This window comes from Caloenas nicobarica, chromosome 12 (genome assembly GCF_036013445.1).
Source record: "Caloenas nicobarica isolate bCalNic1 chromosome 12, bCalNic1.hap1, whole genome shotgun sequence".
In the NCBI taxonomy this organism is placed as follows: domain Eukaryota; kingdom Metazoa; phylum Chordata; class Aves; order Columbiformes; family Columbidae; genus Caloenas; species Caloenas nicobarica.
This window is the reverse complement of record NC_088256.1, coordinates 22615517-22729121: the sequence shown is the minus strand read 5'-3', so window position 1 is coordinate 22729121 and position 113605 is coordinate 22615517. Positions and strand designations below refer to the sequence as shown.

Sequence of the window (113605 nt, the reverse complement as noted above, 5' to 3'; positions counted from 1 at the left end):
ACTCCCACCCAGACCCAGAGGTACAGATGCACCCCTCCAGGCAGAACCGACCTACAGGGGTTGATTAAGAATTCATGTCCCAAGGCTCTTAAAATATTTTTATTTTTTGTAGGTCTCCCGCTTCTATTCTTTGCACTAGTGCCACGCACTTCCTAGGATAGAAATTAATAGGAGAAAAAAAAATGATGGAGACAGACGAGAAGAAACATCTGTCGGCCAAATGGTCTCTCAAGACCGAAGCTCCAGTTTTCAGTCTATGAACGGCACTTTTTGTGTCCTGCCAGAGGGTGAACCTGGATGGGTGCCCAGGAGTCAAACAAGAGCTGAGCAGAGAAAGCATCAGCACAGCCAGTAATACAGGAAAAGGCGGAATTTTTGTGGAATCTTCACTCTTTCCTGCTGGTTTCCTGCTTACTACATGTGAGCAACAGAGACAGCTTTTGTATTGGCAACTGCAGCACAGCAGCTATTCTGGGATGGCCAGGCTGGGAAAAAGAGCCCATGGATAACTCAGTGCAACAAACCTACTTCAGCCGTCGCTGTGATGGACGATTCAGCTAAGAACTGCGCTGATTTCCAGGAGTTTGGTCAAAGTTCTCAGTCTCTTTTTATTTCTCTCCTTCCTTTGGCAAAAGCCCATTGGCCATCAGGGGACGGGCGCATGGGGAGTCAGCGGTTACCAGCACATAAGCTGCTCCGCTGCGTTGGTTTTCCCTCTCATGGTCATGAGAGTTTCTGTTTATTGATATATGTTGTTCTATGTGGTCTATTAATTCAGGAAAACCTTCACCTGGAGATCTCACAAACGTGGGTTTTTTTGGTGCAAGGACTAATAAAAACCTTTTGCTTAAGTTTCCTGATATTGAAGAGCAAAACTTAAGGTAGACATTCACCAAGATGTTTCTTTCATTGTGTTTTGGACTTGGTATGGCAGTGAAGTAGTGTGATTTATGGTGAACACTACATCCAGCACCAGGCTGATGTAAGCTATGTAAGCGTGTGTTTTTATAGAGAGATTACATTTATCTGAAAGCCAGAAGGCTGGTGGGGGAACTTTCCCAGGGTCCTGACAGTATTTTGCATAGAAAGGAAGAAAAAACCCAACACAAAACCTTATAAAAATATATATCATACTGCAGTTTTGGAATGGCTTACGCTACAAAAACCTGACCTACCTGTGAATAAACTGCAGTCAGACTAAATGCATCTGCTTCTTATGAAAGAAAAGCTTGCTTTCTTTTAAAAGAAAACAGTCCGTGCCCCATCCCAAGAAACTGGCCTACGAGCGAGTGCCAGAGGGATGGGAGGCTTGAGAGATAATTCGCTAACCAACACTTTGTTATCGTTATGGCTCAAACATGATTAATTCCTGTGGAATTTGTTGTAATAATATTAGTTTTGGTGATCTCATTTGTTATACATGTTGCTGCCATTAGGACTCTAGTGTGTTACCTAGAAGATACTGAGCTCGGTCTGTGCCGTACCTGCTGTGGGGTCTGGATCTCCTCGCCTGCCTCTGCTGCCCAGTTCTTCCCCCTGGGCAGCTCAAGCCGTCAAGAGAAAACCACTGGCAGCGATTCAGATGGTCTGGGGTTCAGGACTGATCCAACATCCCAGCTGCCACTCCACTCGCTGAGAAATGTCCACTTTGTTTAATTTGTCTTTGTTGAGTTTTGGCATTCGCTTTTTTGTCATCTTCCATCCCCCTGGTCAAATCTCTCCTCTTTATCCACCTTCTTACTTCTCTCTCCTGGTGGGTACTGGGGTCTGCTGACCTGGACTGTTCCTTCCATCTGCAGCACAACTCCCAGCTGAACTTTATTACAAAAGGAAGGAGAGATTAAATCAGTTTATAACTCTTTTTTGTTTGCCAGATGTATGTGGGACAATCACAGCTGCTGTCAGAGGTTACTGGAGTCAGATCTTCTACCCAGGGTTTAGAAGAGTGATCCACTTTCAATGAAGTGACCACTGCAGTTCCCTCTATACTGTTTAACTCTCATGCAACTAAACAAGGTTTGCCAGATACTTAGAGTCAGATTAATGCACTTTTCTTGAGTTTGAGCTCTGCTCCCCAAAGTTACCTACATGCTGTGTGCATCCAGCAAGCCAGCAGCTCCAGGAGATGCCTGTGTGGGTGCCCAGCGCTGGAGAAGAGCTTCTGAGTGGCCATGGCAGGACCCAGGGCTGCTCAGAGCTTCACAGATCCAGACAGACACCCTGGCATCCTGGACCTTGAGCTGCCTCGGTCCCGTGCTCTCTTTGCAGGTCTGCACTATAAGGTTATTACACTCTGACTTCACAGCGGTTGTAAAAGTTCTTTGGTGTCTGCACCACGAGATATACAACTAATGATCAATTTCTTTGTCCTCCTAAGGACATTTTGTCCTGTTCTCTCAATGTGCTCTGCAAACATGACTTAATGCATTTCCTTTGGCTTCATTTCATGTCGTTCTTTTTAATTTTAGCCTGTATCTGAAACCAATGGGATGAAACTGTGCGAAAGGACATTTAAGATTGAAAGCTGGTTAGAAAAATGTCCTAGCAGCAAGATCTGTAAAACCTTGGCAGCATTTCCAAAGGTGAGGGGATGGAAGCCCTTAAATCATGTTAATCTGGGCCTGGTAAGCCGTTCGGGAATGTGCTGCAGGGACCTGCACATGAGGATGCACTCACAGACTGGCACAAGCAGAGTTTTAAATAGTGAGTCAAATAGAGAAAATAAAGGGGAGTGTTGGAACAGAAAACTTGCAGAGGGTAAACTGTATTGAATGCATTACTATGAGTAATTCCTGCTGCTCTCAAAGAGGAGAAAATGAGCTGTTTAAAACATTCTAATGTCCTTCAAAACACATTAAAAGTCTTTGTTCTGAAATGTTTTTTCTTTTAGCTGAATGACCCTGATGTGTTTTTAACTACTCTTCCACCATGTGTGGACCACCCTGGACTTCAGGAATACTCAGCAATGATTCCTCCCCAATTCCAATGCTGCTCCCATGGTATTTCTGTTCCCTGCTACGAGTAGGAGCAAAGTAGCTTACTGGGCAATTGAAGAACAACCAGGGCAGCCCTTCAAAACCATTTCATCATTTCATCAAGCCCTGATCCCAGTTGCCTGAGTACGCAGAATACCTGAGCATGGCACCACCGGTGCTGCCTGTGACGCTCGAATGCCGTCCCTGTCCTTGGAGAAGAGCCTCCTCCTGCTCTCTGGGTGACAATGATCTGCTCGTGGCACAGATCTGGCATGTCCACTACATCCCGTTCCTGCCCGAACCCCTCACACAGCGAACGATCCTTCATCGCTCACGTTCTTGCTCTTTTATATCAAATCTACCTTCATAACAGAACTGATTTTTTATGATTTAGACAAGTATATAAATACTACAATGCTTGAGTCATGATATAGCAGCTGATGGTCACTGAAAAAGAAGAAACAAAGAGCAGTGCAGGAAGGGCCAAGGTTTCCTGATGCGCTGGGCTGTCCCGGTTGGCAGAGCAGTGTATAAACTGCGTATTTCCCTGGTCACGTCCCTCCAGCTCCAGCTGCCTCCCAGGCTCTGTCTGCGCTGCTGAGCAAAACTTTGCTTGCTTGAGAGCTTAAGCACTGGGCCAGTGGTTGTCCGTCCTACTTAATTACTAGCCTTTGCTAATAGTACTCTCCAAAATGATGCCTGAACATTGTTTGGACAATATCATAAATCAGGAACCATTGCCAGTAGGCAGCATGGGCAAGCATACACTTTCATGCTCTGATGGATCGCAGCACAGGATGTGTGCTCTTTCATCTGCTTTGAACTGAAAAAAATGAAAAAGGCATGAAAAATCAAGGCTTATGCTTTAGGACCACAAGGCCTCCACGTGCTAGAGACCAAGGACTAAGAGCTTTGTGATGTGGACACAACCAAATGCAGGCTGTCTGAGCCCAGGGCGCAGAGCCGTTGTGTCTGGTGTTGCTGGGAGAGCCGGGTGCTCCGCGCAGATCCCGGGCTTGGTCCAGGGAGGTGGTGGGACGGGAAGGGCCATGTCCCGCCTGGAGCCCCGTGCGGTTCCTTCCAACCCCTCAGAGGTTTTCAGTATGTGGCAAGCTCAAGGGAGATGCTGAAGCCAGGATTTTGTCACAAGTGGAACGTTTCCGATCTTTTCTATGTGAACTAAAAAAATGGGAAGATAAACTTGCTTTCAAGCTGCGGTCACATTGTGTGTGTGTGTCAGTGTGTGTCTGTATAAAGTGGAAAAAGGTTTGAAAGACAAACAACCCCAAACTTTCAGGTCACGTGAAGTAAGAAATGTTTTTTATTTTTCTCATGGGAGCATGATGCAAAAAGCTAAGAATCAATAGCTGAAAAAAAAAAGTATCTGAAATATGCATTTATTTTATTCTTCTCATGTTTTTGCAAGTGAAAAATGTTGGATATGGAAAGAAACTGGAGAAGCCTTTCACTTTATCAAATGAATGAAAAGAAATTTGGGAGGACCGTGCCCCACTCAGTATGCATGTATTTTTACCGATTTCCAAAAGATTGATTGAAGTGAAAAAATGTGGCCTTGAATAGAGAAATAAAATGTTTCAGTCCCTGGGAAAATAATACTGCAAACCACATTTTCACTGACAAATTGCACTAGTGACAGTGCAATTTGGAAGCTGCTCAAAGGGGATGGGTGAGCTCTGGGGAGCTGTGAGCAGGAAGGTTTGTGGGACCCCAGGCACAGACCTGGGGAGCTCGGAGCTGCTGCAGCGCGAGGCGTGTTGGGCTGGCCATGCAGCTCACAGAACGGGCGATGCTGTTTGTCTGCCTTGCCCTTTGCTCTCCCTCCCCACCCGTGGGAACTCTGGTCCCATGTGAAGTGCAGATACTCTTGATCATTCAGCTCAGGTATCCTTGCACAGTATCATCAGCTCTTTTCTTTCCCCCGCTGCACTGTGATTTGCAGCTACTCTCACTCTCACAGCCCAGCCAACCTCACCTGTTTGCACTTATTTATAGAGCCAAGCACTGGCCATGCTCTCTCAGGATCCAGCAGCATGTGCTGCTGTTCCCTTACATGGGTCAGCTTGGTTCCTCACCTCATTTCACACCTGCTCAGCACTGGCCCCTTTCCCGTGGGACATTCCAGTGGTGAGTACTCACTGTCACTGTGCTGACACTATGGCCACACACCCAGGGCTTGGTCTTTTGCTCACCTGTCCCTTTTGTGCCTCAAGTTTGCCCTGTCTCAAGGCATTAGTAGCATAAAACTTGTTACAGTGCTTGTCCCAACTGGAAACACCTGCAAAACCTGTGGGACTGTGGCTGCCAGATAGTGAGAAGGACTTTTGTGAGGCTCAGGCTGAAGGATGTGAAGCTGTGGCAGGGGGGAAAGAGGGCAAAGCTGATCTCTGTGCCTTGACATCAGAGCTGCCCTGCCTCTGTGTGCTGGAAGCGCTTTGCTGCTGCAGAGTGGATCCCGGGCCGTCCTTGTGAAGGCTTTTATTTGCTGTCGCCTGCTTCTGAGCTGTGATGTGAGCTGGGAAAGCGGAGTGTGCATCTCCCAGGTTTGGGGTGTAAAAATCATATGGGGATTCCTGCACATGATGGGGAGCACAGACCACCTTGGGATGTTACACAAAGTGTAATTCTAGAGATGTTTTGCATGTGTTCCCAAAGGGGGGCAATAAGGAGCCACCCAAGTATGATACATGCAATTTGAAATATTTTAAAGAGGAATCAGCAGGAGAACAGTTATACCACGTAATGCAGACATCTCCGGTGGAGCCAAGGTTGGAAGCTTTGATTCTCTCTGCAGCCCATGATGGAGGGAAGGTCTTTCCAGAGGCCAGCTCAGGATGGGTAGTAGCTATGGTGCATCTTATGGAGACACCTCTAGGTAAAATGGGATCTGCATTTCTGCATCAATGATGTGCCTAGTGAGGGAGCCAGGCTCTTAGCTTGGCAAGCTAAATTAGGTGCCTGGCATCAGACTGTGGCAATAGCAGGGGTAATAAGTTTTAGGTGTGTTAATTAGGAGCCAAGCAATTTAAAATCATGACTATATTTAAGATGCACTTAAATGATGCCCCAGGCCTGGGGCTGTCATCAGCAGTTTAGGGTTGAACTCAGGGATCACTCGTGTGATCCTGCACCCAGTACTTGAGTCACGTTAACCCTCCCTTCTCAGCTTTGTGCTGCAGGAGCTGCAGGTCCTCTGGGGCAGAGATTCCTCCCCTGTCTGTTTATGAGCCCTGATAGGGTCAGGGCCTGACCTCTCATACAAATATATATAAAAATGTGATTGTATTGCATTACAGTTCAGCAGAATGATTGTGATAAATACTACCCCTGCCTTGAAGAGTTTGAAACACAAGATGAATTAATTGCTACAACCAAGAGGAAGGCATTGCTTTCAAGGTATAAAGTCTAATTAGATAACAAATCCAGAATGTGTGCCTGTCCGGTGATAGTATTAAAGTCAATTAAAACTGCCTGACTCCAATTGGGTATCATAGCAGACGGAGTTTTGGAGGAGGGATGTGCAGGAGGGGGTGCTATGGTTCTGTTCAGGGTCTCCCACTGGCTTCACGCTGTGATGGACAGGGAAGGACATGGGGCTTCGGGGAGCAGCGCTGGGGTGAGGAGGGGGGGCCAATGCTTTGGGGAGCAGCACTGGGGCGAGGGGGCGTCGGCAGCGGCTGCGCTGGGTCTGACCACTGCTTGGTTCGGGGGTTGACAAGAGCCAGGTTCCTTGAGATTATTGTAATTAGCAAACACTTATTTGTTTAATTTTCTTAATCGGGTCCTAGCAGAATCTGTAGCTGACATAATGGTACTGAAGGTCGCATTTTAGCTGGTAGGAAGGCAATTCCCAGGGTAAAGAATTAAGTACTGCTGCTCTTTAGTTGTTATTTGGCAGGACTGCTCAAAGCTGCCTGGGAAAATGTCTCTGCTACTGCTCTAGCACTCCGTCTTCTGGGCCCGCAAGCAGGCACAACTCTTTATGTGCATTATTTTTACATGGACTTTAAAAATAAAATCCAGCCCTGAGAGTGAAAAGTCTTCCTCGTATTTTTGTAACCAGCAGCTCTTTCCCTGGAGAGATCGTAAGCCCAGGATTGTGAAGAATGTTCCCATGCAACTTCCACAGCACCACCCGTCATGGAACCCGGGACTCTGCCAGCGGCGGGGCCACCGGGGAGCGGCGAGCGGAGCGGCGAGCGGACACGGGCTGCGCCCCGGCTGCGCCGCCCCGCGGGAGCGCCCCCTGCTGGCGGTGGGGGGCAGGGCGGAGCGGGGCCGGGCCCCGTTCGCCGGGCGGGCAGCGAGCGCCGCTCCGCGGGGCCGGGCCCCGTTCGCCGGGCGGGCAGCGAGCGCCGCTCCGCGGGGTCAGCTCGCCCGCTCCAGGCTGGCGGTGCCAAGAGCCGCATTATGTGGCTGTGCAGTGAGCAGGTGGTTTGGGTGTGCAGAGGAAGGAGAACACTGCAAACACAATCGTAGAGGCGGCCAGGCTGGAGCAACGAGAAACGCGAGCACTGAGCAGCGACTTCGGGTGCAAAGCATGTTCCCTGCCACATTTCTCTCCCCTTTCTTGCATCCATCACCCTAAATTTGGCCTTGTGTCTACTAAGAAGTTGCAAATCCTTAAGTAAAATCTTAAAGTAACATAGAAAAGTGAGACACAGCAGAACAGTTTAAAAAATATTCATGCCCATCTCTGGGCCCTGCTGAATTCTACACTGAGGTTTCTCCTCTAAAACAGAGCTAGAGCAGCCTCGTCCTGGCTTGGGAACACCACGTGTGCAAAGCTTACCCATCAGGTTAGAAACTTACCTGCTTGAAAAAATGACTCTGCCTCACGAAGAAGTTACCCTGGCTGCTCCAGTTTTACAATTCAGCATTGGTATTTACTCAGCCTTTGACAGGAAGCTGTGAGAGCAGCCCTGACCCTATCGAGCCCTTCGATCTGCCCTGTGTGCAGCCTACAGAGCCCTGTGTGGTCCCTGCCAGTGTTTTAACCTGCTCAGCAGGGCAATCCGTGCTCTGACACTGAGCCTTCCTCGGGCAGTGTGCTCTGACGGGCACTGTCTTGTCTCTCTGGGTGCCATTTATAAGTTTACTGTCTGGATAAGGCCGTGGTGCTGATTAAAATACACTTTTAACTGTGCTCTGTTGGATTTGTGCAATGTTCCGTAAGCTGCTTTGAAAGTAGACATTGGTTTATATATTTGAACTCCTGAGACTGAGGGCTTTCAAAGCTCATTGATGTTCACGTTTTGGGATAAGATTGAGCCATCAGGTTCAACTGAACCTCTTCTCTTTCTTATTTTTCCATGCTCTTGCCTGGAAGAGTCTCTGATTCACACCTGACTGAGTAAAGAATGTCAAACAGCTCAGCTGCTCTGGGGAAGGGTGAGAAATCCCCAATTACTACATGCTGGCATTTCAGCCTGCATCACTGCTCTGGGCAGTGTCACATGAAGCCTTGCAGTGGGAAGATGTGTGCTCGTGGAATTGCGCTGAAGTGGAAAATGCTCTGGAATGTCTCAAAAGCTCCATCACAAGAGGAAAGATGTGACTGGAAACAGATACAGTGTGTTAGAGATATCACGGTCTGTTTGGTGGGTCTGTCCCAGCTCAGCTCTAGCGTGGAGGTATATGGTTTAGTGAATATTCTTTGAAGAGTCTCAGAAGAAGAGAATGGGCTGCCCAGGTTATGAGGACTATGATCTCCTTTCAAAGTTGAGTTTTTCTTTTGGGAAGGGTAAGGATCATTGCAGGCAGTCAAGGCAATGCTTATGAAACACAGGGCTCCTGCTTTTACAAAACTTGTTGGCAACTGTACCAACCCACACAATTTCGAGCTGTTCTTGTCTCACTGTGAAGGGGTCTGATGAAGCAGGTGATCCTGCTGTAAGAGGTGTTTTTTTGGGGACAAGAGCTACAAAGAACTTCTGTGTCCAAACAGGAGAGATTTGATGCGATGGTTACAGGGAGCCCCAGCAGCGTGGTACCTCCTGGACTGAGACAGATGTATGTCACACAGCAAAACCCCCTTTTGTTCTGTTACAAGGGTTTCTGCAGCTGAAGAGCAGCTCTGGTCTTGGGGAAACACTTCATTGCCACAGAGGCTGGTGGCTGATGTAAACCCAACTGTCACTGTTGAGCAACACAGCACGCGAGCTGGAGCCTGGTGGTCACAGACTTCCCTACGACAGTGACTCTGCAAGCAAAGGCAGCAGTGTTGAAATGCCCTCTGTGTGTGAAAGGGGGGGTGATAAGCTGCACATCTGCCTCCTCCCGGAAGCCCAAAGCCGAGGGTCCGAGAATGGCAAATGCGAATGTCTTGGCGATGCTGTGGTGGCTGCCTGCAGGAGTGCACGGCTGATAACCACACCATTTTGGTATCGTAGGTATTCCTGGTACTGTTGGTCCCAAGTTGTTTCTGCAGTTGTTTCTGAGGCTTAACCGAAGAGCAGAACATCTGCCCAGGGTCAGACAAGGGCCTGGCCAACCCGCATCCTATCGCTGGGGTGCGCAGCAGCAGATGCCAAGGGAAGAATGGAAGGACGGGACAGCTGGTATCTCTGTGGCGCAGTCCTGCTTCCAGTTATCTGTGACTCGGGAGCATTTCAGAAGCAGTATCTCTGAACTTTTGGGCCGGTATGTTTTCCTTCCCTGGCTTTGCCAGTTGCTTTTTCCAGCAATGGCCCCTTCAGCAAGGGAGCGGGATGAGACCCTCCACCTCCGACCGCTGCCGAGCGGCCTGTCCTGAGCGTTCCCGTGCCCCAGAGCCTGGCGCAGCTCTGAGACTGCAGAGTTCAGCACAGGCCTTTGCTGGCTCTGCCCTGGCATGATCAGCAGTGCTTTGTACCCAGGATGTTCATTTGATAAGATCTTCAGAAACTGGCAGCAGAGAAACTTACCTAATACCGGGTTTCTGAATGTAATATGCAGAGAAAAGTAATTTAGCATGGTCAGTAAAAGACAATGATTAGCACCAGCAGCAGAGTCGCTTTCTGCTTTCATTATCCGTGAAAAAGAATCAGCACAATCCTATATTTGACAACTTAAATTCTGGTTAAAAAAATATTGATGTTAAAAACAAAAACCAAAGCAAACACAAAACCAACAAAAACAACCCCCACCCCAAAACCCAAACTAACCCACCAGATGTGAGTTCATGGCTCTTTCCAGTATTCCAGGGCTGGATTCTGTTCCTCAGGGATAATGTCTTTGGAATAACTGTATTAACATCTGCAGTGAATAAAGTGCAGATCCATAGCTCCTAATTTCTTTAAGAGATAAAGCCCATCAATCTTTCACACCCAGAGCAGGACTTTACTCTTTGCCTGGACACATAACAAGATTATTGCAAGATAAAAGTCCTTTGAGGGAGTAAATATGGGAAAATATGGCTTTGTTTTTCAGTGATGTGCTGGGATTAAGGAGATAGATGGCTGCAATATGGGCTTATTTTGAGACAAAACCTCTGGGTAAAGGTGTGATTGTTACTCAGCAGCTGTGAACAGACAACTCAGCTGAACGGGGGTGGCAGACCTGGGGAAAGCAAAAGGAAGTTTGGATTTCCTCTACTCATGTACAAATCTAGATGTGCTAATTAAGATGGAATATGGATGAAGCCAAGCTACCCTCTGGCTGGTGCTATTTTTCTGCTTCTTTAGAATTACAGTGTTAACACTACTATTATTCATAGTATACTGGTATTGCTAATGGTGTGTGCTGTACAGGATGTCTTTTGGGTCATTCAATGGCTGTGACAGTTAGTGAGGTTTTCTTATCTGTCACCGTCCATCTGAAAACCAGCTTTGAGCCTCCTGGTTTGCGTCTGTCTTTTTCTCTCACTCTCTTTTTTTCTTAACCAGAGGTCTAAAATAAAAGAGACAAATGCATAATCAACCACCAACAGAAACATCCTCCGTTTGCTGTAGTCCAGCCCCCCTCACCCCTGGGGGACAGGAGGAGGGGAGATGTCACTTGCAGCAGAACTGGAGGCTCCTCGTGGTGTGTTGATTTGGTTTGTCTCTTCTGAATGAGGTGAAGAGCGGAAATGGACACAAGGTGTTCAGGCGGCTCGGAGCCCAGGCCAGCCAGCGTGGCAGGGTTCAGCCCAGGTGTGTTTTGCTGAAGGAACCAGCGATCAGCGGGCTGGCAGCGCAGCCCCGTGCCTGCAGCAGACGGGTGCCGGGGATGCTGTGTCTCTGCCCTGGCTGTGGCTGCAGAGGTTCCTCCCGTGCCCAGCTGTGGGGCTGGGGCTGTGGGAGCATCTCCCCAGTGCCTCCCTCCATCACGCACAGCTCAGCCTACAGGCCGTTCTCCAATACAGTGTTGCGGTTTGGGGAACAGTATGCAGAAAGCTCTGTTGGCAGTCTGTAATCCCCCCAGCTTCTCTACCTCCCTTCCTCCTCTTCCCAGAGCAAGACACAGAGCTGTGTGCTGCAAACATACTGAAAAACTGGCTCAATTGGGAAAGGTTGAGTGCAATTTTGAGGCTATTGCACAGAATGGGGTAGTGTGGTAATGTTTGGAAACCATAGAGGAAATCAGCTTGCTGTGAAACATCCATCTCCGACACCTACATTGGCCCATAGGGCTGTGCAGAGCAAGGCGGGTGTCCCGGCAGGAGGAGACACTTGATCTCCCGCTGTCCCGGTCAGTGAGGCTCAGGTCTGTGCTGGTGCGTTGGCCAGAAATTCCTTGTTGGCTGCAGCTCCTGCTGGCATACAGAATCCAGCTTTAAGCTGGCTGGTTTGGATGGTGCCATGGGATGCAGGCGAGGGATTCAGTGCGGGGTGACAGGGAAGAACCTCAGCTTCTAACGAGAGGTTTGCAGACATGCCCTGGGCCTTTTTGTTGGGTGTGCAAGGCTCTCGCTGCTTTTCATGCTGATTCAGTTTCATTACTCTTTTGCTTTTGTTTTTTATTAGTCTCTTTCTTGCCCTGGACATGTAAGGTCAATAATAATTTGTGCAACCACCTGAGGGGAGTGTTTTTCTACATGACTCAGATCCCACACTTGCAAGGCTTGCTACCAACTGTGGCCAGAAGCCACAAAAATAAGCAAGACAAAATCACCAAACTTGTAAAGAGACCCCTAAGCTCCTGAGCCCCAGAGGACCTGATCTGCAGTCTGGAGGCCAGGGATCCACAGCCTTTGCCAGAGGCTGTTCTTACCCACCAGCCTGTCTGCAGATTTAGTACCCTGTGTTTGGGCATCCAAGTCTGATGCTTTTCACAATTCATTTTTGAGATGCAGTGACCAAAAAAGATAATTTTGATTGACTGCTGTGACTTCCTGAGTAACAAATGCAGTGCATTTTGACAGTTAACTTCAGAGCAGGATGGGGATGTGTGCCATGAAGATGAAGACAATCTTGCTCTGAGCATTGCAGTTCCTTCAGATCAGTTTAATTTGTGGAGGAATATGTCAACATGTTCTTGTTCTCCTAATGAAAGAATTTTAATAGCCTATACATTTTCCATAGATAAACATAGTCTTGAGTTTGTTTATTTGCCTAGGGGCCTGAATCAATTCTGATCTGCACTGTCGTACATCAGCACTGGTTCCAGTAAAGTGCAGGCAGTCCCATAGATGTAATGATGTGTGAGCAAGATCAGAAATAAACTGTGGTATTTTATCAATGATACTGCAAATTTAGTGTAGAAACTAGCAAAAAGGAGTAATTAGTTCACATCTTCTGTTCAGGTAGCAGAAAATGAAGGGAGCTGCATAGTTAACTGCTGCTGTTTGAGAAGATAATTGAGAAGATCTCTGCTCGACGTGGATGTGGACTGAAGATTTTGGATCCAAATTAAATCTGGGCTTTTAGATTTACAAAATGTAGTGGTATTTGCTTTGGGTTGTTTGTTTGTTCGTTTGGGGTTTTTTGGGGTTGTTTTGTTTTGTTTTGTTTTTTGTTAATTCAGCACCAACTTATGTTCCAATGAGAGTGACCAAACGTTTTTTCAGCACTTCGCACTGCATCCCCACCAAGAATGGACGTAAAGCATCTGCCCTTTTTTCTTTCCATAGACCTTGATCTGGAAGTTCACCCATTTCAAAGGCTTTTAGGTACAAGTAGGAGAGAGTGAAAAAGAAGATCTCGAAAAAATCCACTACAAACTACATGAACAAACCTACTTCTTTGCCCCAATTAAAACCAAAGTAAAAATGAAACCAAACCACCTAGACCTTTCCATTCCTCTTTTATTGTATATTTTAAAACGCAGGCAGATGAAAGAGGAACTGGACAGTAACTGTATCCCTCAGTGTCTATCCCTGGGGCACAAGGGCCAGGTTTTCTTTTCGCGGGGAGGTTGGCCCCACTCGTGTCCGTGTGTGGGAGCAGCTTGCGAGCGCTCCCGGGGAGTCGGTGTGCAGTTACCTGGAGGCAGAAGTGAGTGTTTTCCATGTCAGGGGTTTGGACAGAGCTGCAGGAACATAATAAAACATGTGGCTGCAGCCCAAGCATGCTGATAGGTACCAGAAAGCTGCTGGGTTAACGCAGGGCCCAGCAGCGAGCGCCAGAGGATCTCTGTGGGGCTGGGCCGCAGAGCCGGGCAGCAGCAGGGAGCCTGCGGAGGGAAAACCCGAGAGGCAAAAGCTGGAAAGGAAGGACAGAACCGAGTGCTGCGAACGAGAAAATGGTCCTACAGGGAGGACCCCAAGGTCTCTGTGAGGTGGCTGGAGCTGGTGCAGCCGGAGCGGCGGGTGAGGCGCTGCCCTCCCCCAGCGGCCTCCTGCCCGCTCGCGAGCTCTGCGCCGCTCGCAGGATGGGGAGAGCCGCTTTCACAACCTGGATGTGTTGTCACTCGCATCCAGACATTTCCTGTTATCTAACCTCAGCCTTATCTTCCCCATTCGCAGCTTCCTCTCGAAGGAGGAGCAGCCCCTTCAAAAACGAGCTGTGTGCCCGGGCCTTGCCCCCACCGCGCTGCCCCGGCGCGGCGCCTGCCCGCTGGCCCCGCACCGCCAGCCCTGCCCGCCTGGGACCAGGCCGGCTCCGCACGGTAGGTGCCAGGTTCCCCTCCTGCCCGCTGGAAGGGGTGGCCGGGGACAGGGGAGGATCAGTCCCGCGGGGTGACCTCCTGTTTCTCCTCTGGGAGGTCTCACAAGACCACATGGGGTGTCCGCGTTCCTGGCAAGGCAGAAAGCTGTCCTCTCAGCCCAGGTTACACCCCCAGCTCCGAGGGACTGAAGCCAGCTGGGGTTGGGACTACATCCTCTCAGCACTGAGCCCATGTCTGCCTGAGCCAGAAGAGCTTTTTGGTGTCTCTCTTCGGGGGAAAAGCGGTGGCGTTGGGACGGGGATGCTTTGGTGAGGGCAGGTCTGGGGATGCAAACGCTGCTGGTCCGAGCCGGGGACCATGATTCATTGATGAGGATGAATTACACTTAACAACTACAGCAATGTGTTCGTAGCCCTGCTTGGTACCGGGGTGCACACGAGCGTGCTCCCCCCGGCTCGCACGCACACGCTGCACTTGAGTTGCTGGCAGTAGGGTGATCTTGATCTAAATTAGTCATAGATGAGACAGCACACAGAGAGCAGGGGAAGCTGCGGGGTGGAGGAGGGTTTTACCAGGGAGAGCCGGTGTCCCAGCTGGGTGCAAGGGTGCTCTTCAGCTCCTTTCTCACTGTCCTGATGGCTTCAGAATGGTGGACAAAGGTTTTCCCGCAGCCCTCTTCCCTCTGCTGGGCGCTGGGGATGCGAACAGGAGCAGGGACAGAGTCCGCACGGGGGGCGGGGGGCTCGGGTGAGTGAGGGGCTGCGGGGCTGTGCGGCTGGTGGCCTCCAGAGAACTTGTCGTTGGTGACCTCCAGCAGGGCTAGGCAGAGGGGACATCCAGCTTGGGCTGACAAAGGAGACGTCGCTTTTAGTCTTGTGACAAAAGCAAAGAACAACCCCCAGTGTATGCAGGGCTGTTGGGGTGACAGGGTCGCACAGATGGCGGCAGTGGGAACGCGTGGCTGGTTTTATGCTTCATGCAGTTGCTTGGAGACAGTCGTCACCAGAGCACTTTGGGCTCTGGGTCCTCTCCAAAGCTGGGACAACTGCTGTACTTGCTGGATCACAGTTTTCAGGAGCTTTCCTTAGGACAGGGCAGCCGCCCACCGCACCGTCCTGTACACTGCAGCCCAAAGGCAGCTGGAAGCCTGGGCTGAGGTGACAAGCGTCCTCCCAGCTGCTTTAGAGCTGGAGGCTCCTGCTTGCAATGAGGGCAGGGACAAAGGTGTCACAAAAACTAGTTCCCTGCGCTACTGCTGCCCTGCTGGTGCTGGGGAACAAGAGATTCTCGTGCTGCTGAGGAGGGTCCCTCTGCCCACACGAGCCCTCCTGGAAAGCGTTAAGGAGCAGGAGTCATTAATTAACTGGCTGCACCATTTGGCCTCTGGCTCTGGTTTTGTATTGTTAACTGTCTCACCCAAGTCAGCAGATGTGCTACAGAGAACTATGTTTGGTTATACAAGCCCAGCTTGCTTGTGACGAAGCAAAAGCCTTGGGCTGCAGCTGCAGGCTTTGCTGGAGCCTGCCTCATAGATGGGATGGACCTTACGGAGCCAAATATTCCAACATTTGTCAGGCCAAGGTCCCAGTAGCATCAGCTGCAGGGCTGGGAGCACAGGAGGATGGTCTGTGGAGCAGGACGGCACCCCGTGGCAATCTGCCATGGGCAGAGCCGCAGCTCAGTTTGGTTTTTCATCAGGAAGGTTCCAGCTCTGGGGAAAAGCACACCCGAGGCATCTGACGGGCAGGGATCCAGCAGACCCTGTTGCCCACAGATCTGTGAGGATTCTTGCTTTCCATCCAGGCTGTGATTTGGGTTTCACCAAGTGGAAAACAGAGATGGCCTTGATTCCAGTTCAAACCCTGCATAATAAGTGCATGTCTTGAAATGGCTGCAGCCTGCATCTCAGCATGTGAAAACCACGCAGCCACACTTTTATTTGTGCTGTTATTATATTAAAGTCTACCCAATAATTTTACTTTTATTTTCATCACAAGTTGCAGAGCAATCTGACTGCCCTGTAAAAATACCTGAGAGATGTTGTGCAGCTTGGAGGGGCAAAGCCAAAGTGTTTCGTGCCTTCGATAAGGGACTGACTGAGTAACACAGGAAGAAAACCTCTTTCTGTTTTCCATGCAGAGTACACAGCTGATTGCTCAGTCTGCTTTATAACCCTGAGCTTTTACTTGGAAATACCCCCTTCAGCCTGAAAGCAGAAGCTCTGACAAAGACAAATCCATTCAGATCAGGTACTATCATTATGGGGTGGAGTAGCAAGCTCCATTCCCATCTGCTGATAGAATTATCTCCACTGTGTACCCTCCTCTTATCTGTCGCTGACAACATTTCAAGTGACTGTTTTTCCACTCAGAAAGCCACAGCGGGAGATTATTTTAAGCTGCAATTGCAGAAGCAGTGCTGTCTTAGTTTTTGTCTTTTTTTTTTTTTTTTTCTCTTTTTTCTCTCTCAGGGACAGATGTTCCACGGTTAGAGATCAGCACTGAAGTTGAGGGAAGTCTGGTCACTAGTACCTGCTGAAGACCCTGCTCCATCTTTCTTCATGCAGCTCCCCCATCACACTTGGATGCAGCTGAGACACCTTTTGTGGATGACAGGTTCATTCTTCTCCCGCCCTGTGCTTTCATTAGCGTGTGGTGTCTAATTCACTGAAAATTATTTTCAGGCAGAGAGTGCCCATCCCTGTTTTAATAACATCAACAAAAACTATGCAGATCATTCAGAGCTTGTTAAAAATCTTTCACTTTTCATGGTACAGCAGAGTTCGATGAGGAAGATGAGTGATTTGACCAACCACAGTGACAGACAGACTTGAGACAAGGACCCAGGTGTCTTTGTGACCGGTCTGCTGCTAAACCCCGCAGATCAGAGTGTTTTGGATTAAGAAATGTTAACGTAGAGCCTTAGAACAGAAGAGACAGAGAACAGAAATCAGTTTATTTGTGCTTAAACCGGTAGGTCTTTGCTAGGCTGATCTTTAATCAGCTTATTAACACTGATTTCTAATGCCCATGAAATACATGTGCTTCTCTTATCCATTGCAATGTGCTTTTATCTACCATGGTTGAAAATCTTTCTGAATGAGGAGCCAGGACAAAGAACTGTTCACTAGCTACATCTCACCAAAGGCCTAATGTGGAGGGCAAGGGGGATGTAAGAATTGCAAAGCCTTTGTAGTAACCCAGGCTAGAATGTGATTTTATCTTTAAAGCTGTAGCATTCCCTAGCTGTTAAACCTTATTTCACTCTCTGCTGGTTTCGGAGCACATAAGAAGAATATATATTTAACATTATCATTTTTTATTTTGTGCTTTCACATAAAAAAACCTTTGCCCTTTACAGGTATATTTCTGTATGTGTAATATCAGATGGAATCCTATGACCACCTGTATAAAATAGAGTCCCAGAAGTTAGAGATAGAAAAGGCTTAATACATTGCTCACTGGAGGGTGCTGTTAATATACCTCAGCTGAATTCTACTTTTGTGTCTTTAATGATCTAACTTCCAAAATATAATTAACCTATCCAGTTTAGTTTTTCATTTTGATACTAAAAATAGTGCAGCTGCTTTCTCAGAAACCGGTGCTGCTGGTCATGTGAAATTGAAATCAGGGGACTGGGGAGAAAGCTAAAAGCACCATACTTAAATCCCAGCTGTGTCTGGGCTGCAGAGCACACGAACCATGTCAAATAGTGCTGTGCAGAATGGGAGTGGTTCAGGAGCCAGGAGGAATTTTTCCAGGAGAATTGCACAGTATCGGAATTTCGAATCTGGTTTTAGACTCAGATTCTGAAGGGCCAACATCCGAGAAGGACACAGACCACAGTAATACTTAGCAGTATCTTCTCTTGTGTATGTTTTGTTATTTAATTTTCTTTTAAGTGCATTTAATGCAAACTCTTGTTAAAAGAATATGAGAACCAATGGCTTTTCTTGGTCTTTGTGCAAGGGAATAGTGTGTGTGGATATGTTCACCCTTAAAAGCTGGATTATTCCAGTGTATGGGGGCAGAAATCTCCATTTATTGCTGGCGAGGCTGCTTCTGCATGCTGGAAATGAAGCAGAAGGGGGTTAGTTTGACAATGGAAGAGAAAGTTTCACTTAATTGCTGAATAAGTTAATTGTTTCCCTAGGTGGCAGTTTGGTTTTCATTTAGCATTGCGATCCTGGCAGTGCCTGCCTGGCAGTGCAGGTTCCTGCTGGCAGGGATGGGACAAGAGGCACGCACGGAGCCACCAGCCTGTGTTAAACACAGAGGCCCCATCCCGTGTTCTCTGGGCTCTGTCTGACTGGCTCCAACTGAAATATTAACATATTTCAAATGAGGCACTCAGCTGAAGTACCTGACAATACCAGGACACTGGGGTGTGCACGGCTGCTTGAATGCAAAATTACCACAGGGACACTAATAGAAGGAATTAAATGTGAGAAGCCTGAACAACTTGTTTAAATTTAGGAGGTTAAAAATGAAAGCTGTGAAAAGTCTGTTAGATTATCATGCCCTTATCTCTGTTCAATGCAAAACTGCTGCCCCACAATATGTTTTTCTGGTTGCTTGTCCAGACTTTGTGTGTCAAGAGAGACATTGCTCTTCATGATATTGTGCGAGTGTTTGCATGGACGTCTTGTCAATATTTCAAGCTACCAATGCAGCTGTATAGCTAAGGCAGAAGGTTGGTCTGGAGCTCTCAGCATCACTTTTAGCTCCACAGAACTTCAGCCTTTGGATTAAAGTAGTGGATGTTTTCCTCAGCAGCAGGCAGTGTCTACTTGTGTGTTTCTCACCCAAACAAAAGTGTTGGAGGGGGGATTACAGGAGGGATCATGATGTTTTTTGCTAACTGGAAAAAGCCTCTGATGTTGACAGCAGCCTCAGCCCTTGTTCTCCCTGTCCCCCTGCCCAGGACGGCGCTCGGTGAGGACGCGGGGACGGCAGCGAGCGCAGTGCCGCGCTGCGTGTATTTGACAAGCTGAGTCCGACACTCAGTGCGAGAGTGTCAGTTTGTCAAATACCCCAAGTGAGGCACCTGCTGAGCAGCGCGGCAGCTCCGGCTCCTTCCCCACTTGGCAGCGAATTCTGCTCCTCTCCAGATCCCAGCGAGACCCTGGACAGCCCGTCCCATCGGTACCCAGCACCACTCGGATCCATGCTGCAGGTTTCCCTCCCGCCCCGTTCAGGTTCTCCTGACGTTGAAGCTGCACAGAAGCAGTGCTGGGGCAGAGACCCGAGCCCTGACTCCTTCTTTGCAGCCAGAGACAATGCTCTTCTCTTCCACAGCATTAACTAGCCTGCTGTTAATTAGTAATCCTGCTCTGTTAACAAGGATTCTGGCAGCTCTAATCACAACATCATGGGTAAGGGCAGCGTTATCCATAATACAGAATCTTTTCTTCAGACACTTTAAATTGGAGTACAAACTAATGAGGCTGCTGATTAACTTCCCTCTATCCCATTAGCCCATGAAAAATGCATGTTTGCTCAATCTGTTTTTAAATTAGGCCATGGAGTCTGTTGCTTCTCCTTGAAAACTTGTTGTTTGGAGAAGACTCCTTGGTTTTGGATGGTTGTTTCCAGTCAGCACTCGCAGCAAGGTTGCCTATTGCTTTTCTTGCATCTCTGCTATTTAGCTAAAGTAATTCCCTTCAAATTATCCCACCTGAAGATCTAATGGTTGGTAAGTATTTTAAATTACTGACTTGTAGCATATCAGCTCTGCAGCTTGAGATATCTCAGGGGGAGGGAATGACAGGGGGGAGTGCCCAGCTCTGTTTGACAAGAAATCACCAAACACTGAAAACTCAGAAATTAAAAAAAAACCCCAAGACCCTGCCAACTTGTTTTAGGACCGTACCATGAGCAAATTTTGCAATATTTTAGTATTAAAGTTTATCAATATTCTAAGTTGGGGGGGGGTGTTGCAACGATTTCTTGCTAAATATTTTGAAGAAGTTGGAGTTTGTACAAAGCTGGGACCAATGAATGTATCTCATTGCCTAAGCAGATTGTGTTCTGCTTTTTGAGTAGGTCCTATCAGAAGGGTTTATTGTGCACTTGAGGACAAACAGGGTCCTTATGACTCACGCTCCCGTGGTCTCTCTCAAGCACCTACTCATGACTCACAGACATCACCCGATCTTTATCAGCGAGGTCAGTTTCCAAAGAGAACAAGTCTGTTATTTCAGGGTTTGTTTTCTGCCCAGTGGATCCTTAAGGTAGCAGGTCAGCCCCAACCCCTTCTGCCCTCACACACCTCAAGGTTTCAGCACACCTGAACTCTTCTGCACCACAGCTGCCAAGTGTTCATTTATGTTCTTCATCATGGTTTCCTCATGCATTTCCAGTTCGTACTTTCAGTGCAGTTTGCCTCTCTGCCTTTTAAATAACACCCACCCCCCCGCTTCCAACCCAGTTCCTTCTAGGTGGGGAAGAAAGTTAACCCCTTCCTCTCTTACTAAATACTAAATTTTGGTGGGACAAGTTTCTCTGAGACTTGCTCTCTGTTCTCCTGCTTGGAATGGCCGGTTCAGAGGGCTCTGGAGACCAGGGCAAGCCTGGAAAGTGTTAAAGCCACCAGATCCCCTCTGTTGTACGGGAACTCCAGCTGCTCTGAAGCCAGAGGAGCTGCAAGTCTCCTGACGTTGTGCTAGCCACCAGAAATAGTGCGTTTTGTGGAGAGCAGTTTCGGAGCAGAAGCTGAGGTTTCTCCGCTGCGCTGGAGCAGAGCTGGTGCTCAGCAGATGAGTCACGTCCCTGGGTGAGTGACCAGCACAAGCAAAGGAGAAGTTCTTGTCTGATGGTGGTACAGCACAGCAAAGCTCTCTGTGACTTTCAAAAGAAAAATGTTCTCTTTCCAGCAGGTTTTACTACCAAACATGCCAAAAATATAAATTAAAAAAATCATCACACATTTGCTGCATAGAGAGAAACAACAACCTCGGCACTGGAGAGCGGCTTTTTGTGTTCACACTGTTCTCTGCTTATGCCCGAAGCTGTCTTGCTGCCCAGCCTGGAGGCAGTGACACCGTGAGGTCCGGAGCGTCTGCTCTGGCTGGGGCACCTGCTGCCCCGTCTCACCTCCCGTCACCTCCTTCCTCTGCAGCTTCACCCCATTTCAGGGCTTCTGAGGCAGCTGCCAGAGCTCCTCAGAGCAGATCAGTGCTGGGAGGAATCAAGAGCTGGAAAAATCAGGGTGTTACATAGTCAGTGAGGGAACGGGAAGCTTATAATGGCAGCAAGTCTTGCATAAAACACTAGGCTAATTGAGAATTAATAAAGATGGCAGCTGGGGGGTTAAAGAGAGCACTATGTCCTGTGGTTTAGGCCTGGATCTACTGAGGTGAGGATGGGGAAGCTGAGGAGTTTTCAGTTCTCTTCCCATGCAGCATTGACCTTGCCCCACGGCCGCAGGTCCCTGTTCCCCCATCGCGTTTGTTCCGCACCGCCCCAGCAGCGCCGACCCTGCGGCTGCTCCCGCTGCGTGTCCCCCAGCCAGCCCGGCTGTGCGGGGACGTACCCGACCCGGGCAAAGCACCAGAGACCTGCATGTGGGTCCAGCTGTCCCCGTGGCTCTCGCCCCTGCTCAGGGCACAGCTCCTCTCCAGCGGGAACGGGGACACTGCCCAGGGCTGAGAGCGCAGCACCAGTGCCTGAGCTGAGACCGGCGCTGGGAGCAGGACCTGGTGCTGCTGCAGCCCTGTGAGGGCAGGCAGGTCCTGCCTGCTGCTGTGCACTGCTGCCTGTCACTGCCTGCCACCGCCTGTCACCGCACATGCCCCGGGAGTGCAGCAGCCGGGCACTGCAGCACAACATCCCCATGTGCCCACTGCTCTCCTTATGAAACCTTTGTAATACAGGCAGGAGCCTTTTCTGTCTGATCTTGCCTGACAACCACCTCCTGTCCTGAAGAATTCTGTAATTCAGAGCACTAAGGTAAAAGTGAGTTTCTTCTTCCCAGTGCTCAGTGAACATACTGACCCAGGAAAGGAAGATCCACGGCAGCAGACACAAAAGCCCTGTAGGTCCTGGTCAGTGCCAAGGAGAGTGTGTGTGATGCAGAGCTCACCTGCTTCTCCATGCTCCCCCAGCTGCACTGACTGATTTAATAATTTGCTTTGCTAAAGGCAGGCAGCACCGGCTCCCTGCCCTGTCTGCCTGCCGAATCGAGGGATGCTGCCTGGGGGTGTCCGCCAGCCGGGGGGGGGGCAGAGCACCCCAGCAGCACCCCCCCCACCACCACCACCAGTACCTGTAAGATGCAAGTGATTAACAACGAGGAACCAGACTGTTGAGTAACTGAGCCTATTGCAGGAAACGCACTTCAGCTGAGGGCAAGTGCTTCAGCAGCTGCTTTTGCAAAAAGGAACTTCTGGTTTATTTTTGCCAGAGACCCAGGAATGCCCTGGGGTGGGTTTAAGCAGCGGTGACAGAGTACGCACCCCCCAGCAAAGCCTGCACCCCATTAGGGTGCTCACAGTCTGGGGGATCCTCATCAGAACTGCACGAAGCCCAGGGTTAATGAAGATGATGGGTTGGCTATAACGGACAGTACAGTTCAGCCCTCCTGCTTGAGATAACGACTTTGGGAATTGCCTGCCTGTTTCACAGAATTAAATCAGGAGACTGTGAAAAAGCATAAATTTGCAAGCAACAGAAAAATTATCGTGCTGGATAATGAAATACCAAGGAAATCAGAATTCATATGCAGCAAAGTCCTCTGAAAGCTTTTGTATTTGCCCTGAGAAAGAAAATAAACTGTGCTAATCAAGCACTTTTCAAGGCATTTTACAAACATGAGCCCTCACAGCATCCCCGTAACGTAGGTCAGCATTCATATCTCTGCTGCAATACAACAGATTGATTCGTGTCCCACAGAGTGAATCAGTGTCAGTCTGTTGCATCCAGGGAGATCCCTTGCTCAATCATTATTCCAAATATTTCAAATTTATCTCTATTTTATTATGCCTCTGCCCCCCACACTGTAACAATAAAATGCTAGCGTTTCCTTCAACACCGATTCTGCTTTTGCTGGAGGAAACCAGCGGGTGGCAGTTCAGAGGCTCATCACCTACAGGCCCATTCCCTCTTCCCCTAAGGAGCTCGTCTGGTAGCAAAAATGACATTCCCAGGACATCAACTCCCGCCCCGCCCCCCCCCCCCCACCGCCCCGTTAACCTTTACCATGCTCTAACAAAAAAGGACAAGCAGGAGGTAAAACCAGTATTTGCTGAGCTGTAAAAGCCAGAGCACAATTCCTGGCTCCTCTACCTGGCAGGTCCCAGCAGGGGAATGCGCACTTGAGAGTTTCCCTTGCTGGTGTTAGGGCCAGCAGTATCGCACCCAGCTACACTGTGATCTGCAGGGTAAAGATACTTGTGTTTCCACCCCTTCAGATCCTCTGTTCCTCACCTTGGTTCTTCAGGCTGCTCAGCAACCATTCCCTCTGTACAGCTGGTACATAACCGCCTGGCTGAGGCTGCTGCACCACTGGGCACGGCCTCTTTTGACAAGGGCCAAGAAGGTTACGCTGTTCCCCGGGTTAAAAGCAGTGAGACCAGTATATTTATCAGAGCAGAAGACAGACGGGAAGAAGAGTTTCCTTTGGTAACATTTACCATTCAATATCTGCAGCCCTGCACGGCTGCTCATGTGGAAAAGCTGGTACTCTACTAAATTCTTTCTATTTCATATTCTGATTCCATTGCACTCACAAGGTTCTCACACTCAGGATCCTTCCTGGTGCATATGCTGCCATGGATGCTGTCTTTCATGTTGAAAGTGTCATTGGATGTTTCAGTGTTAGAATTTGTCTCCTTGTGTAGGCACTTAACAGGGGCTTCCACATCAGCCTCCAGTCTTGTGACATCTGTAGTGCTATGGCTGAAGCAAGAGAGACATTATTGAGGACGATTAAATCAGAAGTAATTTGATTTACATCTTAATCAAAAACAAGATCTACCATGTAGTCTGTAGAACAGCAAAATGTGTATTAATCTAGTGAGAGCCTATGAGGCTCTGAAAGACACATTAGAGGAAATACACAAAAAGAAGCAATAAACAGTTAACATTGGTACCATAAACTCTCATGACGTTTTCATATTATACTCAAAAGAGTTACCAGTAGATAGTCTAACCTTTACAAAGGTAATAATTGGGGAAAATGGCAATGTGTGAGGCTACAGATGGCTAAGGTATGTCTCTGAATAGGAAAGTAGCATGAAGCAATTAAAGGTTGAGATTAGGGCAGGGCAGAAAAATTGTACTCACAAAGCAACTTCATAGTTCCGTTCTGGAGAAAAAAAAAAAAAAAAGAAAAAAAAAGAAGAAGAATCAAAGGTGTGCATCGACATATTTTATGATTAATGTGTCACAGAAAAAAACCCACCTGCACGCAGGTACTCCCACCTTCGGGAATAACCCTCCCACCCTGCCTCTCTCTACAAGGGACTGGCCGGGGCTGGGCCGGGAGCAGGGGCCAGGAATGGGGATGGTGGGGCGGATAATGGGGGTGATGGGGGCGATGAGGTGACGGAGATGGGAGTGAGAGGGATGGGAGTGAGGGGGACGGGGATGAAGCCATGGCGAGTGCCGTCCCGCCCTCCCCGTCCCGTTCCCTCGGACCAGGGCTGCCATCTACCGCCCGTCCCGCCGCTCCCCCGTCCCACCGCCTCCCGCCCCGTCCCGCCGCTCCCCCGCCTTGTCCCGCCGCCTCCCGCCCCGTCCCGCCGCTCCCCCGCCCCGTCCCGCCGCTCCCCCGCCCCGCCGCCTCCCGCCCCGTCCCGCTCACCCGCCTTGTCCCGCCGCTCCCCCGCCCCGTCCCGCCGCTCCCCCGCCCCGCCGCCTCCCGCCCCGTCCCGCCGCTCCCCCGCCCCGCCGCCTCCCGCCCCGTCCCGCCGCTCCCCCGCCCCGCCCCGCCGCTCCCCCGCCCCGCCCCGCCGCCTCCCGCCCCGCCCCGCCGCTCCCCCGCCCCGTCCCGCCGCTCCCCCGCCCCGCCGCCTCCCGCCCCGTCCCGCCGCTCCCCCGCCCCGCCGCTCCCCCGCCCCGCCCCGCCGCTCCCCCGCCCCGTCCCGCCCCGTCCCGCCGCTCCCCCGCCCCGCCGCCTCCCGCCCCGTCCCGCCGCTCCCCCGCCCCGCCCCGCCGCTCCCCCGCCCCGCCCCGCCGCCTCCCGCCCCGCCCCGCCGCTCCCCCGCCCCGTCCCGCCGCTCCCCCGCCCCGCCGCCTCCCGCCCCGTCCCGCCGCTCCCCCGCCCCGCCGCTCCCCCGCCCCGCCCCGCCGCTCCCCCGCCCCGTCCCGCCCCGTCCCGCCGCTCCCCCGCCCCGCCGCCTCCCGCCCCGTCCCGCCGCTCCCCCGCCCCGTCCCGCTCACCCGCCTTGTCCCGCCGCCGGCGCCGCAGCGCGGCCACCAGCGCCCCGATCGCGGCTCCACCCAGCGCGGCCGCCAGCGCGGCCACGGGCAGCGCGGCCCGGGGGGCACCTGCGGGCGGAGGGGACAGCGCTGGGAGAGCGGCGGGGGCACCCCCCGCCCCCGGGAGCGCCTGGAGACACTTTTACCGCTGAGAAGCGGGAGAAGCCGCGGCTGCAGCCGAACCGCGCGGGCGGGGCTGCGGCGGCGCTGCGTCTTCAGCCCCTTTCAGGCAGAAACACGCAGTAAGCAGCAGGCAATGAATGCACTGCGGCAGGCTCTGCTTGGAGAAAAGCCCGTGTTGAACAGGCCAGGGATTTGTTTGGTTTTGGGTCTAAAGCCAGCGCTGGCCAACCTGTCCTTGCCGGGCTCTGGGAAACCTGATTGCTGCCTTTCCATACTTAAAAGTGGCCCATAAGAAAGATGGGGACAGATGTTTTCGGAGGGCCTGTTGTGACAGGACAAGGGCTGATGGTTTTAAACTAAAGGAGGGAGATTCAGGCCCCACATGAGGAAGAAATTGCTGCCCCTGAGGGTGGTGAGAGCCTGGCCCAGGTTGCTCAGAGAGGTGGTGGATGAACCATCCCTGGAGACATCCCAGGCCAGGCTGGACGGGGCTCTGAGCAACCTGATGTAGTTGAGGATGTCCCTTGCTCACTGCAGTGAGGTTGGACTAAATGACTGTTAAAGGTCTCTTCCAACCTGAACCATTCTATTATTCTATGAAATCCTGTGTTTTCCAGCCCCAAACTCCACTCACCTGTGGCAATGGGAGGCCCCTTGGAAATGGCATCTCTCCCGGAGACCAGCGTTGTTGCTGGCAGATCTGCCAAAGCGTGAGGGTGAATGTTCTGTCATGTACCATAACCCTGTACCCACAGCCCCCCTGCGCTCGGGGGACAGGGCAAACCCTTTCTGTCTGCAAAGAGGATCTGCAGCCCAGGAGGAATGTCAGGTGGATTTGCCTCATTCACCTTTTCTGTCACTCACAGAGCACCAGGGTTTTGCAGCCCAGGTCACTTACCTGTGGGGACTGGCTGGGGCACATCACCCTGGGGGGTGAGCAGGGCTCTGCTGTGCCCACCAGGCCCAGGGCTGGGCTGCTGTGGGACTGGGGACCCTGCGGGAGAAACCGGGGACAGACTGGTTGTCGGGCCGTTTCCTCCTCTCTCTGTCTGCAGTACCAGCCAAATAATAGCAAGATGTGCTGGGGCAGGAGCCAGGCCCCCATCCTGCACAGTCCCGGTCCCGGAGGGACACAGGGGACGTTTTCCTGCCCCTCTGCTGTGATCAAGCACACTGCGAAGAAGGGAGGATGCCACCCCCAGTGCCAGGACTCACCTGTGACCGTCAGCTGGACGGCGTCGCTCTGCTGCGCGGCCCCAGCCCTGTTCTCTGCCTCGCAGTAGTACGTGCCGCTGTCGGAGGGCTGCGGGCTGTCCCACGCCAGCTCGGCCTGGTGGCCCAGCAGCCGGGCTTTGCCCCCCGGGCTGCTCCTGAACCAGCGGTAGCCGATGGGGGGGGACCCGCTGGCCACGCAGCTCAGGCTGGTCCTGGCTCCCGCCGGCACCGTCAGCCCCCGCTCGCCGGCCACGATGACGGGCTTGGTCACCGCAACTGGAACGCAAAGCAGATGGGTGACGGTGCCGCTGGGCCTGGCTGGGGCGGGGAAGGGCCCCCTCCATGGCAGCTCACGCTCACACGTTAAGCTCAGTTCACCTGTGCCTAAAGCCAAGTTTACACCAGCTATGCCACCATTGCTCCCACAATATCACACAAGTCCTGCTCTGCTGAGGGTCCCCCTTGCAGAAAGACGGTTCTTCCTATCAAATGCTGAGGATGCTTGGGAAGGGGACACAGTAGATGTGGCCAGTACAACACCCACTTGCTACAGAAGCCAGAGATGCACAAAACCAACCCCAGATCTGGATGTTATCTCAAGCACCATGGGTCCAAGCGGCCCATTAGCAGATCCAGACTGGGGTGTCTACTACTACCCCTCCCAGTCCATCCTACCCCCCCATGAGTGGAGAAGGGCTGACACAGCACGGGAGGAGATGCCTCAGCACCCAGCACGGTGTGAAGGGCTGTTCCCAGCTGCTGCTGCTTCTCCTCCACGCTCTGTGGGTTTGACTGGCTGTACAAGAGCAGTGCTTTACTGCTGGAGTTACCTTTGACAACTTTAACTGTAGTGGTCACCTCCTTTGTTATCAAGCTGTTACTTTTAGACCTCCAGATGACTTGGCAGGTGTAGTGTCCACTGTCAGGGATTTCAAGGTTCTCAATTAGGAGTGAGACGTTTCCTGGGCTGTGCTTTGGGACACTGACCCGGCCTCGGAACCGGGACAACAAGATGTGGTCACCAGAATCGTCCCTCCGAAGGACGGTGGAGGTGCTGTAGTCTCGCTCCACACTCCAGCTCAGCGTTTGCTGTGTGAAACCTTCCGCGGGCATGTAAGTACATGGTATAGCGGTAGATCCCATCCATGTGCCGTTGATCTGGTGGACACCAGACAGATCCAGGAGGGCTGCAGGGAATGGCAGTTAAAGGGAAGAAATAAGAACCAGGCTGTCCTTAGGGTAGGTGGGATCGCCAGGCGGTGGGAGCCAGTGCATCTCAGATGTGCTCTATGCCGCAGCCAGCCAAACCGGAGCCTGTCCCGACCTTGCCGAACAGAGGGAAGTGGTTGCTTTGACCTCATGGCTATTGTAATTGTTTGTCTCTGGACACTTGCCAGTTCTCAATTCCTTCTTGGTACAGAGAGGCACAAACCCTGCTCCTGGTGACAGACTGGTCACAGCTACAGTCTGCACAAGACCTTCAGGAGCATCTCCTATTCCTGCCTCTAACGCAGCCTTTGCACCCTGCTGCTTGGCTGCTGCTCACACTGGGACATGACGGGTCAAACAGCAACTGCTCTCCCCACTGACACGGGATGCCCCAGCAACACCACTTGCAATGTTGACTTCTACCTTCTGCATGGGAGGAATGATGAACAAAGCAAGCTTACTGCTTCACTGCAATTAAACATGCTTGTTAGGCCGCACATTTACATTCATTACCATCACTATTTTTTATGCAACCTCCCTGGTGCTCCCTGGATGCAGCAGTGCTGTGCGGGCAGAGCTGTCTCTGTGCAAGAGATGGCCCAGAGCTGACGGAGGTGCTGGTCGGGGTCGGCGGAGCTGTGTCCGTGGGGACAGCACAGGGACCGCGGGACTGAGCAAAGTGGACACTTCTTTCTGACAGGGAGCTTTGTTTTTGCTTTACCCAGTGACTTTGAGAGGGCAGGCACAGCTTCTTCAAATCTCACATCCCAGTCAAATGCAACTCCTTGGTCTATCTGTTTTAAAAGGTTTTCCATTTATCTTCTTCCTGTTTTCACAGACTCCCACCAAGAAAAACTAAGAAGGGTGGAAGCTATTTAGAAAACTGCTCAGAAATACTTTCAAGGCATTTGGTGCACTCAAGTTCAAGTATGTTTGCTATCCAGTGTATTCATCTGGACACGATTTTGTTTAAACGTCTCTCCCACATTGTTTTGCATTGCTGTGTGCCATGAAACAGCTGCCAGCATTCGCTGATTCCCTGCGGAGCAGCTGCGCTCTCTATATGACTGATTTCAACATTAGCAGGGATGTCTCCAAAGGAGAGCTGATTAGAAGGAATGGGAGAAACTCAGCAAAATAAAAATCCCTGAGACAGCATTTATTAAGAAGTATTTCCTTCCAGGGACACTTCTTAAACTGGGATGTAGCCTTCCAGACAAACACAGTGAATTCTCCCACCGGAGGGAAATATGAGCTGGACCAGGCAAAAGCCCGAAGGGTTATATTAGAGATTAGAAGACTGATCAGAGAGATTTGTATTATGTAAAATGCATGATAATGGGAAAAAAAAAAAAGAATCCTCATATTCTGGCCCATTTTGAAAAATGGTTGAGCATCTTCCTTCCCAACTGTCCTTGTGGTATGGAAGCACCATGCAGGCAGGAGCCTTTAGGGATCTGCTCTGAAGTACTGGACCTGGAACCAAACCCAGTCTTTTTACTTTGGCCTTAGAGAACTTCAGATCTGACCTAGATATTTTGGGTCATACCTGCTTCAACCAGACAAGCACCCGCCAAGCACTCAGGTGGGCACAGGAGAAGAGGAGCTGGGATTTGTCGTACCCAGCTCATTCTCCCAGTCTCTCCAGTTCTCTGCCCACTGAGACCACAGCTCCTCTGGGGAGTGCCTCTTCTAAGTACAGGATTACTTGAATTTTGCTGGACTTGGCTCATCCTGCTCCCCTGTTCCCCTGCTCCCCAGAAGGGCACTGGGTACATGCAGCTGCATCAACTCACAGGAAGTCGCTTGAGAGGCAGACCCCAGAAATCTGCCAAGCTGGTTTTTTAGTGGTGAAATGGGGAGCATACTTCAACCTGTTTTTCTAAATGCCAGGAGCATTCCGTGTACAACGTGTTAAAGCGACTTCCTCCTGCTTCCCAAAACCTTCCTGCCAGTGTCAGCGTCGTGTGTGCCCTGGGAGTGGCACATTTGCCTCGTGGCCATATGGATCGAAGCAAAGATTCTGTATCACCTCTCCTAATGTTCTTGGGGGTCAGCAGATCAGCGGAGACCAGGGAAATTGTGTGTGCCCATGCCTCGTCCCACAGTTACAGCTCTGCCCAGGACTGTGCTAGCAGAACAACAGTGATGCGTTACTAAATTCTACAATAATGCTTATTCCAGCTTTACGAAGACTGCTTTGGAAGCTAACACACCAGAGCAGGGCCTCTCCAAGGGTCCTAAACAATCCTGTTTTGTTCTTGCTTTGGGGCCATAGAGCTGCCCTTTTGCCCAATTCTGCCCCGTTTGCTCGACTCTTTAAAGCACCTTGTTCTATCTGATACCAAAGGAGACTCCTGTGAATTCTCAGGCTCTATTATTTGTGCAAGAAACTAAAGACTTTCTACATTTGATAATTTTTTAAAATTAAGACACTAATTTAAAAGGTTTTCTCTACTCTTAGTACTCTGATTTTTGTTCTTGTACATGGAAGCATTTACTCACCGTGGCAGCTGATGAAAGCCGTCACAAACACCACTGTCCACACAACTTCTCCCATTCTCCCAGAACTGCAGGTCTGTCCTTTCATTGCACTTTGTGAGAGACCACACACTCCTGGGACCAGAAGGCAAGTGAAGAACACTTCCCTTTATTTTGTCCTTTGCCATCTAGGATCCTCTTTCTGAAACATCACGAGTCCATTTCGCTGCTGACTTAGGTGAAGGGTAAAGGATGGACAGACTAGAAGAAGGATCTCTCCAGTTCCATTCACATCTCTCCAGTTCCATCTCCCCGTTCCCATCTTACCATTCTCTTGACTTTTCTGAATAGTGCTCTTTTTTAATTCTTCATAATTGTGGGGGGTTTTTCCTCCTTTTTTTTTTTTTTTTTAGATTTTCTTTCTTTCCTTCTATATTTGCATTTATTTCTCAGTGGAAGAGCTTTATGATGACTACACAGTCAAGCATTTGGTAGCAAGGGAAAGCAAACTTGAAGATGCTTGTGAAACATGAATTCAGTTCCCTCTGACATGTGTGATGATATTGGCTCAGTGCTCAGCATCGCTCTGTGTTGTACCATGAGGGTTCAAAACCTGGGCATCTAGAGGTGGAGAAGCTCAGGTCTGAGCGTGCTGGCTCACCTTACACCATGCAGGAGCATGAGGCAGAGACCAGCCTGCTGATGCTCCGTTCCATTTCCTCAGCGTCTTCTCCTGCTGACGGTACCCAGCTCTTCCACCAAGCGCACGTACCGACTTCGGCTGCTCGGGGTGCCCACGGGGAACCCTGTCACCTCTGAGCAGCTCGGGCTGTGACCTGAGCCGGGATGACAACCGGCCCAACTTGCTTTGCCAATGTCCCAGCCTTTTAGACCAGAAACCTTAGGCTGTCACTTTGACGACTTTTTTATGTTTTAACGGAAAATGTACAGAGAAGAGGTATTTAAAAAAACCCAGTATCCTGCTCTTTACTATGATAGGAATTTCCCTGCAAAAGCTCCGTTGTCTACCACCTGCCCCAAAGCTGTCCCTGTTGCACTGCAGCTACATGTCCACACGTGGCTGGATTGCTGAACGTGGTCTCAGCTGAGCTCTGCTTATTGCTGCAGTAGAACCTGCCTGTGGGGAGCACGGAGCAAAAAGCTTGAGTGTGGTGTGGCAGGACCTGGTGCTACAAATTCGCAGGAGGTTTCAGGCCAGGAGCCACCTCCCGGTGTCACCCTGCCGAGGAGGACGACGAAGCAGCAGCACCACTCGTTCTTGCAGAGCACATCCTTGCTGATTTTTGCTGCCTTTTCTTCTTGACTTCTTTGCAGAAGCTACCAGCATGGACCAGTTCACACCGCCTGTACCCCATCTGCCCACTGCCACCAAGAAGCCAGTAGCTGTGTTTGAGTCCTGCCTAAAACAAGCAAACAAACAAAAAAGCACTTGTTAAAATCCAGTCAGTGTCATTGAAAGAGTGAATACAAGTCCATTTCCAGAGAGATTATTTAAACCCAACCTATTGCCCACCCTGGCCCATGACTGGCAATAGAACCTTGTTCCAATAAACTACCTCCTATGCAAAAGGTTTTAAAAGAAGCTGGATTTTGGGGAACATGCCCTGGAACAAGCTGAAAACCCAAGCTAAAACTGCTGATGTGACTATTTTCTGAACCGGACATGCAAGACTTCCTGAAGCTGTAATTATACAGGATAAAAGTTGACTATTTAGCTAAAACAAGAACAAATAACTGTAGTTCCTCAAACGTGATGTACACGACATCTTTCTCTCCCTGGCACAGAGAGGCAGCTGTCGATTTTCTCATCCCTCAGTCACAGTCAGACCATTTCTTTCTTACCAGAGGGACCCCTCATGGTTTTGCATCTGAACACACGAAGAAAAAGCCTTTAATGTCTCAGACATTACAGGTACTTACCTGGTTTATTATAGCGAAGCGTGTGTATTTCCACGTCCCTGCTCCAGACTAACTGTGTCGCTCTCCCCGCGGCAGGCAGGGGGGTCAGGCCGCGCTCCTGCCGCAGCCTGCGCGCCACACGCTGTCAGGCGTCATCTCAGTGTCGCAGCTCGAGCAAAGTCACCAGGACATATCTTTGTTCTGCAGTTTCTGCTACTACATCTCAGCCTAATTAGAGGGGGCACAGTAAAGGCAACTGAAGAAGAAAGTTCTCAAAGTGTTATTTTTGAACCACCTGCACTCAGGAAAAAAAAAAGGCTTTTTTTACTGCAAGACTTGAGGCATTCTTGTTTGGTCCATCCATAGCCGACTTACAGATCTTAGTATTTTTTGGATGTCCCACAGAAGGTAATTGTATGAGCCACTACAGTCATGTACACCACAATTCTCTCATATATGCCAGACAATTGTACAGACAGTCATGAAAACATGACCTTTGTTCCACCTAAAGAAACAGAGACTTCGTGCGAATGAGCATGTCTGTCAAGGCCCATGTGACAGAAAAGCGATATACAAGTGATCTTTCTGAAAGTTAATTTCCCTTCCCAGGAATTCCCAGGTGAACAACATCAGCTCTGGGTTACCCATTTGGCCAAACCCTTGTAAATCCTTCCCAGCACTGAGAAAGGGACTCGCACATACGATGCTGTCTGAGTATTCACTTCCTCCTTGGTGCCCCAGGTGGGTTCACAGCCTCAGCTGTTAGAGCAGTGCAGATTCCCATTTACCTGCAGTTGTCCCGCTCACCCCGTGCTGATGCCTTTGGCAGCCTCGCTGCCGTTGCAACTCTCGCTGTTTGTGAGCTTCCCAGCTCCTCCCGCAGCGGCTCCATGGCGGCTGGTTGAGCTCTGGTTTTGGTAAACACGAGTGCTGGTCTAGGAAGATCTGCCTCAACGTCAGCTTGTCTTCCAGGCACAGCACTGCTGCTGCCTGCCACCATGTGCTGCACAAGATGCGATGCTTTTTTCCCAGGCACACCCAGACTGAATCAGGATCCAACCCTTCTTGCATTTTCCAGCTGTCTGACAGCACAAACAGACACGGAACATGCAGAGAATCTAGTTTATGGATTTCTTTCCTATGTCACAAGCCTTCCTTCTACTGCTTGCCTTAAAATGGTTTTATTTGTCATCACCAGCTCCTGGTCATGGCTGTCCAGCGGGTACAAAACTGCCCCATATTCCCATGGCAATGAGTTTGTTTCTGGGATGGAGCTCAGACCGGTGGGCTGCTTTCCAGCAACAACAACATTCCCTTCCCACCCCTTCCCTGCCAAACACACACTTTTAAAAAGCTCATTTTAAAGAATGAGGATGTTACTGCAGGGACCCAAAACCTGCAACATCATCTAGAATTGGAAGATTAAGAAAACATGAGAGTTTCACAGAAAATGTCAACACTGTCAATCTGTCATCACATTAACACAGTCTCCAGTCATGACTTTTCTGCTGTTATCTAGAAAACCCTTTCAGTAATAATCGTGTGCTTTGTAATACTAGTGCAACACTTTTCCTCTGCTGCTCACCTTCCTGCTCAGGAAGCAAGGCTGCCAGACTTCGCTGGCTTTTCACACTCCTCCCAGTACAACTCTTCTTTTTTTTTTTTTTTTTCCCCACATCCTGAACATTTTGTTTCATGAGCTCTGAACTTCAAACTGGACCAGCAGCAACTCCTCACCTTCTGGTCCCTGAGCTGTGGCTGCAGCCTGCAAACATGAGCAGGCAGCACAGCCAGAGCATCCCACACTCCAGCAGATCTACAGGGATTCCTCAGCTTGGACCCAATACACTCCAAGGATCGCAGCCCCTGGGCACACACAGACATTCACACGCACCCACCTTTGCAGACAAAAAGAAGTACAACAAAATCTACTAACTTTGCAGTCCTAAGTTTAATGGTTTTCTCAAGTGCGAACAGCAAATCCGGGGTCCACCAATCCTGTGTCACCAATATCCCCTCACCGCACATCGCTCGTTCGTTTTACATCTGTCCACATGGCTTTAATGGGACATAGTATTCCCCCGCCCTTCATTATAAAAAGATTCTGCAGTGTCCGTGTTACAGATTTACTCAGGGTAGTAGAAACTATGAATAACTAAGCTCTTCAGCTCACTACTTACCCTTTGGGCCCTCTAAGCTGGGAGGAAAGTACTCCCTGAGTATCTAGTGAGGAGCTGTAATTGTGAGTGCTTGCTGGCGTTTTAAAGATGAGCTGGTCATGCAAAAATATTCATATCAAAATAATTTAGGTATGTGTAAACAATCCTATCCACAAACATGGAAAAGGATCTAATTTCTGTCAAATATTAAACATGCGTTAAAAGAGACAACAGAGAAGGTGAACTCAAAGACTGTGCCTTGCTGCAGTGTCAGAATTGCCCAGCTGTCCAGCTCTGGAGCTATAGAAGCTGTGTCTGTGTTTCCCTGGGGGTGCTGGCAGAAGGTGTGTCGAGTCCAGCGCGATGGGCACACGGACGTCGCTTCTCTTCCTGCTGCTCCTGGTGGGTAAGGTCCTTGGATTTATCCTGGCATTAGTCTGTCTCTTGGTGTTTCTTTAAGGCTTTGGGAGGACATTTCTACCACCTCTGCAGCCCGTGAGGCGGTCGGGAGGAGAAACGCCGGTTCCTGGGCCAGGCTCTGCGTGTCCCACCCCAGGGTGCTGGGCTGTTGGGCACCCCGGGTGCTGGTTCTGCTCCCCACAGCACGGCCGGGAGCACAGATCCCTCTGGGCCTGTGCAGCAGCAGGTTCAGTACAGGCCTCTTGGTCCAGGATCCTCACGCCTGAGACTTCCAAGGGCTTTCTGCCATGGGGTGGTGAAAGAAAACCAAGAAAAGCAAAATCGGATCATCTACACAGCGGGCTGTAGCTGAAGTCCCTGCAGAGGTTTGCATTGTCACTGCAGAGATTGTTCAGGCTCCACAAACCGCGCAGGAGCAAAAACTGCTTGTCCAGCCAGCAAAGGTGAGTAGCAGGAGAGTTGTTGCCTGGATGTGCCCGTCAGGGCTGCTACCTGCACAGCACTGCTGGTTCTCAAACATTGTCCCCTACTTCATATTCAGATTCCTGGGTCTTTCCAACACAGTCATCTTCATTCTTTTTTGCATTTATTTCTTCAGATCTTTTGTTTTCTACAGGTTCCATCACGTAGTTGTTTTCAGTAAAGCAGATGGGTTCCTCATAGTGACCTGTACATTCCTGCGCTGAAGAAGCTGCTGCTCTCGAGTTATGGCTGAAATCAAAATACAATATGAAAGAAAAGTTGCAACTAGAGTAGACGAAGCATCTCCCAACCATCAAGAATTCGAGCAAGATTGTGATTTGATTTAAACCCAGGTAAACCCGGGCCACTGGACTGTGACAGTATTCTGAAGGAGAGAACCTTGTGCTTTGCTTCCAGGTGGCAGGAGAACCTTGGACACTACAGCAGCTCTGCCTCCAGTCCAGGGGGAGTTCCAGAGGCAGCAAAAGGTTCATAAGCAACACAAGGATTAGCGCAGCCCCACAACTGCTCTTTGCAAGATAAATAAATACGTATATACATGCAGGTACGTATGCAAGTGGTGGAGGAATGGCAAATGCTGAACAGAGTGCAGCCCACACAGTATCTTTAAAAAGAAGGTAGATCTCCCGAGGAGAAACGCCGTCGCACTGTTTGCTCGGGGCTCAGCTGGTACCTGAGCTGCTTTACGAACCGTGTGGGACGCAGAGCACCCGGGCAAGCGCCGCTGGCGCGTCCAGCTCGTGCCCACGCTCACGTCGGCAGTGCTTTGATTTACAGAGGTCATTCTCCTCGTGTGCTCTGACTAGACCATTAGGCTTTTCAGTATGGCTGGCACGGGTTACACGGAGATCAGGGTGCTGAAACTCGAGTTTAGAAATAGCAGTAACTTCCTGCCACAGCCAGGATTAGAAGAGGCAAGTTCAGCCAGGGATAATTCAGGGATAAATCAGGGTATAATCTGTGCATCAGGAGCTTTCTCTCTCTAGGAGGGGAATTCCTGTTCTTTGCATTTGAATAAATACTGGGAATTTATCCTTGGCAATGATCTTCAATAGGTCTCATTGGGCTGAGGAGCTAATAAACAGCTCTTTCTCATTTTTGTGATTCTCATATTGCAAAGGGAAAGATCTTCCTTTCTACATGATGTGTTGATGTGGAAAGCCCACAGATCATCAGTACAACGTGCTACTGAGCTAATTCCGAACCACTTCATCCGTACTGCTTCAGAGGCTTTTCATCTTCACTGCTAAGTAGCTGCCTTTTTTTTTCCCCTGCTCTGATACAGTCCCAAAGACTCAGCACTATGTGAGACAAAGGATTATACTCACAATTTTACTTCGTAGACTTGAGCTGGAAAAGAATAATTGTGTGTCAATAACTTGCATTAAAATTAAAAAAATAATTTCTACTATGTCTCCTTGATATTAGAAAGTGACCACTGAAGACAGAATAAAACTGGGAACGTTGGAGATCATGTTAGTTGGGTGATGGCTCTTGTTTCCAGGATTCAGTCCCAGAAAATGAAAACAATCCATATCCCAGCTGTAGCACAACTGGGTCAAGATAACTGGCCCAAGGTCGAAGGTAAAGTTAAGTTTAGAAACTAGAAATTTCCAGTTCCCACAATTTTCCTATTCATTAGAAATTCAGTAATGGACAATTTAGAAAGAGGTTATGCTGATTTTCTTTATAAAAATAAGATAAAGAGGCAAAAGGAGTATTTGATAGTAATTATTATAAAAGGAAAAACCAAGCTGGGCATGCACAACACATTCCATTTTTCCAGAACATTCTACTCACCATCTTTGGGCTTCCTAATGCAGATGATAAGGAAGATGAGGAGGAAAATCACAGCACCGCAAGCCAGAGCGATCAGGATGACCAGGTACAGGGACAGGTGTGTGCTCGGGACACCTGGAGCGACACGGCAGCGACGCTCAGATGAGCGGCCCCGGGCACAGCGGCAGGTACACGATGCTGACTGTGTCCCCAGGGCCACGGCAGCCAGCCTGGCCATGGGTTGTGCTGCTTGCTTTCTTTCCCCATAAAAACACCCCGAGTCTTTCAAAGAGTCACCGTGAATCACTGAGGACCCTTGGGAACAGCCATTGACACAATCTGCAGCCAGAGGCTGAACACCGATTTTGAGGCTGGAGGTACCGACTACTGAGCAGCCAGGGTTGGGTCCCCGGTCTTATTCTTAGCTTTGTTTTGCTCTCCACTTACTCTGAGTTGTGTAATTCTTTTCTGGATATCCCACACCACTGTCAGGAGTCACTACTGCTGCAGGCAGATCTGCAAACCAAACAGGAGTGAAAGGTTCACTGTGTATCTCCAATGCTCATTTTAGCACCAGGATATCTGGGATTACAGCTGTAGGATCGAAAGGGAATGTCTCCATCACCTTTACAAGGCAGCGAAAATAGGAAAACTCTAGAAATAAGTATTATAGTTACAGCATAATATAGGGAGAGTATATGTAGTGCTATATGTGCATACTAGATAGATATTATATATAGTATAGATACACGTGGGGGTATATATATACACACATGTATGCCTATACACACACCTGTAATATTGGTGGAGACCCGTGGAGTCCAAGAGATCACTGAGGAGGTACCTGTGAACACCAGCTCCGTTTTGTTTTCTTCTGTAAGAATAACCAACAATTGTCAACACCTTCCTGCACCATCTGGTCACCGACACCAGTTCCCACAACCTGCTGTGCGGCACTAGGAACCCAAACGAAACAGAACCTTGCAGAGCCCAGGTACATCAGAACGGAGTCTGTATAAAGTGCCGTGTGTTTTCCAGGCACGTGCAGCCGATCAGAAGGAACAAAAGCCAGTTTGATTTTTTCAGCTACCGAATCAACACTCGTGTGTTCCTCATACTCAAAATTAAGTCCTGATTCCTCATACAGACTTGCTAAAATGCAACAGGCAGCATTACACAGCCAACAAGAACTTAAAAGCTGAAGAGGAATAAAAGTGTGTTTTAAATACAAAGCCTCTTTTGCATCAGAAAAGAGCAGTTCTTCTGAAGAGCAGGAGGGAAATGAACGCAGGAAATAAAAAGGACAGAAAGGCAGAGCAGGTGGTGAGAGTGCTGCAGAGTGCAGAAGCCCAAGGCTTCTTGTGCTTTCTTCTTTCAGGGAAGGGAGGCAGGAGCATCGTTCTGTTCCAGCAGGGAAGGACTCCAGATGTTTTGTCCCCAGCTGCTCCCCCGGGACTCACCTGTGACCGTCAGCTGGACGGCGTCGCTCTGCTGCGCGGCCCCAGCCCTGTTCTCTGCCTCGCAGTAGTACGTCCCGCTGTCGGAGGGCTGCGGGCTGTCCCACGCCAGCTCGGCCTGGTGGCCCAGCAGCCGGGCTTTGCCCCCCGGGCTGCTCCTGAACCAGCGGTAGCCGATGGGGGGGGACCCGCTGGCCACGCAGCTCAGGCTGGTCCTGGCTCCCGCCGGCACCGTCAGCCCCCGCTCGCCGGCCACGATGACGGGCTTGGTCACCGCAACTGGAACGCAAAGCAGATGGGTGACGGTGCCGCTGGGCCTGGCTGGGGCGGGGAAGCCCCCCCCGCGGCAGCTCGCGCTCCGGCGCTGCTTCCCCAGGACGGAGGGGCACCGCTCCCGCGGCACCTCTGCGCGCGTTCGGCCCGGTTCACCCGCGCCTGTTCCAGCTGCGCCACCGCTGCACCCCCCGCACAGAGGCAGGGTTGATGCCACCGCTGTTGCTCTGTAAATCGCCACTGCCCAGGCAAAGGGAGGTTGGACACGTGCTCATGAAATTCGGTCAAAGCAATGCAGCACCCCAGGGGCTTCCCTCTGGTGCACGGCCCGGGTGAACGCTGAGCTGTCGGACACAGGTGGAACGGGACAAATTCGAAAGCGAGAGGCCGCTAGTCCTCCCCCAGCCCCCAGGCCGCAGCATCGGGCAGAATTCCCCTCCCTGACCCGTTCGCTGCTTCTCGCCAGAGCCTGACGCCGCCCAGCAAAGCGCTCCTGCAGCGTGGCCGCTGGTCCCTGCCTGCTCTGTTCCCTGCCCGCATCCCTCCTGAGCCAACCATCCACTCCTGCACAGCTTGCTTTCGCGCTCACCTTTAACAACCTCCACTTTTGTGGCGATCTCTTTCACTGTCTGGCTGTTGTTGCTGGCTGTCCAGGTGACCTGGCAAGTGTAGGTTCCCCTGTCAGCCATCTCCAGGTTCAGAATGTGGAGGGACACGTTCCCTGGGGTGTCCTTCGGGACACTGACCCTGTCCCTGTACTTGGACAGGAGAACGTGGTCACCAGAGCCATCCCTCCGAAAGACGGTGCCCGAGCTCTGGTCATGCACCACGGTCCACGTGAGTGTTTGCTGCACAAAGTCCTGCACAGGCACATAGACACATGGCAAGGTGACAGATCCCTTCCAAACACCTTTGATCTCATTGGGGCCACTCAGGTCCAGAAAAGCTGCAGGAAGAATGGAGAAAGAAAGTTTTTTAAAAAGCAGTCGCAGAGAAGGCAGCTCCTGGGTGCTGAAGCGGTGGGGAGAGCATCAGCAAGAGAAATCCCCGAATTGCAGCACAAGCAGCCGGTGCGGACGGTGAGGGACGGGCTGTCCAGGGACGGGCTGGGAAAGAGGCGGCGCAGCCTGGGGAGCAGAGGCGCGGGCAGCTGCTGCCGGCACGGACACGGGACGGTTTGGCTTCCAGCTCTGCCTCGTGCTCGCCTGCAAGCACGTGAACACCCGGCAGAGCCCGGGATCAGAATTAGCTATGGCCTAGACCCGAGAGAAGGAGTTTGTCTGCAGCCCGAGCTGCACAGCTCCCCGCTGGCATCTGTCTCTGCCGCCCCACCTCGCTCATGAGCTTTCCTGGAAAGTGCCGCGTGTTACCAGCAAACCACAGTTTTCATGGATTTCTCTCCTCTGCTGCCCACTTGTTCTTCTGAAACACAGTGCTTTGTCAGCCTAAGTTTAAGCAACTTAAGCAATGGATCAAGGAAGTGTAAAACTCGTTAAATTTTCCTATAAAAATTAGGTCTGTTGACTTTGTCCCAGTACATTTTGTCACGCCTAAGGCTGAACCTGTGCATAGACACTACTTTGCCCTTTTCTCCTGGTTTCCAAATTTCCCCTTTCCTGGAAACTCAGAACCAACCAGACCCATTGCTGCGGCTGCTCACTGCGCTCTGTGAAATAACCATCACAAGCGCGGAGTCTGTGAAATAACCATCGCAATAAGTGCGGGAACTGTGAAATAAGCACAGAAACTACGAAATAACCATTGCGACAAGTGCGGGATCTGCGAAACAACCATCAAAACAGATACAGAATCTGTGAAATAACCATCGCAACAAGTGTAGGATCTGTGAAATAACCATCACAGCAAGCGTGGGAACTGTGAAATAAGTGCGGGAACTGTGAAATAACCATTGCAACAAGCGCGGGAACTGTGAAATAAGCATCACAACAAGTGTGGGAACTGTGAAATAACCACCCCAACAAATGCAGGATCTGTGCACTCAAAGCCCGCGGGCAGCGTTCCCATCGCCTCCACGTGCCGCTGCATTTGAAACACCTGAACACCAACCAGCAGCACACAAAGACACTGGCCCTTTTGCTGTGTTTCTATTCCCAGCCCAGCCCCAGCCCATGCAGAGCCACAGACAAGGCAGAGCCCAGCAGAGCCGTCCCTGCACTCACCGCTGCACAGGAGCAGAGGGCTCAGCAGCACGGCCGCTCTCACCAGCGTCCCCGTCCCCATCCTTCCCGGGTGCCGCTGCTCCATCCCGAGCACAGACCTGCTCTCCCCAGGCCGGAGGTTAATCGGGAACACTTCCCTTTATTCGCTCACTTTGTTGTCAGGAACCCACAGCAGCTGCTGGTGGTTTTTCCTTCCTCTTTTTTCAGAAAAAAAACAATTGTCCCAGTGATGACTATCAGAGGTGTGGGCAGAACAGCAGCCCTAAGAGAGGGTGAAAAGAGGAAAGTTTAAGAATAAGCACTACTCCATTTCATGTTGCCTGCTGAGTATGTCTTTTTCCTCTTCTGTTTTTTAATTCAACTTAAAAAGCCCAGGAAACATTTTTTAAATTCCCAAGCACCTATTTCTCCTGCTTTTGCTCCTTGCATTGCTTTCTGAATGGCTTAACACGCATATTACGTACAAGCAGGCCTGAGTACTCTCTAGGAGCTAAACAACCAAGGTCCTTACTAGCCATTTTCCTACCAGCCTTTCTATGGACTTCACCACTATATTTTACAAAACATCCTAAACCTTTATGTTACCAGCATGAGACAGATTATTATTGTAGGTCCCTTCCAACTGAGGTATTCTGTTTGATATCATTATATCCCATTTAAGAAACAGAGAATTTAGGTGTACAAATCTGAAAGCAAATAATTTCTAAGAGCAGCAGGCACCTGGCTTGACCATCCCACTCTATACCAGGTTGACCCTTCTTTCTCATCTAGCAATTTAGCTGCTTGGTTTAATTGATTAATTGCATTCAATTAAAACTCATGGATGAGGGCTATGTGCACCTGCATCTCCTTGTAGACTACTTTGGAAACAGGTAAATGATTATATGCCTAGAGAGAAAAAAAAACCAAACAACTTACCAAAGTAGAAAATCTTTGAGACTACAAAATAATGACTTCTTAACTGTGAGACATGTTATTATTAATTACAGGTAATATTTGTTATGGTTAATCTGTGTTATTAAGTAATTGAGCACTAGACCCATCCAGGAGAAGTATCTGTTACCTACTGAAGCATCTTCAAGAGATTTTACATCTTTTTCTGTCTTCTGCAGCTCTTCATTTTTCTTACATCCTAATGACAAATCTCTGTCATCGTATTCAGCTAAATCAATATGAGCCCTTTGCTGCTGTTACATCCAAATTCGACATCCAATCCTCAAATGCAAGTAACCAGAATAATTAAATGCAGCCAACAACATCCCAGACCACGTTCTAAAGCAAACCCTCCATTAACGAGAGCGAGATGGTGCAGGAGACCAGAGCAATCCGTGTACCTGAGGCTGAAGTGGTGGCAATGTGGGGAAAAAATATTTCTTACATTCCTGTATATGGCTTAAAGACGGCTTCACCTACATCATCATTAGTAGGCAGCGTCATTGGGTTGTTGTGTAATTTAACATTGAAAACAGGAGATTTGTGTATATAGCCCTGGGAGCTCTGATATGATCTCGTTCCTTTTAGGTTGAGGTCTTTGCTTGCATTGTATTGTTTGCTTTTACATATGTTGTTGTTTTAGAGTCATTGATAGCTCATTCTGCAAAACAATGGTGCTTAAAAGCATATATGCATAGAGAAGTGTGATTTTTTTATTTACTACCTGTTATTAACATTGATCTAATTATGACAATGTTATTGGTACGAGTTTGAATTTAGTCATTTTCAAGTTACAATACTCTGATGTGTTTCCCTGAGGCTGGTGATTTTACTACACACAATTTTCATGACTTTATTTGCTTAGAAAATATCTATATCCTCATGGTTGTTTATCAGTCTCAGACTAGAGAATCATCTATTCAACTAATTTCTTACCATCTACTATATTTGCAGTTATACCTGTAATTAAAGAGGACACCTAAGCATCTTCAGGTCTAAATGCTTCTGAAAATATCCTACTTGAGAAAGCTGATTAAAAAAAGGTTCAGCAAAGACCCAGGAGATTTTGGGACCTGGTTCCATGTGTTCCTCCCTCAGAAATTGTCTGGGAGCTGCAGCTCCAACCTGCAGTCCCCAGATGGGGAGCAGCAGGACCAGCTGGGGCGGGCTGCAGCATTCCCGAGCTTCTCGGCTCAGAAAAGGGAGAGAAAAGAACGTTTTCAGTTCAAAGCAGTGAAACTCCTTTCCAGGGACATGCCGGCTGCACAGGAGGGCAGGAGCCTAAACTGAGTAGGACTAAATCATAAGGGAACCTGCCACTAGCAGGGTACGTACCAACCAGGAAGCTAAAATTCAAGCTGCCTGAAAAAATAGGTGTGTACGTGTCTATATATTTGTGTATATATTTATATTGACATTTACCTTTTCGGCTGGGGCGGCAGCGGCGGGAGAAATCTCTTGCCTGTTATTTGATGCAGGTACAGACACCTGGATGCTACGACGACCCTGTGCAGCAATCTCCTGCTTCTGCTTTGGGGAGCTGTGATAACACAGGCACTGCTTTTCAACATGGAATCTTGTTTTAGGAGCCAGTAACGCACTGAGCAAGGACGGGATGAGGAAGCACCGTGCAGTCCAGGAGAGACAGCTCAAAATAAGCTTTTCTTGTATTCTGGAAAGCTCTGAGCTGGCAAGCGCAAAGCAATATGAGATAAAAGGTGGATGGCCAGGCTGCCATGGTCTGCGGGGGGGCTTGTCTGAAACAGCATGAAAAATAACTGCAAAAGCAGCACGTGAGGGGCAGTTTGCACCTTCTTGCATGGTGCTTACTGTGCCTGGGCGTGTTCTGTAAATTCTCAGCACAGGAAAGTCAAGCAGGAGAACCTTTCCTTCCCCAGACACAGGACACTAAATCTGAGAAGCAAAAGCAGCTGCCATGCACGTTGGTGCTGGAGGAGGAAGGAAACTTGCATGGTGGTGAAGCAACTGTGCTCCTGGTGACACAAACCGGTTGTGCACTGGGGTGCAGTGGTGTCATGGTCCCAACCAGTGGGATGTCGTAGCCCAGGGGTCAGCGGTCGCGGCCACCTGCCCCCTATGCTGCTCGGGCCGTGCTGGGCCACAGGGCTCCCTTGGCCGCAGACAGACGTACCCAGCTGATGCCAACGGGGTCTGTCTGTGGCTCCCAGCAACGGCACCGCTGCTGTGTCCTCGTCCTGACCTTGGAGTGGAACAGCACGTTTTCCCATAAACGATCTTGACTTCTAGGAAAACCGTACACAACCGGCACCTCGGCACAGCTCTGCAGTGTGCCAGCCCGGCTCAGAGCTCTGCTTGGAGGTTGTCTGTGCTCTTCCCTCATTCCTTCTCCTGTTATCTCCTGTAAACAGTGCTTTAAGCAATACCTTGCAGAGCTGAAGGCCTCTCTTAGTGAGTCCATAAAGAACACAACTCTGGTGCACTTCATCTGGCAGAGCCCCGCTGAGAAATGGCTGTTTGGGAAAGGACAGTGGGACAATGCCCAGCTGGCCCCGCAGGCAGGCACAGGGCCACTGGCACAGGGCTTGGGCTGAGTGACGGGGAAAGAATTACCTGGCTGTCCCATCCCAGCTGAAATATTGTCTCCAAAAGGAAAGGAGAAGCACTTGTTTGTACAGCAGGTTCCTGAAGTTGCTGTTTCACAGCACACAAACCATCATGACTTGTAGCTGTCAACCGGGGAGCTTTTCACTGCAAGCCCGTCTCCCACCAGCACCCAACAGGAGCCCCCAGCCCGGCCCTCGCTGCCACTGCTGGTCACCCCCTTCCCACCCGCCAGTCCCAGGGGACGCGGAATACGGGTTCATGTGATAATAAACCCAAACTCCCTTGTTTCTCAGGCTGACAGCTCTGAGAACAGGCGCCAGGCAAACCTTAGCGTTTCGGGTATTTCTGAACCAGCAGCAGCTGCATAATGAGATCCCCGGAGAGCATCAAAGCTCCCCCTCCGACAAACGTGGTAAACAGCTCTGGGAAATATTGGCACACACAGGAACACACACAAAAAGAATGTACAGAAAACACAGTAATGGTTTTGCAATTCTTGAGTTTAATTACTTCAGCATGTGGGTTTTTCTTGCTGTTCAGCCTTGCCCTTTCCATTGCAGTCCTTCTCAGGAAACTTGCACAAATAAATTCTTTTCCTAGACCAGTACATAAATCAGACACGGATGCACAAGTTTTTATTTGCAGTTTTCTTGAGCCTTGGTTTCTTAAGAGATAAAGTGTATTAAAAACCTATTACACGATCAGATCGAGTATCTGACGGGGAGATGCACTGAGACCAGAGGACTCCATGACGGAAGAACATGACAGTGACCCACAGCAGAACCACAGCCTGACCTGCTCCAGCCTCCAGCGCTAGAGATCAGCCTCCCGGAGAACACTGCTGTCTGCGCTGGGCTGTCACAACAGCACAGAAAACACTCTGGTTTTTACTGTTTCGCTCTTGGCAAAATCGAGGCCTTTGGGACAAAATGAAAAATCAGCAGACCCCAGACATATGCAGTTCACTCATTGCTCCTCTCCCTTTAGCTCACGAAAACTTGAGACTATTCAGCCCTTTGTCTCAAGAAGTAAGCAAAAGAAAGCCTGGAAAAGGCTGGAATAAGACATACATGGCAAAAGGCAATTCAAAAGATACAAACGTGAAGGGTCACGAGGTAAAGAACAGTCAGAAGCACAGGAATAAAATGACACTGTGAGGGCACTGCACACGTACACACAGCAGGAAGATCCTCTGCAACTCAAAGGCTTGGACAACAAAGCACAAATCCAATTAAGCACAAATCCAATTAAACAAGGCCAGCATAGATAACGTGCATTATCTAGCAGGCTTTAGAACATCAGATTAACTTGGATTCTTGAATATAAAAGATCTCAAAACATACTAGTTCAGAAACTTCGGAGAGAACAAAGCCCACAGGTAGCTTGAATTCCTAAAACTGAAAAAAATTTCAAGTAATTGTGCTGGTAGGAAATATCCTGTGACGTTACCCAGGGGCTGTCTCCCTGCCTCCAGGCCTCTCCGAGCCCCAACAGTCTCGTGTCACCACAGCGAGTTCCACGTTTGTGGGCAGACGGCTCCAAACCTGGGTCAGCCAAGGAGAAGGTGCCAATCCAGCCACACTAGGGACTGACGTCTGCGTTACAGCTGCTCAAAGAATTGAGGAAAACAGTGTGGAGAAGAGTTTTGGGGAAAGATTTTTTGATTAAGCAGACACTAGTTTTTGTAATTCGCTGTCAAAGGACTCAAATGCATCTAGTTAATTTAGCTGTGAGATGCCACAAGCAGAAAACGCAGGAAGAAGCCCAGTGTTCACAGAGGGTCAGGTGAACAAGGAGCTGCCGCAAACAGAAGAGAAATCTGAAGGTACGTCCTTGTCCTGTGTCAATGCACATTACCCCACGACTCCTTCCCCCCACGTTGTAAGGGCAGCTGCTGGACTTTGCCGGACATGAATCGGTTCTACTCACAATTTCTGAGGACACATGACGTGCGAGCGAGGTGCAAGTTACCCTAGAACCGCCATGCAATGTGCATGAGAAATCAGCGTATGCAGGGTGGCAAGCACTTCCTACCACAACACCTACGATCCGTGGCAATGGATGCGTGTCAGCATGTTAAAAAGTAATATTCTGCAGTTAAATGTAATTTTCCATAGGAAAAACGTTCCCTGTACCTAGGAGCAAATCTAGGAGTAAGAAAGTGATCTAAGCAGATGCAAACAATTGTAGCCACAAACTATCAAAAAACCAAATCTCAAACTAAAAACAAAATTAAAAAAAAAAAAAAAAATCTTAATTCCAAACAGTAGACAAGCCACTATTGAAACAGGCTCTCAGAAGGGTAAAACACACGTTTAAAATATTAAACATCACATTACTATTCAGCTAATAAAAATGAAAAAAAACCAAAACAACAAACAATACAAAAAACCCCAACCAAAGTTTACAAACAGGATACAAACAGATTTCCTTGTGCAATAAGGATATTGGATAAAAAGTTCAGGAATACGTTGTGGTACGTTTACAGGGAGGTTGTTCTCACTCCCTACCTGGTGCCTTCACTCCCACCAGCTCGTTCTGAGCTTGTTTTCAGTTTTTCCAGGTGTGCTCTTTGCTTGCAGAAAGAACCTTCCTGTGCCGGTGCAGAACGTGGCACCCAGGAGGCAGGCGAGGGAGGTCAGGGTCTTGCTGATCCATGCCTTTGTAGCCTGTTCCACAGCACCAAGGCAGCTGCAGATGTTAAGAGAGTTCAAGAAGTTTCTATCTCGGAGGCCTCTTCTATGAAGTTGGCGACAGGACTGAGGAGCAGGAGCGGGAACAGTTTGTACTCCCCGTTCCCATCTTCGGCGAGGAGCGGTGCGTCCCCCACTCCCAGCGCATCCAGGGGCTCAGCCGGGCCGGCCGGAGCTGCTGGCAGGGCCGTTCCGCTGCCCGACGGAGGATGAAGAGCAGGTTTCTCCTCCAGGGGTGGCAGCAGAAGGTCTTTCGGATCCTCCAGCTTCCCTGCGGCTTCACTGGAAGGTAGTTCTTCAAATAACGAAAGCAGAGGGTTGGCCCTGTACTGGATCAGCTGCATATCTGAGGGGAAACAAGCAGGTTAGACTCCAGGCTCCTGTGTCACCTCAGGGAAGGCTCTTACTCAAGACAAGGAAAACGGGAGAGGCTGATTCAAAACTCGGTTCCCTGAAGCTGAGCTCCGAGCTGCGGGGACGCCGGCTCCGGTGCCCCCAGCACGGCCGCAGCCCTCGCAGCGCGGCGGCACCGAGCACACCAGCAGCTCTGAGCTGCCGGGGCTGCAGCCCCCACGGCGGAACGTGCACAGGAACGCTGGCCGCTCTGCTCCCTGCCGCGGCACTTGCTCACGTGCAGGAAAAGGAGACGGTCAACGCCAACATGGGCCACAGCATGGCGCCTCTTAGGACTGAGGCACATCAAGGTCAGTCAAACTCCCAGTCTTCACAAAAATTTTAAGCCCAGACCAAAGGAAGACATAAACTGTATTACAGGCTACAAAAATCCCATGTCAATGTGCAGTTTTGGAAGAGTTTGGAGCTGTCCCAGCTCCTGGCGCTCCCTCCTGCTCACCTTTGCTCCCTGCTGTTGCTCTCTCACTCGCTCCCAGATCTTCGGTGCCCTCTGCCAGGTCTGCAATCTGAATCTGCAAAATGGACAGAGAATAAGACAGAATGCTCAACAACAACAAAATCCAAGTCTTCACTGAGAGGTTCACAAAATAAAAGGTGAAAGGAGGGAAGAGCAATGCACCAGTTGACCAACAAGCCCATCTTTGCACACATGGGCCAGCAAACAATACTGGCAAACTTCACTTACTAAAGCCAAACAGCTTCTGACTAGTAAACATTTATTTTACCTTCCAAACCAGAACCTTTATTATAGTCTGCCTTGTTGGAGTAACACTGTTAAACAAGATTTCATCAATGTAATTAAATTTTGCAAGCACTGCTTGAACAGAGCTGCATTTTACTTCAGTTGTGGTCTAAGCTCTTATGACTGGGAAGTTCTAATTTAAGTATTATTTCAGAACTACAAAATAAGTGACACTTGCAAGGTTGGTGGGTTTTGGTTTTTTAAACACCAGTCAGTTCTAGGAACTGGACCAAGAGAAGTAAACTTGCACTGAACTTTTGTACGTCCTCTGAGGAAATTCCATACAGCCATATTCAGAATAAATACAGTATATTGCATTATATTTTTTATTTAGTACTTTTCCTTCCGTCTTCAGATGGACTGAAGATGCAATCTAACCTGAACTATAACCCCAGACCTAGTTATTACTTGGCTAAACAACATCATGGGAATCTCTGAGGCCAGGAGAAACAAACCAAGAAACTCTTCTCACACACTTAGGCAAAGATGAGACTAGATATTGTAGCTGCTTCATTCTAAACAGAAGGTACAGAAGGAATAAAAAGGAAGAAAAAAGTTCCTCAATACACAGGGCTGATTGAACAGACACCAGTTTGTTTCCCTCTTCCTGATGTTCTCAGGCATATTCAGGAACACGTTATTGAAAGCAAAGTGGCAGTTTAAAGCACTCCACTGAAGGCATCACTGAAGCCTGGAACGCAAGACTTGAAATTATCTTGAGAACCCCCTTAAATTCATATGTGCCAAGGGGGATGACTGAAAACATCAAGTCAGCAGGACTAGATAGAAGGGCAGTTTCCTCCTGTGCTATCAGTCCAGTCCTGACCCTCAAATTGCATCAGGCAAAATTCAGGTCTCAACATTGTATTAACCCTCCCTGTCAGAGAAGCAAATCTTACTCTTACATTTTCCATACCAGGGGAAGCTTCCACCAAGGTCATATCCAGGGCTGGCAGCTCAGGATTAAGTGTCTGAAAAGAAAACCAGACCATACGTCACATAATGTTCCTAAAGCAAGCCTGAGGGTGCTCCTGGCAGAGCAGCAGGACCCGGCTCAGCCCTGCGGCTGCAGCGCCGGGCGGGGGCGGCTCCGGGGCCCGAGCAGCACAACTGTGTCACGGGGCAGAAAGGACATTGCCCAGTGATTCCAGGTGTACGGCAGAGCTTCATCCCATATCAGAAAGCAGAATCAAACATGTAATCAGGATGTGGTCATACATCACAAAAGCTTGAGAAGAAGTGAGTCCAATTTTTTTCTTTTTTTCCCCTTGAATTATGTATAACAAATACCATATGAACTGAACAGGCTCTCAGTGTTACCTTGTACATTGTTAGACTCCTAGACTGACTATGTATCATCCTATCCGTAACTATTAGCTTTTCAGGATTTTACCCCCTCTTGCCCATTACAACATGGAATGAACCAGTAAATTTCATAAGACATTCCGATCAGTATTTTTCAGAAATCAGAAAAAATGAAAAGACACTCACATCGCTGAAACCTTCAGAACCAAAGTTATACTGCTTCCCAGATAACATTGCTTGAAGTTCTTCAAGGCTGGCATCAATGCAATTAAGAAAATCCTGAATTTCTTCTCTAGAAAGACAAAATTATATAGTACTGTAAGGAACAGTGGGCAGTTATGGCCTTCTTCTGCAGCACAAGGCAGTCTGCTCACAAACACAACAGCTGACTGGCAAATGAATGAAACTGCGCTCCTGCATCACTTGTCACGGTCCAGCTCTCTGGAGGACAGGCAGGAGAAGGCTGTTTGAACACAAGGGTACCAACAGCAGCATACCAAAATGCAGCTCCCCTTCCACACCTGCTTCCTCCTTCATTTTAATATCTTTTGAATGTTCTCAGATCCCAGCCTATGTACCAACATCGGCCTATGCTGAGGTCTGCCGAGTGTGGAAGCACAGCCTGCAGAGTCTGATCCAACACCGCACAGGGGCACGAACCTCTGCAAAAACGAGGGGCACAGAAAGGACACGACAGCGACACATCAGACCAGCACCCACACAAATCCGTACCCTGTTATCGGGAACAACGGGGGGCACGGTGCCCTCCTGAAACCACCACCCTGGCAGTGTCAGCAGCTGGGGACACGGGCTGATGTGACGCCAACCTCACCAAGCTCAGACTGACACATCAGAAGCCAGGCACACTGTCAGACACATGACTTGTCCTGCTTTTCGTCTATGACACTAACACTTACCTTTTCCAAGACCTACTAACAAAGAGGCAGAAAATTCAGTTCATCGACATTTAAAAAGCTAATTCACTGTGTTCTGCTAAACATCCTCTACAACTTGGAGAAGATCCCACAAGAGCACAACAGCAAAACCGTTTCTAGAAACAAGCGAATACCTGTCCAGTAAAGGGTCACTTTGGTTTCCAGGGTTGTTCTCGTTCAAGATGGAGTCAATCACGGACACGGGGTCTTCTGGAGCAGTAGGTTGTGCAGCATGGAGCTCCACAGCAGAATTTCCTCTTTCGCTGGACTTGTTGACATCATTTATATGAACTGGTGGGATAGGTTCTGCATAATTTAACTCATTTGGCTGCGATACTTGACAAATCGGTAAGCCAGGATCCAGAGCTGTCTGTGTCTCTCTAAAATGTGACCAAAGAGAAACAACATACAGGAGAATTCATCAGCTACATTACTACTCATTGCAAGTTTAGCATCTCAAATTTTAATACTTAGTAAGGTCAAGCAAGTCAAGGGTTCAAATAACCAACTAGTCTTTAGAAAAAGAAGGAAAGTGCCTTCCTAAAGGCAGATGAAAAATCTCTTATTACAGTTTAGGCAGGTAGCACGTATCAGAGCAAAACAGCCCCAGCTCAAAGACAGCACAACAGTACACGGACATCACGCAGAAGGAAAACTCATAGCATAGCATCTCAGGAAATAATAGATTCCAAGTCAGTCCGTATTTCACTCCAAATGTTAAGAACTAAATGGGTTTCCACAAGAATCTGAGGACAGAGAACTACTGAAGCTGAAGATAGAACTATACATATCTTGGTTTGTTTATTAGTAATCTATATACATTTGGGTTTGCTTATTGGTAAACTATACCTGAATTCAGGTCCCTGTTCAGTCAAAAAGTTAAGTATGTGCCTATTTGTTGAACAGACAGAAAAGCCTCAGCAAATTAAATGAGTCCCAATCAGATGGACAGGCCTTCAGGCACTCCTGAAGAGACACGAGCTCTTAAAAGGCTTTGCTGACCATGACCAATGCTACCTGCTGTAAAAAAGTCAGCCTACAAACAGGCCTCTCAAGCACAGAGTAACAATCCAGAGGCCGTTTCCCAGAATTCGTGTGGCTCACCAACACTACTGCAACCACCCAGTTAACAGCCTAAGCACAAACGCCTCCCCATCCTGCACGCACACCTGGCTCTGCCGCTGGTGTGTGCCACAGCAAGCAGACCGTCGCCGGCATTATCCAGGGTATCGGTGATATCTCGAATGATGAGACCTGTACCACTGCCATCCTCATCATCTGCACCGTGCTCGGGAAAAGTCACCTGCAGGATACAGCAAACAGAATGAGCAAACCCACAGCTCTGACTCTGCCAGTGCTGAAGCTCCATTCCTCCCGCTCCATTTCCTGCCCAGATTTCACCTAAGACTAGTTGTACTGATTTCCTTTGCAGACAGCGCAACGCTTTAAAGCCGCCCATTTCAAAACAGAGCGCGTTTGCTGGTAAGACCAGGGTATCGGCAGCTGCAACGGTGTGAGATGCCTGTCCGCAGCCTGCCCGCCCGCTGCCCGCACACTCACTGCCTGGCCGCTCTCCACCGGGATGCGGACGAACTGACGACTGTACTTGGAAGGCGAAGCACCCGCAGCATCCGTTAGAGACCTGAGACAAAACACGGCTTCAGCACCTCGCTCTGCGGGAAAATGCTGTCACTATGTGCAGTAACGGTAAGAACTATTCTTTTACTTCTGAGAAAACTGGGTTTTGGAAGTGTTTATTTCTGAGGTGTCCTGCAGACTGGCTGCATTCTAAACAGGCCTTTGCTTTGTAGTAAGTCAGTCACATTTGCAAATTTTAAGAGAGTTACCATTTCTGACAAACATGCCCTTCAAAATCTAAACTGTACAGTATATTCTCTTTCCACCCATTTTTTTTAGTGATAAGGAAGAAGAATATTTTATTTCATGCTTTATTCAACTACCATCAGCTTTCTCAAGTTTGAATAAAACCCACAAATGATAAAAATGTTCTTTATGCACTTTAAGAAAAGTATCTTGCTTCTAGAAGCTGATTTATCCCTATAATTCACATCTGACACCGATTTGTGACCTATCTAGTAATTACCTTTTTCTTTTGACCCCAACAATATAATTTCCTCGCATCAAACTTAGTATAAATTGAAGAATCTAAAAAGGAAAAACAAAAAACCAAAACCAAGTGGTCAGCATAGCAATCCTCTTATTAAATTATTAAATCAGACTTTACTATAAAATTATGTAGTTACGTGACTGAAATTAATAGGTTAATTGAATATCCATTTGTGTTTGTATCTCAAAAACCAAAATTATAGTTACAAAGGACATTGAAAACTTATCCCGCTTGGACATTTCTTTTTTCTTTTTTTTAAAATGCGATATAACACCATGAGACACTAGAGGATTCCAGACCAAAACAGCTGAGGGATAATCAGAGAAAATTTGTTCCAGTGCAGAAGCTCCTATAGGTTCTGGGTTCCAGGGTGACTTCTTGAGTGGTTCAAGATCTTTCCCAGAGCCCAGCCCGTGTCCCTGCGCTCTCTGGTTTCAGGCTCCTGTCACCGTGCTCTGCCTCCAGCCCCATGGTTAGCCCAGGTCAGCTTGGTGTCCTGATTTCTCTCCAAATAAGATGCACTGAGACTCCAAACACAGTGACATCCTTCTCACTAAGACTTTTCCTCAGTATTTTGATGGTGGTTCTTTACTGCACTACTTCTGGGAGGGACACTCAGGAACTGTGAACATTTTCTTTGTGCTGTATTAAAATAGCCTGTTCAGTCTGTGTCATTTGTCATTCTACATCAGCAAAGAATGCCATCGAGTGTCGCAGAGGCAGGAGTAAGGATGGTAGCACTGAAGATGCTGCAATGGTACCTTAGACAGCAGCTTCTGTTGTTGACTGTGCTTCTGCCTTAGAACTGCCACTTCTTTCCACAGGGCCTTATTTTCTCTGCAATGCAGAATAAATCGGAAGACAGAGGATGAACAGAGTTTACTTTATACACTCTAGTTTTATAGCTTTCAAACTTTCACGGTACCTTGCAGGACCAATGGCAACATTCCTTCTGTGGATAACTAACGACTGCTTAATTCGATCCACTAGCATAAACTCTGGGCTAATTTAACTCCGTTTTCCATCAGGTAGGACCAAACACTCACTAATAAAGGTATCCTCATCCTCTGCTGCTCCACCAATCACCTCGATCTGAGGTATTCCTTCAAAGCCTTAGAATAAAGACTTGTGTTTGGAAACAGGCTGAGTGTAACACAAACCACCTCAGAGCAGTTTTAGAGTTTGTGTTTGGTTTTGGTGATTTTTGTTGTTTTTAAGGAACAGAGGGAGTGGAGTGAAGGTATCTCCTGAACTTTGGTTGATAACTGCTTGCATACCAATGATCTGAAAGAATTACCAGTGTCTGTACAAAAATGATCTGGAGGAAGAGATGAGGACATGCTGAGGCCACTTCCAATTAGAAAGAAAACCAAACACTAATTCTCTGTTCCTCTCTGCATCTAACCCTGTTTTGTGTTCAGAAAAGGAAATGCTTTAATCGCCCTAAAAAACTACTACATGTCATGGCAACCAAAACGAAATTTCAAGATAGTCAACAGACTCCCAGTTTTAATCTCTGCTATGTTACTGAATTATGAAAACAAACAAGGTTCAGAATGTTGTGTGAGGTGGAATGGCGATTCTTCGAAAAAAATATAGCTTCACCTGTTTCCAGTTCAAATGAAACCCACATTTAGAGTCAAGCTCCATTAGATATAACCAACATTCAACGTGTAAGTGTCCCCGAAACAGGCGAGTCTACCTCTTCATGTTGGCCAGTCTGACGTCCATGTTGTTCTGCTGCTCTCGCATCTCCTGGACTTCAGAGAGCACTTTGTGCAAATCCTCGGTACAGACCTTGAGATCCTCAGTTCTTACTGCAGATACCTAAACGGGACCAGGTTACACATGCTTTACTATGAACAGTGCCTTGCACGCTCCTTCCTACAGGAACAGTGTAGTTACACCGCGATGCGATAGACGGCAGCCCTTAGGACTGTCTGCAGTCTGAAAATAAGCAGGATGTCAATGGAAACACAAGATTAGCGCTTTGTACGTGCAGACAGCATATTCACCATTGTAACCCATGACACAAACCTACCACTGACTGAAAACGGCCTTCCCAGGGGTTCTGAGAGCTCTGGTGGCAGCTTGCCCTCTAGTGTCAGAGAACAAGACACCAGCCAAAACCAAATGGGAATCCAGAGTGGAGTAAGAACAAGATATCATATTCCTTTTAGGTGAGGGTTTAAAAAAAAGAAGAAAAAAAAAAAGTCTACTTATATGCATCCTACTCGATTCGAAAATTTGTCCCACACCACCTGAATAGCACATTCCTGTACCGGCATTCCCTCTATTACCTTTCCACTCAATGACATCTCAAAATTGTGGAGACTTGTCTCCAGCAAGTCAAGAGTCCAAGCTGCTTTTCTGCCACAGCAGAATCCATGACCGCCATCTCCTCAAATGATGCCAGGAGAGTCAGCAGAAAGCAAAAAGCTCACTCTGTACTCCCCACACTTCCATATTCCAAATTTTCCCGTTCCTTCAACAACTCTCTCTGTGGTGCTGGCATTGATGGCTAACACAGGATTCAGGATTTTGAAGAAGATGGGTCTGGAACATCACACGTCTGAACGACATGTCTAAGATTCGTGGGCATGATTTTAAATATCATTTAGCCAAATACCGACCATAATTGAATGAAAAGGAGTCACATCAGGTGTCTCTTCCAACCTACAGCATGCTGTGATTTTTCTTATTGTTCTACTAAATTCCAAGATGGAGGTGAGAGCACCTGGGACCGGCCCGCTGAAGTACTAGATAACCTCCTAGATAACCTAGATAACTAGATAACCTCCACGCAGGAGGTTCTCCTTTTTCCAAAGGAGAATGGGATGGTCAGAAATCAACCTCCAGTGTTATAAAATAACATCACATCACTTCATGATGAAACAGGGCAGAATTTTTATGCAATCGCTCCACAGAAACAACTAATCACTTTCTTGACATAACCCAGTGTTACAAAGGATGGACTGAGCAGCCTGACAGTTCTCCTCTGTCTGCATTTGTAGATGCTTCACTGTTTGTTGAGGATAACATCTGATGCTGAGTTGTATCCCAAATTAAACTCTTGGCCATCTGGTTTCTCTCCAGCATCCCACCTCTCCACAGGGAAGACACCCAAAAGATGGAGACAGCAGGTGGAAATGTCAAATGCCGTCAGTCTGCCTCTAAAAAAGGGCCAAACTAAAACATTCTGCCCAAGTGCAAGGAACCGCTTTCTTCAGAGTCTCTATCTAGATAATAAGGGTGTCAGGACTGAGACACGCCAGCAGAGCTAACACGGAAAGGGAGCAAATAAAGGAAGTCCTGCATTCAAACCTGCATTCCCGTTAGAGGCTTGAAATCCAGCTCATAGCAAGTACTGAAACATGACTCCATTCCAGACAGTGAAAGAGAGAAAAACTAATGGACATTTTGCAAAAACATCACTAACGTTTCCTGTGCAACAAAGGATGTTTCACCAGCCTATTCAACAGCTTCATATGAATGTCCTTGGCACCAACTAAAGCTTTTGTCCTCCCATCCAGAACACTCCACCCAGCGCGGTGCTGCCGATCGTCACCGGCCCCGCCGCACAACGGGTGCGAGCCACGGCAAGCCAGCGACTGCAGCCCTGGAAGGAGCGCGGCCTGGGGCAGAGCGGCAGCCCAACCACTACTTGTAATCAATTGTGGTTCTGAGCAGAGGCAGCTCAGTGGAGAATCAATCCAAACACAATTGTGACTCTCAAACCTACCCTGTGCTTTTATTAACTTGGGCAATGTAGCTGCCACATTATGGCATCCCAAAGAAAAGATTCTGCAGTTCAAATGTCAACATGATATATCACAGTACTATCTTTCTCTGGCAGCTAGGATATTATGGGCTGTAATGTGCCAACAGAGGATAAATATCTGTGCAGAAAGAAACAGGTCAGACAAGGCCTAAAAGTACAACAGAAAACTGGGAAGTGCTAATAAAAATGTAGCTTAGTGACAGCATAGTTTTGGAGGAACAATATGACAACCAACAGTAAGACAAGGGGTAATGGGTTCAAGCTGGAACACAAGAGGTTCCACTTAAATTTGAGAAGAAACTTCTTCTCAGTGAGGGTGACGGAACACTGGAACAGGCTGCCCAGGGAGGTTGTGGATTCTCCTTCTCTGGAGACATTCAAAACCCGCCTGGACGCCTTCCTGTGTAACCTCACCTGGGTGTTCCTGCCCTGGCAGGAGGATTGGGCTGGATGATCTTTCGAGGTCCCTTCCAATCCCTAACATTCTGTGATTCTGTGATACACCAACTCTCCCAAATCAACTGATTACTGAAGCCCTTGCTAATTTTCAATAAGCACCAAATAGGAATATTATCTTGTACTTCTTTCACTCTGTGAGTCTTTCCAGCTCTGCTGTGCTGGCAGAACTGCAGACTAACCTGTAGCTGTGTATATGACCTCTCCATGGGAAAAAGGCTCTAGTCTGACAGCTGTGAAGACTCTGGTTCTACCCCAGTGCGTTGCTGAACAACAGCAGGGTGTGTTTGGTCCAAGAGCTGGCCTGAGGAGGCCAAGCCAAGCATTAGCCTGGCATGCAGGAGGGAGTTACGAAGGCTTCCTGACGCACAGCCTTGGTTCACATGGAATTTGTTTGCTATAAAGTCTTTGAAACCCCCAGACACGCTCTTGATAACAAAACTTCTCATAACAAAAAAAGTTAAGTAAATACATGCTTAGACTGTACCTTGCGCTTGATATTTTCCAGTAAATGTGCCTTCCCTTGCTTGAAGAAAGGGTGCTGGAACTCAATGACGGAGCTTTTCTCGGCTGTAACCATACCGTTCTCCAGCGCAATCACCTTCCTGAAACCATCTGTGGAGAGCGATTAACGAAGTCATTTCTTTCAGTGCAAAGCTGACTTAAAACACAGAGACAAAGAAAACCCTGGGGCTACTGAAACACCTACAGCACTACAGTTACTAGGAGCAGAAACTACGAAAAACAGCCAAAGTTGCTTTTCTCTGGTGCTCAACAATCTGACTGCTCTGGTCTTCACAGCCAGAGAACACAACCACAACACCACCAAATGATCTCGATCCAACCGTGTGACTAATCCTGTTTCAACACAGCAATGCAGGCAGCAGCATGATCTGGGCCATTTTTCATCTGCTAGATGCACTGGTGTAGATACGGCCCGTGTTCCCCTGGGTACGCACAGGTTTGTTGTTACCATTACCACGACCACTGGAACCTGGTGAACTCTACCCAAGCTTCGGGTAGCAGCACATGAAAAAATATTTTTATAGGCGTTGCTCAAAAGGACTCAGAGCTGAAGCATAGAATACAAAGACTAAGCCAAGCTCTACTGTTACTCTCTTCTTTTGTAAAGCAAACTCGAGACCAGAATTCAGGTTTCCAGGGATGAACGATCTGGCAAGTCAATTGGTTTGCTTAAAGAAATTCAAATTGATGCCAAGTAGCAATGAACCTGGCAGAAAGAATACATACGAACAGCTGATGCTTACACATGTTAAGCTGTCGTATGAAGCTGGAGATATTGTTGTGTTTGAAGTACTTGGGGAGAAGCTCCTTGGCAAACCTCTGCTCATCCAGAATGCAGAAGTTCTCACCGTTCTAGGAAACAAGCAAAAGCAACTGTTAGAGAACAAGCACAGGTTTTCTAAAGTGTTGCTCCTAAGTCACGACCATAAATCAGAGACAGTTCCTACAACAAGGAAGGGCAAAACACGCAGCAAAAGGAACTGACTGTGTGAGCACTTTGGGACTGCACTAAAAAGTTCGAATCCAAAAAGGATAGTTACGTGGAACACTCCTATTGAATAGGGCATTTGTTTTCATCTTAATCCAAAGAGAAATCACTCTAAACCTCCATGTATCTGCTGCTCTCTTGGTCCCCAGGAAACACAAAAACTGCACAATGGACTTCATGCCACTAGAGGGCTTTTATCTGCTTTGATCAGAGCTGCCCGGCTCCTGACGAGATTCTTCCCTTGTACGGACTATGTCACCACCAAAAATAACCAAGTAACACTGCAGAGTTACCGAAAGTTCGGACAATACAACCCAGTATTGAAAGGGGTAACTGAGACACAAGCCGTTTCAGATTTATCGCATGCTCCTGTTCAAACTCATTGAAACCGGGCAGGTCTTTGTATCGTCTTTATGCTGTTCAGCAAGAGATCGAAACCAGCATATTTCTTTTCACCTTTGCCTTTGTAAAGGCCAAAGCTTTGATCAAAGCTGAGCAGTCCCTGTGATTCAGAAGCGCCGGGACAAACCCCGCAGGGTGTCGGTGTCACCGTTCTGCGTCTGACACGGCCCGCGGGCAGCGGGGCACCGGCCGCCTCGTGCGGGGGAAAACGCCGCGTTAATGACCGCTCGGAGCGCTGGCTCCTCCGCGCGCGGCCCCGCTGTGCGCGCCGGGACCCGCCCCGCCCGCCTCGGGGCGGCCGCCGCCTCCCCGGGACACCAGAGCCCCCCCGGGACACCAGAGCCCCCCCGGGACACCAGAGCCCCCCCGGGACCCGTCAGGCCCCGTCCCGCCGCCGCCCCGCCCGCAGGGCCCCGCAGCCCCCGCCCCACCACCCCCCAGCCCTCTCCCGGGACGCCCCGGCCCCCGCCCGCTCTGCGCCGCTCCGCGCCGCCCCCCGCGGCCGCCCCGGCTGCCCGCCCCGCGGCCGGCCGTACCGCGCCAGGGCCCCGCGGGCCGCCCTCACCCGGCTCCAGCAGATGACGTCGTCGCTCTGCGGGTCCTCCACCAGCGCCCAGAGCTTGGCCAGGAAGCCGGGCACCGGGGCGGCGCCTGGGGCGCCGGGCAGCGCCGACGCTTCCCGCATCCTCGGGCCGGGCCGCGCTCCGCTGCAACGGGCCGGGGCGGGCGGGGCGGCCAACGGCGGCCGTGACGCTGCGCGCGGCGTGGCGTCGGCCCGGACAGGCCGCTCATTGGTGCGTGCCGCCTGGCCCCGCCCCCGCGCTCGCCCCGCCCTGCGGCTGCGGGCGTGACTCTTGTTGTTCTCCCCGGGGAGCGCGGCGCGCGGCCACGTGACATCACGGGCGCCTTAAAGGGGCCGCTCCGCCCCGCGCGTCCCTCGGGAGGGCCCGCAGGCGGGGCCGTGCCGTGCCGGGCCGTGCCGGGCCGTGCCGTGCCGTGCCGTGCCGTGCCCGCGCCCCGCCCGCCCGGCAGGTGCAGGTAGGTACCGGCAGGTACCAGCGCGTACCGGCACGCACCGGCACCCACGTGCCGCGGCTCCGGCCCCACCCCGCTCCCGCCGCGTTCCTGGGGCTCGGCGCAGCGGGGGACCGAACCCCTGCCGAGCTGGGCCGCGGGGCACCGGAACCAGGCGGGGCGGGGCCCCGTGTGCGGGGCCGGTGCGGCGGGGCGGGCGGCAGCGGGCGGTGCTGGGCCGGGCTGGGGCTTCGCCCCTTTTTACAGCCCAGACTTTGTCCCCGCGGCGCTGCAGCATCGTCCCGCGGCTCCCGGAGATGTCGCCCGGCTGAGTCCTCGCCCGCTCCGCACGGAACGGTGAGGCGGTTTTCATTCGTTTAGTTCTTTTTTTCCCTCTTTCTCGGACAGTGGTTTATCTGCAGGCAGGTGTCTGGAAGGAACCTACGTTCATTCCATCTGCCCTGATACCAAACAGTCTGAAATCTGATTTTCTGTTTGTTCACAGTTCCTGTACTGCTAATGAATCAGCCAAAGGAAGTCCTGGGAGTAAGGATTCTGCTATGAAGCAGCAAGGTTTAGGGATGAATGTAATAAAAAGTTTGGGTTATTCTTGTTTTCCTTAATCAAGGCATACATTTTGAAGAAAGATTAACTTTTTTGAAAATAATGTAAGGTTGTTGATTTCTTTCACCTTGCACTAGTGGAGTAAATGAGTAATGGTTAGTCTCTGTGAAGAGGATGTGAGAACACAATCAGTCATTAAGGTCAGTGTTCAGTGAGGAGTGTTGTTTTACTGTTTCTGAAAACTGCCAGAGGTCTGTGCAACGTCTTCATCAAACTCCAGCCTGAGGTCCAGATGGGAGTTCTGTAAAGCCTCAGTAACGCTGTCCTGAAGACTTTCTCCTTGATTTATTTCAACGCCAGAGCACACTCACAAGGCATTCAAGCTGCCGTGACTTCTGGTCGAGTCTGACTTATCTGATAAGTTTACTGATGCTGCAGTGTGGAGCTTTCATGTGGTGAGCAAGGACTCTGCCACGTAGAAATCACGGGCTGATGCAGCAGGGGTTTGTCTGAGTAGGCAGTTTTCACATCCGACTTTAAGAGTTGCTGTTTGTCCTTGGTATAAAGTCTAAGCTTTGCCCTTTCCCAGGGTTTGATATTGCTCGTAAAGCTCCTTAACATGAGAGGACATAAAGATTAGCCCACAGTGACTGGCCGACGCGATCCTTGGGGTGCCCTCCGCACACACCGGGCACGCTGACCCCGGAAAGCTGCTCCTCCGGACTTTGCCCGCGGTGACAAGAAGGCCACTTCTCCGGCTGAGTCAGGAGCATCCCCCTGCCCTTCCCACAGGGCGTGTGCCTGCGGGGTGGGAGGTTTCGGGCTGAGGGCTGTGGCGCCGCTGGCTCCGTCCTTCCTGGTTGCTGTCACCACTGCCTCTTGCTGTGACGGGGTGTGCGTGTGACACAGCACGGGTGCAGCTTTCCGAGCAACCTGGTTTGAAACCCCTTTGTTGGTGCTGAAGGAGTGGGCGAGCGCAGGGGTTTCACCTCCCGGGAGCAGCGGCACGAGCAGGTCGGTGGCGTTTCGGACAGTGTGTGGCAGCGGGACTGAGCTGTCCCCGTCCCGGCTCTGCTGGGGCCATGGAAGGGCTGTTCTGCACCCGGGTTCCTCCGGCGTGGGACCGGGACCTTCCGAAGCGCTCGGAGCTGGAGCCCTGTGCCGATGGGTCAAAAACATCTCTGACCTGCACACACACCTACAAGCACCTTCTGAGAAAGGGGGGAAAGAAGGTTTTTCCAAATTGAGAGTTGCTTTCTCTCAACTTCTCAATGTAATGGCTGTTTGGAATCAGTAATACTTGATAGATTATCATTAGTTTCTGAGGACAGCACAGCATGTTTGGAAATCAGACTAAGGTTTGGAAGGTATCTAGTCCGTTGCTGTGTGCTGGGGTTGAATCCTGCGTGTTGGGTACGGCATGTGAGATTCCACAGCTTCACTGGGAAAGCTGTTCTGGTGCAATGCCGTGCTGGCTGAAAGCTCACAGAACATCCAGCTTTGCAAATAAACCTGAAGTATTCATGGTGCTGTCACCAGAGACGGGGAGAAAAAATAGTGACAACCTCTTTAAAAACAACCTTTACATGTCTGACATGATGTTATGTCGCAATCCCTTCTTTTTGAAGTTAATGAAAATGGATTCCTTTAAGTGCTAGGTCACATTTTTCTAATTCTCTTGTTTTCTGTTTCCCTCTGCTGAACTTTTCCCAAGTGGCTGTTTTCTGTCTCAAGAGCTGGATGTCTATTTTAGATGACAGTTTGTTTATTGGTTGCATCCAGCTTTGTTAATTATATCACTGGATGAGGTCTTTCTTAAGCATTTTCATGTGGATTTTTATTTAGTTTGTCATCCATTTTAACTTTAAGCTATTATCTTATCCTTTGGTGTAATTCTGCTGCCCCGTATTGTCTCAGTTTCTTCTTCATACAGGTAGCTCTTTGAACTTGTATTTACAAAGCTGTATTCTGATCATTTCAGACATTTCTGCAACGTGCCCTGGATCTCTCTTCAGAGTATTTCTGGTGCTTATTTACTCCAACCTTGGTGTTGATTGGAAGTTTTATGAGTAAGCTCCTTACTTTGTGATCTAAATCATGGGGAAAATATTTAATGGAACTAGACTAAGCAGAAAAGCCCTGTGCAACCCATTTGAGATCTTTCCTGGATTACCGAGAACCACTCTTTAAGAGCAGTCTTTAAAGAAGTTAACATTTAAAATTGCTTTGTAGTGACTAAATCACACTTCATTAGGTGGCTTAGTAGAATAGAGATCTTGGCAACGGTTTAAAATACAGAGATACTGGCTCAGGATTACTTCCTTGAGGTTCGAATGTGGTCCTGTAAGATGATTTGGGACATCAGGGGTGGTGGAAAACCAGTCACTTGCTGTTCCCGTGTGAGCGGCGCTTTCTGCCCCAGGACACGGTTCCACAGCCCGTGGTTTGCAGGTGCCTTTTCTGCTCATGTGGTGCTGCTGGGAATCTGTGCACTCCTCTCCTGCTGGGGAAGCCTTACTGAATTAGCAGTGTTTTGTCAACACTGGGGAACAAAGCATTTGGAAGAGTGCTGCAGACAAAAAAAAAAAAAGGTTAATCAAACTGTTAGTAGCACATGTGGTGTTGGGGACTGATTAGCAAGGCGTAACCTCCATCCTCCTTGCATGTTAATTTTGGTATGGGAGTGAGTTCTGTGTCTCAGAACCCATGGATGTTTGAGTAATGATCCCAGTAGGACTTTTACATGATTTTTTCTTTCGTACTCTCTCAAAATGTCCAGTACTTTCAAACCATGTGGTCATATTCTGCATCTGTTTCATTACTTTTTTTTTCTTTTCTCCCCAATAGGCATCACCTCCGCAACAGCCGTCGCCTCAGGCTATGATGGGGTTGTTTTGGCTGTTGCTGGTTTCCATCCACGTGCTGTCGCCCACGTCTTCTGGAGGTGTCACCCGAGTCTATTACCTGGGGATCCACGAGCTGGACTGGAACTACGCGCCAATGGGAAGGAACGTCCTCGCCAACCAGAGCATCGCGCACAACGCGTATGTTCAGTTCTGCGAGAACTGGGTCTGGCTTAAACCAGTAATTTTATGAGTAATTTTGTGCAAGCGTTCTGGGGCATCTAAGCAAGCAAGAGGCACGGTCTGGTAGATGTCTGGTCTTCATGAGCTTAATGGTTAACTTCTTTTATGGTAGAAACCTAGAAACTGTATCAATGGGAGAACGAATGGTCAGTTTAATGGAGCATCAAGGGCCCGTGTGCTAGAGGGAAGTAAAAGCACTAACAGAACAGATCGTGCAGTATTCTGCCCTGGGGTTTCATTTTCCTGAGTTCCAGCTGGTGATCAGCTTGTGTATCCTGAGGCATGATGACTTTTCACCTCTGTAAATGACTTCACAGAGCCAGCTTGTTTTTGTTCAAATGAAATTTCAAGTCTTAGGCTTAATGGAACTTCCTTAATGAAATTTTAGGGGTGTTTTGAAAAATATTTTTGTTTTTGTTGCAAAAGTAAATCTGGGAACTGCAATAAGTACTTTGAGTCACTACAAAAACAGGTTTTGTTTTTAGTTTTGAAAACACCAAACCTTTTTCCAAGGTGTGTGGGTGGTGGTAGTGGTGTTAGTTGGGTTTTTTGTATGGCTTTCCACAGCTTTTTAAAGGCATTTGTGCTTTTTTTCTTCCCACCCATTTTCTATGGCAAATAACCTGTATTTCATGACCTGCTCTCAGTCATTTACCCCTCCATAATAACTAGCACTCGGGTTTACACACATCTTTCAGGTACAGCACAGCAGGAATAGGAGAGGTTCACAGGAAAACATCAAGGTCTGTCAGTTTGGCCTGGAAAAGTCTGTTCTCTGGAGAAGCTGAATAGACAAATTAGTTCACAGGAAAGGAAACTCCCCAAAATTCAGGATTAACAAAGATATTGTCACTGATTCCTGCAGTGATAATGAATGCAGTGGGTTTTGTTTGCTTTCTCTTGTAGTACATGAAGAGAATGAAATGAAATTCAAGGCCATTAAACTTAAAAGCGGTTTTAAAACTGTTCTTTCACTGCAAACAATTAGCTGATGGGACTTATTTGTGCAGTGGTTGCAGAAACCAAACTGCTAGCAATGAGAAAATGATGTGATAGTGATATGAATGACAGAGGTAGTAAGATGCTTACAGAATTTTAATTTTTGTTGAGAAGAAATGTGCGAGGTGGAGGGGGAGGAGGCAGATCTGCAAAATGAAAGATGTGTGAACTCTTCGCAGAGCGGTGAGCTCTGGGCCGTGTGTCTGGAGCCCAGCGCTCTGCAGTCCTGCATGGCAAGGGCAACGCTTCGCGTTTTGGTCTGAACTGTTCACCAGGAGATACCGTTAGAGGTTGCCTGTGTTTCAGGGCTGCTTATATCACTGTAGGGTGACTGATACTGGGGGCAGGATGGGGAGTAACCTCAGTTCTCATTTAGGCCAATCCCACTAATACCTGGACCATGATTCATCTCTTATCTACTAAGAATTAGCCATAAAGAGCAAATATACTCTTGAGTTGAACTTTAGTACCTGTATGAGGTTTTAACTCTGGAGGCCGGTTACGTGCTGGGTACTTACCTGCCTGACTTGTGTGCCATTCTGTAAGGAACTCAGAATCCATTTAGTAGAAAATCATCTTTTAGACTGAATTTTGGCCAGAGAGCTCAGGAGCTTCCCCCTCTCTCGTGACTGAGCGGCAAATGCCACAAAGGCATTGAACTGAGTTTCTAGAAGCCCAGTGAAGGTTGACGCAGGCATGGGAAGGGCTTTGCTCTTCCCTGCGCCAGCGCCGTGTTTGTCAGAAGCCCAACCCTTCCCGTTCCCCGCTTGGGGTTTGCGGGAGCAGGACCAAGGCCGTGGTCCCGGGCTCACCCGCTGCTCGAGCGCCGGTGTCCCCGTTGTTTCACGTGCTCGGAAAGCAGACGGGTCCAGCGGCCAGTGCTCCTGTCTCTGTCACAGGTTTCACCAGCGCGGTGGGAGGAGGAGACTCCAGATGGGGAGAGCACAGCAGGTCCTGTGTAATGCCAGAGCTTCTGGGCTCACCTGGGAAAGCTGTGTGTCACTGTCACTCTAGCATGTCATCAACCAGCTGTTTGATATAATGTGTGACTCATGGTGCCTTTTGCTTTTCTGAATTTAACAGCAAGGCCTCAACATTCCTGCAGCCCGGCAAAGACAGGGTGGGAAGCACGTACAAGAAATCTGTCTATAAGCAATACAGAGACTCCACGTACACCACCGAGATTCCCAAACCCGGCTGGCTGGGGTTCCTTGGGCCCGTCATCAGAGCAGAAGTGGGGGATACCATTAAAGTACACCTAAAAAATTTTGCTAGTCGACCATATACAATCCATCCTCATGGCGTTTTCTACGAAAAAGACTCTGAAGGTAAATGAGCCGCTGCCATAAAAGAGTTGGGTTTTCGTCACTGGGAGCTTAGGGGTGCGCACTGAGGAGCAGACTTGGTTACCCAGAGCTGTGCTGCTGGAAAGCAGCTGCACGTGGGTGTTCAGAGAAGTCTCCTGATGGCAGGTTAGCAGGTCCATGGGTCTGGGAGGAGTTTCCCGACCTGGGCAGCGCAGTTCACAGCCCAGATGGCTGGATTTTTAGAAAAACCGCCAAAGCTTGCAAGTGGAGATTGGTGCAGAAGGAAGAGTTATGGTCAGTATTTGAAGTGCTGTAGTACAAGAGCCATGAGTGTGAGGAGCTTCAGGGAGTTCACAAGAATGGTGAAGTGTGAGAGCAAAGATCTGCTGTTTGAAGCAGCCCTGGAGGTTGTAGAGGGGCCGTCTGTGGCACATGGGAGGATTGAAGGAAAAGCAGCAAAAGGCAGACTAGGAATCATCTTTCTGACTGTGCTGACCTGTTTACTGGGCAAGTCGCCTTACAGTGGCTCTGTGCCTCAGTTTCTCTTTGAGAGAATGATGATTAAATACTATTTCAGCTTCAGGATGTTGAATCTCACTTTGAAATCTTCTACCCAAGTATATGCATGCAGCTCTCTGAGTGAGAGCGGCTCTGTATAAGGTTACATGTATGGACATCTCTGCTCTTCTTGAATGGATGTTGTGGTTGCTCAATTGTTCTAGGATCCCTGTATCCCGATATGTCCCCTCAGGATCAGAAGAAGGATGATGCTGTTTTCCCAGGAGGAAATTACACCTACACTTGGACTGTGCCTGAAGATCACAGCCCAACTGCTGATGACCCAAACTGCTTGACCTGGATCTACCACTCTCATATCGATGCACCAAAGGACATTGCATCGGGATTAATTGGGCCATTACTTACATGCAAAAAGGGTAAAAACTCCAAGAGAAAGCAGCTGAGGGCTGCAGTTTCATACTGTGAAGATTTTGTGGTGACTTGAACAAGGATAGGATGAGAACATACTGGGTGGGCAGTTCCCATCTTCATGGGAAAATGCAGCCTGACTGGAGAAGACAGGACCTGTGTTCTGGTCGTTACGTTGTCTTTATCCCTTAGTGGCTGGGCAGGTGAGCTTGGAGGCTTCTTGACATGAGAGAGCTGTTTGAATCCATGTTAAAAGAAGGAATCTTGTCCAAGACCTACTTTGTGTATTAAAAAAACTGAGGACTGTTTGGTTTCAGCAGGAGTCAGGACACCAAAGGTGTTGTGGTTCAGCCGTGCAGTGGCAGAACTGCTTGGGAGTGAGAAACCTGTTAGCAGGGTATGTTAGAAAAGAGCGAGATTGCTGGAGCTCTGCAGTGAGCTGTGCTGGGACGGTGGGGAAAGCATCTGTCTCTAATTTATGTGATAAGAATTACTCTTCTATTGGTCTTTTAATCCCTTGACTGACATCTGCTTTTCTGCATGGGTGGGTATTCGTTCATCTTTTCTTTCCCCCCAGGAATACTGACTGGAAGCTCTCAAAGGCGCCAGGATGTGGACATTGATTTCTTTCTGATGTTCAGTGTGGTGGATGAGAACCTGAGCTGGTACCTGGATGAGAACATCGTGTCGTTCTGCACAGATCCAGGCTCCGTAGACAAAGAAGATGAGGAGTTCCAAGAGAGCAACAAAATGCATGGTGAGCGTCACCTCTCTGAAGCCACTGCCGCTGCCCAGGTGCTCCGGGGGTCGGTGCTCTGGGACCTTGAAATGCACTTTCTGCTGCTGCATGTGGGAGTGTGGGCAGAACGGAAGGAAACAGCGAGGGCTGAGATCACGCGCTAAGCAAACAACATCACAGGGACCGTGCAGCAGCTCCAGAAAAATGGAGTGTTGTTCTGATTTAATCTTTGGCTTGAGCGAGTGTTAGTTGTTTGGAGATTGTGAATACATTTCATGTTAGGAGTGACTTGTGGAGCTGGGCTTTCCAGAACGAGGAGAGGAGGATGAGTTCTGGTTAGGTCCGTCCTCCAAACGTGTCTGTACTGTGACCTAATGGCAGAAGCTCTGGAGGCCCCTTTTCTAATCTCCAATTTTTTGTTTGCTTGATTTTGCAGCTATTAATGGTTACGTGTTTGGGAACCTCCCTGAGGTGACGATGTGTGCTGGGGATTACGTTTCATGGCACCTCTTTGGGATGGGCAATGAAATCGATGTTCATACAGCCTACTTCCATGGAGAAACACTGAATATTCATGGCCACAGGACAGATGTGGCCAGCCTCTTCCCAGCCACCTTTGTGACAGCAGACATGATCCCCAGCAACCCCGGGAGGTGGCTGCTGAGCTGTCAGGTCAATGATCACATACAAGGTAAGGCAGAGCCTGGAATGTCCTGCGCACTGTGGCGTCCCTTTTTTTTCCCGGTGTGGTAGGGGACAGTGCCTTCTGTGGGCAGCATCCCACTGAAACGTCCCTGGCTGAAGGGGGTGATTCCTTGTCTTGTATGAATTGGGGTGGATTGATTATTAATGTGCAGGACAGACTTACTGGGGATGGCTTAACTGCTGTGTGATGTTCCACATTGGCCAGCGGTGGAGACAGTAAGCTGGGTACAGCTGAGGTGAGGCCGTGCCTGTCCGGGACACTTGCCTGGAATACCTGAGGACAGCGGAGGCTCTGTTTGCTCTCTGTCCGTGCTTCCATCGCATCCAATAGCTAAGGCGAGACGCTCTGCTCACCGACACAAAAACCTCCTTGCTGTGAGAACCACCTAATTGTCTTCTCCCAGCTGTGTGCTTTTTGGGACAAGAGAGGAAAAACAGCCGGTTTGTGGCAGGAAGGTGGGAGTGTGTTGGTTGCCTGGTCAGACTGGCTGAGGGGGTTAAGCACTCGTGTCCTCCCGTGTCTCGGACAGCTGGGATGGCAGCGCTCTATGAAGTCCGGCCCTGTTCTCGGCAAGCTCCGGCTCCCCAGCTGGCAGGGAGAGTTCGGCAATACTACATAGCAGCCAAGGAGGTGCAGTGGGACTACGGACCTTCGGGGCTGGACCCGAGCAGTGGGAAGCAGCTGAGTGAGGCGGGCAGGTAAGGTGGCGGCTGGGGGCCAGGGCATGTCTGGGAGCCTCTGGTCTGTGTCGGGGAGGCTGTGAAGGAAAATGTGGCATTTCTTTGTTAGCAAAATACATGCCTGCAGTTGGTGTGGAGAGCATTTCCTGGGAAGGCAGATCGTCTCATCTGGAAATGTAGGCTGCTGTGGTCGGACTGTGCTGAGAGCAGTCCTGGGTTCACAGCCTTACCCACAGCTGCCAGGAGTTCCAGCTGATGCAGAACACGGGCTGCCACCTCTGTCTCTGGCCTTCGTTTCCGCTGGCCGTGCCGGACTGGGAACAGGTCCGTGTATTTGATGAGCTATGAAGAAAGCATATTGTGCAGCAGACACAGGGTGGCAGAGCTGGCCTGCAGATACGTTCTTGTGCAGCCTTGCTGCAGCGAGCAATTTCTAGGAAATGAAATGCAGTGACCTGGACCGCAGCCTTCCATCCCACGTGTCGGGTGGGTGTGATAGCAGCTAGTGAATGGTTTCCCATTCAGGCTTTGGCTGACTGAAGTAAAGGCATTCTTCTGCCTCCATTCCCTTCCCTGGGAAGCTGCTGGAGAGGATATACCTCTTTCAGATGGAGAAGTTAATGTGGAGCAGTTCATGATTTACCCAAAGCCATGCAGCAGCTCTCATATAGACCTTAGAACTGAAAGCTCCTTAGATCTGTGAGCTGGCCGTGTCACTAAGGTGCCTCTCCTGCAAGGCAGTTTGTCAGTCTGTGTGTTTGGACAGGGCAGTGGTGGAGGAAATAAGTCTCTCTTTACAGCTGTTGCTTGGGTTTTTTTCAGTTACAATTGCAGTTGTCCCCTGGCCTCTGAAGAGCTTAGTGTTTTAGCACTGCCTTTCCATTTGCTGCGCTGCAGCTTTGTTCACTGCCCTCTCCTGCACATCTCGCACAGAGCTGCGGTTCAGACCTGTGCCGTAGGATGCGCTGTCTCAGCCGGGGAGGGCTGCGTGCCCAAGGAGCTCCCGAACACAGGGGGCAGATCAGTCTGGAGGATGAAAAGGCTCTGCAGAGACAAGATGTGCTGGTTCCAAACCACAGACACTGGCCTTGTCTGAAAAGCTGCTTGATGTGTAGATGCTGCTGGCATTGCCAGGGTGTGGGGAGGGAGCAGGAGAACAGGACTGATTTTTGTAGAAATGACCTGATGTTTGCTTTTTGCATTTAGCCCTGCAGAGCAGTTTTTCAAGCGTAGCCCCTACCGAATTGGAGGAGTCTATTGGAAGGCAAAGTATGTGGAATATGCAGATGGAAGCTTCCGTGAGGAAAAGCAGCGGTCAGAAGAAGAGAAACACCTTGGGATACTCGGTAGGAATCACAACAACGGCAACACAAATCCTGTTTCAGTGCCAGCGAGAACAATGCTGGTATTGAGGTGCACTGCGCCTGTCCTCCCGTCTGCGTGCAGGAAGGGGCGCAGACGTGTTTCACTGCAGTTATGTTCAAGAGCGAGGGGAACAGACCTAGGATGTGGAATGCTAGAATGGACAGAATTGCTTTTCTGCCAGGCAGTCTCCAGAGGTTGGGAGTAAGGGTGAAGGGACACAGTACAGTGTTTGTAACTAGAGCTGAACAGGTCACACTAAGAGCTCACAGTTATGTGTCTCTGAGTGAGCATCTTCAAGGCATGGTCCAAACCCCAGTTTCTCACAAAAAACCTTCCTCTCCCAAGTGGGTGTTCTCTCTGCTATAGCCAGCTAACAGCGGGGGTGATGAAGAAGGGTGAGAGAAGAGTGTGCAGAGGCAAATGCATCACACATGAAGGTGTGGTGTACGTGGTGGAAGCACATGGGTGTGGTTCCATGTCTTGCGTCAGCAACGGCTGATAATCTAATGATGCCAGAAACGAGCTGGTGGGAACCGACCGGCACACAAAAGACTGGTGGGTCCTTTCTCGCTGGCTGGGCAGGGGCTCACAGAGGAGCCGTGGGCTTAGAGCATCTCACACCTGCCTTTACACACCAAACTCCATACACCTGCCCGAGGCACCTGTCTTAGAACTGAGGGCCCTTATGTAGGTGAGCGAGAGACATGGGCCTGCCCAAGGGCGTTTCAGCACATCTGGCCACTTTTGTTACTCCTTCCATGAAGGCCTGAAGCCTCTGAGCTCTCCTGCAGGCCTGAAATGCTTTCAGATAATTCTCGTCAGCCCCCTGCTGCCCCTGTCAGGGCTGGACAGCCTCAGGTGGTGCCGACGCGTGGGCTCATCCACCATTCTTCTGCATCTTCTGCTCCTCCCAGCCCAGGTGGAAGCTGGCCATGGCTTCTTTGGTTTGTCTGGTCACCCAGGGAGTTGCTCTGTTGCCAACATGCTCTCTCTGCTGTTTGTGTAGGTCCAGTGATCAAAGCTGAAGTTGGAGACACCATCCTGGTGACGTTTGTTAACAAAGCCTCCTGGCCTTTCAGCATCCAGCCTCACGGAGTGTCCTACGGGAAGGCATGGGAAGGGATGCGATACCATGATGGTTTGTGCCTCCTTTTCTTGAGTAATTCAAAGCTAATGCTGGTGGTAGAGCTCTGCAGCCCTTACCCCTCTGTGCTGGGGGGTTCTGCAGCCAGGAAGGGCGGGATGTCCCGTGGCTGGAAGCCAGCCTGGTCCTCAGAGCCTGCCCGAGGCCTCGCTGAAGGACACGTCCCCTGAGCTGGCGGCCGGGGCGGGTGCCGGGGCAGAACGGTTCCAGAGGTGCTGTGTCTCAGACGAGAATTGCAAACCAAAGCTCAGAGCACTCCCAGCTGTTTGGAACCCTGTGAGCAGAGGAATGTGCCCAGTGCACTCCAGCTTAGAAAACCTCATGCTTCCAATGTCCCTGACTGAGAAGCAGCTGGATTCACTGTTACCTCCCATCGCCGTGCCCTTCTCTGCCGTGGCGTGGTGTTTACACGATCCTGAGAGCATCTTCCCGTGTGCTTATAAACACACCCACATCATGCTTCAGAGATGCCGGGTGTTTTAGTAACATGAGCGAAGTAAAGCCCATTGTGAGCGCAGCTGGTGAGAAGATGTAACCGAGTTTGTACTGGGACCTCGGGAATAACCACGCCAGTCTCTGTTTTGAAGGTCTGTCCCAGAACGGGGTGTCCGTGGCGCCGCTGCACAACTTCACGTACCGCTGGGCCGTGCCGGAGCGCGTGGGGCCCGGTCCCAGCGACCCGCCCTGCCTGACCTGGATGTACAGCTCGGCCGTGGACCCCGCCAGGGACCCCAGCTCGGGCTTGGTGGGACCTCTGCTCGTCTGCAGGCCGGGCACGTTGGATGACAACAACAAACAGGTGAAAGGGATTTTCCTGCCATGCTCCCACCAGGCTGTTTTCTTGTAGAGAAAGGGAGCATCAGTGAAACGTGAAGGAACATAATGAAAACAACACAGGATAGTGTGAGTCCAGGGAGCAGAATCGCAGCCGGGAGGCAGGTTAACATCGCAGAGCTGGTGCCCAGGTCTCGGGTGGGGATGGCCGGTGTGTTCTGGACTCTGCTTAAAGCTCATGGACAAATGTGGCTGAACTGTGCCTTGGATGTGACTTTGTAGGTGACTTTTGTCCTGGGACTCGCATGGCAGGCTGCTGTCAGAGTCATGTGGGATATTCATTGCAGTCTCAGAAACACTGACAAGACACTTTCACTTACTGACAGGTGGTGTGCTTGAGTGGTATAATGCTTTGAGGTTTGGGTGAGCCTCATTTCTTCTGCAAGATCAGTTAATTTTCAATCAGAGCTGACTACATAAAAGCATATGAAAATCTCTCTCAGTCTTTATGCTTTTGATGAAAGAGAGGTGAAATCTGAAGGGCAACCAGAACTGCCTCTTGGAATTCCACTCAGGGGTAGTAAGTCTAGGGAAGGCAGTAAATGAATATACTGGGAAAGTGCGAGACAGATTAGCAGAGCCTTATTGTGAAAAACCGTAGGCGGCAGAAAAACAACCTTGTGCCATCCCGCCTGCCTTGTGGTGCAGATCTGGGGGTGGTGACGAGCCTGGAAGCAGCTGCCACGAGCGGCTCCGAGGAGTTCGCGCCGTCTGCCTTCAGTGGTGGCACCATGTGCCTAAATTAGGAGTGCGAAAGAGATCAGAGTGTTACACAGAGTGGAAACGTGAATCTTCTGAGCAGAGAGGCTTGTGAATATATACAGCTCACGATGTGAAGGAGCTGCGATGGTGATAAAACATGTACAGGTATTGAAAGGGTGTAAACAAAAGAGAGACTTGTTTGGAAAGGCAGAACAGGAAGAATCACCTGGGGCAGCAATTCTGGCTCCACAATCTTAGGCAATCCTTTAATGAGTGCTCAATTAGGAGGGGTGCACGCGTGTGCCGCGGGCGGGAGTGCTGAGTCCTCTGCAGGGTGAGCTCCCGGCTGCGCTGAGGAATCCGGTGTCAGAGTGAGAGTGTGGACAGCACCAGGGATGTTCTTTGAGTGGGGAAACACACCATGCTTTGGGATGCATTTCTTAGGAGAATTAATGTTTCCAGGGATTTAGGGTAATAAAAAGTCCGCAGCCCAGGCCTGCGGTAGGAGAAGGGGTGGAGCAGCCTGGCCTCTGGGCTGGGCTCCGATCTCAGGTCTGGTGGGGACAGGCGGTGAAACCTCTGCCTAAGAGCAGGGTTGTGGGGAAGGAGGGGGTGGCCTCGGCTGAATTCCGATGGCTTTCCTCCTGTGAAGTATCGTGGAAAATCCAGACATGGTGCCTCTTGTGGAACAAAAGAGGAGCATTCAATGCGAGTAAAGGGACAGAGCCTGGCCCTCAGTGAACCAAGTTAAGATAAAGAGGAACACTAGAGCCAGGCAAAACAGCTTTAACTGTAAGGATAATTGATCCATTAAAAAAATTAACAGCCATCATTATGATTATATCTTAGAAAGGAATCGACAAAGAGTTTTACCTTCTCTTCAGTGTGTTTGATGAGAACCTCAGCTGGTATTTAAATGTAAACATAAAGTACTATCTGAAGATGGAAGAGACTTCTGTGAAGAAGGATGATGGCTTTGAGGAATCAAACAGGATGCACGGTACGGGCTGCTGTGCTCTGCGTGCAGCAGCAATGAACCTGCAGGACTCGGGGCCCTGCTCACCTGGAGCCGGGGCTGGGGGGCTGCACTGTATCGGCTGAAGTCTGGGGGGCAGCGGGTGGGGCGTGGGACAAGCGGCTGTCTGAGGACATTCAGGGTGAATTATGAGCAAGCCATGTTTCCGCTGGCAGGCCTGCCTTGTCAAAGTGCATGCACAGAATTAATCTCCTGGCTGATATCTGCCTGCAGAGAGTTGATTGTTTTCCCCTTTGCAGCCATCAATGGACTGATGTTTGGTAATTTGCCTGGGCTAAATGTGTGTGAAGGAGACAACGTGTCCTGGCACCTTCTGGGCTTGGGCAGCGAAGCAGATGTGCACGGAGCTGTGTTTCAGGGAAACACCCTGCAGATTAATGGGATGCGGAGGGATTCCACCAATCTGTTCCCCCACACGTTTGCTACCGCCTTCATGCGACCTGATAACAGCGGTAAGTGCCTGCACATGTGACTTGGCAGCAGAAGTCTCCTGTTGCGGTATTTGCTCCTGTGGCTGGTTCTTTAGCACAGTGTAAACCCTTACAGCGCGAGCTGTGCTTTACATCCTGTTCGGTCCCATTTATGAGGCCACAGGTCCTGTATTTGCATCTGATTCTGGAGAAGAACAGGAGATAGAGGATCTTGTCCCATATTGGACCAGACTGATTCTCTAGGCTGCCACTTCCCATGAAATATCTGTAGTAACAGCCCCGGTGGACATTGCTGCCTGTGACCCATACTAACATGCCTTTCAGAATAAAGTAGCAGACAGTTGCCAGTGCTTAACTCCCCTGTCTATGGCTTGGGGAGATTCACGTTTATGACAGACCCCAGTCTTCCCAGTGCACGGAACAGGCACATCACACCCTGTCTCACTCGCACAATGGGATGGCCTCAGCTGCCAGGCGCCTCCTCCCCTTTGGCATTCACAGGCTGGATCTTCTGCATAACCGGTGTCTCAGCAGTGGTAGCATGGTTACATCACTTTCTTGGTTTCTTCATATCTAATAAGCTGGTTATTGCCTAAGAAAGCTTCCTGAGATTATTTTTGTGTAGGACATTGTTGTGTCATTCCTGCTTGCTTTCTTTAACAACCCCTTTTAATCCCAGCCTGTAGCAACCAAGCTCCCTAAACAAACACACAGATACCGATGTCAGCCACGTCATAAGCTCTGTGTGGGAAGCAGCTGTTTCCTGGGATCTTTGAAAGCTGATTTCCTTGTTTGTGCTGCCTCCCTCAGGGACTTTTGAGATCTACTGCCAGACCAGCAATCATTTCCAGGCTGGGATGAGGGAACGCTACTCCGTTTCCAAGTGTGGAAAAAGGGATCCTGTTCCTGCCCCTCAGTACAAAGGGGTGCGGACGTACTACATCGTGGCCGAGGAGGTGGAGTGGGACTACGCGCCTGACCGGAGCTGGGAGAGGGAACGGCACAACGGTTCCGTGGAGAGGTAGAGCCCTCGTGCTGGGGAAGCCTCTGGCGTGGTTCTCAGCAGACCTCGGTGAAGCCCATTCAGGTGTCTCGGCCACCTTGTGCCACTGCTGGTGGTGCTGCTGATGGGAGCGCGGCCCCCACCTCCCCCTTTGCAGCCAAAGCACCTAGTGAACCCCCCCACAGGGTAGCTGTTCGTTCCTCCTGGGCTTTCGGGTATCTCAGCACTCCTTCTGCATTTCTCAGCTACGCCGATGTATTTTTGAGCAACGAGAATGGACTGCTTGGCTCCAGGTACAAGAAAGCAGTTTACAGGGAATACACTGACGGGACTTTCCAGACCCCCAAGGCCAGGACAAACGGTGACGAACACCTTGGGATCCTAGGTAAGGATACGAGCCGAGGGTGCATCAGCCACTCGCCCAGCGACTTCAGTGGCTACGGGCTGTAGTCCAGAGGCCTCCCAGATACATAGGCACCTGCTGTGCTTGCAAGCGAGGAGAAGTTCAGACTGTCGCCCAGGTCTGCCAGCTTTGGGGACAGCAATTCTCATGCCCGCTTTTGTGCGGACTTCCTTTCCTGCCTCGGGCAAAGCATTTTCACACTGGCATTTCTCTGGCTGTAGAACAGAAATAACAACTGCTGACTGCTGGAGACCAGGCTGAGAGGTGCAGGTGAAAATCTGTAGCTGTGAGAAATGCTTTTGGGGCAAAACAGGCAGGCCCTGGGAGGTGGAGGAGCCCGCTGCGGTGACCATGGACATCTGTGGGGACTCGGGACTCTGGTGCCAGAGCAGCAAGGCTGAGGCACTGCGTGCCATTCCAGATAGACTGCAGCTCTTCATTGTCGCACTATTAGGCCAAATGGAATATTATCATGTTTTTTAAAGACAGCAGCAAGGTATGATCAAACTGGTGTGAAATTTAGCATAGCAGTATTCAGAAATCAAGCCTTACTTGTACTGGGCACAGTTAAAATGTGTAACAACCTTCATTGTGAAACTCAGTACTTGAATTGGGACTGACCTCCATTTCTTTTTTTGGTAGGTAGGGGTAAGGTAGAGAAGAGATGGGGAGCATCATAAATATCGTAGGGGAACATCTCTGGGGAGATGATGATGGGAGAGAGGAATATCCTCAGGAGATATGCTGGCAGTTTTTGCTGGTCTCAGAGCACATTCTTCCTATCTCAAGGTCCTTTCCTGTGGGCAGAAGTGGGCGATATTCTCAACATTGTGTTTAAGAACAACGCCAGCCGGCCCTACTCCATCCACGCGCACGGGGTGCTGGAGAGGGAGACGGGACAGGTGCCAGCAGCAAACCCTGGTGAGTCGCTGCTCTCCAGCCCTGTTCCTGTGTGGGCTTACAGAGCTAATTCAGGCTTTAGCTAGACTGGGTTCCTTAAGTGGGCTTAGATGTACGGGTTTTCTTCTGGTAGAGAACTGGAACTAAACAATAACAGGTCTTTCAGGTTCACTGTGGGTTTAGAGATACAATTTGTGTTGGAATGGCAGCCTGGGCTATTAATATTCTGCTCTGGCTTCCAGGATAACTGTAGCACAAACTTTTCCGTGTGCAGCCTCATCCCTGGATCCCCCGGGTCTGTCTGTAGGAAGGAGAAAGGTGATGGCAGCCCCTCACAGCTTGGGTAGCCCTTGGTGGCCCTGTCCTCCTTCTTTGGGATCTGTACTGATGTGCACAATAGTATGAAAATAGCATGAAATAGGAGAAATGCACCATCGCTTGCCAGGACACTGAATGGAAACCACCAGTTTGTTTCACAATCCAGACACCAGTTTGTATAACTTTTGGTACCCTTCAACTCACACAGGCTGCCTAAGTAACAAACAGTTTTCAGTTGGGCCCTGTCTTTCAGAAACCTATTACTAATATGCAAAATAATAATTAAAAAAATAATCTGAATAAGCATCATAAATATATTTCAAAGAGGAGAAGATCATCTCAGGCTCCACCTGTACTGAAGAGAGGTGGAATTTCCTTGGTCAGGTCCACACGCAAAGGTGCAGATAAAAGGGATTTGTGCTGATAGCAGATAATTTATGTGTGTCCTGTGACCTGTGGGAGAGGAGCTTCCATCCTGCCTTTCAGTGCTTGGAGAAGGAAGATGTAATGTCTGACAAAATCAGAATCGAATTTCCGCTTTGGAGACAGGATCCTCTTTCTTTGTTTTGCTTTGTGTGCTGCTCAGCAAACTGTGGGTATATCACACTGGTGTTAATGATGCTTCTCCAACACTCAGGTGACATTTTGACGTACCGATGGGAAGTTCCCGAGAGATCTGGTCCAGGGCCAAATGATTCAGCCTGTGTTCCTTGGATCTACTACTCCACGGTGGACCCAGTGAAGGTAAAATAGAAGCTAGAACCAGAAAAGCCTGGTCAGACCAATTTTTCACACCCTTTAGAAAACAATGAGAGCTGGATACAATTTAGAGATTGGCCCAACTGAGAGGTAGAAGAACCATCTGGTGACATGTCCAGTGTTCTCCTAGGAGAGGAAATCCTGCCAATTCATCTTGATGTTTGTCCATATTCCTTCCTAGCACAAACCTTCATAAAACAATCCACTGTCTCCTTGACACTAACCTTCCTTCAGCTATTTGCAGCATATGAGAACATCTCCCCGTCAGTCCTGGTTTCTGTTGGTGAGCGCCATAGAGTTAATCTGGAAAGGTGGAAATCATTCAAAATTAGGCCTCATGGATAAAGGAGAAATATTTGAGCACTGCCAGGATCAGTTGTCATAGCAGTGGTACACAGGGAAACAACCTCAAGGATCCTGCAATAAACCATCACATTCATCGTCGAGATCATTGCCTTTGATCTCAGGTTGCAGATGTTTTTGCAGCCAGAGGGTGGGGAGTATTTTGAAACCATTCATATTTATGACTTTCAGATTTGCATTCAAAAGAGCCTCTATAGTCTCTGCTCTTGTGGTTGGGTAGCTGATTTTCACCAGTGAGAGTACTTAGGCATTAGCACCGTTTGTTTTAAGTGGGGTGATGCAAGGAACAGAAAATGTGGTTGCTGAAAGGCAAAGAACTGCGTACAAAAGGGAGGGTGAGAAGATTCTTGCCTCAGAGGTTTTCTCCTTTGTTCTGATTAGGATGTGTACAGTGGGCTGATCGGACCCCTCAAGATCTGCCGGAGAGGGGCCCTGCGGGCTGATGGGCTCAGGAAGGACATGAAGAGGGAGTTTGCTCTGCTGTTCCTGGTGTTTGATGAAAATCAGTCCTGGTACTTGGAGGAGAATGTGGAACGTTACACTAAGGGAAATCACAAGGAGATCAGCCTGCTGGATGACAAATTTGTGGAAAGCAACAAAATGCACGGTAATTCCCGTTAGGCGCTTGAGCACCCATCACTATCTACGCAAAGCTGATGTTGACTCTGACCTCTGTCAGTGGTCAGGCGCCCTGACCCCAAGAGCCTGACTCCTGCGGAATGTCCTCAAGCCACCCTGACCCCAGGACTCTGACTCCTGGGGAATGTCCTAATCCTTTTCCCTTGTCAGTGGCACAGATGGAATTAAACTGCCTGTTGTCAATATTGCTGCACATATATGGCACAAATCTTTGGGCACAGAATGACAGGGTTGCCTGTTGGTAGGATTTACCTGGTTTTGTTGTTCAGCAAGTAAATTGTTCAGAGATTTATGTGTATATAGATATATACACATTTCCCTATCACTGGGCTAAGGAGGCCATTTTTATGCATCTTGATTTGTAGAAGCGACTATCTCTGCTGACTGACTGCAGGTTTTCAGCAAGAGGTAGTGTTTGAGATTTATTTGAGCTGAGCTACAGCATGGCCTTGGGTGCAAGTCACTTCTTACCAGTTAACAGAGTGGATAAGGAGTTGAGCTGGATAGAGAGAGCCAGACTTTTGGGGGCCTGTCACATGAAGACACTAATTGCTGATGCCCTGGTTGCTGGATGAGCTTTGCAGCATCTAACTTGTCCCACATGTTTTTCCTGAGGTGGTTCAGCATATTTAACATTTCAGTAACAGCCCTTTCTGCTCTTTGCACGTTATTTACTGCATAGCGATCAACGGGAGGCTCTATGCCAACCTGCCTGGGCTGACCATGTTCCAGGGTGAGCGGGTGAACTGGTACCTGCTGGGAATGGGTCAGGAGGTTGATGTCCACACAGTCCATTTTCATGCCGAGACCTTCATATACAAGGTAAGACTGTCCTGCTGATGCTAAAGCAGAGAGTGACCGCTGATATAATCACTTTTGTCTGAATTTTTTCAACTTTAACTTTTTGAATGACTTCACGGCAGCTTCACCCAGCTAGGAAAGGGATGGGATTTTACACATCCAAATCTGACTCGCTGAGCCTCTGCATTTGCTGTGTCTAGTTTAACCCTTTTTAGGGTTAGGCCTTACCAGATAGTGTTTGCTTTCCCAGCTGCAGGCCTGGAGCTGCTCTTTGAAATATTTTTTTGAGCTTTTACAGACTGTAGTAGTACTGAAGTCGTCTCCAGTGACAGTGACAGAATTTTTTGTCTGAAAAGAAGCAGACAGCGCTGCACACTAACATTCTCCTTTCTCCTTGACAGAACGGCAAAAGCTACCGAGCAGATGTTGTGGATCTGTTCCCTGGGACCTTTGAGATGGTGGAGATGCTGGTTGGGAACCCCGGGACGTGGCTGCTCCACTGCCACGTGTCTGACCACATCCACGCTGGGATGGAGACGCTTTTCACGGTCTTGCCCAGACTAGGTAGGGACCTGTCACTGATTGTGACCATAAAACATCTGACAGTGCTGTCTGCTACTGCTGTGAAATTCTGAGTGTTTGCATCACACTTACAGCTTGTTTACATACCGTAAACAGCCAGGTAACTGAGCAGTTAACAGTACTTTAGTACTGTTAATTTAAGATGTTCCCTTTGAACATGGTAATACCTGCAGCTGGAATTACTAACAAATTGATTTCTGGGGTTTGTATCGCCTACATAATTATTATTATGAGTTTTATTTTAGCTTGCGTATGAGAAGCAATGTTCAGCCATCAGCTAGTAATTATTCTTAAGAACACTACCCGTGCTCTAAATGCACATCTAAGGCTTCTCATTTCACCAGGAGACACTGGGAGGTGCTCAGAGGTGAAGGACACTCTGTACGGGGTCTGGCTGCAATGGAGTTAATGTTCCTCATAGCAGCCCGTGCGGTGCTGTGGTTTAGGTTTGTTACCAAAACAGAGCTGAGAACACACCCGTGGTTTGGCTGGCGCTGGGCAGTGCTTGCACCCTTCAGGGTCTGTGTCTCTGTTGGTAGTTGTTTTTTTTTCCAGAGTAGCTGTTGCTGGGCATCTTTCTGCTGGCAACCAGTACTTTTACATCACTTGGGCTTTTTTGGCCCTTCCCTGCTGCCCTTCACTTATTAAGTTGTGTCTATCTCAACCCACAAGGTTTTTTTTTTTTCCTTTTGCCCTTCCGATTTCCCTCCGCAGTCCCGCTGGGGTGCAAGCAGGTGACTGCCGGCCAGGGTCAGCCCCCCACACGCTCAGAGGCTTTGTGCTGTTCTTTCAGAGGCTGTAGAGGGTTGTGCAGCAGCAGGTCTGCTTTTGAAGCAGGTAATACAAAAACAGTCCTGGTGTGATGCAAGGAGGGAAAACATTGACAGGAGAAAAGAAAACCTGCAATCCCTGGAGAGCCATGCCGCCTCCGGATCCGATCCCATCCAAATGCCATGTTCTGGACTTGCTACCTGCAGCCCAGCACTTTCTCACCCTCTCTTTGTTTCCTTTCAGAGCCAGCGCTTGCAGTGGCGAACTCCAGCACAGGTGCGGTGTGTGTGGCACCACGAGGTGCTGTCTGTGCCAGTGGGGAAGGGGAGTTTGGATCCGTACGAGCGGGAGGAGCGCGGGCACCGCTCGCTGCTGTTGGGCTGGGCAGCAGTTGCTCTGCGGCTGCCGGAGGGTGATGGGGAGGGTTTCAGGTTGGCTGGTTTGTGTCCTCCACGTCTGCTCTGGTTAGAAACACGGAGGCTGGGCTTGTTAGGCTTGTTGGACCTTGTTAGGTGAAAAGGTTTAGTGGCCTCGTCCTGTTGTACTGGTTTTGTGTGGGTTCGTCTTCAAAGGAGTGTGCATGCTGAGAAACTGGCAGAGGTTCAAAGGGTTTTAAAGGAGGGTGCTGCAAAGGAGATTATTTTTCTTATCCCTTTCAAGCAAAACCAAAGGGGCACCTAAGATTAGTTGTCCTCCCTTACTGGACTGTCAGTGACTGCGGTTTAGGGACTGAGTCAGCATGTAAACAGGCACATCTGCTCTGTTCTTCCACAAGAAAAGAGCCTGAGCGCATATCCCGTGCCTTTCAGGTATTTTAAAGAACAGACGTGAGAAGACATTTGGCTGAGCACCACAAGGGACAAGGGGAGTAGTAGATAAGATCCCTTTAAAATTTTCTGGGAAAAGTCTGAATAGTTTATGGTGATGATTTATTTCCTGGATTTTTTTCATCTTTCTGCACAACTCCATTTTTCAGCTGCTGTGAGTGAATCCAGCTGGGCTGATTTAAGAGCAGCTGAAAATGCAGCCATTGACCTACAACTCTTTAGTCTTTCTCTACTGATAATTCAGTCATTTCTTTCTCAACAATGTTTCCCTCACTCGAAGTGCGTGTAAAGAAGAGGAGTAGGAAATGCGTCAGAGCAGTAGTGAGAATATTAAGTCATTCAGTTTTATACCGTACTCGGCCCTCAGCCTGTGTGTCTCACCAGGCAGGACCCGTGATGGACAGTTGCTACCTGTGCAAACAGCCCCATTTCTCGGGAGGCTGCCGCCTCTGCCCGGAGGCAGGATTGCTCAGGAGGGTCCGGGGGCCTCCCCACGGCAGGGCCGAGCGGGGTCCCCTGGCAGGTGCTCAGGACAGCAGCCCCGCGCGTGGCTCGGGGCAGGGGGACGCACAGCAGCCCCGCTCTGGACACACGTTCTCTCCATAGCCCAGCCGCTGAGTCCCCAGCAGCCTCAGGTCACCTCCCTCGTTAGCAGGAACAGCGGTGATTAGCTGATTAGGCTGAACAGCGGTGAGATGTGCTGAGGTCCTGGGACAGGGTGGATTAGGGAAAGAACTGTTCATTCTCAAATTCCTATGTGGCCTTGGGGATGGGGGTCTATTGGATGGATAGCAACTGGACCTCCTTTGACTTGTTTTGGGTCTTTTTGTTCTCTCTTTGTATTTCTCAGAACTTTTAGTTGTAGTATTTCCGGCTCTCATCGGAACTGTGTTTTTGTTTCTCTCTCAGAGTTGCCACCTGAGGATACAGATGAGTCTCAGAAGATCAGGCTTTTTGGATCCAAGTTGGCTCAAGGGCAGGTGGAGGCCACAATCATCACTCTGGCCATCGCAGGCCTGGTGCTCTTCCTGGTCGCCTGCTTCCTCCTGGGGGTGGTCATCTATCTCGAGAGACAAAAGAGGCTGAGACGCAATCGAAGGTCCATCCTGGACGATGGATTCAAATTGATGTCTAAAAAGAACTCGGCGCTATAAAAGCCACGTACAAACTTTGGACTGTGTGCTTGGGGCAAGGCTGGATCATTGTCCACAGCAAAGATTTTGGGGCATCATTTGAGTCATACACTGTACTTCTAGAAGCTGAGGAGGGAAAGCTGGAGCCCTGACTTCTTCATATATCCTCCTCAGCACTCCGTGAAGAAAAGGTCTATCCAGGAGAGATCCGAGGACCCTTTGAAGTGACTGAAGACGAGTAACAAGAGTAAAAGTGTCCTTTTTAGAATACTGTTCTTCCCTGAGAAAGAGTGGAGACATTTCCCCTATTTTCTTCTCTCCAGAACAACTCCACTTGGCCCTTCTCAGTAGACAAGCTTAGGCCAAATTCGTGTCTTGCTCCATTGCCAGAGCTGAGCTGGGAATTGTCTCGCGAAGAACTGTGAGCCTTTAAATAATTAGTCTGAAGAGGGGAAGGTAATTTTTTCATTTTTCTGAATCAATTAATAATACAGAAGAGAAAACGTTAATTTAGATGTCGCAGTTGAGACGGACAAATGACATAGACCAAGTTCTTCCAGGATGAAAGTAGTAGATGCCATTTATTGCCACAAGTGCGTTTTCATACAGTTTTACCAATTCATATGTCTCTTCACTATTGGTTACAAGTTACAGCAGTAACATCTCATTGGCTAATTTTGCTATCATCAATGTTGCTCTTCTACTCCCTTCTCTCTCACCGGTATGTCCCTTCTCTCTCACGGGTACACCTTAATATCCTCAGATACTCCTTTACTCCCACCTTTCTCATGGGTAGGCCTTAATATCTTCAAGGCTGATCTCTGTTTCATGCCCTCTGTCAGGGAATCCACGGACCCACCGTAGTCCCCCACATTTAGATTCGGATTGCTGTTTTTTGATGAGTAATTGGACAGACGGACATTCAGGGTAGTGCATGTCAAGGTGCCCTGGAGCTCCATCAGGGTCCACGACAAGAGCCGTGCCTCGCCGTCGGCCTTGCTGTGACCCATCCTCTGCTCCCGGCACCTCGGGCCACGTGCTTTGGCGTCAGGGTGCTGTGTCCTGTGCGGGAGCTGCAGCGTGTCCCGGTGACCCTGCACGGCGGTTCCGCCAGGCCGTGCGCCAGGGCTGCGCCGCAGCGGCTCCTCGTGCGGCAGCGCCGGGGCAGCTGGGCTGTTCTGTGGTGTGGTTTCTTCTCTTGCTTTCGAATATATTTTATTGACATTATCTCCACAGTTGAGCTGTTGCTGCGTCACTGCTGTGAGCTGAGCCGAAGGCTCAGGCCTGTGTGAGCTGGAGTTGTGACTGGGACAGAAAGTCAGGGAGCGCAAAGGCCGTCCTGTCCAGGCAAATGTGGCAACAGTGCAGAAGGAGAAAGCCAAAGTGCGCGTGGAATTCAGCAGCGTGGAGCAGATCAGCTGCAGTGGGTGGAGCTGCTCTGGTGGCCACACTGGTGGCCACAGCTGCCTGCCAGCGGCCGGGCCGGGCTGTGGGCTGCAGCCCACGTCACACCCCGCAGCTCGGTAGCCCACTCCGCAGGCTGGTAGCCACCCCGCAGCTCGGTAGCCCACTCTGCAGGCTGGTAGCCACCCCGCAGCTCGGTAGCCCACTCCGCAGGCTGGTAGCCACCCTGCCATGGCAGCCATGCCCACACAGCCACATGGCATCACCCTGCATGTCAGGTATCAAGTGGGCCCCTATAAAATATCTGTCTTCTGGCTCACCCACCGAATCCCCATTATCTAAATGGATGCAGGTTGGTGTTTACATATTTCTGTCCCTGGTTTTAAATAGGGAAGGGTGTAGAAGAAATCCATTCTGGGTAGCTTTCAAAGGCAACGAAAGCAGAGCCAGCTAAATGGCTGTAATTACGAGTGACTGCTGTAGGCTATTTAGGTATAACAGCACCATTTTATTCAGAACAATAGTTATAACATACTTAATCATGTTCAATTCATATTGGGTCATGCATATTTCCAGCTGCCCTTTCCTTTGGCAGTGGGGACAGAGCTCATTAATTTCCTTTCATTACACTTCATTAAGCCTGGTGAGGAGCTGGAGGGCTGATGAGTGCTCTGAACATGGGTGCTCTTTGCTTATTGTCAACTCTGGTTCAGCTGCTGTTGGAAACTAGAAGTTTACAAGCCCCCCCAGTCCTGGGTGATTTTTAGAAGCTCTGTCATCAGAAGTAAGAACTGGGCAGGAAACTTTTTTTTTTCTCTTTGGCTTGTGAAAAAATAGATTAAAAAATGTTCTAAGCCCATGCTGAGACAAAGGAGTAATTCTAAAGGTATTTACTCCAGCCACAGCCAGGGCACAGAGCTGGTGCCAGCGCTGGCTCTGCGGCAGGACAGCACCGGGACCAGGGCTGCGCCCCAAGATCCGCGCACGTTCCTTAAACAGTGGGCTGCCAAAATTCCTCCAGTGTTAACACTTTTGGGGCCAAGTGCAGCACCAGTGACAGGGGTCTCCTCTCCAGCGTGGGGAGCTGGGATGCTGCTGAGGTCCCAGCCGACTGGCTGGTTTAGCGGGGACGGTGTCAAAGCAATTCCACCCCAGACTGGGAAAACTCAGGGGAGAGCTTTGGACAAAACAGATCACTCTGCTAAAACTTTCTGTTGCAGCAAACTGTGACGAAGAACAGTTTATCAGCAACTTCACAGTGGCCTCTAATCAGAAGCTGGCTCTCCCAGCTGATGGGCGTGCGAGGAGGAGGAGGTTTCACTGTTCTGGTGACTCTGAGCTGGAGCCCGTGAACAAACGTGTGTTTGCTGTGGCAGGAAACCTTTGAGCACCCTGAGCGTCTGTGCTTATCCCCACGCACGTGTGGCCCCCGAGGGATCCCTTCTCCAGCGAGCGGCAGGTCGGGCTCTGCTGCTCCGCGGGACGTGGGGCGGCAGCAGCTCCGGGCGCAGCCGAGGCTGTGGATCCTGTGGGTGCTCCCGCTTCTCCTGCCAGCGCACGATGAACCAGCTGAGGTGAAACTCTGTGGTGGTTCAAGACAAATTGGTCATGATAATGTACACTGAGAAAGAAGTGCTCAGGTAATCCACTAGCATGGCTCAGCTCCTAGGGGCAGAAGGACAGAAATATGCTTTTTGTCTGCAATTCTAGTATTACCCTTCCTAGGCCCCGATTGTGTGTAATAAACTTTTCAGAAGCTCACCTACATGATCACTCACCTATTTAAAGCCACCCAAACTCTTCCAGGCTGTCCCAGGAGGCTGCAGAGCTCTTACTCATTTCTGTGGCAGCAGCTGGAGGCTTGCAGCAAGGCCGAGATGAAAATCCCTTTGTTAGCGCTGCCGCCTTGCTCGGCGTTGGGCACAGCCGCCACTTCGCAGGCAGCAGTCACGTCCCTGCTCCGTGGCCGGGCAGCGTTCAGCTGACATTCCTTTGTACTCCCACTCCTGCTGTGAATGTGAGACCTGTGAGTCAAAGCAGGGCTGTGCAGATGGGAGTATAAAAGGTTGTCTTGATTTTTTTTTTTTTTTTTTTTTCCTCTCCTTGAAACTCAAAAGTTAATGTCAAATTAACCTGAGGCACACCATAAAAAGGCTAGCACTGGTAATTGTTGGTGAAAGGATTGGAATGTCTTTGAGGTGTAATACAGTCTTTGGTTCGGAATTAAATGTGTGGCTTAACATGCAGCTTGCTTTATGACATATAATCACCATGTAGACTGTTTACAGTGGTTATAATTTTGTTGGCATAGCAAATTATGGGAATGGTTGCAGGTCTGGAGCTATGTGCATATATACTGCCCGGGGAAAGGAATTCAAGCACAGTAGCTGCCAAAGCAAAGGGATCTGCAAGATCAGAGGATGGATCTGAGCAGAAATAAAAGCCTCCAGCTTTTTCCCATGTGGAATACAGGAGTGAGGCAAGATGGGTACACAAGGTACCGAACCTGCCAAAGCGTTAGTCTCAGAAACGATTGCCAGAATAGTCTATGACTAAATTAATGTGAGAACAGCAGGACTGGGCATGTGATTGGTGAAACAGCTATTACTGGAAATTAGCATTTATGGTGTTAAAATTCAAAGGCAGCCTGTCTTGGAAATCAATTTCTTTGTTAATTTGCTCCTATTTTGGGGAAAGTAGATCTATACTCAGCAGGTGTTCTTGATAAACCTCACATCCTTTGGTGTTCTTGAGAGACAGGTCTCATTCTGCATTCTTAAACCTCGCTTTGTGAGAAAGGAACGGGCAGGAGACGAAGCTGGGGGTGCCAAGGGAGCGGGCACGTCCCTGCCTGTCCATGGGCTCCCTGTGCTGGGGCTGTGACCCAGCGCGCTGGCCCTCGGGGAGGGGGTTCGGCCCTCGGGGAGGGGTTCAGCTGTCAGGGAGGGTGTTCCGGCTCCACCTGCCAGTGCAAAAACCAGAAAGATCCTGAGCCAAACACATAGTGTGGCAGAGGCCACTGCTGTGAGCCCCCTCCTGCAGCCTCCCTCTGCAGGTTTGGTGTTCTGCAGATCTCTGCTCTCACTACGTTTGGTGTTCTACAGATCTCTGCTCTCACTACGTTTGGTGTTTTACACATCTCTGCTCTCACTACGTTTGGTGTTTTACACATCTCTGCTCTCACTACGTTTGGTGTTCTACAGATCTCTGCTCTCACCACGTTTGGTGTTTTACAGATCTCTGCTCTCACCACGTTTGGTGTTTTACAGATCTCTGCTCTCACTACGTTTGGTGTTTTACACATCTCTGCTCTCACTACGTTTGGTGTTCTACAGATCTCTGCTCTCACCACGTTCGGTGTTTTACAGATCTCTGCTCTCACCGCGTTTGGTGTTCTACAGATCTCTGCTCTCACTACGTTTGGTGTTCTACAGATCTCTGCTCTCACTACGTTTGGTGTTTTACAGATCTCTGCTCTCACCACGTTTGGTGTTTTACAGACCTCTGCTCTCACCACGTTTGGTGTTAACAGATCTCTGCTCTCGTTGTGTTTTGGTGTTAACAGATCTCTGCTCTCACCACGTTTGGTGTTTTACAGACCTCTGCTCTCGCCGTGGCTGGGGACAGTGTCCAGGGGATTCACAGTTAGGTGTGGGTGGGCTTTTAAAACCCAACCTGTCGAACAGGACTGAGCATAGGGATTGCCACTAGTCCAATTTACAGGCTCTCAATTTGTTAAACGTCGGAAAACCTCGAAGTGTTACAGCAACGTGGGCTTTAATACAGGTGGCTTGTTAGCTGGATTACATTTAACTGGGAGCACAGCCGTGCTCCAGCTCATCTGGAGGAGCTCGTTAGCAGTGCATTAAGCTGAAATATTCTTCAACCGTCTTTCATTAACGCTTTGTGAATATACAATTCAGTAGGTTATCCAGGAAAACTTCCTTTCTGCTTCATTTTCAATGCAAAATAAATCATTCTTGGGGAGAGAGCTGTTGTTTCATTTAACCTGTACTTTGGCCAACATGTTCAGCATCATGTCTATAAATCCATGGACTATGGATGCCTACGGACACATGCACATTTTTGCACTGGCCTGATCCACAACATGTAATTAAAGGGCTGTGTGCCAGGCAGGAGGGTCCTCGTGGGGAATGGCCCGTCCTGCAGCAGCTCTGGTGCTCGTACACCTGCCGCTCGGGGCATGGCTGAGCAGCCGGGACACTTCCCATTTCTCAAGGCATGTCGTGCTTTTCAGTTGTACTCTCTTTTTGTTTTACAAGAAAAAGCCAACGTGCATTTCCTGACTGAAAGGTTTTGCTTCAATAAAACCGAATCAGGCATTCCAGCTCTGATTTCGAAAAACGTGAGGGAGATTTATGTCAAAACTGTGAACTGTCTTTCAAAAGATGTTCACAACGGAAAATGGAAATTATCCTGTCTGTTTACAAAGACATTTTGATGTCACTGGAATGTTTCATTTGATTTTTACAAGGTATGACCGAAACTGAAACTACAAAAAAAATAGATATGGATAAATTCTTGACAGAAGTTCTTCCCACTCTCTTATTTTTCGTATTTTAGGAGATTTACCCAATCCCTCCTGCCATCTGAAACTTAGAGAGTAAGCGTATCTATTATAAACTATGCTAGCCATCTACATAAACTGCAAGGCAGGAAAAATACAGTTGTCTGTTTCCATACCTGACAATTACTTAAGGAACCTGACTTGCGCAAGGTCGGAGAGGCAGTAAACCAGTTAGGCTGGGACTGGAGCCTACAGGGACTTGATTTGGAGTTCGTCCCTTTCTGCAGCCACTGGCACAAACCCAGGGCAGCCTCTGAAGTGGAGCTGTCACCTGAGCACTGTCACCTGAGCACTGTCACCTGAACGTGGTGGCTGCCCCGTCCCCTCCCTGTCCTGCAGCTGTGGCTCCCAGCCTCGTGTCACAGCAGCTCGTGGCTCTGGTTTTCTTCTCCGCAGCCCTTAGTGATCCTCAGCCATGAGATGTTTCATGAATGAGGCTGGAAGAACCAGCCAGGGTCACCTGGTGGTTAATCGCCAGCCTGTGGAGCCCCACATGTGGTGAGCCATCTGGGTGTTGTCACCGTGGCTCTGTAAATTCTGTACAAAGAGCCACTGTCTGCCTGCGGGACTGGCTCCTCGAACAGCTCTGAAACCATCGCTCAGAGGGATTCTCTCGCATGGCTGTAAAGGAGACAATTTGTCGCCTCTTGATGACTAAGCTCTCGGACCTTATCTAGCCATCACTTAAACTGAAAGTTTTAAATTAGATGGGATTGATGAAGCCCTGGGTTCAGTCACTCATTCATTTTTTATCTCTGTTCCACAATACAGTGTGGAAAATCAGGCATTTTTCTCACATGTTCCTCCCTGCTTTGCAAACACAGTGAGGGTTCATCAGCTCACCTGGAAGCTGTATGAACTTATTCTGGCACTTGCTTTCAGATTACTTGCACTGCATGCAGAAACCAGCGTCATTTATACACACTCAGACAAGCTGGCAACCTGCAGTTTGTTCTCAGCCGTTTCAGCCCAAGGGTGACTGCAAATGCGCATGTCAAAAATAATCCTTTTGCTAAGAGCTGTATAACAACCGAGAGCTATGAGCTTCCCTTGCTGGTAAGAAGTCTCTGGAAGTTGAAACAGCGATGGGTTGTGAGGGTCCCTGCAGGCTCAGCCCAGGCGCTGGGTCGCTGTGTAATTGGGCTGATTGCAAAGCTCACGTTCTAATGAGCACCGCACGGACCCCAGGGTCTGGCAGTGGCTGAGACTTCATGCTGCTCGACAGTAAGACTGCCATGCACAAAGTACTTGCTACCTAAAAGGTAACCATGGAGTTGGAATTACATGAAAAACAATCCTAATGCTAAAGCTGAAGACTACCCAGACGCAACTTGCCCAAAACAGCCGTGGGCTCCCCACGGGAGACCCTGTGCTGACCTGCTCCATTGCCTGCTGGCAAGATGTGCTGAGCTACCAGATGCAAGTACCCAAAACTTCTAACAAGCCGTGTGTGCAGAAAGCCAAGGATTCCACTTCCAAACGTAAAGACTCCAGCAAGGGACTGGGCCCCAGCGGTGGCTCGGGCAGGAGTCGTGGTGTTTGACCCACACCTGAGGAGCCTCCTCGGTCTGGCGGGGTGGGCTCCTTACACTTATTCAGAGCAGATTGCTGCTGCTTAGGTAAGGTCATGTTTTGAGAGAGAACTTACAGAGTTTTGCAGCTGCTCAAAACACACCATCAGTTTACAAATGTGTGTTTTGTTTCTAGTTATCAAGGAACAAGGTAAAATTTAGCATCACATTAACTAAAGTATTGAGGAGTGTGCTCTAGAAAAACTGTTTTATCCCATTTCTGGGCTCCAGGCAGAGATAAGGGAGATTGCTGAATTCCCTGACGTGTTTCTTGCGGCACAGAGTGAAACCCACGCTCTGATTCCCCATGTCATGACGGATAGCAGTATCTTGACAAAGAGCACTTGAGAAGCAAAAACACAGCTTAGATGAGATGTAAACCTTATGACATATCCCACAGCCTCACAGACTGCTGTTTTACCTCCTTCCTACATGTATTTTCTACCTTCTCTAGTATTTAAATAAAAATCAAGGCACGCAGAGATGTCTCGTACAGGCAAGTGCAAGTTATTTGACACAGTCGTGCGTTGGTGAGTTGGCAGCTGAGCTGCAGGAAGGCAGGGTTGGAGGGAAAGATCCCCATGCCAAATGAGCCTGGAGAGTATTCATTTGTTGTTTACAATGAAGTGTTTCTCATTTCTAGCGTGCTTTAAAGAACAGAAGAACTGTCAATATCCACACCAGCCCTGGGTTTCTGCAGCATCCCCTCCACGCGGTCGCAGCAGCCCCAGACACGAGCGCTGCCCCTTGTGACCGACGTCCCGGAAAACCCCCAGAGCTGAGAACATCCGAGCTGGAACAGCATGGAGGAAATCCTCACCCTTCTCTGAGCACTGTCACATAAAAGCCCTCACTTTCTAGACCGGTCAGCTTTCTTTTAACACAGATGTTTGTTTTGTAAGCATATTAATGTCATATCCATTATTTCACTCAAGCAGCCAGAAGGGAAAAGCAGATTGCAGCTCACTCCAGACATTCAGCCGGAGAGCATAACACTTAAAAAGTCATCGCTAGCCCTTCCAACGATGCCTAGGGACAGCTGCCCGTCTGTCACAGAGGACTCTGGTCCACGTCACAGCTCTGCCAGGCAGAGCCCCCCGACCAGAGCAGCCCCCGCGCTCTGGCACAGCCCCAGACACAAACCCCTGAGGATCCTCACTCCCAACTGCCCCAGAGCCACCGCCTGCCGATCCCGAGCGTTCCCCTCCTTTGTGTCACTCTGCTCGTGGTGGCAGGTCACCTCAGCCCCGGCTGACCCTCTCCAGCCCTCCCCGGCACGCTGTCACAACCCCTGGTTTGTGCTGGTGTTCCTCACTAGCACCCCGGACGCGGTTTTCGTTGCTGTCAGAGCACTGAGCTCAGACATCAGCGCACCTCCCGAGTCCTGCGGTTCAGCTCCGAGAAGCTGGCTGCATAGAAAACAGAGAAAAAAAAATCATTATTGCCTGAGGTACTAATTAGTAACAGACTGGCCAAAATGGAGACCAGAAATTCAGGGCTGGTGTTGTCTTCACTTGGCCTGCTTTTTCCATAGAAAAAAGGCACTAAAACAAATTAGAAAATCCTTAGCCAAGTGCTTATACAAAAATACTTTATTTGACATTTTTTTTCCCCCACACACATGGGAATCTTTTCAATGTTCTTGAATATTTTGATTATTGCTGCTTTACTGTCCAGCAACCCTGGCTGCTCAGCGTTTGCGCTGCCCGGTACACGTCGAGGCACAGCCGCAGCTCCCGGGTGAAAAGGCATCCTTTGTTTGCAGGGCGCGTTGTTTTGCCTCAGGTTGACTCACAGCACATGTTCCAATATGACTCAGAAAGAGCCGATATTTAATTATAGAGACACTCTGTACTAGCATCTGAGGTTCAGCAACTTAAGAAGCTGTTGCTGATAATAACAACAACTTTGCACTAATAGCCGCTGCCACTCAAGACTCTCAAGGCTGTTTCAGCATTATCCTTGGCTGAAGAGCTTTAAAAAACTGCCAGGGGCAGAACTCTCTGCCCAGCCTGGGAGAAGTTTGGATGTAACCCAGGGCTACTTTGCTTCAGATTGTCTATAATTAAAAATTCATAATACCTTCTGGAGGTAAGATTTATGTGCAAATCAGATACATCCTGGTGGCCAGCCGCATAAAACCTTTTTTGGCCAGCGTTAGAGGTGCTGTTGTTTTGAGCATATGAAATGAGACATCCTGTTCCCAACCAGATTATTATTTTTGGTGTTTCAAAGGGGCTGAATTCTGGAAAATTTTAGGAAAACACAGATGATAAGAATGCCATTCATTTCAAAGGGATCAGGATTAGAGCTAAAGACAGGAATAACATTTCTCACCTCTAAGGTCCTTTTGTGACATTAGGTGCATCTCTGTATTTTGGCTTAGTCTTTGGTCAGCACCTTCCAAGCTGGTGCGGTACCATTTAAACTAGCCTTGTGCTTCCAGAGAATGTGTTCAGCTCAGCTGAGCTGGGGGAAGCAGCACAGGACAGCAAGTACCTAAATCACCCTCCCGCAGCGACCCTGCTCCTCCTGGTCCCCATCTCCTGGGTGCAGGATCCTCGGAGCACCCAAACCCGGCGCTGCGGTGGCACCGGCTGTGCCGGAGCCCTGGAGCCCTGGCCCATCCCACGAGCCACTCCAAGGCTGAGGGCAGAGCCTGTGCTTTGCAAAACCCAACTTTTGTCACCAGGACTGCCATTTACCCATCGCCAAGGCAGCCACAGCTGTTCCTGGCCTAGGACATTAAGCAGAGTCCCAGGTGCTTGCTTTGTGGAGATGAATAATTAACTGGCAATTTATAAAAGAAGCCTTGCTTGATGGCAAGCAGTTCCTCAAGTGCCCAGGCTGCAGGAGAGCTCTTTTGGGGTAAAATCACATGGTTCCTGCCTGCTTGAAAATCAATTCTTCTCTTCCGTGAGCCTGAAGAGCCCTGGAGCGTGGGAGCTTCTCTGGAAGGTGAGTGGCGGGTGACTTGGGCCAGCTCTGCTCTTGCTCCCCTCGTGTATCAGCTCCAAAGTCACTGCAGACCTGCCAAGTTAAACTGTAAGGAGTCAAGTAACTAAGAAGTGAATGTGGAGGAACATCTCCAACTTAGATTATTTGACTCCCCCAAATCCCCCCCAGTCCTCACTGGCTTCAGGACAGCTGCCATTGCTCATGACCTGTTGATGAACAAGGGAAATATAAACCCTCAAAGAAACTGTCTGTGTTGGTCTAATGCCTGAGTCTGTACAACCTGAAGAGAAGTTGTTAATAAATGTAACCAGCAGTAGAAAGGAAAAATGTGGGATGTTGTAGTCTGTATTGGAAACCTCCCACGCAGGAGCTCTCCCATAGATTTTTGTATTTCTTTTCAAATTCTGACTGTTAGGAAAGAGGTAATACAATCTCAAAGTTCATTTTTTTTCTCTTTTGCAGTTTCCTCCTTTCAAGCATTTCCTCCAAGCTGAGAGTCTCAAATTCCTAGATGCAATTGTATTTTTTATAGGAAATTGGTTATGATGATGATAACTGGACCTCAGTGGCATCATTCTTGTTTAAAATTCATCAGTATTAAAGAAATGAATGATGCTATCTTAAAAAATGCTTTCTGGAGGCATATGAGATCTCGTCAGACTGCATTCTAAAGCAAAACCTTTAGGATAGTTTGAGTCAGTCTCTTTTTTTCTTTCCCTAACACAAGCATCCCTGCAACAAAGGGCTGCTGCTTCAGTGACGCAATCCTTAGTCTTTTAACACAGCCCAATAAAGAAAAAGAATGGCTTCATCTTTTAGAAGATTTGACTTTATTATTACATTAGTTACTTCCAGGACAGCGAGCAGTTCAGAACTTGCTAATGGGTCTTGCTGAGCTGTCTTCTTCCTGATTCATAAGCAACATGGTATTAAAATGTTCTTCTCATCCTGTATTTATTTCAGCTGGATGAGGCAGCAGGGAGCCTCTTTGCATTTTTTTTTTCTTTTTGTGCTCTTGTAGATGATGTTGCAGAGAAATAGATAAGCACAGGTGTTTACTGGTATTCTTTCACTCACTTCCAAGTTACCTTTCTTGAATATTTGTGCGCTGGGGAGAAAAACAAGTCTGAATTCTTTCTACTCTGCTGATAATTTACAGGATTGTCCAGAACTTTAAAACACCCGTTACTTGGAATTAGCAAAGTTTCAAGAAAGGTTTTAAAGGGGAAAGTGACTGACTGGGGAGGTTGGAGGCAGGCGGAGGCAGAGCCTGGGGGATGCTGGGGTGTCAGGACACGGGTCCGCGCTCGGGCTCCCTGTGCTGCGGGACGGGCCAGGTGAGCCCCGATCCTTGAAAGAACTCTGGTGTCTACAGCCCACTGACCGCACTGGGTGGTGGAAGGAGAAAACAAGTACATGTGTTTCAAGCTCTGCATTTTAGCTTTTCCTAACTCCCAGGTTCTCTGAGCTAACTGCTAATGCAACCCCCTGGTTTTCCCCCAGTGAGGAGAGAGACAGCAGCTCTCGGAGGCAGGGAGGAAAGCTGGGATACTGGAGACAGAAAGTAGCAGCTGTGTAATTGTACCTAACAGCAATTTTGGGAGCTTTCAGCTCATTCTTGCACCATAGTAACCTCTTTTTGTTGTGCAGTTGATGTGGCTATGGTTGGGCTGCATCTGAAAGGGATTGGTGTGAGAAATGGGTTGTTAAAAACCATGAGCCTTTGATCAGGTGCAGAAGTGAAGTCGTGGGTCTTATTTGGATTCCTGGAACTGGTTTACATCTCCATAAAGAGATGCCTGGGCACAGAGTGAAAGGTGAGGAAATGTAGCTGGGAAATGGCCAAAAGCCCCTAAAAGCCTCTGCCCCTCCACCCCCAGCACTGTGCAAGGTGAGGGTGCTGCTGGGCGCATGGTGCCCTGTCCCGGGGCTGGAAAGAGACGTGGCGCTGCATTGGTCATCGAGCTCTTAAAGGAAATAGGAGATGTACTCTATATATATATATTTTTTTTTTTTTTTTTAATTGAAAGCCAGGAAATTTTAGTGATTGCAGCTGGGGATGTGGCAATCGTGTTAAGAAGAGAAAATAAAGCAGTGGGTAATTCTGCTTTTCTTGCAGCAGAGCTGAATGAGGTGCAGTTGAAAAGAGAGAAGGAACTGAATGCAAGAAGTGTTGTTCTTCACGATATGAATGCAAACTAGCCCAAGCTGGAATAGTCATCAGTGTTTCGGAAACTTGGTCCCTGAAACACAGAGACATTGGAAGAAATGTCAAAAAAGAACAAAAAAATCCCAGAATGAGTAAGAGCCTCTGAAAGAGCCTGTGAATGTTATAAGGACAAAAGAATCCCCAGGGGGAGACGCCTGGGCTGGGAGATGGGGAAGGCTGGGGAGCGGGTGAGTGCCGGGGTGAAGGTGAGGGGTGTCACCTCTGTCACCTCGGGGCGAGCTGTGGGACACGCACCGGGGCGAGGCCGTTTCCACGTCTGGCTGTTGCTCCTGGGCCACTTCCCTCCCTGGCAGCCGCGTTCCTGCCCCGGAATTAACTGAATGGGGTAAAATTTATTGTCCATAGCTAAAAGTTCAGATTGGCATGGATTACATTGATGTCCTGGCTTTCATTCAGATTTTCAGTGAAAAAAATAGCATTTTCAGAACACAAACATAACCTGCAGAGCATCACCTCCTCTCCAGTCGCTTTCTGGAGAAGAGAACTGTTGTTCATGTGTGAGTTTTGCAACAGTGTGTTTCAAGGCTCATGCCATCCCTGCCTCCAGGGAGTCCTCAGAAGCATTTCAAGGCTTCTTACTTCACTTTTCTGTTCAAATATATATTTTTTTTTCTTCTGCATCCTTTATTAAAGGAACCAGGCTCTCTGTTCCCATTTGAACATTTGTAGCTGTTGGTAAAATCAGACTAGGTTTGTTTTGGTTTGGTTGGTTGGGGGTTTTTGTTGTTGTGGTTTGGTTTGGTTTTTTCTTTTTCCTTTTTTTTTTGTTTTTTTGTTTTGTTTTGGTTTGTTTGTTTGTTTTTGGTTTTTTTCCTCTATAGAGGGGATTATTCTTCAGAAGCTTCAGAGCTGTTTTTAGTCTACTGCATCTTCCCATCCTCCCAGAGGAGTTTTCTCCAAACTCAGGGAAAAAAGGTGTGACAGAAGCTTCCCCAGCAACTCGCCCACCTCTGCCAACGGGACTTGGCTGCAGAACCGCCCGTCTGGCTTTTTCTCCTGGTATTGAATCCTCTGCAAAGGGAAAAACCCGCAACATTACCTGAACCTGGCAGTGCTGGTTTCCACCTCCTGAGGGACCGTGATCAGCAGTGCCGCGTCGCCCACGATTGCCTCCTCCCTGCATCTTGTCTGTATCGGTCACATCTTCCTTGTCAAGAGCGAATCTTCAGGGTTAGCATAAGTCAGATTCCATATCCTGAACTGACAGCCTGTCTCTTGGTTACTTTACCCTGGTTTTACTTTACAGCCATTTGATAGTCACAGGAAATAGGAAATAACACGAAATTTTAGAATATAATTTTATACTTTCCCACTGCTTAGAACGATGTGTCTGTAACCACTTGAGCATTTTGCTGTGGATGATCTGTGTGTGCTCCAGCTGATCTCTGGTGTGTGTCTGGCTCACTGAGTTAGAAATAATTGCAAATACGTTCGAGAAGTCACGGAAAACCTGCCAGGTACATTTGTACCCAGCTTTATAACGGCACTCAGCCGGAGCTGACTCCCGCTCCTGGTTTGGGAAGTTGTCCCTCTGGCGCCAGGGGACACAAACCAAGATTGCTCTCTCGGAAAGGGGCCAAAGGGGCTCTCTCAGAACTGAGTCCCCTCTCTGAAATGGTGCTGCAGATCCAGCGCAGAAGTGCTTATTTGGCGATAACATGTGATAACTTGTACATGGAGTACAGTACAGAGCTGGATATCTTGGTGTTTCAGGATAAACACAGGATGCTGTGTGTGGCTCCTTTATGTTTGCAAAATCTCGTTCATAATAGAGCATTTGGATCACAAGGTCGAGTAGTTCCTTACCACCTGCTGTGGGTAGTTTACAGGGTGCTTATAAGCCAGTCTTTGCTATGGGAAGTCTGGTCCAGCGTATCCAAAGAAGTGATTTTTCAGCTCCTAACTCAAGTGTCAGTGTCCTGGGTAATCCCACACAGGTTGTCTCGGTTGCCTTGCCTGTTTGTCTGCAAAATGGGAATTGTATCTCGCTACCTCCCAGGAAAGCTGGGAGAATAAAAGCTCAAGTACTATTTCAGGGAGATTTAATCGAGTACCTTGGCAGATAGACAGTCTGTACCTAGCACCTTCCTTTCACATTTTTCCCCACAAAGGGGAATTTTTTTCTCTGTGGAACCAAAAAAAAAAAAGGACAGACTGTACAGTGTCTGTTTACCTTGGGGCAATCCATTGCACTGAAAAGAAAGCACAGCGCTTCAAAGAGGACCTGAAAGTAATTAGTGAGGTTTCCTTGGGCATGACTAAGTAGGCTGTGCTGCACTCCCCTGTTCAAGGCTGAGCATTTTCTCATTACGCAATTCATTTGTCTCTGTTTCCTGATGCTGCTTCTCTGCAGCAGTTTGTGGGTAGGAGCTGCTGCGGGTGCCGGCAGGGACGATGCAGGGGGTGGGGAGTACAGGGGGGTGCAGGGGGTGGGGGGCACAGGGGGTGCAGGGATGCAGGGGGTGCAGGGATGCAGGAGGTGGGGGATGCAGGGGGTGCAGGGATGCAGGGGGTGCAGGGATGCAGGGGGTGGGGGGCACGGGGTGCAGGGATGCAGGGAGTACAGGGGGGCACAGGGAGTACAGGGGGGTGCAGGGATGCAGGGGGGTGCAGGGATGCAGGGGGTGCAGGGCTGCCCAGCCCGGTGCCAGCACCTGCCCTGCTCCCAGCAGAGCTGCCATCACTCTCTGCCTGGGATGCAGGGAGAAGGGTGATCTCTCCGAGTGCCATACAGGATCTGCGGGCTGAAATTGGCCCTCAGGCACAATTAGGAGCATTTAGAGTTCTGTGCATTGTGATTCTCAGTAATGTGGAGGCAAAACCTGGTGGGAGAGCAGATGCAAATGAATACGAAAGGAGCGTTTTATCATTCCTGGGAGCTCAGCCTGAGGATGTTCAGCCCAGTGCAAGTGAGGACATAACACCCAGCTCTGCTTGGCTCACTTTTTGCAGAAGCAGAACCCCATTTCAGTTCAAGATAATTAGCTGGAATAGGGTTTGCCTTCAGAGCTTGTTCTGTATAATGTCTTCTCTTAATGATGGACTCTTCCCCATCTAAAACCATTGACAAGCCTGGCAATAGACAGAACTTGCTATTTCACATGCATCTAAAGGCAGTGCAAAGAAATTCATCCATCTCTCTGTCAGCCCTACCAGCTGGGAAGAAAGTTTTGCAGCGGGATTGCAGTGACTCGGTGTGAGCTCCAGGATAAGGATGTTCTGCAAGAAGTTCCCTCCTTGGGTCTTTTTCCTGAGCGATCTGCTGGGTATCCTGGAGGGAGTAAATGGGTGTAAGGATTTCAGGAAGGAGTTTGTGCACTTGTGTGCTGAGCTGGGGTTTGGCTTCTCCTGCTCAAGAATCCCAGGCTGCTGGGAGAGGCACAGGGCTTTGCCTCCTGTGAGCTCCCTCAGAGCTGGAGGCCCAAACGGCTCAACTGTCGAAAAGAATTCTTCGCAGTTTGGCAGACACCCAGTCTTTGAGTCCCAGGCTGATATCAATGGACCGTCCCTGCATATGAACATCTCATGTCATGCCTGGGTCGCACTGAAGGCAGCGGAGTGAAAATGAATCTTCGCCTCAACTGAAATTTCAGCAATTTGACATTTCTTTTTGACACAAAAAGCACCAAAAATGTAAATGCTAAATAATCTCATGAAAATGAAGTTCCAAAAATTTTGTACTCGAGTAATGTCAAAGTGAGAAAGCCAAAAATTTTCTATTGAAACAAAGTCTGACTCTGTGCAATTCAAACGGATATGTTTGGAAAAAGTACATTTCTCCCTTGCTGTCTGTGTTTGCCTTAGAGGAGGCAGCACAAATGTTATGGTGCACGATGAGCACTGGGTCTGCCGGAGGCAGCTCAGAATGTTTGTAAGTGGATAACAACTGCAGCAAACCAGCATGTGATTGCTGAAGTGTTTGACCCTTTGACAGAGCAAATCAGTTCTGCAGGGAAACCTGTAGCGTGAGAACGTGCGGCTTTGGCACACGGCACGTTGCACAGCGGACACGTTTCTGCATCTAAACGCCGTTCTGCCAAGTTGTCCTTCTAACACTCGATGGAGAAACGGGGGGAGCACAGGCAGGGGAGCATGTGAAACGCACCGTGAGGAGCTGGTGGTGCACCGGCGTGTCGGACGGCCCCTGCCCTGGCCGCCCACACGGCCACGGTCACCGCCGAGCCATCGGCTGTGGTTTGTGGCAGCCTGCGTCTCCAGGAGGTGCGCAGGGAAATGCTGCCGTTCCTCCTGTGGCAGCAGGAGCCCTGCTGCTGATCTCGCACGTGCCACAACTGCCACCTTTACGGTTGTACGTGATGCATTTGTGACTTCCTGTCCTCCACGTAAAATCCAGAGTTGATCAGTATCCTTACACAACAGAAACTAGGAAGAAAAAGACAGAATGTCTGCTTGCCAGTCTGTGCCCGGCTCAGCCCTGCGCGGGGTCTGGGGATGCCGAGGAGGGCGCAGGGCCTGGTGACGTCTCTGCAGGCAGACACGCTTATGGCAAAAGATGTTCTCTGTTGCCAAACGAATGCTGAGATGCCAAGTCCATCAAAAATGAGAAGTTGCTGACTTGTGTCTCCAGGCCCGTATGCAAAGCTGCCCGTTCGCTGCCCGGTGCTGCTGGACCCCTCCCCGGCACGGGGCTCGCCGCGGGACGGCACAGACACGCTCTTGCCCTGAGCTCCGGAGGCTGCTCCGCAAAGGACGGTGTCTGCAGGGGAGGGGAAGAGAAGAGAAGGGATTTCCACCATGTTGCTGCTCTTTGCTCCTGCTCTTTCCCCCAGCTCAGTGCACACCGGGCCAAGCTGTGGCACGGGTGTCCCTGACACCCAGCAGCACCCTGAAACTTCTCTCATTTTCAGGTTGTGTTTCACTTTTTACGCTGTCCTCCATGCCACAGGAGAGTGAGGAGGGGACAGTGCCAGGCACAAAGCTCTCTGGAGGCAGAAATCCTTGGATGTTCTCTGTCTGCTGAAACTCTGGAAGGGAGAGAAAGAAAGATGCTGCAAATCAGGAAAGATGCTTCGCCCCCATGGCTGTTGTGCTGAGGACCAGGAGGGGAGAGGAGAGGGGGAAGATCAGGGCACATCCACTTTGTATTTTGCTGCCCTGCTAGATCTGCACATGTCAGACACATCGTCTGTGTGGGGTTGCAATGCACCTCAGGATAAACTGGGAAGAGATACACTATTGGCTATTTCCTATGCGGTGTGTCATCTGGCAGGCTGCATATATCACAGGGAAAGCAGGGACGGCTCAGCCTCCCAGCAAAGCTGCTTCAGTCTATAGCTCACAGACACTTTGAGGATGGAAAGAAAAGGGAAAGGCAGCCCTTGCTTTTTTGACTCTGACAAGCTCTGAAAATTCTTGGGAAATAGACACCTGACAGATGAAGGATTATATGGAAAACCAATGAAACAGATTTCCAAGGAGAAGTTGTGGAAGAGAAGCAGAACAGTGCCCAAAGGGAAATATTCTCTAGGATTTCTTCCTAGGTGCAGAGAGAAAGTGTTTGGGGATCTCTGACATTTCAGCATCTGAATCAGCTTCTGCATCAGCTTCTGTATGTGGGACACGTGGGGCTGAAAGAGCAGGGAGCCCCTGGAGCAAAGCTCACGTGGAATCGGCACAGGAAGAAGGTCCCGTTTGTCAACTCTCTTCTGTAGTTTGCAGCCATGGGGCAGATTTTTAAAACGCAAGCGTGTGTATTCTGTACTGCGAGCACTGGCTCCAGCACCTGAGCTGCCGGGAGGAGGGCAGGGGGGACACAGCCTGCTGAGCCATGAGCAGGCACACGTGGTTCCCTCTGCACTACATCTCCAAGCCCTTCTGGAGACCGAAGAACCACAACACCACTAACTTCTTCTCTGCTCTGTACAGTTTCCCTAACCAGTCCTTCTTCCACAGCGACTTGGACCTGGAGGACCTGGGGGACTTTGGCAGCGGGACCAGGTACGAGGGCGAGTCGCAGAGCCGGACGGTGCAGGCGCTGCTGATCGTGGCCTATTCCATCATCATCTGCATCTCGCTCTTCGGCAACACGCTGGTGTGCCACGTGGTGATCAAGAACAAGAGGATGCACTCGGCCACCAGCCTCTTCATCGTCAACCTGGCCGTGGCAGACGTGATGATCACGATCCTGAACACCCCCTTCACGCTGGTGAGCACCCGCCGTGTCCGTGTGTCGCCGTGTCCGTGTGTCGCCGTGTCCGTGTGTCGCCGTGTCCGTGTGTCGCCGTGTCCGTGTGTCGCCGTGTCCGTGTGTCTGTCAGAGCCGTGTACGTCTGTATGGAACGGGCCAGGAACAGGCTGATGTGCAGAGTTTCTTTTTGGCTCCCCCCTCTCCCTGGGCCCCCTGGGTGAGCCGCAGTCGCGCACTGTCCACAGTGTTCTTCTGCCTTCCAAAAGCTGTTCCTGAATTACCGGTTCGAATTTACCTTTTCTGAAATGGATGGTGTTTCTTTGGTGGGATTTTTCTGCCTTGCTCTGACAGGGGTTGCATCCAGTGATGTGTCCAGGGAGAGGAGAGTGCCCTCTTGTGTGTCTGCACGGCAAGTCACTCCTCAGGCACTACTAATTAAATAACTGTAATCCCTCTCAGGAAAGGGCTTGACATCAACTTCAAAGAACAGCACATTGCTGCAGTTTCATTGACAGTCATTACTACTGGACTTGTCTCTATCGAGAAATTAATTAGATAAATTGAAAACAAATTAGGTAGTCTTGACTAATTTTCTGTGTGGACAGATGTTTTATAGTAAATGTGCTTTATTTCCAATTAGCTTAATCTGCTTCCAGAATGAGTTACATTAATTTGAAATAAACATTGCACAGTCAGGAATAAGAAGGGAGTGAGAGAACAACTGCTACGTGGAATAATCTCCTCTGCAGAAAAGCCACATCAGCAGCAGCTCCAGGGGAGCCCACGTGAAAAGCCGGGTTGGGGGCTCCGTGCTCCTGCCCCCCCGAGCCGCTGGTTTCAGGGGGCAGCAGCTCCGGTCCCTGCGGAGCTGGGATGGACGCGGGGCAGCCCAGCTCGTGTGCGTGAGTCGCTTTGTCAGCTGGAGGGTAAAATGTTCCTCTCCGTTAGTGTAGCTGAATTGTCACCTCTGAAATTGCTGCTGGTGTGTCTCACCCGATGTGACATGAGAAGATCCGCGTGCGATGCTGCCGCCAGCTCCGTCCCGTTTCCTGAGCGCGGCTGGTGGCTGCGGAGCCTGGGGCCACGGGCACGGGGGTGCTCCACTGGGATGCTCCGCGGACAGGCAGCCCGGTGCTCAGAGGTGTCACCTCACAATTTCGGTGTCCTCAATGATTTCTTCTTCCATTAACTTGTCTCACTAGGTTTTGAACCCATGCAACTTTCAGCATCCACAAATTCAAACGTGCCACTATTTTTAAAGAGGCAAACTGCTGTTTTTCCCTGTAGAGCCTCATCGAGAAACTGAGCTAAGATTTATTTGCATTTTCCATTTTACATGTACACATGCCCACACAAACTCACACATGGAGCACCACTCAAGTGGATTTGTTTGCCCAGTTTAGTAAATATCACCTCCGTTTCAGAGCTTCTTGTGTAGTCACTACTTCCCTAGAAAAACTGAGTATAATGCGCCTACAAAGCATAAGGAAACTATATTAAAGCATTTATTCCTTACCATGCTCCTGGAAAGCCCTGTTCACTACCCTTCAGATAACACACACAGTGTTAATCCCGTTCTGTCTGTTCTTCAGGTGCGGTTTGTGAGCAGCACCTGGGTTTTTGGAAAGCTGATGTGTCACATAAGCCGGTTTGTCCAGTACTGCTCCGTTCATGTGTCTGTGCTGACCCTCGCTGCTATCGCTCTGGATCGGCATCAGGTACACGATGGACATCACCCCACACGTGCTAGAAAATAAGGAGCTAAGTACATAGGTTTTTGCCTTTTTTGCCAACACTTTTTTTGGCGAATAGCAACCAGGAAAACCTTACAGGTCAAGCAATGAGTGCAAACCGAAGTGTTTCACTGAAGTGAATTCAGTTTGTAATTTTTGCTCAAGCTGATAAACGCCATGTGCTGGCAGCAGCTCCTGCGCTGTGTGCTCTCAGGCAGACCGCGTGTTTTTCTTGCAGTGCTGCAGTCACATAAATGGTCATTACTGAAAAGCAATTTCATGTGATAAATGACATGATATATGAAGTTCAAAACAATAATGGAATCCATTCTGATCATCTGGGGTGTGCTCCATCTGGTGTTAGAAAATTACAGTGACTGTCGGACTATAGATCACCCATTTCTGTCTTATTTCCACCCCCTGCCCCCCCAAAAAGGTTGGTAGCCTGCCCATTCTATGTGCAACATAGCGATTTATGAAAGCAAAGTATTTTGATAACAATTCATTTTAATCAGCAGATTCTGGGTTAATTTCAAGGCATGGCTAGATATCAAGAAGTGTTTGTTTAATTAAGAACAAACACAATTCCTGCCTTTAAATTGAATGGAATAGATTCCGCAGGACTGGTATTAGCTAGTATGGCCCAAGGAGGTAAAAACAGAAGTAAGGAGATGTCACTGTGCAAAAAGAAATCAACACTTGTCTTTAAAAGTACTGCTGGTCCCGAGAGGTACCAGAGCAGACGGGTGCTCCAGGCGAGTTCCAGAAGCTTGATTAAGTAGATATTTATAATGAGACTACAAAAGACATGCATAAAATACCGAAGGCTTCATCAGCCAAGGGATCATTTGGATGACATGATAGGCCTGTTTTCAATTACTGTTTCACTGGCTAATGTAATCACCCGTGGTGCATGTGGCTCAACAGACACCCAGCCCCAGCCGAGCTGACGGGTGACACCGAGCGCGTTGTAAATCCTCAGGACGGGTTGTTCTCTGCAGGTTGTCATGCACCCTCTGAAGCCGCGCATGTCCATGGTGAAAGGAGGGATTTGCATCATCATCATCTGGGTGATGGCCAGCTGCTTCTCACTGCCTCATGCCATTTATCAGACTTTGACAAGATTTTATATCGGGTAAGACATTGACGGGGCGGGTTTTTTGTTTGGTTTGGTTTTTTATATGACATATGCAGCCTAACCAAAGCCCCACAGATTCAAAGGCGCACATCTTTCCCTCTGTGTTATTAAAAAAAGAAAGTGTGATGTAACTGAGAAGTCTCCCTTCTCTTTGAGTATGTGATGTGTTTCTCATGAAAGGACAATGAAAATCAGTGGAATTGCTTTCAGGCTTGTTTGTTAGTTGATTTTGGCTCAGAGATCAGCCCTGGAATTTGAGGTAAGTACAGAAGAGAGGTGCTTTTCATCATTAGAGACATGTCACTGTGGATTTTTTTTTTTCTTTTCCTGGGGGTGTATTTAAAATATCTTCACTGGGGCCAAAGGTTAAACATAAGCAAAATATTCCATTGCATGTGGCACTTCTCCACGCTACTGAACGGCTTCTGCTGTCTGTGTCTTTACTGGAACTTGTAAGAATGTCTGAGATGCTTGTCCTCTAGGTGCTGCGTGCATCTGTTGGTGGCATTGACAGTTCTTTCTCTCTTTGATCTTCAGGAACAGAACAATACGAATGGTCTGCCTCCCCAGCTTCCCTCCTCCTGCTGATCTTTTCTGGAAGTATTTGGACTTGACTACTTTTGTCCTCTTGTACGTCCTGCCCTTGCTTGTCATCTCCATCACATACACCATCGTGGCCAAGAAGCTCTGGCTGAGGAACGCCATCGGGGACCTCACCATGGAGCAATACTATGCCCACCAACGGAAGAAGAAGATGACACTGAAGATGCTGATGGTGGTGGTGGTGGTGTTCGCAGTGTGCTGGTTCCCCCTCAACTGCTACGTGGTGCTCATCTCCTGCAGGGCCATCCACAGCAGCAACGCTCTCTACTTCGCCTTCCACTGGTTCGCCATGAGCAGCACCTGCTACAACCCGTTCATCTACTGCTGGCTGAACGAGAGCTTCAGGTCGGAGCTGAAGTCGCTGCTGTGCGTGTGCCGGCGGCGCAGCGCGGCTCAGGGCCACGCTCTGCGGTCCCTGTCCCCCCCGTCCCGCCACGCCTGGGCCGAGGGCGCCTGCCACAGGGCGAGGGCGTCCTCCCAGAGGAACTCTGCAAAGACAGACATCTCCAGTGTTCAGCCCATCGTGGCAGAAAGCTGAACCCTTCGTCTGATGGCCAGGCAGCATCCTGCTGCGACTGCAGAGTCACGGGAAAAACTGAGCTGGACACCAGCCAGACCAACCTCCTGCCCAAAGCGAGGGCTGCCCGTGTTGGATTGGGTTGATCAGGACCGTGTCCGGTCAGGTTTTCAGAACTCTCCAGGGATGGACTTGCCCACATGTCGGCTCCAGTGAGGGGTGTTGAGTGAATTTGTCATTGAACAATCAGCAAATATTAAGAGAATTCTTTAACAGTGCACAGAATTTTTCACAGCCTAAGCAAATAAGGGAACCTGCATGGATTATGCACAGGCCAACTGATGCACACTGTTTTAAAGCAGATGGCTGTTTATGCGTATAGAAGCACTGTACTGACTCCTTTTTATTTATTTGTAATTTGTTTAAGATGGATAACGTACAGCATTCTTACATTGGTACCCAGCACACAGCCGCTTGCTCTGCCGTTAGAGATGCTGCAGCTCTGCCCGGCCGCGCTGCCACCCAGCAAGTCCCCGCCGTGCCTGGGGACACGGGCGTGCTGGCCCGCAGGTTCCTGTGCTGCTGGTGTGTGCGGGTCCTTGTCACCAGCTCTGGCCTTTCCCTCCACAATGTCTCATGTCATTTCCTAACAAAACTCTATATTGGCATGTTTTAAAATTGTTAATTGACATTTCTTTAAAGTCTAAATTATTTGCAGTTTCAATAGTACATTGTTTCTTACCAGCCCTCAAGAACTGTGTCCTTGGTGGCGTGTCCGTCTGTCTGTCCTGGAACTGACCTGCTGGGCAGCAGTGACTGCTCGGCAGCTGCTGACCAGGGCTCGGCTTTGCACAAGGTGGGACCTGCATTGTAGCTCTATTAGGAACAGATCCGCAGTTTTTAAAACCAAAAGGTGGGAGGCAGGAAAAGTTGGCAGTGGATAAAAGAGTTCATTTGCAAACCTTTGCACCCTCCCATGCTCAATAAAACTGAGCATCTGATAACATGGCTCAGCAATTGCCTCAGACACAGGCACCTGTTTCCTTATTCCTGTCCATTCAGTACTGGCTCAGCCTCCATAATTGCAAAGGCTTTAGCCTCGAAAGACACTGAAAGGAAAATGAGATTCATCCTTCCTATGCGAAATAGGAGCTGGTGCTCCGGTGAGCGCTCCCTCTGGCCAGCGCTGGCCGCTGCTCCCGCGCATGGCCGCACGGATTCCTCTGCGGGAGGATGCGCTCTGGGGAGGAAACCGAATTAGAAAAATCTCATCAGAGAGCAAGCACCCAAGACTCAGATGTCTTCTCTGATTCGCCTGCCAGAAATGCGTTTAACAGGCTTTCTCCTGTGGGCTTTATCATGGGAACCTTTGTTTCATTTGCACTAATAAAAAAGTGTAAGTGGAGATGTGAATGGGGCCAGCACAGTGGAGGCAGCCATCCCAGTCTTTCAGTTTGTGTTACAAGGAAATAACAGCATAAACCTGAGATTACCACTGAGTTGGGGTTTTTTACTGTCTGGAAAAACTCGGATTTCATACCACTGCAAATGGCATTTCCATAATGCAACTGTCTGGAGGGTTTCTGTAAACAAGAGGTTTCTTGTTAAAACAATACAAACCACAAACCCAGATACAACATTGTTAAGGTGAGTAATTTAATGAAACATCTCATTCAAAAGTTCTTTTTACCCTGGAAAAATTCAATGAAATTCAATAATGCGGTTTGCATGCGTATCCCAGCGCACTCCCAGAGAGCTGCTAGAACTCACTGCTTGGAGCAAAGAAACCAGAGTCCCTGTTGAACGGCGAGTGAGCTGCGGCTTCCCCGGGCTCTGCACGGGGTGCAGCGGGGACAAAGCTGCGCTCTGGGTGACAGTGACAGCACGCAGAGGTGTCCTTGTCCTGGGGAGGGGTCTCTAAGGGACATTTTGTGCCTGGGTGGAAAGCTGACGTTTTGATTCCTGACTGCACACCCTGTGCTGACCTTACACAGCAGCGCTTTCTTCAGTGCGCGTCTCCAGTCTGGCGATGTTCAGCTGCCTTAACAAATTGTTATTTCCTTGAGCTGACTGCTGGAACTTTACGGTTTTGTAAAAGTCTGGCAAAGTTCGCCATCATTATATGCAACCTTCCACTGGATACCCTTGCTTTAATACGAGCTCTGTTAAAATTTCCATATGGTGGTAATATGAGATTTGATTCACTGATGTCTTCTGGGGGCTAATAATAGCCAAATAAAATATCTGGTTTATCTGGGCTTTTTTTTTAGAACCCACTCTCTCTCTCATGGGTTTCGTGTAACTTTTTTAAGTTTTGAAAGGGAGATGTGCCCTCCTACCAGAGGATTAACAAGAAAGCATAGACTGCTGCTTCTGACAGCCTCAGGACCGTGACCCAAACTTGTCTGCATGTGTTTTGACATCTTTCAGCATGAAAAGCCCTTTGTAACCAGAAGAGCTGTGCTTACCCAGACGAGGAGTCACCCGTGGACACGTGCGGACTGTAAATGCCCCTTCGCTCCCACGCGTCTCCTTGCAGCTCACGCGGTAAACAGCTGTTCCCAGCAGCGCTTCTCGGGCTGGACAGGAGCACGGGCGCGTCTCACTGCAATTTCATTCTGATTCTCCACACCTGCTGAAAAAAGCGCCGTGGCCCCGCCGGGGTCCCGCAGCCGCGGCTGCTGATGCCACAGCCCAGGGCTGGCGGGGCGCACAACAGCGTCCGTCTGCTCCGCTCGCCCAGACCTGCTGGCGGGGACGGAGCAAACGTCTTTGTTTTGCACTAAAAGTAACGTCTGCCAGCCTGACCACCGACCTGTGTGCCTGGGCTGTGGCTCAGTGTTTTACAGCATCCGACAGAGTTTAATAGTGTTCTGAAGTGTGACGTGATGTGGAACCAGAGCGAGACCTCTGTAAAAGAGGTTCCATGAAAACAGGGTTTTTTCTTGCTTGGAAATAAAAGATATGCTCTTACAAATGCTCAGTGAAGAACGATATTGTTATGCAGCACAACAGAAACACCTACCATTCTGAGTAACACAGGTAGAGCAAGTTTGGCACTAAATAACTTATTTTAATATGGAACTGTCTTTTTAATGTGCAAATAGTCTGTGCCATACCACATAATGCTGCAGAAAAAAGCCCTATTTCTTTTCTGTATAATACTTGAAAAAAAAAATCTGAGGTCTAAAAATGGCATTGCTTCGCATGAACTTTTTTTCCTCCTCTGGTGAAAGCTAAAAGCAACAAAACCTCTTTGTTTTCTTTCCTTTGTGACCTGACTCAAAGGTCCTGAGCTCACTGTCCAAGCCCCGCCGGCTGCAGGCGGGTCTGCGTGGAGCTCCTGGCACAGAAGTCAGTGTCTTTGCTCTGGGACGTGTCCCCAGTGCCCCCGCACGGGGGACGGCAGAGCTGGTGTCCCCACGCGCTGCTGGTCCACGGCCAGGGCCACGGGCTGGGGACAATTAGTCCTGTCCTGAGCTATTAGGACTGTACCAGTTAATTGGGTTCACTTCACAGTCCCATTAAAGCGCAAAGCATTGTGGTTCTCTCCTAATCGAGACCAAAAGCATTTGTTTTGAAAAATGTGGAGATGTAGAAAGAGCGCGGTATGTAAGGGAGAGGAGCGGGGTAACAGCACATCCATCCACAGAGGGACATTCTCATTCTGGCTTTAACGGTGGCGAGAATTCTGCAGACTTGCTGGCGAGGCTCTCTGCCTCCCGAACACACCATTGAAAACTGGTAACCTACCTTTAGACTCAGTTTAGGATTATTGCTATTCTTAAATAATCCAGTGCAGGAGATATGTTTGCCAGTGGAGTAATTATTAGCTAATCGTGTAATTATTAAGCTCATGAAACTAATAGCAACTTCTACTGTGGACTTTGTCCATTTTTTGAATTTTTGACCACTGACTCAGATTCAAGACTTGCTCCCTGTTGATAACAAAGGCGTTAGCTGTCACGAGGCCATTATTTGCACAGAGATTGGTGAGGAAAAGTGTACCCGATATTTTACCCAACAAAATGAGAAGTCATTCTTTATTTTTCCTAGGAGATGAAAACTGTCAGCTTTATCAAGTGGAAAATGCTCATCTGTGGCATCTGTGCTGACTCTTAAACTGTCCCTGATTCATTTTCGTTTTTAACATTTTCCCAATGAGAAGTGGACAAGAGTAACTGGGATTTGCATTGGCACTGAAGAGCCGCGTCTATTTTTCAGCTGGAATGTGTCCCACTGAGGTCCTGGCATTAGTGAAGGTCTTGTAATTCTTTATGAGATTAGCATTACCAACATTGCTCATTTATTTTTCTTCTACAGCTGCACTTTACTGCTTCAGCTGACACCTCGGTTCGTTTGCTAAAATGCAGGGTTTATATTTTCTTTATTCCAGAATATGTCAATGAGGTATGGAGCAGACTTTGCAGGTGAGAAAAACCGATTGCTCCAATCACTGCTAATTCGAACGTTACTGATCGACCTGCAGTAACTTGGAAGCATATTTGGCAGGTTTGGCCTTGCGGATTCAAAGCTCACTTAGCACCTTGTTTCCCAAAGGAAGTTTTATGTTAAATAAACATGAAAATTTAGCAGGTCTCATCTATATCAGAGCTTCCATGAAACACAGAGTTGAGATACTAATAATGAATGACAGGTTCTGAATCAGAGTCCTCAAGAAGCACAACAGCCATCATCATTTTACAGAATAACGAGTTTCAGGGTGTCCCCAGTAATGCTCTTGTACATTTACCAGAGTACTCCTATTAAAGAACCATACTGACAAAGTTTTCTTGTAGCATCTAGAGAGAGAAAGAAGCTGCTTTCTTCTTTTTGCATTATACTACTTCAGACAAATGTTTGTGTTACATTTTAACTTTCCAACTTGGTCCAAAAGTTTTAGTTGTTTTTAGGGTGGAGAAAAATCCCTGGAATATCGGGGGCTGTGGGTGACTCAGCGGGGAAGAGTGCGGGTCCCCCTGGCTGTGTGGGTCCCTCTGGGGAGAATTCACTGTCAATGAAACAGCGTCCGAGATCCTCCTTATTCCTGCAGCTCCCTGCTCGGGGTCAAGTCTTTGGCAGTAAATGCCAATTTTGGCAGTAAATGCCAATTTTGGCAGTACATGCCAGTTTTGGCAGTAAATGCCAATTTTTGCAGTAAATGCCAATTTTTGCAGTAAATGCCCTTTGCTGCTCTTCCTGGAGTGCAGGGAGCCCGTGTCCAGCCCTGGCATCTCACGGGGCAGTGCCGGTTGTTCCTGCGGGACAGGGACGGGACGGGGACCGGACGGGGACGGCACAGGGACGGCACAGGGACGGGACGGGGACGGCACAGGGACGGCACAGGGACGGCACAGGGACGGGACGGGGACCGGACGGGGACGGCACAGGGACGGGACGGGGACGGGACGGGGACCGGACGGGGACGGCACAGGGACGGGACGGGGGCGGGACGGGGACGGCACAGGGACGGCACAGGGACGGGACGGGGGCGGGACGGGACCGCAGCGGGTCCGGGCAGCGCCGGGAGCGACCTCGGGGCCGCCGCCCCGCGGGAGGCGCCAGGGGGCGCTGCGGCACCGTCCCGCCGCGGGCGCGCGGGGCGCGGGGGCGGGTCCGTGACCCCCGGTCCCCCCGGTCCCCCCGGTTCCCCCGTGTCCCCCGGTCCCCCCGGTCCCCCCGTGTCCCCCCGGCCCCCCCGGTCCCCCCGGTCCCCCCGTGTCCCCCGGTCCCCCCGTGGCGGTGGATGGGGCGTTGCTGGCTGGGTTCGGACATGGGCAAGGCTGGAGCAAAGCTGCGGAGCCAGGAGGAGTCAAAGCAGGCGTCAGGCGCTGCATCCTCCGCCCGGCCGCGGGGGACGGGACCAGCGCGGTGCTCCAGCAGCTGAGCCGGCGCCGCCCCCAGGGGAAGCGGTCCTGCTGCTGCCTTCCTGCGAGCGGTCTGGAGCCAGAGCAGGCACAGCCAGCGAGGGATGCCAGGCACGGGAAACCGGCCTGTCCTCCGAGCCCGGACTGGAGACGGGCGACTTCGTTAACTTTCAGCCTGCTCTGGGGATGGAGAGCAGGGTGAGGGCTCTCAAACCCCAACCCTCTCACCAAACTGCTGCTTTTCAGTGCTGCTATAATGGCTTGAGTGGAGAGGGTTTTCTCAGAGAATTTAAAACATCATATCAAAATACGATTCAAGACTTGAGAAATACAATAAGAATGTGAAACCTACTTGGAGCATTTTAGTAATGTACGATATGGACAACTAAAAAGAAATCTTTAAAGAGATGATTTGTGTGTGTGTATGCGTGCCCTGGAAGTTCACCTGCAATTCAAGAAACCCAAGGTCCTGATAGACCAGAAAACCACCCTTTTTCAGGGATACGCTGCAGTTTAAATCACCCGTCGCTAATGCCGGTGCTGTAATTCTGGAGCTCTGCCCATTGCCTTGGCAGAGACCCCTCGGGCCTCAGGCACAACATACATCTGAGGGGTTTCGTATCTGAGTTAAAAGAATGCATTAAAATAAGTGAGATAAGGCAGCCTGACCTGGAGTTCCTAATGCAGCCCAGCCGGATCACTGCGCCAGTCCCGCGCTCCCAGAAGCGATAGCGCAGACGGGCAGAGGAAACGGAGCAATTGTGTCCCAGACACTCACTGACAGGTCCCACCAGCCAGCCCGGCAGAGCCGCCTTTGGCACAGGCTGGTGTGCTCACAACCACAGAACACAACCCATAGAAAAGCTGAACTTCCTGGGCCTATGCTGAATGCTAAGTTAGCAGCAGAGGACCTCATTATTCCAGCACTGTTCACAAGGAAGCCGTGGGCAGAGGAAATGTGAGTCACTACAACACCGGGATAAAAAGGCTCTGTGCAAAAGAACAAACAAAGCACTTGCGGGTGAGCTCCACTGAGCGCCACTCTCACATTCCTGGTGAGTCTCAGGGCGTTTCAGGATCCACTCCAAAAGTTCGTCATTATTCATATGACTAAAAATAGGTCTTGACGGCTAAACTGCAGTGGTTGGCCAGAGCGGCAAGTGGTCAAATCCCATTGATACACCAAACTTCCAACTTTGGTCTCATCCAAAAAGCACAAGGTGGGTGATGGATTTCCAGGGAAGTTGAACCAAATGTTGACAGTGTCAGTTTCCATCGTCTTATATAATGTTTCTCCTCTCCAGCTTATGATTTGTTTGTAATAATATTGCACCTAAATATACACAAAAGCCCATGACTGGAGAGAAATTGCCTTGGGGAAGTTAAAACAAACAGATGAACCCCACAGACATTTTTCCCTGTCATTGACATGTTTTCCAGAGTTTCACCACTGCTCTGAAGGCTGTTCTGAACAACGTGCCATCCTTTTTCTCTGTTTCTTCTCATGAATGGGCATCCTGTCTTTTGTCCACTCTTCTGCTGAGTCCTCTACATTAGTCTCAAAATCATAAGACTCGGTATTTTTTATACAGAACGCACAATGTAGGCAAGGTTTGTTCCCATCAGCTGACAGAAGAAAGCATGCTAAGATCGTAGTGCTGCTCAGAAAGCACCAGAAAAGGACGTGTCGGCTTAGTCTTGTGAGATTAATTTAAAAAACGACAACTTTAAAGAGTCTATGGAGGAATAGGAAAGTAATGTCCCTCTTTGCCACAGGAGTGGGCGAAGGCTGCTGAGACCCAGCT

The 113605-nt window shown here is 49.4% G+C and overlaps 5 protein-coding genes across 8 annotated transcripts; 2 read left to right on the top strand and 3 right to left on the bottom strand.

Moving 5' to 3' along the window:
* Positions 1–23200: 23200 nt before the first annotated feature.
* Positions 23201–30534, bottom strand: LOC135993322 (V-set and immunoglobulin domain-containing protein 4-like). The gene is made up of 8 exons (XM_065643093.1): positions 30476–30534; positions 27592–27948; positions 26762–27037; positions 26445–26540; positions 26181–26246; positions 25385–25492; positions 24287–24335; positions 23201–23899 (listed from the first exon to the last, which is right to left on the bottom strand). The coding sequence occupies exons 1-8, from the start codon at positions 30528–30530 to the stop codon at positions 23689–23691; spliced, it is 1218 nt and encodes a 405-aa protein (XP_065499165.1). The 5' UTR covers positions 30531–30534; the 3' UTR covers positions 23201–23688.
* A 3786-nt stretch (positions 30535–34320) lies between these two features.
* VSIG4 (V-set and immunoglobulin domain containing 4) lies at positions 34321–41281 on the bottom strand. The gene is made up of 8 exons (XM_065643433.1): positions 41123–41281; positions 39532–39888; positions 38673–38948; positions 38006–38086; positions 37660–37728; positions 37234–37347; positions 36762–36783; positions 34321–35661 (listed from the first exon to the last, which is right to left on the bottom strand). Exons 1-8 carry the CDS (start codon positions 41205–41207, stop codon positions 35463–35465), a joined length of 1203 nt encoding a protein of 400 aa, XP_065499505.1. The 5' UTR covers positions 41208–41281; the 3' UTR covers positions 34321–35462.
* A 3856-nt stretch (positions 41282–45137) lies between these two features.
* On the bottom strand, positions 45138–59737 carry LOC135993699 (heat shock factor protein 3-like). 2 transcript variants are annotated; one of them, XM_065643714.1, is made up of 13 exons: positions 59576–59737; positions 58364–58472; positions 57583–57710; positions 54561–54685; positions 53620–53695; positions 52835–52896; positions 52291–52372; positions 51900–52033; positions 50865–51110; positions 49982–50087; positions 49396–49461; positions 48188–48260; positions 45138–47680 (listed from the first exon to the last, which is right to left on the bottom strand). In XM_065643714.1, the coding sequence occupies exons 1-13, from the start codon at positions 59693–59695 to the stop codon at positions 47352–47354; spliced, it is 1656 nt and encodes a 551-aa protein (XP_065499786.1). In that variant the 5' UTR covers positions 59696–59737; the 3' UTR covers positions 45138–47351. The 2 variants fall into 2 exon arrangements, with proteins under 2 accessions (XP_065499786.1, XP_065499787.1); XM_065643715.1 differs by lacking the exon at positions 59576–59737 and adding an exon at positions 59065–59115.
* A 254-nt stretch (positions 59738–59991) lies between these two features.
* On the top strand, positions 59992–88393 carry HEPH (hephaestin). Of its 3 annotated transcripts, none has more exons than XM_065643711.1 (22): positions 59992–60048; positions 62570–62657; positions 63436–63632; positions 65757–66001; positions 66703–66915; positions 67485–67664; positions 68083–68337; positions 68882–69050; positions 70239–70378; positions 71404–71535; positions 72129–72340; positions 73927–74077; positions 74353–74565; positions 75355–75565; positions 75793–75932; positions 76740–76871; positions 77806–77912; positions 78672–78897; positions 79612–79751; positions 80132–80294; positions 81327–81359; positions 82820–88393. In XM_065643711.1, exons 3-22 carry the CDS (start codon positions 63469–63471, stop codon positions 83062–83064), a joined length of 3471 nt encoding a protein of 1156 aa, XP_065499783.1. In that variant the 5' UTR covers positions 59992–60048; positions 62570–62657; positions 63436–63468; the 3' UTR covers positions 83065–88393. The 3 variants fall into 3 exon arrangements, with proteins under 3 accessions (XP_065499783.1, XP_065499784.1, XP_065499785.1); XM_065643712.1 differs by lacking the exon at positions 82820–88393 and adding an exon at positions 81893–81956; XM_065643713.1 differs by lacking the exons at positions 59992–60048; positions 62570–62657; positions 63436–63632 and having other exon boundaries at positions 65889–66001; positions 66732–66915.
* A 13189-nt stretch (positions 88394–101582) lies between these two features.
* LOC135993525 (G-protein coupled receptor 83-like) lies at positions 101583–105954 on the top strand. The gene is made up of 4 exons (XM_065643452.1): positions 101583–101960; positions 103535–103660; positions 104677–104810; positions 105351–105954. Exons 1-4 carry the CDS (start codon positions 101583–101585, stop codon positions 105952–105954), a joined length of 1242 nt encoding a protein of 413 aa, XP_065499524.1.
* Positions 105955–113605: the final 7651 nt, after the last annotated feature.

Bases quoted from the DNA above. Each gene is read 5' to 3' on its own strand.
- LOC135993322 (XM_065643093.1), bottom strand. From the start codon at position 30,530: ATGGGAGAAGTTGTGTGGACAGTGGTGTTTGTGACGGCTTTCATCAGC. The intron at 27,949-30,475 runs GTGAGTAAATGC...CATTCCCTGCAG, and splicing joins GGCTTTCATCAGCTGCCACG to CCCTCCTGGATCTGTCTGGT. The intron at 26,541-26,761 runs GTGAGTCCTGGC...TTTCTCCCGCAG, and splicing joins CGTCCAGCTGACGGTCACAG to GGTCCCCAGTCCCACAGCAG.
- HEPH (XM_065643711.1), top strand. From the start codon at position 63,469: ATGATGGGGTTGTTTTGGCTGTTGCTGGTTTCCATCCACGTGCTGTCG. The intron at 68,338-68,881 runs GTAAGGCAGAGC...TGTCTCGGACAG, and splicing joins GGTCAATGATCACATACAAG to CTGGGATGGCAGCGCTCTAT. The intron at 71,536-72,128 runs GTTTGTGCCTCC...TCTGTTTTGAAG, and splicing joins AGGGATGCGATACCATGATG to GTCTGTCCCAGAACGGGGTG.
- VSIG4 (XM_065643433.1), bottom strand. From the start codon at position 41,207: ATGGAGCAGCGGCACCCGGGAAGGATGGGGACGGGGACGCTGGTGAGA. The intron at 39,889-41,122 runs GTGAGTGCAGGG...TTCTTCCTGCAG, and splicing joins CCCTCTGCTCCTGTGCAGCG to CTTTTCTGGACCTGAGTGGC. The intron at 36,784-37,233 runs GTGAGTAGAATG...ATTCTTTTCCAG, and splicing joins CATTAGGAAGCCCAAAGATG to CTCAAGTCTACGAAGTAAAA.
- LOC135993699 (XM_065643714.1), bottom strand. From the start codon at position 59,695: ATGCGGGAAGCGTCGGCGCTGCCCGGCGCCCCAGGCGCCGCCCCGGTG. The intron at 58,473-59,575 runs GTGAGGGCGGCC...CTTGTTTCCTAG, and splicing joins ACGTCATCTGCTGGAGCCGG to AACGGTGAGAACTTCTGCAT. The intron at 54,686-57,582 runs GTACAGTCTAAG...GGTCCCGTTTAG, and splicing joins TGGAAAATATCAAGCGCAAG to GTATCTGCAGTAAGAACTGA.
- LOC135993525 (XM_065643452.1), top strand. From the start codon at position 101,583: ATGAGCAGGCACACGTGGTTCCCTCTGCACTACATCTCCAAGCCCTTC. The intron at 101,961-103,534 runs GTGAGCACCCGC...TCTGTTCTTCAG, and splicing joins TGAACACCCCCTTCACGCTG to GTGCGGTTTGTGAGCAGCAC. The intron at 103,661-104,676 runs GTACACGATGGA...TGTTCTCTGCAG, and splicing joins TCGCTCTGGATCGGCATCAG to GTTGTCATGCACCCTCTGAA.